At 36.1% G+C, this 143,007-nt stretch overlaps 13 protein-coding genes, 2 long non-coding RNA genes, 2 other non-coding genes and 2 pseudogenes across 21 annotated transcripts; 15 read left to right on the forward strand and 4 right to left on the reverse strand.

The window, feature by feature from the left end:
• The first annotated feature begins 6,272 nt into the window (after positions 1–6,272).
• Positions 6,273–9,565, forward strand: LOC103966298 (serine carboxypeptidase-like 42). Its single transcript, XM_009379453.3, has 10 exons — positions 6,273–6,592; positions 7,030–7,137; positions 7,245–7,337; positions 7,475–7,567; positions 7,735–7,820; positions 7,918–8,196; positions 8,321–8,454; positions 8,562–8,654; positions 8,751–8,868; positions 8,968–9,565. The coding sequence occupies exons 1-10, from the start codon at positions 6,340–6,342 to the stop codon at positions 9,133–9,135; spliced, it is 1,425 nt and encodes a 474-aa protein (XP_009377728.2). The 5' UTR covers positions 6,273–6,339; the 3' UTR covers positions 9,136–9,565.
• Positions 9,566–10,018: 453 nt separating this feature from the next.
• LOC125473307 lies at positions 10,019–10,230 on the forward strand. Its single transcript, XR_007255218.1, has one exon. It is a non-coding gene; the product is annotated as a small nucleolar RNA U3 (small nucleolar RNA).
• A 4,599-nt stretch (positions 10,231–14,829) lies between these two features.
• On the forward strand, positions 14,830–19,184 carry LOC103966272 (serine carboxypeptidase-like 42). The gene is given in 11 exon segments (XM_009379423.3): positions 14,830–15,517; positions 15,950–16,057; positions 16,165–16,257; positions 16,395–16,487; positions 16,681–16,766; positions 16,882–17,160; positions 17,259–17,392; positions 17,500–17,592; positions 17,689–17,806; positions 17,902–17,926; positions 17,929–19,184. Coding segments are annotated over 11 exon segments (1,422 nt in total). The 5' UTR covers positions 14,830–15,264; the 3' UTR covers positions 18,069–19,184.
• Positions 18,963–19,174, forward strand: LOC125473306. The gene has a single exon (XR_007255217.1). It is a non-coding gene; the product is annotated as a small nucleolar RNA U3 (small nucleolar RNA).
• Positions 19,185–24,758: 5,574 nt separating the features above from the next.
• On the forward strand, positions 24,759–27,998 carry LOC103966273 (serine carboxypeptidase-like 42). Its single transcript, XM_009379424.2, has 10 exons — positions 24,759–25,100; positions 25,553–25,660; positions 25,773–25,865; positions 25,994–26,086; positions 26,282–26,367; positions 26,463–26,741; positions 26,862–26,995; positions 27,103–27,195; positions 27,292–27,409; positions 27,504–27,998. Exons 1-10 carry the CDS (start codon positions 24,851–24,853, stop codon positions 27,663–27,665), a joined length of 1,416 nt encoding a protein of 471 aa, XP_009377699.2. The 5' UTR covers positions 24,759–24,850; the 3' UTR covers positions 27,666–27,998.
• A 2,822-nt stretch (positions 27,999–30,820) lies between these two features.
• On the forward strand, positions 30,821–35,354 carry LOC103966274 (protein trichome berefringence-like 7). Its single transcript, XM_009379425.3, is given in 4 exon segments — positions 30,821–32,004; positions 32,007–32,358; positions 33,399–33,557; positions 34,246–35,354. Coding segments are annotated over 4 exon segments (1,272 nt in total). The 5' UTR covers positions 30,821–31,538; the 3' UTR covers positions 34,541–35,354.
• Positions 35,355–43,159: 7,805 nt separating this feature from the next.
• On the forward strand, positions 43,160–44,354 carry LOC103966299 (protein TRACHEARY ELEMENT DIFFERENTIATION-RELATED 7A). The gene has a single exon (XM_009379454.3). It carries the CDS (start codon positions 43,205–43,207, stop codon positions 44,156–44,158), a length of 954 nt encoding a protein of 317 aa, XP_009377729.2. The 5' UTR covers positions 43,160–43,204; the 3' UTR covers positions 44,159–44,354.
• A 3,342-nt stretch (positions 44,355–47,696) lies between these two features.
• Positions 47,697–49,372, forward strand: LOC125473296. Its single transcript, XR_007255208.1, has 4 exons — positions 47,697–48,480; positions 48,614–48,696; positions 48,782–48,896; positions 49,026–49,372. It is a non-coding gene; the product is annotated as an uncharacterized LOC125473296 (long non-coding RNA).
• A 2,183-nt stretch (positions 49,373–51,555) lies between these two features.
• LOC103966276 lies at positions 51,556–55,075 on the forward strand. Of its 2 annotated transcripts, XR_007255186.1 has the most exons (6): positions 51,556–51,808; positions 52,157–52,308; positions 53,209–53,866; positions 53,949–54,011; positions 54,125–54,921; positions 55,016–55,075. It is a non-coding gene; the product is annotated as an uncharacterized LOC103966276 (long non-coding RNA). The 2 variants fall into 2 exon arrangements; XR_007255184.1 differs by having other exon boundaries at positions 53,209–54,011.
• Positions 55,076–56,516: 1,441 nt separating this feature from the next.
• LOC103966275 (alcohol dehydrogenase 1) lies at positions 56,517–59,825 on the reverse strand. Of its 2 annotated transcripts, none has more exons than XM_009379426.3 (10): positions 59,668–59,825; positions 58,678–58,814; positions 58,492–58,538; positions 58,042–58,367; positions 57,852–57,934; positions 57,685–57,760; positions 57,512–57,573; positions 57,253–57,348; positions 56,991–57,152; positions 56,517–56,803 (listed from the first exon to the last, which is right to left on the reverse strand). In XM_009379426.3, the coding sequence occupies exons 1-10, from the start codon at positions 59,699–59,701 to the stop codon at positions 56,687–56,689; spliced, it is 1,140 nt and encodes a 379-aa protein (XP_009377701.1). In that variant the 5' UTR covers positions 59,702–59,825; the 3' UTR covers positions 56,517–56,686. The 2 variants fall into 2 exon arrangements, with proteins under 2 accessions (XP_009377701.1, XP_048431911.1); XM_048575954.1 differs by lacking the exon at positions 59,668–59,825 and adding an exon at positions 59,097–59,127.
• A 5,018-nt stretch (positions 59,826–64,843) lies between these two features.
• LOC103966278 lies at positions 64,844–72,153 on the forward strand. 2 transcript variants are annotated; one of them, XM_048575886.1, is made up of 11 exons: positions 64,844–65,213; positions 65,545–65,695; positions 66,306–66,363; positions 67,171–67,260; positions 68,919–69,000; positions 69,149–69,275; positions 70,210–70,323; positions 70,534–70,732; positions 70,846–70,891; positions 71,031–71,106; positions 71,275–72,153. In XM_048575886.1, the coding sequence occupies exons 5-11, from the start codon at positions 68,944–68,946 to the stop codon at positions 71,505–71,507; spliced, it is 852 nt and encodes a 283-aa protein (XP_048431843.1). In that variant the 5' UTR covers positions 64,844–65,213; positions 65,545–65,695; positions 66,306–66,363; positions 67,171–67,260; positions 68,919–68,943; the 3' UTR covers positions 71,508–72,153. The 2 variants fall into 2 exon arrangements, with proteins under 2 accessions (XP_048431843.1, XP_048431842.1); XM_048575885.1 differs by lacking the exon at positions 66,306–66,363.
• Positions 72,154–79,653: 7,500 nt separating this feature from the next.
• Positions 79,654–82,171, forward strand: LOC103966279 (alcohol dehydrogenase). Its single transcript, XM_048575884.1, has 9 exons — positions 79,654–79,858; positions 79,959–80,095; positions 80,351–80,397; positions 80,514–80,839; positions 80,939–81,021; positions 81,109–81,184; positions 81,317–81,474; positions 81,580–81,741; positions 81,841–82,171. Exons 1-9 carry the CDS (start codon positions 79,822–79,824, stop codon positions 81,955–81,957), a joined length of 1,143 nt encoding a protein of 380 aa, XP_048431841.1. The 5' UTR covers positions 79,654–79,821; the 3' UTR covers positions 81,958–82,171.
• A 718-nt stretch (positions 82,172–82,889) lies between these two features.
• LOC103966282 (putative transcription elongation factor SPT5 homolog 1) lies at positions 82,890–92,516 on the reverse strand. Its single transcript, XM_009379429.3, has 22 exons — positions 92,047–92,516; positions 90,288–90,526; positions 90,060–90,203; positions 89,770–89,928; positions 89,618–89,701; positions 89,324–89,394; positions 88,875–89,232; positions 88,602–88,757; positions 88,396–88,493; positions 88,263–88,311; positions 88,001–88,153; positions 87,768–87,911; positions 87,577–87,670; positions 87,282–87,440; positions 87,157–87,205; positions 86,977–87,071; positions 86,740–86,818; positions 85,324–85,378; positions 85,117–85,234; positions 84,854–84,997; positions 83,670–83,767; positions 82,890–83,226 (listed from the first exon to the last, which is right to left on the reverse strand). The coding sequence occupies exons 1-22, from the start codon at positions 92,396–92,398 to the stop codon at positions 82,981–82,983; spliced, it is 3,144 nt and encodes a 1,047-aa protein (XP_009377704.2). The 5' UTR covers positions 92,399–92,516; the 3' UTR covers positions 82,890–82,980.
• A 3,065-nt stretch (positions 92,517–95,581) lies between these two features.
• On the forward strand, positions 95,582–103,855 carry LOC103966300 (glutathione hydrolase 2). The gene is given in 7 exon segments (XM_048575891.1): positions 95,582–95,926; positions 101,556–101,667; positions 101,670–101,917; positions 102,035–102,270; positions 102,680–102,941; positions 103,307–103,444; positions 103,590–103,855. Coding segments are annotated over 7 exon segments (1,578 nt in total). The 3' UTR covers positions 103,827–103,855.
• A 5,635-nt stretch (positions 103,856–109,490) lies between these two features.
• Positions 109,491–112,290, forward strand: LOC103966301 (annotated as a pseudogene).
• A 373-nt stretch (positions 112,291–112,663) lies between these two features.
• Positions 112,664–114,936, forward strand: LOC103966283 (psbP domain-containing protein 4, chloroplastic-like). 2 transcript variants are annotated; one of them, XM_048575956.1, is made up of 6 exons: positions 112,664–113,210; positions 113,748–113,851; positions 114,036–114,147; positions 114,279–114,506; positions 114,616–114,700; positions 114,819–114,936. In XM_048575956.1, the coding sequence occupies exons 1-5, from the start codon at positions 112,886–112,888 to the stop codon at positions 114,678–114,680; spliced, it is 834 nt and encodes a 277-aa protein (XP_048431913.1). In that variant the 5' UTR covers positions 112,664–112,885; the 3' UTR covers positions 114,681–114,700; positions 114,819–114,936. The 2 variants fall into 2 exon arrangements, with proteins under 2 accessions (XP_048431913.1, XP_009377705.2); XM_009379430.3 differs by having other exon boundaries at positions 112,665–113,210; positions 114,616–114,861.
• Positions 114,725–117,087, reverse strand: LOC103966284 (pentatricopeptide repeat-containing protein At3g21470). Its single transcript, XM_009379431.3, is given in 2 exon segments — positions 114,725–115,578; positions 115,581–117,087. Coding segments are annotated over 2 exon segments (1,767 nt in total). The 5' UTR covers positions 116,976–117,087; the 3' UTR covers positions 114,725–115,206.
• Positions 117,088–137,723: 20,636 nt separating this feature from the next.
• LOC103966285 (bidirectional sugar transporter SWEET1) lies at positions 137,724–140,321 on the forward strand. The gene is made up of 6 exons (XM_009379433.3): positions 137,724–138,023; positions 138,147–138,183; positions 138,548–138,643; positions 138,985–139,264; positions 139,366–139,485; positions 139,915–140,321. Exons 1-6 carry the CDS (start codon positions 137,975–137,977, stop codon positions 140,122–140,124), a joined length of 792 nt encoding a protein of 263 aa, XP_009377708.2. The 5' UTR covers positions 137,724–137,974; the 3' UTR covers positions 140,125–140,321.
• A 1,800-nt stretch (positions 140,322–142,121) lies between these two features.
• Positions 142,122–143,007, reverse strand: part of LOC103966302 — a 5,090-nt pseudogene continuing 4,204 nt past the window's right edge.

Here is a 143,007-nt window from a genome sequence, read left to right on the forward strand (position 1 = left end):
TATTTGTATGTAGAAATGGCAAGTGGAAGTTCAAAAAAAGGTGATATGTTGCCCCCTAAGCCACCCAAGCATTAGCAAGCAAATTATCATTGAAAAAGTTGGTGGATCACTTTCATACCATTAAGGCATAAGAAGAGTTTTGGAAGCTTTGAACTTTGATGTTTATTTTAAGTTTGGACTTTTGGAAGCTTTGAACTTTGATGTTTATTTAACTTTGGACTTTGGAACACTTGATTATAATTGAACTTTGAATTGAATGTTTATTTTCATTGTCTTTGACGATTATGTTTGAATGATTATATTAGAAATTTGGATGATTATATTAGAAATTTGAATGATTATTTCATTGTCTTTGAATGATTATATTAGAAATTTTGGAATGCTTATTTTGATGATTATGTTGAAATGGGACTTATTACAAAATGGCTGCAAGTTGGTTTCTGATAGGAGCATATTTATGCGCCTTAGTTAGCTAGTTCTTATGCATTTTTGTTATGTTTTATTCGTTAAAGTAGTCTTTTAAGCTACTTTCATGTGTTTTCAGGTTTAAAGGACATATTACATGAAATGATGCAATTGGGAGCTTTTGGAGCAAAACTGAGCTGGAATATGGTGTATGCAAATGGAGCACAAGGAATGAACGAGGTTGAAGGTCAAAGGAGCTTAAGAAATGAAGAAATGAAAGTGAAGAGCAAGGAAGTCGGAATTGGTAACCAAAGTTTCTAAAGTTGGAAGTTTCTATTCTTGGAGGTTTCCATTGTCGTGAGTTTCTATTCTTGGCTTTGGGCTTTTAGATGACCTAAACCCTAACTCTTTGTGGACCCTAAGCCTATGCCGCACCTAAACCCTAACCTTAGCCCATTTTAGAGCCATTGTCGTGGGCTTTAGCCCAAGTCCTTTCCCTTGCCATGCAAGGGGGGGCATTTTAGGCCCAAATCCATGCATTAAGCCCTTCACCCTAATTGGCCCAAATCCATGCATTAAGCCCTTCACCCTAATTCTTCCTCCTAATTAGTGCATCCCACCATTCCATTCCATAATTTCCATTAGTGCATCCCACCATTCCATTCACACTTAAATGCCCATTATCCCATTTTTTTTAGCTTTTAATTCCACACCATCCCATTATCCTTTACATCCACTAAACCATGCATCCACATTCACCTAAATAAACCCTAAATTACATCCACTAAACCATCCATCCACCATAATTCCACACCATCCACACCTTTTCCCATCCACCAAATACCTTAAACAAACATCCATTAACACCCATTCTCTTCCTATAAATACCCATTCATTCCATTCACCAAATCATCTCATTTTCCATTGTAATACACAAACACTTCCCCTTCTCCATCTTCTCCATTTCCACTCCATTCCACACTTCCATCCCCCCAACCAACCTATCCTTAAACCTTGTGCTACAACAACGAGGAAGAGAAGAGTGCCTAAACGTTCATACAATTCAAGTTTTGAGTTGTTGGGATGTTTAGGTGTTTCTTTGATTTCAAAGTTTCATTTTAATTCTCTTTGTTTTGTACGTATAAGGAATGAAAGAGAAGAGTGCTTAAACGTTCATACAATTCAAGTTTTGAGTTGTTGGAATGTTTAGGTGTTTCTTTGATTTCAAAGGTATGAGGAACTAATCCCCCTTTAGCTAGGGGGTGATTCGAAACTATGTTTATATTTGCAATATGAATTGATTAACTTTCGTTGGAATTTCATAAGTTGTGGATTCAATTTGTTTAACCGTTTGATTGATAACTTATTTATGAATGTTTATTAAGAATGCGCGCTTAATTTTCATGCATAAATATGACGCTAGAATATAAGTGATTTTCACCTAATCGTTATGAACTTATATTCACAAGTAGTGGAGGTTGCTTATAAACAATCGCGTTAAATGAATTCTTGGCACGAGTTTCATGCTCATCATAGTAACGAATGCCTCGTCAACACTTATAGTTTTCATAATACTTAATGATCTTTGATTGTATCTTTATTGTGCTGTTCACGTAAAGGACTTTTGGAGAATGTTGTGAATTGCGTTGCGCAAACCCATCCAATTCATTAACTTAAGGAAAACTTGACGGTTAATTTAAGCGGACCTAATTAATCCGGAGTGTTGAGTTTCATAATTTATCGAAAGACCAACTGAGAATCAATCTTGTATGCAAGTATAACATGTGTGGAGAAGAACCCCTTAGCTAGCCTTCATTCCATTCATTCCATCACAAATTCATATTTACATTCCGCTTAGTTTATTAACTTGTTTTGTTATTTCAATTTTCGTCAAATCAAAACTTCCCCCCCCCTATACTTTCTTGTTCTTTAGTGCTTAGAATCTGTTTAGTTTATGTTTTAAAGTATTTTGAATCAAGCCATAATCTTAAATTCGTCCAAAATTAGTTTTGAGTCTTTTGGTTTGTCTTAATGTTTTAAATTTTAGTTTTGCATTCTTTGAGTCTAGTTTAGTGTTTTATATTGTTTTTACGTTCTTAAGTCAATTTAGAAGGTTTTAGCAAGCCCTCCTAATCTCCGGTCTAGAACGATCCCTCACTTATCCATTCTACTACAATTGTCAAACGAGGGTTTAATTTGAGTGTCAAGTAATTATCGCATCAGTTTCATACAATTGTTTTTAGCTACTTGGAAGAGAAGAAGAAGAAGAAGAAGAAGAAAGAAAAAAAAAAAAAAAAAAACCGAACCGGGCCGAAACCGAACCTAGAAAAACCGAACCGAATACAAACCGAACCGAACACAAACCGAGAGAAAACCGAACCGAACAGTAATTTCGGTTCGGTTTCCGGTTTTGGCAAAAAACCGAATCGAACGGAACCGAACCCACCCCTAGTAGTAATGAAATTAACAAACAACCAAATTCCAAACGAATAATTAATTGTTAGATGTACAACGGCAACAAAAAAACTAAATTTTTAGATGTACAACCAGAAATTAACACTAATAAAAAATAGCACTTGAATAAAATGCATAAACAAAAGCTGTGCTAACATGAGAAAACATGCAAAACAAAACAATGTTAAATATCCTAGGTGTTCCATTTATAATTATTCTCCATTTCTATATATTTAAACTACCAATTATCTGCATAAATATTTCATTCCCTTACAACTACCACAACTATATATTAAACATACTTAATAGAGCATGCAATTGTTTTAATTACATCATTCTTTAAAAAACCCTTGGGTGGGGGCTGAAAGGCTGCCATATTTCATTAGTGCGTATAAGCCAATAATTGTATCCACTGTGATTATTTTTTATGATTTGCATTTATTTAGAATTCACAAAATCTTGTCTTCCAACTAGATCCTGCTATCTAATCCACACCTTGTCCTGTACATGAAAATACACTCCAAATGTAAATTTCAAAGTTGTTGTAATTTAAAACGATCATGCTAAGATAGGCAATCCAAGATAATGTCTGGATTTTAAGTCTTCAAATTCAGAAACATATCTGGAACGTTTGTATTGTGAGAAATCAAAATGAATAGAAAAATGAAAAAGGCTGTGATTTTCGCACATCCTTAACTACTTTTTCCACACCCTTCTCTGTTTTTTAATACTTAATTGGTATCATACTATTTAATCTTCCATATATACCCTTCCTACCTTTTTATGATAATTAATGAAAGATTAAATAGGAAGAGGTATATATGGAAAATTAAATAGTAGGATATCAACTAAGTATTAAAAAATATGGAAGGATGTAGGAAAAGTAGTTAAAGGTATGTGGAAATCACAATCCAAATGAAAAAGGTCCAATGAGTTCCTCCAATTACGGAATTTTTCACGTACATGCACATAACTACATCTTTACTATAAAATGTTGTACTACTAAACAATACACTAGTAGTCAAAATTCACTTTAAACCGCATTATTTTAATATGACTAATATGATTAGTTTTGTTTGTTTTTGTTGTCTTTTCAAACCCCAATAAAACTATTCGTTTAGAATTGAGAATGATAGTATTTCTAATGTTTTTTTTTTCAAGAATAAAGACACATTAATCTGTGATTATAAAATAAATCTATCATATACGTAGATAAATACAATTAGCAGAGCTAGGTTGATTACAAATATTAAAATAAAATCTATAAATGAACTGTTTAGAGGAGGAAGAAGAACAATAAATAACCAAAAAAATAATAATAAGAAGAAGAAATAATTAAATATAAATTTAATTTTCATAGTAAATCTTATCATTAAAGAAATAATTATTAATTTGCAAATAATCGAGAATTAAGTAATGCAAATTTGGCCAAAAATATTCAATGAAAGGTTAAACAAGATGTCGATGTGTTTGACAGTGTTGGTGTGATGTGTATTACTGCTCAGTTATTATCTTATCAACATTCGAAATGCCAATGTGATTGTTAATATATACGTCAATAATTTCCACTTGCCTTCCCAACATCTCTCGCTCTCCCTAAAAACTCTTATAAGAGCAACTCCACCGTTGCAAAGCCCCCCTGGGCTATTTACTATTTAATTCACTCAGTGAACAGTAACTGCTCTTAATAAACAATAATTATCTTTTGTATCTCCACCCCTACACTAAATAACCCTGGCCTCCGTCACTGCCATTTCAGCACCTGCTCGGAGGCCTCCGTCGCTGCCGATGAGCTCTTAACTGGACAAGGTCGAATAGGCTATAAAGACATAGGCCTTCGTCATTGGCAATGAGCTCTTGACTAGACAGGGTCGAAAAGGCTATAGAGACGTCAGCCTTCGTCACGTGGCCTTCGGGCTCTTAGGCTGGCAACTCCTGCCGGGCCTCTCCCTCGGGCTCTATCGCCAGCACACACTGGACTTCATCACTCGGGCTCTTTGGCCCTGAACCTGCGCCTATCCCTCGGGCTGGAGCACATGGTGAAAGTGCTTTAAGCATGACTTCAACTCCTACAAAGCACAGTAAGAAACCTAACTCTGCTTTCTCTGCACCTTCCTTAACGTCTCTTTCTTTCCATTCGGTTCTTGAGAGGCTGCATTTATGCATTTATTCTTACCCAGCGAGCCATTCATGATACTCTATGATTTCCATTTGAGGTTGACGATTGGAACGATCTAGATGAATTTTGGTTTCGGGATTGTAGGGTTGATTTGGATGAACGCAGGTTTTTGGTTCAATTTCAGGGTCTAGGGACAAATGAAAATGCTTTGTTCTGGAAACAAACGGAAAAGCCAGGATGACCAACACGGGTACATCAAGGGCAAATTAGTCAAATCATTGTTAATGAACAATGTTGAGAAACTGAGTTTTAGTATATAAAATATAATTTCTTTGCGGGTCACCTTTTTTTCTCCTTTTCTAAAAAGAAACTTGCTTTGAGTGATTGAGGCTGTTTTAATGTATGTGTATGCAGGTGTCATCATACACATTATAATATATTAACCTTCACGCACCCGCTCACGTGCGTGTAGAAGACATTTTTTGACTCACGGCATGCCATTCGCGACTTACACGTTATAAATGTTTTTATATATGTAAATTGACAAAAAGAAAATTAAATATTTGAAGTAAATGAATAATTTTCGATCATGCTAGAACAAACCCCTTATAAACCAATTACAGTCGCTGAATTAACATAATAAAATCGGTTTGTATAAAATTTACATTAGGAATAGAGAAAATGATATTTAATAAACAATTGATTGAATTACATTATTGTTAGCCCATTGTGAGACTAAACGCACTCTCTCCCCCTTAGGATAGATAATATAATTTTTTTTAAAAAAAAATCATTTGACAATTAATTTAATCACATTACTATCCGCTTGCGAAAGACTTTTTTATAAAAAAAAATGATCATTTGACAACTAATTGAATCATATTATTATATGCGTGCGGGAAACTTTTTTATAACCGGCACAATGCACCTCTTAATTAAAAATTAAGAAATAATATTTAATAAACAATCGCGTGCAAAATAGATTTTTTGAATCACAGTGCGTTATCGGTGATTTATACATTTTAAATGTTTTTGTCATTTGTTTATTCTTTTCTTTATTCCTTTTCATTTTTTTTTCTTTTCTTTTTTCCCAAATTTACCAAATTACCCTTGGATTATTTTATGCATTCATATTTCACGTTTGAAATTTTTTTGGCCGAGGGGTATTTTCGTTCAATTACTTTTTGTCGAAGCCTGTGACACCAAAGTTTTTGTCCGCATGTGCACTGTTTGCACTGTGCACTTTTCCGTTGGCATTCTCTGCATAAATATATATATATATATGTAAGAAAGGATAAGAGTGAATTGCCTAGGAATTGAAAAAGGGGTGGAATTTCTTAGATATTTTCGGACTTCTGGAGATGGGTAGGTGTTGTTTTAGTGGGATTTTGACTGTGTTGTTGGGGTGTGTGTGGTTGGTGCTGCTGGGTGCAGTGGAGGGATACCCAGCAGAGGATCTGGTAGTGAGTCTGCCTGGTCAGCCAAGTGTTGGGTTCAAACAGTATGCCGGGTATGTTGATGTGGATGTGAAAGCTGGGAGGAGTTTGTTTTACTACTTTGTTGAAGCAGATAAGCAGCCTGACAGGAAGCCCCTCACTCTTTGGCTCAATGGAGGTAAACTCTCACCCTTTTCTGGGTTTCTTGAAAGCAAATTACAAATATTGGTTCAACTCTGTTGTGTAATTCATAGGTGTATTTAACTGACATTTTTCATGTTATTTATGATGAATTCTTCAAATTATGTATATATATATATATATTTATGTAGGGTGTGCATAAAAGCTTTCGATAATCCTTTATATTCAGCTGGATTTTTTTTTTTTTTGAAATCTGCTGCAGTTTTTTATTTTTAGGATATTTTGCATTTGTTGTAACCAACTTGAAATTGGTTGCTTGTTAAAAGAACTTGTTATGTATGCCAAATTACTACCATACCCTTGTCTGCAGAATGAAATGTTATCTCAATGTTTGTGGTTTTTACAATTGTTCTTGAAAGTGAGGATCTTAAACACCGAATAGTTGATAACATCGGGTGATTAACTTTGTGTCAGGTCCGGGGTGTTCTTCCATCGGCGGAGGTGCCTTTACGGAGTTGGGTCCATTTTATCCAACAGGTGATGGTAGAGGCCTCCGGAGAAATAAAATGTCATGGAACAGAGGTATTTCTGTATAGAACATGTGAATTTTCCTTTTTTCCGGAGTGTCTCTGTTCAGCTGTTAATCGGAATCATAACTAAATAGTGTACCATTTGTTAATTTCTTGTAGCATCAAATCTCCTTTTTGTTGAGTCACCTGCTGGAGTAGGATGGTCATACTCGAATACTAGTTCAGATTATAACTCTGGGGATGCCTCAACTGGTATAGTGAACAGCTAATTCCGCTTTCCTTTCTTTACACTGATTCAAGGGTGTGCTTATTCTAAATGTTTGCTTTTGGTTGATGAAACCTGTCAACCAAGCTTAACAACTTTTTTCTCCGTCATTTGATTTTGGCAGCAAGAGATATGCACACATTCTTGCTGAAATGGTATGAGAAGTTTCCAACATTCAGATCCCGAGAGTTGTTTCTTACCGGAGAAAGCTATGCAGGTCTGCAACGTCTGATATACTTTCAATTCTATAATCGGTTACTAGTAAATGGAACTCTTACAATTAATTCAAACCTTTTCTAAATATAATCATTGCAGTTCCCACATCTTCTGCCTACGAATTATCATTTGGAAACAGTTCTTACCATCTGAACTGTTTATGTACAGGGCACTACATACCGCAATTGGCCATTGCCATATTAGACCATAATAAACAATCAACTGGTTTCAAGTTCAATCTTAAAGGGGTTGCTGTAAGAAGACTTCACATATTTTTGAATTCCTCGCTTTCATCTATCTCTATAGTTGTCAGTTCACCTTTTTGAACTTTTCTTATCCGTTACCTTGCAGATTGGGAATCCACTGCTGAGACTTGATCATGATGCTCGGGCAACATATGAATACTTTTGGTCTCATGGAATGATTTCTGATGAAATTGGCCTTACTATCATGAACGAATGCGATTTTGACTATTATTTCTCTGCAAATACTCACAATGTAAGTCTTGAATGCAACAAAGCAGTATCTCAAGCAAAACAAATAGTTGGTGATTACATAAACGATTACGATGTGATTCTTGATGTTTGCTATCCATCTATAGTGGAGCAAGAGTTACGACTGCGGAAAATGGTATTTTCTATTCTACTTTATTTTGTTCAATATCTGTTTTCTTTTTCATCTTTCATTCTCATTTCATGGAACTTTGTCGTTTCATTGTTTCAACGAGTTTTTCCTTTACTCCTGTTTTCTGCAGGCTACTAAGATAAGTGTTGGAGTTGATGTATGTATGACGTATGAAAGACGGTTTTATTTGAACCTTCCTGAAGTTCAGGAAGCCCTTCATGCAAATCGTACAAACTTGCCTTATACTTGGAGTATGTGCAGTGGGTAAGTGAATATAACCTTTCTTATGCATTGGTAGAATTTAATGACTTATCTTCAGTCTACGCTCGCGTATGTCATATGACTGGTCTTCTCTTCTTTGTCTTATACAGCATTCTTAATTACAGCGATACTGATTGGAACATCAACATCCTTCCCTTGCTCACAAGGATAGTTCAAAATCATATTCCCGTTTGGGTTTTCAGGTAATTCGTTATGCTAATGTGTACAGGAGCAAAGTTGAACAGTACCTACTCTAATTTTTAGTGTTGCTACATAACATGATTTTCAACCAAATGCAGTGGGGATCAAGATTCTGTGGTACCATTATTGGGCTCCCGGACACTGATACGTGAACTAGCACATGACCTAAAGTTCCCGATAACAGTCCCATACGGAGCTTGGTTTCACAAGGGCCAGGTGCTTATGCTCTCTTCCTTTGGTAATTCTATTCAAATTCGGACAGTCTGTCTCTCGTCAACATTGCTTGTGAATATCTGTACATGTTTTAATGAATAGGTGGGCGGTTGGGCTACAGAGTACGGAAATCTGTTGACATTTGCCACAGTAAGGGGCGCTGCTCATATGGTCCCCTATGCTCAACCTTCAAGAGCATTGCGCCTCTTCAGTTCATTTGTTCGTGGTCGAAGATTGCCCAACACAACGCTTCCTTCCATTTACGAGTAAACAAGTTATGGGAATTGGTACAATGTAGCGGTAGAAGCTACTAGGTTCAGAAATTCATTTCTTTACCGCAAGGGCAATAAAGAAAGTTGATTTGTTTTTGGCAAGAGTACGGAAAAAAAAGAGGGATGGGCGATAAGTGTATAAAAGAAGATTTCAACGGCATCTGCAAAAGCATTCATTTGAGGCCAATCAAGAAACTCTGCAAAAACATTTCATCGATAGCTCGTGTTTTTCATGGAGTGTGTTGACAATCACTTAACTTTTGTGTTTGAATCATACAAAATGAAACTGGGAATCCCATTCAAGTGGCAGTCTTACGGTAGAAATTGATCGGCCGGATGAGTTTGTAACAATGGTCAGATGTATCAACCCAAGAAATGGACAAACACGAGGTTTCTAAAAGAAATAAATGTTCATGATTATAATCAAATGATCCCAGACAATTTTGAATACAATGACGCTTTGCAAGGATTATTCTTAGATGTAGATCTAAAAACTAGACGGTTTCGATCGTTCAAATTCAACGCCAAGTGTGTAATAACTAGGTTGCAAGTTGTTGGAGCAATTTGTCTCGCAGGGATCGTGAAACCCCATCAGAAACCACCAAGAAGGCTCAGTTTTCAGAGAAACTTGATACAAACATACAAGCAATTTACCAACACAATTCATCATGTTTTAACTTTAAACAATCATCCAAAGCAGTGACACAACTTTTCTGTTGTTTAAATATGCAGATAGCAGTTTCATGCTTGAAAAGTAATTGATCAAAAAAGAGAGAAAGCGAGTTCTTTAGCTGTTAGGCGGAACACCGCACGTAAGTCCCACATCGACCGCGTTCAAAATAGTATAGCTGTTCATATACCCGAACAAAGGATAGACGTTCACGATTTTACTTGAACAGGATCTGTTCTATAGGATCGTACCTCTGTATTCTTAATCTCTAAGGAGACAGGTTTCCCAACCTGGTCGATGAATAATGACCGTGCGATCAGAGCGTAATGAACGGTTTCTGGTTCCTTGGTTCCATCAAGCAGTAAATGATCGTTCTCAGCTGGTTTCTCTCTCTGGGGTGGTCGCACGGTAGTCTGGCAGGTTCCCATGTATGTATTTTTTTCTCCTCAAAACGTTCGTTTTTGGTTTACTTCACCACCTCACCCACGGAAATAATTCTTTCGTTTTTAATATTGATTTTTCATTTCTGCTGACTAAATATAGATGGAAAGAAAATCGCAGGATTGATAGATAAAAAATGGACTGTTCAGGAGCGGATTCACATAGGAACCGGTGGGCTTGGGACCCTTCGAATGCTGGGAGAAGCACCTATTGATCGACCACGCAGAGGGTTTTAAGTGCCTGACCATTTCGTGTTTTTTTTTTTTTTTGTACTACATTGATATTTTTATACTAAGGGTAGGAAGAGTTTGGCAAAGTCGCACAATGAGGAGACTATTTCGTTTTTAATTTCATGTTTTCATTTTTTTTCTTACTAGATCATGTTCCTTGAACACTGTAAATTTTAATTGTACTCATAATTTAACCTGGTTCCTCCTTTTTTGTTATTTCATTTGAAGCTGCTGCATCGTAGTTGTTTTCTGGTGCTTTTGTTCCCTTTCCTTTTCCTAGAAAATGAAAGACTCTGCCTGACTGCCTCATTCATTTTCATCTTTGAAGCAACAAAAAGGGGTTTGATATAATGATTGGTTGCATTCGGAAAGAAAAAGGTACGCCTGAAATCGCAATTGGACTGCCGGAAACCTTAGGAATTGGTGTGCTTCGATTTGACCTATATATGCGCTGAGACGCCTCCACCACTGCTTGGCTTTGTTCTTGGGGTTGAGGGGAGTCTATTGGTGGTGGTGATCGACAGGAATCATTGTTGTAATCAGCGGAAAATGAGAAAACTCGCTGGAAACCCTCGGCACTTTGTGGCTTCGACTTGGAAAAATGAGTGAGAAAATGGAAAATCTAACAACACCAAGATGTTGGTCTCGTCATGAGCTTTCCATGAACACCAAGATCACCCAAAACGGAAGTCGGATGAGGGAGATACGGCTAGGTCAAAAATGGTGGTTTACGGATCTACAAACGGATCAAAACGACCCAACTCGGTCTCTCCTTTCCCCTCCTTGCTCTCCCTTCCTATTGGCTCTCCCCCTCCTTCCTTTTATCTCCCGCATCTCTCATTTTTCCCCTCTCGCTTGTTGCCACCTGGCAGCTTCTAATCATTTTATTTTTTTATTATTTTATTTCCTTTCAAACAACTAAAACGTCTCTAATTTCTTCGTTGCAATTCCGATTCGCGAACGGTTTTCGCCTACGCGCTCGTATGATCGAACTCTATCCAATTATACTTAGTGTGACCTGGAAAAGTCCACGAATTTTTAATGATTACTGACCAAAATTCAAACTTCGTAATTAGTTTAATTAAAATCTAAAGTTAATATAAATTCTCAAAAATAATATAAAATCTCCTTAATACAAATACGTAATTTGCAATAGTGAAATCCAGGAATGAGATTTCACATAGGTACCTGCCCATACCCACCTAGGTTGCAACTCACTTTGACAGAAAATAGATAACTTTTATTTTGCATTTATTTTTTACAATAAATTATAAGAGACTTGTTACATACTTAAATGGATACAGACACTTATATACACAACATATAATATATTTACTTAAATCCTTCTAGTCCGCCTAGGCATCCTCATAGACATTAGGCTCTAGCCTGGCGCCCAACTAGTTTCTAGCGTCTTTTAAAACCTTATTTGAAATACACTACTAATGACTTAGTTTTTCAATTTTCAACAAAATAATCACATGAAGGGCACGAGTTTTGTGTTTTAATATCATTTCCAAAAATCCAATTTATCCTTAGATATGCCACTTGTGAGCTAATTATGTCGAAAAACTAGATAATAATAAGTTCTTATTCTTGAATTGCAACAAAAGTTTAATTGTAACATCTCACATCAACCAACAGAGAGGGGGTGATGTGCTTTATATGTACATGCTCCCCTCCATATAGCACGAGGCATTTTGGGAGGTCACTGGCTTCGGAGTTCATCAGAATCCTAAAGTTAAGCAAGTTCGCGCGAGAGCAATCCTATGATGGGTGATCCATTGGGAAGTTCTCGTGTGAGTTCCTAGAAACAAAACTGTGAGGACGTGGTTGAGATCCAAAGCAGATTATATCGTGCTACGACGGAGTCGAGCTTGGAATGTGGTGGAGCCCTAATCGGGATGTGAAATTAACCGCAAATGCTAAAAACTTCACTAAGAATTTCACTAAAAATATATTGAAGGGGAAAGAAATCAAGCACAAAATCTCAAAGGAGCGAAAAATTGAGGTGAGATAGTACTGGCACCAAAAAACTGTCATCTTGTGTTTCAAAATTCAAAAAGTATAATAACATAAAATGAAAATGTACTTGAAGGAGTGCAAAATGATCAGCTTAGAGCTTTCATCCTACTTTTGAGGTTTTGATTCGAGCCCTCATTCTCTCGATAACGTCTGTATAGTGGGAAATAAAAAAGAATAGAAAGATGAAGAAGGTCTCAAAGAATTCCTCCAATTAGGGAACTTTTTTTTTCACGTACATGCACATAACTGCATGTTACTACTAAACAATGTACTAGAGTAGTCAAACTTCACTTTAAAATGCGTGATCTTAATATTGACTAATATGATTGGTTTTGTTTGTTTTGTTTAATTTTGTTTTGTTTTTCAAACCCCAATAAAAGGTGTTAATTTAGAATTGAGAATGACAACTTTGGCTCTTTCAATTGAGCCCCACGAGTATGGATTATATAAAACGATAATAATTCTAATGGTTTTTTAGGAAGAAGATCTTCTTCGGATTCACTTTGTGAGGATCTTAGAGTTTCCTACATTTTAATTGTTTATTGCATATTGTATGATTATTTTTCGTTAGATACTATTTGTATTTAATTTTAAATAAGAAAAAATCAAATAATTTCTGATCACATGATACACGATGAATAGTTAAGATGTAAAAATACGTAGATCCTACAAAATAGATCCGGATGGGATCAAGTCTGTTTTTCAATGAATAAAGATATTTGTGTGGCCTGCAGAGTAAAGTAGTAAAGTAAGCTGCAGAGTGACCTTGAGGGAGAGATTTGTTTGACAATCGAGGGCGGCTATGTTGTCTTCTTTCCATGCTTATTTGAACAAAAAAAAAAACACTCAACATGATATTTTTGTAGGAGATAGATCTTTTCCGGATCTCTTCCATCAAAACCATTTATTAAAGGATCTGAGTCTTTGAAATTTTATCCAACGGTCAAATATTAATATAGTTTTTAAAAGATCAAAACAGGTGGACTGTTGGATAAAATTTCAAAAGTCCGGATCACTTAATCTGGTGATCTTAGTGGAAGAGATCCAAATATGATCTCATTCTAGTTCCCTTTTTGTCCATTGAAATCTTGTTTTCCACGTCCTCCTCATCATGATTAAGAAGATGTTTTGTCCATTGAAATCTTGTTTTCCACTTCCTCCTCATGATTAAGAAGATTGCTAAGAACATCTCCACCCGTTACTGGAAAGTAATTGTTGCTTTTGTTTTTACTTTCTTTTACCAACAGGTGGAGATTATCTAAAGACGCTCTCTCTAACAGAAAACTTTCATGGGCTACCACCTTATTTTTTTGTCTCATTGTTTTATAATGTTACCTCTATGATAGGATGGGAAGTTAATACCGACTTTAACTATCTCGGGTCAAGCTATACCTTCATTCGAGAAAACCATAAATGGGGTTCATAACAGATTGGATACAATGTAATATTACAAATTTCATATAACCAGATACAACCAATCATTCGAAATCCATGGTATTTTTTCACATATAATTAACTTTTTGTACATTCATTGCACCTCCAATTTCATCCTTCTTAAGAAATTTGGAAATTTACTAGTTGAGTTGTAACTGGTGAATTGTCCTAATGGTTAGAGATTTCTTCTCCAATCTTCTGCATTTTGGGTCTAGATCCTCATTCCCTCTTCGTTATATTAGTGTAAAGTATCGATTGAACCCAAAAAAATGACGCAAAAGTTTTGTCATAACTACATATGAAAAATACTTGACTCTTATACATAATATGAATCATTCTTCTCTAAGATAAATTATAATTGGAAGAAGTGGATGCTCTCGTGTTTTGAGTATTCATCTTCACCCCATTGTGTCTCAAGTTCAAACTCTCTCTCCTATTCCTTACTAATTATTAGCTTAAGTCCAGTATTACATTTTCTCCACTTTTATTTTTTTATACTCATTTTACATTTTTTTAATTTAGAGATAAATTAAAATCATGTAATTTCATGCATCTTCTAATTCCAATAAATCTACCTAATTTCTTTTAACAAAAATTAATATACCAAGATAAATTCATTTGCAGAACGTACGACTTGAACTAAAAGATATTAAAACATAATATACCTACAAACAAGACATATTAATCTGTGATACAAGTTGATTATAAAAAGAATCTATCACATATAGTTGATTATAAAATTTAAAATAAAATCTATAAATGGTGTTTAGAACAAGAAGAAAAACACCAAATAACAAAAGAAAAAAAAAAGAAAAGAAATGCCAATGCGACTATTACTATGTATGCCAATAATTTCCACTTCCCTCCCCAACGTCTCTCCCTCTCTCTCTCTCTGTAAAAAACTCTTATAAGTATGACTGCAACTCCAGCAAAGCACAGTAAAAAACCCAACTCTGCTTTCTCTGCACCTTCCTTAACGTCTCCTTCTTTCCATTCGATTCTTGAGAGGCTGCATTTATGCATTTATTCTTACCTGTCATACCAAATCCTAGATCTGGCATTTACCATTAATTATATTTATCCACACAAACGCCTTTCACGTATTACATTTCTATTTGGGTTCCCTTTTTTGTCTCCTTTTCAGAAAAAAGAAAAAAAAAAGAAAAAAGAAACATGCTTTGAGTGAGTGAGGCTGTATAAATGTATATGTGTATACAAGTGTCATCATACAGATTATAACACACACACACACACACACCTTGTGTAAGAGTGAATTGCCTAGGAATTGAAAAAGGGGTTGAATTTCTGAGGTATTTTGGGATTTCGGGAGATGGGTAGGTGTTGGTTTAGTGGGGTTTTGACTGTGTTGTTGGGGTGTGAGTGGTTGTTGCTGCTGGGTGCAGTGGAGGGATACCCAGCAGAGGATCTGGTAGTGAGTCTGCCTGGTCAGCCTAGTGTTGGGTTCAAACAGTATGCTGGGTATGTTGATGTGGATGTGAAAGCTGGGAGGAGTTTGTTTTACTACTTTGCTGAAGCAGATAAGCAGCCTGACAAGAAGCCCCTCACTCTTTGGCTCAATGGAGGTAAACTCTCACCCTTTTCTGGGTTTCTCGAAAGCAAATTGCAAACATTGGTTAAACTCTGCTGTGTAATTCATAGGTACATATAACTGATATTTTCGTGTTATTTATGATGAATTCTTCAAATTATGTATATGTATACATATTTTTATAGGGTGTACATAAAAGCTTTCGGTAATCCTTTATATTCAGTTGGATTTTTTATCAAATCTGCTGCAGTTTCTTATTTTTAGGATATTTTTGCATTTGTTGTAACCAACTTGAAATTGGTTGCTTGTTAAAAGAACTTGTTATGTATGCCATATTACTATACCATACCCTTGTCTGCAGAATGAAATGTTATCTCAATGTTTGTGGTCTTTACAATTGTTCTTGAAAGTGAGGATCTTAAACACCGAATAGTTTATAACATCGGATCATTAACTTTGTGTTCAGGTCCGGGGTGTTCTTCCATCGGCGGAGGTGCCTTTACGGAGTTGGGTCCATTTTATCCAACAGGTGACGGTAGAGGCCTCAGGACAAATAAAATGTCATGGAACAGAGGTGTGTCCGTATAGAACATGTGAATTTTCCTTTTTTCCGGAGTGTCTCTGTTCAGCTGTTAATTGGAATCATAACTAAATAGTGTACCATTTGTTAATTTCTTGTAGCATCAAATCTCCTTTTTGTTGAGTCACCTGCTGGAGTAGGATGGTCATACTCGAATACTAGTTCAGATTATAACTCTGGGGATGCCTCAACTGGTATAGTGAACAGCTAATTCCGCTTTCCTTTCTTTACACTGATTCAAGGGTGTGCTTATTCTACATGTTTGCTTTTGGTTGATGAAACCTGTCAACCAAGCTTAACAACTTTTTTCTCCGTCATTTGATTTTGGCAGCAAGAGATATGCACACATTCTTGCTGAAATGGTATGAGAAGTTTCCAACATTCAGATCCCGAGAGTTGTTTCTTACCGGAGAAAGCTATGCAGGTCTGCAACGTCTGATATACTTTCAATTCTATAATCTGTTACTAGTAAATGGAACTCTTACAATTAATTCAAACCTTTTCTAAATATAATCATTGCAGTTACGATTTTAGTTTTTACTCTTTCTTTCCCACATCTCCTGTCTACGAATTATCATTTGGAAACAGTTCTTACCATCTGAACTGTTTATGTACAGGGCACTACATACCGCAATTGGCCGTTGCTATATTAGACCATAATAAACAATCAACAGGTTTCAAGTTCAATCTTAAAGGGGTTGCTGTAAGAAGACTTCACATATTTTTGAATTCCTCGCTTTCATCTATCTCTATAGTTGTCAGTTCCCTTTTTTTTTTCTTATTTTTTCTCTTAACTTTTCTTATTTGTTATCTTGCAGATTGGGAATCCACTGCTGAGACTTGATCGTGATGCTCTGGCAACATATGAATACTTTTGGTCTCATGGAATGATTTCTGATGAAATTGGCCTTACTATCACGAACGAATGCGATTTTGACGATTATGTCTCTGCAAATACTCACAATTTAAGCCTTGAATGCAACAAAGCAATATCTCAAGCAAATCAAATAGTTGGTGATTACATAAACAATTACGATGTGATTCTTGATGTTTGTTATCCATCTATAGTGGAGCAAGAGTTGAAACTGCGGAAAATGGTATTCTCTACACTTCTTTTTCATCTTTCATTCGCATTTCATGCAACTTGTCGTTTCATTGTTTCAACGAGTTTTTCCTCCACTCCTGTTTTCTGCAGGCTACTAAGATAAGTGTTGGAGTTGATGTATGTATGACATATGAAAGGCGTTTTTATTTGAACCTTCCCGAAGTTCAGAAAGCCCTTCATGCAAATCGTACAAACTTGCCGTATACTTGGAGTATGTGCAGTGGGTAAGTGAATAAAACCTTTCTTATGCATCGGTAGAATTTGATGACTTATCTTTAGTGTATTCTCGCATATGTCAGTTGACTGATCTTCTCGTCTTTGTATTGTACAGCGTTCTTAATTACAGCGATACTGATGAAAACATCAACATCCTTCCCTTGCTCACAAGGATAGTTCAAAATCATATTCCTGTTTGGGTTTTCAGGTAATTCGTTATGCTAATGTGTACAGGAGCTAAGTTGAATAGTACATACTCTAATTTTTAGTGATGCTACATAACATGATTATCAACCAAATGCAGTGGGGATCAAGATTCTGTTGTACCATTCCTTGGCTCCCGGACACTGATACGTGAACTAGCACATGACCTAAAGTTCCCGATAACAGTCCCATACGGAGCTTGGTTTCACAAAGGCCAGGTGCTTATGCACTTCCTTTTGTAATTCTATTCAAATTTGAATGTCCGTCTCTGTTCAACATTGCTTATGAAAATCTGTACATGTTTTATGAATAGGTGGGCGGTTGGGCTACAGAGTACGGAATCTGTTGACCTTTGCCACCGTAAGGGGTGCTGCTCATATGGTCCCCTATGCTCAACCTTCAAGAGCATTGCACCTCTTCAGTTCATTTGTTCATGGTCGAAGACTGCCCAACACAACGCTTCCTTCCATTTATGAGTAAACAAGTTATGGGAATTGGTACAATGTAGTGGTAGAAGCTTACCAGTTTCAGAAGTTCATTTCTTTACCGCAAGGGCAATAAAGAAAGTTGATTTGTTTGTGGAAAGAGCGTGGATAAAAAAGAGGGAGGGACAATAAAGAATATTTCTACGGCATCTGCAAAAGCATTCATTTGAGGCCAATCAAGAACTCTTCAAAAACATTTCATCGATAGCTCGTGTTTTTCACACATTTTTTAATGGAAAGATCTGGAGTGAGTTGACAATCACTTAACTTTTGTGTTTGAATCATACAAAATGAAACTGGGAATCCCATTCATGTGGCAGTCTTACGGTAGAAATTGATCGGCCGGATGAGTTTGTAACACCGGTTAGATGTATCAACCCAAGAAATGGACAAACACGAGGTTTCTAAAAGAAATAAATGTTCATGATTATAATCAAATGATCCCAAACAATTTTGAATACAATGACACTTTGCGAGGATTATTCTTAGATGGAGATCTAAAAACTAGACGGTTTTGATCATTCAAATTCAACGCGAAGTGTGTAATAACTAGGTTGCAAGTTGTTGGAGCAATTTGACTTCAGGAATTGTGAAACGCCATCAGAAACCACCAAGAAGGCTCAGTTTTCAGAGAAACTTGATACAAACATACAAGCAATCTACCAAGACAATTAATCATGTTTTAACTTTAAACAATCATCCAAAGCAATGACACAACTTTTCTGTTGTTTAAATATCCAGATAGCAGTTTATTCTTGAAAAGTAATTGAACAAAAAAGAGAGAAAGCGAGCTCTTTAGCTGTTAGGCGGAATACCGCGCTTAAGTCCCACATCGACCGCGTCCAAAATAGCATAGCTGTTCATATATCCGAACAAAGGATAACACGTTACGACCTTACTTGAACAGGATCTGTTCTATAGGATCGTACATCTGTATCCATGATTTCTAAGGAGACAGGAACCCCAACCTGGTCGATGAATAACGACCGTGCGATCAGAGCGTGAATAACGGTTTCTGGTTCCTCGGTTCCATCAAGCAGTAGATGATCGTTCTCAGCCAGTTTCTCTGTCTGGGGTGGTCGCACGGTAGTCTGACAGGTTCCCATCTTTTTTTTCTCTCTCTTAACGTTCGCTTTTGGTTTACTTCACCAGCTCACCCACGGAAATCAATTAACTTCTCCTTTTTGGTTATTTCATTTGAAGCAGCTGTGTTTTCTGGTGCTTTTGCTTCCCTTTGCTTTTCCTATAAAGTGAAATGAGAAATTTTTGGTTGTGACTAGAACACGATGGTACACTACGTGTTTCTGTATAAACAGTGGAAAATTTTATTTCTTAAGTTATTAACATTTTAACACACATATCTCACTATTTATATAGTTACACGTAATGTAACATTTCATGTACCAATCATACAGAAAAATCTCTTAAATGAAAGACTTCTGCGTGACTACCTCATTCATTTTCATCTTTTGAAGCAACAAAAAGGGGTTTGATATAATGATTGGTTGCATTCAGAAAGAAAAAGGTTCACTCTTTCTTTTATCTACATCCTGATGGTGATGGGGAGCGACAACTTGTTAGTCAAAACGACATGAACCATTTTTTAACTAATTGATGAAAAAGAAATCTATTTATGATTGCAATTTTGGAAATATTATGCAGTATGTCCAACAATCTAATTGTCAAACCGATTATCACAATGATTTAGTGGCATTATTTTGGAGTTTAAGAGTAAAAAAAAATCTTATATTCAAATCTCGTAATTTGTTATTATTAATTCATTGTGTGACTTACACCAAATTCCTCATAGTTTAGTATTAATATATTTATGTGCTTCCAATTGGTTCTTAAATAAGGGAAAAGAATTCTTTTCCGAGGGATCCTAGGAATCCCGCAATCTTATCCGTTCATCGTACATTGTCCGGTCAGTTTTCGTTAGTTACTATTTATATTTAAATTTTAAATAATTTCTGATTGCATGATGTACGATGAACAGACATAAAGCATCCAGTGTTAGCAACAATCATGATAGTACGAGCAGGCCACGGTTGATAAATAAATAAATTGATAAAAAAAAAAAAACTCATTGCACTCCATTTTGATTATGTGATTAATTATCGAGTGGTCTAATATTATTTCTCTTCATAACCATAACTTAAATGTCTTTTAGATTTTGAATACGCTACTAATTACAAGTGCAACTCGGACGGATTAGAAGGTCAACCAAATTCTAACCCAACATGCACAATTCGGGTTTGGGTTTGGGTTGAATTTCAGCGGGTTCATTTGTATCTGGATTTAATTAGGTTCAGGTTACTTGGGTTGGGTTCATGTTGCCCAACTTTTTTGAGTTTAATTATGTAACAACTTATTTTACAATAATTAAAAAAAAAAAAAGAAAAGAAAGGAAAGGTCAAATAGCATCAAAGCTAGTTAACTTAAATATCACAAATCAATCAAACTTCAATTCAGCTCCAAAAATTGATATTCATTTAAAAGTTAAACCAAATACGCAAGTTTTAATCATGCAAAGTTTGAATTAAAAATACAAGAAAATACCATAGCTTGTAATAAGACTAAAAGATAAAAAAAGAGCAACAGTTCATATCCAAATATAAACAAACACCAAACTCAAGTCTTGTTGTCCAAATTCAATTTGCAATATTCCTTTTAAATAAGAAAAATAGTTAGTTGTATATCATATATTCACAACTGTTATTATTATCCTTTAAAACAAAGTACATGAGGACCTATAATTTACCAAATAGAATCAAGTTTAGTGCTACATGAAACCCCAATGTCAAAAGCTTCAACACTATCAACTATACCTATAAATGAAATTGTACCAAATATTATAAAGGTTGTTGGCTGTTAGACTTGGGTGTAATATGTGCATTAGTTCATTTGGAATTCGGGTTGGACATGGGTGAGTTCAGGTTAGCCCAACCCAAATTGCACCCCTACTACTAATGATTTTTTATTTTTTATTTTGAACAAACGATATTATCTACACTAAGGAAGAGGGGGTAGACTTAGCCTCACAATGGGCTAACAATAATGTGGTTGAAATTCATCTTTGACGAGAATCGAACCTAAGACCTCTTACTTACAAGTGAAGAGGAATTTTTTCAACAAAATAATCACATGAAAGGCACGAGTAGTGTTTTATTTTGTTTTTTTTAAGAGGAAAAATAGCTATTTTATTCATAAGATTAAGTATGCATATAATTGTCAGGAGAGCATTTCGGATAAAATTTGACGGCTTCTCAAACCAACAACTTGATGAATTAGACACTAGGCCTATTTGACCATTCTATGTGCCGCAACATTAGCCGAACGGTGAAAATGACAGATTTTGGAGTCATCGAATTAAGGCTCGCAGGCGGGTCTTGATATCTTCAATAAATAAATCAGAGGCAGAAAAACCATTAGATAGGTTGCCAATAGCTGGACAACCCTTAGCGCGTCTGATTCCAAGATTACAAGCTGCCAATTTTTTTGTACAACCAGTTCAAGTCCTTCCCGAACAGCAAGAATCTCCACCATATTGGGGCAAGTCAAGTGAGATATTTTATAGACAAAACTTCCAGCATAGCTATCGACTTCTTCGCGAAATACCACACCAAACACCCCCAAAATTTTTAGACGAACAAAAGGAGCCACCCACATCAATCTTGATCCAATGCACTGGGGGATGGAGCCAATGTGAAGAGGCTGAACGGTGCGAGAGAGTGGCAGGCTGAGCACTAGGATAATCAGAGAGGTGCAGCCCTGCAAGGTGGCTGACCACAGCAGGATCCGCAACCTTACCGTCCCAGAGAAAAGCATTTCATGCACACCGTATGGAGTTGATAATAACCAATAAGAAATCAAACTATGTCCAGTGGTAGGGTGATAGCACGATGGGAGAGCCAATCCATGAAGGAGGAAGAGGCGGAGCTACTAGGCCCTGGGTCGATGTTGGGTGCAAAAAGGGTGGCTCGAGCAAACGGACAACGATTAAACACATGTAGCCGCGACTTCGGAGAGGTACTATCTCCTAAAAGTCCAATTTATCCTCGCATATGCCACTTATGGGCTAATATGTTAAAAACCTAGATAATAATAATAAGTTATTATTCCTGAATTGCAACGAAAGTTTAATTGCGAATGCTGAAAACTTCACTCAAAATATATTGAGGGGGAAATAAATCAAGCACAAAATCTGAAGGAGCGAGAATTGAGGGGAGATGATACTGGTAATAAATATACCATTTTTGTGTTTTGAAATTCTAAACGGTAGGATTATAAAAAGAACAGTACTTAGAGTAGTGCTGACGCAGCACAAGCAAAGAGGAATATCCACGTAAAAACCTTGAAGAACAAGTTTTTTAGAATCCACCAAAGTCTAAGAAAAAACCCAAAAGTTATTTTGAGTTACTTTGAATTGATGAATTACATTGGAAGCCAAACGGCTTAAAAAGATATAAACACACCCCTAGGGAAGCTAAGTGGCTTAGGAAATTAAACGACATGAATTCGGAAAGAAATTGAAAAGTTTGAAATTTGTTACAAACTTTATTTTGTGAATTTGGAAGCCTAAACAACCTTAGATGGCTAGAATCCATCACAACAAAGCTGTGAGTTTGAATAGGGATGCCAAGCTTTTTTGGCCCAAAATGGAGCTTGGACGTCAAATCTATAAATTCTCACTACATCATTTTGTCTTCCTTCGGTCTATTTCTTCTTCTGTTCACCCGGTCATCTATTCTACGTCAAGTGTAAAATCATCATTTTAGGGCATCTTAATAAATCTCAAAGTTGAAAAAAAATTAACATTATTCAAGAACTTTCGTCTTTCTTTCAAGGTTTTGCATTTGATCCCTCCTCTCGATAACGTTTGTATAGTGAGAAATCAAAATGCACATAAACATGAAAAAGGTCCAATGAGTTCCTCCATTAGGAAATTTTTTCGCGTACATGCACATAACTACATCTTTACTATAATGTTGTACTACTAAACAATACATCACTAGACAAAATTCACTTTAAACTGCATTATTTTAAGGGGTTTTTGAACATTAGTCCTTGCAAAAGATTAGAATTTAAACCCAAAAAAAAAAAAAAAAAACTGGCACTAGAATATTACATATTCAATTTAATCTCTTAAAGTGTACTTTTATTAAACTTTATATTCTATTTTTGTTATTTAATGTGTATTCTTATTTAATGTCTCCATATTAAAATTTTAATTTTATTAATACGCACATATTAGTTTTTTTTCAATTATAATTGAACATAAATATTAAAAGAAATTAGTGACACATAAATATGTAAATACATAAATGTACTGTACCAAAATGTTTATACCGACATATATTATAAAGAATCTAAATGTATGTTCCGAAACATATTATATTGAATTAATATACCTAAATGTCAATACCAAAATGTATGTACCGAAATGTATTATATTGAATTAATGTACCTATATATTCAATGGATATAGCGAAATATATCAAATGAATTATTGTACCTAAATGAAGATTATACAAATTATATTCCTATATTATATAAAAAGTTAGTTTACCCAAATGTTGACATCAAAATGTAATATGATGAATGAAATGAAAATGAAAATGAAAATAAAATGTAATTAATACATTAAAAATAGGAAAAAAGAAAGCAATAAAACATCAAAATATAATTAACAAATGAGATGATTAAATGTATCGGGGACTAAAATTAGATTTTAATTTTACACAAGGTTATAGTCTAAAACTCATCTTTTTTAAAGATTAAAATGAAGTCTATATTTATTTTAATACGACTAATATGATTAGTTTTGTTTGTTTTTGTTTTCTTTTCAAACCCAATAAAAGTGTTAATTTAGAATTGAGAATATGATAATATTTCTCATGTTTTTTTAAGGAATAAAAGCACATGTCATATAGATAGATAAAACAATTAACTTGTGTTATAGATTGATTATAAAAATGTAAAATAAAATCTATGACGATATTTAGAGCAGGAAGAAGAATAATAAATAACCAAAAAAAAAAAAAAAGAAGAAATAATTAACATTCGAAATGCCAATGCGATTATTACTATGTACTTGCTTAGTTATTATCTTATCAACATTCGAAATGGAAATGCCAGTGCGATTATTACTATGTACTTGCTTAGTTATTATCTTATCAACATTCGAAATGCCAGTGCGATTATTACTATGTATGCCAATATTCCAGTTATCAACATCTCTCTCCTTAAAAAAACTCTTATAAGCATGACTGCAAGTCCTGCAAAGCACACTAAACCCAACTCTGCTTTCTCTGCACCTTCCTTAACGTCTCTTTCTTTCCATTCGTTCTTGAGAGGCTGCATTTATATATTTATCCTTCCCCATTATACCAAATCCTACAAATTCAGGTATAGCATTTACCATTAATTATATTTACAGACACACACGCCTTTCTGTTAAAGCAATCCAGATTTCACGTTTCCAGCCCTACTTCGAAGTTGTTTCTTTAAAGATAAGATATTGCATACACCCTTTATATTATCTTTCTTTTTGGGTCACCTTTTTTTTCTCCCTTCCTAAACAAGAAACATGCTTTGAGTGAGTGAGGCTGTATAAAATGTATATGTGTATGCAAGTGTCATCATACAGATTATAATACACACACACACGCACACGCGCACACACACACACACACACACACACACATTGTGTAAGAGTGAATTGCATAGGAACTGAAATAAGGGTAGAATTTCTGAGGTATTTTGGGATCTCAGGAGATGGGTAGGTGTTGGTTTAGTGGGGTTTTGATTGTGTTGGGGTGTGTGTGGTTGGTGCTGCTGGGTGCCGTGGAGGGATACGCAGCAGAGGATCTGGTAGTGAGTCTGCCTGGTCAGCCAAGTGTTGGGTTCAAACAGTATGCTGGGTATGTTGATGTGGATGTGAAAGCTGGGAGGAGTTTGTTTTACTACTTTGTTGAAGCAGATAAGCAGCCTGACAAGAAGTCCCTCACTCTTTGGCTCAATGGAGGTAAACTCTCACCCTTTGCTGGGTTTCTTGAAACCAAATTGTAAATATTAGATTGTAAATATTAGTTAGATTCTGTTGTGTAATTCATGGGTGTATTCAACTGATATTTTTCATGTTATTTGTAATGATGCATTCTTCAAATTATATATATACATACATATATATATATATATATATGTATATTTGTGTGTGTGCGCGCGCGTGCGCACGTGCGTGCAATCGACAATCCCTCATATTTAGCTGGACTTTTATTCAATCTGCTGCCGTTTTTTATTTTTAGGATAGTTTGCATATGTTGTAACCACCTTGAATTTGGTTGCTTGTTATGTATACCATATTACCATGTCGTTTTTGGCAGAATGAAATGTTATCTCAATGTGTGATTGTTCTTGAAAGTAAGGATCTTAAACACCAAATAGTTGATAACATTGGATGGTTAACTTTGTGTTCAGGTCCGGGGTGTTCTTCCATTGGCGGGGGTGCCTTTACGGAGTTGGGTCCATTTTATCCAACAGGTGATGGTAGAGGCCTCCGGAGAAATAAAATGTCATGGAACAGAGGTATATCTGTATAGAACATGTACTGAACATGTCAATTTTCCTTCGAAATGTCACTGTTCAGCTTTAAATCGGAACCTAACTAAATAGTGTACCTTTTCTTTATTTCGCGTAGCATCAAATCTCCTTTTTGTTGAGTCTCCTGCCGGAGTAGGATGGTCATACTCGAATACAAGTTCGGATTATAACTCTGGGGATGCCTCAACTGGTACAGTGAATAGCTGATTCCGCTTTCTTTTCTTTACACTGATTCAAGGGTGTTCCTATTCTAGATGTTTGCTTTTGGTTCATAAAACTCGTCAACCAACTTTTGTCACTGTCATTTGTTTTTGGCAGCAAAGGATATGCACACATTCTTGCTCAAATGGTATGAGAAGTTTCCAACTTTCAGATCCCGAGAGCTGTTTCTTACCGGAGAAAGCTATGCAGGTCTGCAAAGTCTGATATAATTTCAATTCTTTAATGGAGTACTAGCAAATGGAACTCTTACAATATATTCAAACCTTCTCTAAATATAATCATTGCAGTTACGCATTTAGTTTTTACTCTTTCTTCCCCACATCTCCCGTCTACATGACTTGTCATCTGGAATCGGTACTGACCATCTGTACTTTTTATGTACAGGGCACTACATACCGCAATTGGCTATTGCCATATTAGACCATAATAAACAATCAACTGGTTTCAAGTTCAATCTTAAAGGGGTTGCTGTAAGAAGACTTCACATATTTTTGAATTCCTCGCTTTCATCTATCTCTATAGTTGTCACTTCCCTTTTTTAACTTTCTTAGTTGTTATCTTGCAGATTGGGAATCCACTGCTGAGACTTGATCTTGATGCTGCAGCAACATATGAATACTTCTGGTCTCATGGAATGATTTCTGATGAAATTGGCCTTACTATCATGAACGAATGCGATTTTGACGATTATGTCTTTGCAAATCCGCACAATGTAAGCCTTGAATGCAACAAAGCAATATCTAAAGCAAATCAGATAGTTGGTGATTACATAAACAATTATGATGTGATCCTTGATGTTTGTTATCCATCTATAGTGGAGCAAGAGTTGAGACTGCGGAAAAAGGTATTCTCTATACTTCTGTTTGTTTAATATCTGTTTTCTTTTTCATCTTTCATTCACATTTCATGCAACTTGTCGTTTCATTGTTTCAACGAGTTTTTACTCCACTCCCGTTTTCTGCAGGCTACTAAGATAAGTGTTGGAGTTGATGTATGTATGACATATGAAAGAAGTTTTTATTTCAACCTCCCTGAAGTTCAGAAAGCCCTTCATGCAAATCGTACAAACTTGCCTTATACTTGGAGTATGTGCAGTGGGTAAGTGAATAAAACCTTTCTTATGCATCGGTAGAATTTGATGACTTATCTTTAGTCTATCCTTGCGTATGTCATATGACTGATCTTCTTGTCTTTGTATTGTACAGCGTTGTTAATTACAGCGATACTGATGAAAACATCAACATCCTTCCCTTGCTCACAAGGATAGTTCAAAATCATATTCCCGTTTGGGTTTTCAGGTAATTTGTTATGCTAATGTGTACGGGAGCTAAGTTGAATAGTACATACTCTAATTTTACGTGCTGTAACATAACATGATTATAAACCGAATGCAGTGGGGATCAAGATTCTGTTGTACCATTCCTTGGCTCCCGGACACTGATACGTGAACTAGCACATGACCTAAAGTTCCCGATAACTGTCCCATACGGAGCTTGGTTTCACAAAGGCCAGGTGCTTATGCACTTCCTTAGTAATTCTATTCAAATTTGAATGTCCGTCTCTCTTCAACATTGCTTATGAATATCTGTACGTGTTTTATGAATAGGTGGGCGGTTGGGCTACAGAGTACGGAAATCTGTTGACGTTTGCCACAGTAAGGGGCGCTGCTCATATGGTCCCCTATGCTCAACCTTCAAGAGCATTGCACCTCTTCAGTTCATTTGTTCTTGGTCAAAGACTGCCCAACACAACGCAGTCCTCCCATTGACAAGTAAACAAGTTATACGAATTGGTACAATGTAGTTTTAGAACTACTAATTTCAAAAGTTCATTTCTTTACCGCAAGGGCAATAAAGAAAGTTGATTTGTTTTTGGCAAGAGCACGAAGAAAAAGAGGGAGGGGCGATAAGTGTAGAAAAGATTATTTCAGCAGCATCTGCAAAAACTGTCATTTGAGGCCAATGAAGAACTCTGCATTCTTTGTTTCTTGTTCAATTAACATTTCATCGATAGCTCGTATGTTTTATATGTTTTCATTTGTACACGTTTTATACATTTTTTCGTTTGATTCATATAAAATGAAACTGGGAATCCCATTCAAGTGGCAGTCTTACGGAGAAATTGATCAGCTGGATGAGTTTGTAACACCGGTCAGATGTATCAACACAAGAAATGGACGACGATGTTTCTTAAAAAATAAATGTTCATCATTATAATTAAATGAAGCCAAACAATTCTGAATAAGATGATGCTTAGATGGAGATCTCAAAACTAGACGGTTTCGGTCATTGAAATTCAATGCGAAGTGTATAATAGCTAGGTTGCAAGTGGTTGGAGTGGTTCGAATCCAAGGATCGTGAAACCCCATTAGCGACCACCAAGAAGGCTCAGTTTTCAGAGAAACTTGAAACAAACGTACAAGCAATCTACCAACACAATTAATCATGTTTTAACCTGTTAAAATCTTCCAAAACAATGACACGGCTTTTCTGTATTGTTTAAATATACAGATGGCATTTTCAGGCTTGGAAAGTAATCGAACAAAAAAGAGAAAGCGAGCTCTTTAGCTGTTAGGCGGAACACCGCACTTTAAATCCCACATCGACCGCGTCCAAAATAGTATAGCTCTTCAAAACAAAGTATAGCAGATCACATGGATGACTTGAACACCATCTGTTTTATAGGATCTTATTTTCGTATCCTTAATTTCTAAGGAAACAGGAATCCCATATTGGTAGATGACTATTTCATTTTTAGTATTTTAGCCAAAATAATTTCTGAAAGACATAATCTTTTGTTTTGATTCCCCAAATTTAAAATTGATATAAGTAGTTTTTTAATTTGTCAACAATAAATTATTTTAGTCATTCTTTGAATAATCTCCTTCTAAATAAGACCAAAATAATTTTAGGGACTAAAGTGATAAGTTATGATAATCTCAGGACTTTTTTGGCTAAAAACCCTTTCTTTTTTAATTTTGAGTTTTCATTTTTCCGAACTAGATATAGACAGAAAGAAGATCGGATTGTAAATTGTGAGTTTATCATGTTCCTTGAACACACTGTGAATTTTAATTGGACTTATAATTTAACATTTTTTTTCTTTTTTTTGGTCAAGGGAAAGATTTTATTAAAACACCAAACACATTTACAAACAAATAAAGACCCAACTTACACATACAAACAAACAAAAAAAGGCCTAAAAATAAAGAAAAAATAGAAAGTGAGCCCAACAACAGTAAAGCCCAAAAACAACATAACTTCTGAGAAGCATCCACTACTTTCTCCACCGCCGATCCGAGAAGCATCCACTACTTTCTCCACTGCAGATCCAAGAAGCATCCAACCATCCGATTCTTCGTCCACAGTCGATCATCACCTCCTCATACACCACATGCGCATAGCCATAAGCAAGAGATAGTTGACAACCAAGAGAGAGAAGCCAACCACCAGGGAAATCCTCGAGCGACACTATCGAAAACGGCAGACAACAAGGAGAACGTGGTGGTGTTGGAACACCTGAGCTGGTGAATGCGCCAGAACTCTACACACAAACTCAATAGAAAACATGGTTGAAGATCAAAGTAAGGAAGAGCCAGGAAGAGGTATACCTACAAGGGTTGAGGAATTGGATAGTCCGGATTGAAAATTTGGGAGAATCACCAATAAATGCAAGGAGAAAAGAAGGAAAAAAAGAAAAAGAAAGGAGGACACAACAACCGACTCCAACCGAAGCTATGACTAGTGCCACTAAAGATGCTTAGATCTGTAAGTCTCACAAAAACAGTGAGAATGACTCTCACTTCGAAGAAAAGAGCTCTCTCATCGGAGAGAAAGATCCTCCTTTTTGTTTTCTTATAATTTAACTTTGGTTCCTCCTTTTTGGTTATTTCACTTGAAGCTGTTGCATTGAAGTTGTTCTGTTTTGTGTGCTTTTGCTTCCTTCTCCTTGTCCTAGAAAATGAAAGACAGAATTAATTTTTGCCTCATTATTTTTCCTTTTCCTATTCCTTTGCTTTTCCTTTTCCTTTTTCTTTTCGAAGCAACAAAAACGGGTTTGATGACAATAACAGGTTGTATACCAAAAGGTTCCTTCTTCTGTCCACATCTGAATCTGATGGTGATGGGAAGTGACAACATACCAGATGACCAATTTTTTAACAAATTCACGAAAATGAAATATATTATGATTGCAAATTTGGAACTATTCTGTACAACAATCTAATGGTAACAAAAATTTACTAGCATTACTTTTGAACTCAAAAGTAAAAAGTATTATATTCGAATTTCGTAATTTATTATTATTGACTCATTGTATGACTTAGACCAAGTTCCCTATGTTTTCGTGTAAATATATTATTGGCTAAATAATAAAAGACAAACTAATGGTAAGAATTTATTTCATACCTTTAAAAAAAATTAATTTATTTTAATATATATTTTCTCTAGCTCTTCGGTTTTGGAAGAGGTAGATAATCGTGACTTACCACCAGTTGTCTTCTTTTTTTAAAAAAAAAAAACTCATCTTTTGACTGGTTTCTACCTTTTTTAAAAAAAAAAAAATTAACAAAAACATTCCATTATTAAAAAAGGAAAAATATCAAAATGCAAAATATAATTTCACAATTGCAAACCTAATAGAAAGACAATATAAAATTTTAATCAAAAGAAAAGATACATTAACGAGGACAAAACATTACATCACTTTTTCATAGACTTGCATATGACGAAGTTCATTCCACAAAGAAACGCTGTTATATGTACGTACAAGAAGATTAGACAATTTAAGAGCAATTCCAATTACTTTGTTTTAAGAAATATTCGAACTTGAAAGTAAATGATGTTGTATTTTTGTATTCTTCTACTTGTTAAATGTGAAAACTGCGAATATATGTGCACTATATGTTTGAGTTTGATAAAAATGTGTATTATACGTTTGAGTTTGATAAAAACGTAAAATTTAATGAATCATTAAGGCATAAAAAAACGAAAACACAAATTTACTACATAAAAAATTAAAAAATAAAAAGACAATCTATCCGTCAACTACAGTCCAAAAGAACAGCTTGGGGATGAAGAAGCAACAGCCAACAACCAATCCACCCTTTGTTCCGAGTCGAACTTGTCTCCAATTCCAAGCAATAGAGTTATTCTACGCGTTGAAGGCCAACGAACGTTGTCCTTGGTCTTTGCTTAAAAACCCACCGACAAGAGTCACTTTGCAAATCCCATTCCCTACATTTCAGTTGAGAGGTCTTTGTATTGTCAAGTCACCCAGAAGGACCACGTTCTAAGTTAACCAAAAATGTCATCACACTTCACCTTCTGACTTTCATATCCCATTTTCCTCCACTCCACCAGCCAACTTCTCTTCATAGCTGCTTCTAGCAGAAGCTGCCAACACCACCACCAGAAAGTGCGTTTCTGCAAGACCTCAGTTGGTGAATCTGTAAGATTGCTGTTTACTTTGCTCATTTGCTTGATGGGTCTTCTCCAAGAGCCCAAATTTTGCTAATTCTTGGCTCAAGTTTCATACTTTGTTGATGGTTTTTTAATTTCATAAATTGGATTTTCTTCTGGTTTGCTGCCGCATATTATATGATTGCAATTGGGGAACTTTTTCATCTGGGTTCTTTTACCAAATGATGAAGCTGGTGAGGAATGTTAATTGGGATTGGTTTGTTCAATTCAGGCCTTTCTACAAAAGGGTTTTGAATTTTGGTAATGAGATGATGAAGGGTCATTGTAAAATCTTGGTTTTTCAAACTTTCAATGGATTAGTTGCAATTGGCTCATTGGTGTTCTTTGTTGTTGCAATGTCTTGTGCGTTTTTGTATTTGTTTCCCAGTGTTCCCCCAGTGGTTAATAGTTACCCGGTTTCGAATTCCAGTAGTAGTTCTATTGATGAATGTGATGTTTTCGAAGGAAGGTGGATTCAAGATGAAAGTTACCCTTTGTACAATGCCTCAGAATGCCCATTTGCAGAAATTGGATTTAATTGCTTTGCTAATGGGCGGAAAGACAGAGGTTATGCCAAGTGGAGGTGGAAGCCAAAGAATTGTGATATTCCTAGGTTTGATGTGCGGGCGGTTCTTGAAAAACTTCGTGGAAGAGGATTGTTTTTGTTGGCGATTCGTTGAGTAGAACACAGTGGGAGTCTTTGATATGTTTACTCATGACAGGGGTGGAGGATAAGAAGAGTGTTTACGAAGTGAATGGGAAAAAAATCACTAAGCAGATTAGATTCTTATCGGTACACTTTAGTTCATTTGACCTCAGAATTGATTTCTATCGGTCAGTTTTCCTAGCACAGCCTGCTTCAGTTCCAATCCGATCACCAAAGAGGGTTAAATCAACTCTCAGAGTTGACAAGTTGGATGACATTAGCCGAGAATGGATCGATTCTGATATTTTGATTTTCAATTCAGGTCACTGGTGGACACCAAGCAAACTTTTTGACATGTGAGTTTTCTTAATCTCTGAGCGTTGTCTAATTTCAGTTATTGTTGTAGAATGCTTTCTGACATTAAAAACATTTAAAAACTTGCTTCATGATTCTCTATTTACCGGATGCATTTGTCTATGTCTTTTCCCCTCCATTCAGTTACTTTACATTTATCTTCAATCCACGCACCCTCCAACATTCAGTTCCAGAGTCTTCACCGTTAACAGCTTGTGCATCGTGCATTCATACTCCATGCTTGATCGTATAAATGTTGACTAATGCAAGCAGTGGATTAGAATGTATTCATCTTTATTGCATGCATGGTACTTATTATTTATAGAATGGTTTAAATTCCCCATGCATGTTAGTGCCCCTTCAGAAGTCTAATTTACTAGAGAGGTAGAAGATCCCTACTACGGGTGTGGCCAAGATCTTGGTTGAAGTTTGCTGATACAAACTCCATGGAAGCCATGATTATTGTATAATTTGTAGACATTTATGCTTATGTTTTAGCTTAAAAAACTTTCACCAGTTGGGGAAAGGGGTATGGAATTGTAATAAAAAATACATGTTAGATCATAAATGATGGGTACAAAGCATAAATGACGGTTATGTTGACATTCGACTTCAAGTCCAATTTGCTTGATCAACTTCTTAGGTAGAGTACGTACTAGTTACTATCACCAAAATACTGCTGCTTCAGTATACATTTCAGACCCCAAAAAGAAAAAGGATGCAATTCCCAAAACATTGTGCAGCCTGTAGTAGTGTTATGCAGATGGATCCCTCGTTCTCTCACTCCACTTTGCCTTTTCACGTGATTATGATTGTTTGTGCAAGTGGATATGTGATTGCATGTTGGGCATTCTGATGTAAGATAAAAGTGTTCTGTTTTCCTTCCTTGTCAACCAGTATATCTTGTCTTGATGTATGCACCTGAATTCTTGATTGATATTGCTTGCTCAACATACAATCGACTTCTTAATCAGCTTTCCATGCTTTCTCAAAAAAAAAAAAAAATGAAAAAAAAAAAGTAAGTTTAACATTTTTTGTACAGGGGCTGCTATTTTCAAGTGGGTAAATCTCTGAAGCTTGGAATGCCAATCACCACGGGGTTCAGGATAGCTTTAAACACTTGGTCGTCTTGGGTTGAGACCATGGTCAACACAAATAGGACAAGTGTATTCTTCAGGACTTTTGAGTCATCGCATTGGAGGTGCATCATTTATTTTATTTGTTATGATACTTGCTGCCAATGATTTTAGTGTCTAAGGCTGTTGGGGTTTGATTGCATCTAGCTCTACCAAATCTATTCTTGTCGGCGATACAGTTGGCTATTAGTTAGCATCTCCTACTTGTGTTTCATGAAAAAATTTATTTTATTCTTCTGGCTTCCCTTTAAAAATAGGGAGTATCTTGTTTTGTTCCATGTATCGATACTATATTATTAAAGCATTCTATAATTCCCCATGTTGCTTTGCTATTTACGTCTCGTGAAAATAATGTGCCATGATACATCCAGTGCTAGTCCCAAGTAGTTGTAATTTAATGGACATTTTTTGCTAAAAATCTTCATGGAAGATGGAACTTAACAAACTATTTACAGAAATAAAAGGTTGCTTGTATTTTTTATTTTTTTCCTACTTTTAATTTGATTTAATGTGTTTGGGTAGCAAGGAATTTCAAGTCTTTATTGGCCTCTAAATGCTTTAGTTAATTGTTAATCATGAAACTGCCGGTTTAATTGGCTGATCTGAAGCAATATATAAAGTTGTCCTATTTTCTTCTTTGTAGAAGCTAAATCTTTTAAATTCTGGTACATATTTAATTATCCATTTTGCTCCTGAGTTGAGATGCAAATAAGCTGATGTAATTGACTGCTGGTGATTCTGTATATGTACCAGTGGCCGAAAGCACAATTCGTGCAAAGTGACTCAACACCCTTGGTCAAGCTCATGGGGAAAGGACCGAAGCACAATTTCGGACATCATTATAAAGATTGTGAAAAAAATGAAGGTTCCTGTGACAATTCTACACGTTACACCTATGTTATCATTCCGTAGTGATGGGCATGTGGGTACCTGGAGCGATAATCCATCAGTCCCTGATTGTAGCCATTGGTGCCTACCTGGCGTACCTGATATGTGGAATGAAATTCTCTTGAACCTGCTACCCGGGAATCAGGTTTCCCTTAAATGAAGTGTAGAGCCGCTAATATGCTTCCTTCTTTTGCTGCTTGCATCAACAAGCTCCTAGTGTCACTCTTCAGCATCAGATCGAAAAAGTGAGAGAGATCCTGTCATCCTGCCCGTAAGTTGAACTTTGCCTCTCAGAAACTTCTTGTTTGTCGTTTTGTGTAGTATTGTTTCCCCACGGTCAGTTAGTGAAGATTAAGAACCACAATCCAAATTAAATGGGGGAGTTGTGATGAAGTTGCGTTGCTGTAGTATGTGTTCATGAGGTCTAGCTAGTAGTTGCAAGTTATAACAAGTGCTTGTAAAGTCCATTTGTGAAAGCATCTTTTTCCAAAGTGAAACAGAAATAGAAGTTTCTACAATTGGCCAAAATCAATCCGAGTTTGGGGATGAACTGATGAAGGAAAGTGTACAAATTGGTCTGCCAGGCGTCCGCCATGTTTTACGGTAGATGAGCTTCTTCTTTCATTGAATTTTTAGTTGATGTGCCAGAGGTGGATTTGCAGTCGTGGCAGCTCCAAGGAGGGCATGACTTGCTTAATCACTTGCTTTATTTACATCTTTTAACACAACTTATACATTTTATTTGATTGTTGCACACTTTAATAATTGTAAAGAAGGGCCAAATACTTCCCATAAGTATGTACTGGAAATAGTGGACCCAATGTTATGATGTTATCAAAGCCTCCTCAATTTTTATGTATTGGAAGAGTGAGCAGTGGAACGAAAATTTGTTGTTTATGATGGTATACCACATGACATATCAGAGTAGTGTTCCGAGTTCAATCATATTATAATTTGATGTCGGATTGAGGAGAGATTCTCTCTTGCAACCATTACAGTCTTAGTGGCATTGTCGATCTAATTAATGATATGTGTTCAAATAGTGTATCAACTGTTTAGTATATATTTGCCTCTCTGGTTACACGAGTCTCTCCTCCGAATGAGACACAGATATGCATCACCAGGTCCATTCAATCATGATTCAAGTCAATGCATGTCCTTGTGAACTTTACTTCCCATCTTTTATCTTGAAAAACAAAATATTGAAGGCCAAGAAGTACTTGTGGAGCAGCTAGAAATCTGTCCGTATGCCTGAACATGGTGATTCAGTTGCTTATCTGAACATGCACAGTGCCCAAAAGTTGAGCTTACAAAGAGACCTTTGATGCATACTCATAAATAACCGGTTCGAAACTTCCCTTCGTCCAAATTATTATAATAGTTTTGAACCCTACCCTTCCTCTTAAAAATAATAAAAATTTTCTATAATAAATAAATAAATTTAAGCTAGTTAAACAGTCCCACGTAGGCAAAATGAAGTACAAAATTGCTCTTCATAATACCAGCAGAAGGATGAATAATCGCCAAGATTAGTAACGCAAGCTTGTAACCCAAGTGGTGGCATTGAAGTGTTGGAACATTGGTTCAACGTTAGTTGTTCGGGTCTGGAGTGGCTCTATTCAAGGCTCGCCCATTCCAAGCGAAGGCTCTAGGCTACACGATTTCGAGAGCAAAGGGAATCTGACACGCCCCAATCTCGATATCCCTTAATATCAGAGTAGGCACGTACTGGTCGACACTCGAGGGTGATGAAGTCATTAAAAGCATGCTTACCATTAAAAATACGTAACTAGAACGGATTAAACCAAAACAAAATCGTGTTCAGAGCATACAACTACTCAAGAATAATAGGAAAAGAATTATTATGAAAAGGTACAAACAAAGAAATGATACCTGTACTGAGAAAACTCAAAGATAACTAAGCCGAAGTGACCTGACACCGGGATCATGTGCCTCTATTCTATCTCTAGTTTTCCATTACCCGAAAGCTGCTCGAATGATTGAAAATGTGATCATTCTCTCCAACACGCCGTTACTAAGGCCAATTCAACTGGGAAAAGCCTCAATTTCTCTTGACCCCGCTGGACACCCTAGAAATGGATGCCTTCGATTCAACTTCTCCAGTGCTCCGCTGCCTCCATGGTTGGTTGGGGTTTATTCTTGGGTTCAAGGAGAGTCTAATGGTGGTAGAGATCAATAGAAATAATTTCACAAATGGTGATTCAAGGACGAGACCCATCTGAACCCGTAGGTGGGTTTTCTTACCACATCGGGGCTAAAATTTGTCAGGTTTGGTTAGAATTGGGTGCTGGGGTTTTGTGGTGAGGTTTCATGGTGATGGAAGGTTGAAGAAAGCCGGAAAATTAGACTAAAAGCCATCGGGAAACCCCAAGGAAATCTAGTCATTACGCGAGTCAAGGGGAACACAGCTGGTTCCCCTCCTTCTCTCCTCCTTCATTTCCCTCTCCTTTCTTTCAATCTAGGTCACACACGTGGCTTCCTAGATTTTGCTCCGAAAATCTGGAGCCTTCTAGAAAATGATTAATTGACCATTTTGTCCTCGATTATGTTCGTTAATAACTTCTTCGTTATAACTCCAAATTGCGTTCCGTTTGCGCCCACACGTTCGTAGCAACAAATACTATGAGGATACACCAAAAAAATGAATATTACATGACATAACAAGGTGGTCAACATAAGTCAACGTATATGCCTTGAAGGGCAATTTCGTAAATTCACGTTTTTAAATTATAAAAATCATAATTTTTAGGGACAGGTCGTTACAGAATCGTGTAAGGCTGGTTTCACAGAGCAACGACAACCTGCTACTCTTGGTAGTGGAAGGATAATGGGTCGGTGCCATCTGGTTCCATCATGGATAGTTGGTCTGCCCCAATTGAACCAATGCTTGTTTTGTTCATTTGTTAGGTAATCAGTAATTTGATCAGCAACGAGTGGAATTATTTGATTGAAATGTTGGAACTTTCATTGTTCTGAAACCCATTTCTCTTTTGTGGTAAACTTTAGTACTTGGAGTTTGAATTTTAATTTGTCAATTGGTGATCATAACACTTGAATAAAAGAAACACAAAAATGATAAATATCAAGGTTAATCTATGTATTAGTCGGGAGAATGCACCGACTAGCTTTCTAAACAAATACCTTCACCTTGGGAGGGATTATCACCTTCCATACAAATTTCCATAGTGTCGCATAAGGATTACCTTTGGATTTAGAGGTAGAAGCACGAAGTGATGGGGATTGCACAAGCTTCCTAGCAATATTATAACCACTTTTAACCGTGAAGAATCCCCACTCATGAAAGTTCCATATTAAACAATCCGCTGGCATACAAATACTAATAGGCATAGTGCGTATAAGATTCATCTCTCACCTCCAAAAATAATGCAGATAAAACTTCGAGGCTCAAAGACTTGCTTACCGGATCAATTAGTTCCTGCACCCTCATATGTTTCTACGAAACTGGTGCCACTGATAACACTTTGAATGTATTCGGCCTTGGAAGCCACCTAAAATGTCATACGCGTATCGTCGCTCCATTGCCTACAACAACATATTGAAGACCAAAGAAGTATTTGTCGAGCAACTAGAAATCTGTCTTTATGCTTGAACATGGTGATTCAATTGCATATTTAACTTGCACAATGCCCAACATGTTGAGCTTACAAATAGACCTTTGATGCATACTCATATATTGAAGCTAGTAGCATGTAGATTCAATGTCTTAATGGAGCAGGCATTGGGTTTTTTTCCATGCGTCATGAGTTCGAAACTCCCCTCAGTTAAATTATTATAATAGTTTTGAATTATCCCTCTCTTTTATAACAATAATTAAAATTTTCCAAAATACATAAATAAATTTAAGCTAGTTAAACAGTCCCACATTGGGCAAGTGAAGTGCAAAACTATTCTTTATAATACCAGCACAAGGATGAATAATCGTCGAGCTTAGTAACGCAAGCTTGTAACCCAAGTGGGGGCATTGAGGTGTTGGAACATTGGTTCAGTGTTAGCTGTCCGGGTTTACAGTGGCTATATTCCGGCCTGCCCATTCCAAGCTAGGAGTTGAGTTGTGCGGCTTGAGCGAAGGCTCTAGGCTACACGATTTCTAGAGTGGAGGGAACCGCGTAAGGCTGGTTTCACAGAGCAACGATTACCCCCCGCTCTTGGCAGTGGAAGGATAACGAGTCGGTGCCATCCGGATCCATCATGGATAGCTGGGTTGCCCCGATTGAACCAATGCTTTTTTTTTTTTTTTTTGCTTTGTGTGATTACTTTGTATAAATTGTGTGATGGCATCAACTAGCAATTCGATTTCTAGAGTGGAGTGAACCGCGTAAGGCTGGTTTCACAGAGCAACGATTACCCCTAATCTTGGAAATGGAAGGATAACGGATCGATGCCATCCGAATCCATCATGGATAGCTGGGCTACCCCAATTGAACCAATGCTTTATTTATTTTTTTGTTTTTTTGTTGTTTGTTTTTTTTTTTTTTGGCCTTGTGTGATTACTTTGTATAAATTGTGTGATGGCATCAACTAGTAATTTGATCTTGTTTAATATATTGCATATTGTGAAATGTCTCTTTGTTCACCAAAGAGTGGAATTGTTGATTGAAATGTTGGAACTTTCAAATTTCTGAAACCCCAATTTTCTTTTGTGCTAAACTTTAGTACTTGGAGTTTGAATCTTAATTTGTCAATGGGAGATCATAACACATGAGTAAAATAAACACAAAATGATAAACATTAAGGTTAATCACATTGAACTTTAACTGTAAGATCCTACATCGCCCAGGGGAGTGGATCCTGTAAGCCTTATATGTATATTCTCATCTCTACTTAGCACGAGGTCTTTTGGAGCTCACTGGCTTCAGGTTCTGTAGGAACTCCAAAGTTAAGCTAGTTTGCGCGAGAGCAATCCCATGATGGGTGACCCACTGGGAAGTTCTCATGTGAGCTCCCAGAAACAAGACCATGAGGGTGTGGTCGAGACCCAAAACGGACAATATCGTGCTACGGTGGAGTCAAGCTTGGGATGTGATGGGGGACCGGGTCGGGATGTGACAATTTGGTATCAGAGCAGATCCCTGGCCGGTAGTGTGCCGGCGAGGACGTCGGGCCCCTAAGGGGGGTAGATTGTAAGATCCCACATCGCCCAGGGGAGCGGATCATGTAAGCTTTATATGTATATTCCTATCTTTACCTAGAACCAGGTCTTTTGGGAGTTCACTGGCTTCGGGTTCCGTAGGAACTTCGAAGTTAAGTGAGTTCACGTGAGAACAATCCCATGATGGGTGACCTATTGGGGAGTTCATGTGTGAGTTCCCAAAAACAAAAACCATGAGGGCGTGATCAGGACCCAAAGAAGACAATATCGTGCTACGGTGAAGTCGAGCCTGGGATGTGGTAGGGGCTCGGGCCGGGATGTAACATTAATGATCTCTATTTATTTTTTTTAAATGCGAATTAGTTGTGGAGCACACACCACATTGAATTTTAACTATCCGAACCATGTATATTTCAAGTTGCACCTTATAGATCATTCTTGCAAAATATTAACAAATTGTGTGATTACTTTGTATAAATTTGATTTTGTTTAATATATTGCAAATTGTGAAATGTCGCTTTGTTCACCAAAGAGTGGAATTATTGATTGAAATGTTGGAACTTTCAATTTTCTGAAACCCCAATTTTCTTTTGTGCTAAACTTTAGTACTTGGAGTTTGAATTTTAATTTGTCAATTGGAGATCATAACACTTGAGTAAAATAATGGGAGTTCTAACGAAAAATCCGCAGGTACTGTTCACTTTAACGAAAAACCACATTTTTACACTAAAAAGTCAAACCTTGTACTATTCACTTTACTCTTTATTTTGTCTTTATCGTTAAAACTCAAAGTTTTTAAGCCATTTTCATTAGTTTTCCTTAAAACAAACACAAAATAATAAATATTATGGTTAATCACATCGAACTTTAACGATCTCTATTTATTTTTTTAAAATGCAAATTAGTTGTGGAGCCCACACCACATTGAACTTTAACAATCCGAACCATGTATTTTTCAAGTTGCACCTTATAGATCATCCTTGCAAAATATTAACAAAATCAGAAATATTTGAGGCATCTAATTAAGAGTTCAAAGAAATTGACACTTTGTTCTACAAGAAACAATGAAATTTTGTTGTGATAATTAAATAGACAAATGGTTTGAGATTGAATTGAATTTTTGCAAGAATGATCTATGAATCGAGATTTTCAAAATAAACAGTTCAGATCATTGAAAATCGATGTAAAGTAGGCCCTATATCATGGATAGCTGGACTGCCCAATTGAACCAATGCTTTTTTTTTTTTTTTTTTTTGGTTTGTGTGATTACTTTGTAGAAATTGTGTGATGGCATCAACTAGTAATTTGATCTTGTTTAATATATTGCACATTGTGAAATGTCTCTTTGTTCACCAAAGAGTGGAATTATTGATTGAAATGTTGGAACTTTCAATTTTCTGAAACCCCAATTTTCTTCTGTGCTAAACTTTAGTACTTGGAGTTTGAATTTTAATTTGTCAATTGGAGATCATAACACTTGTGTAAAATAAACACAAAATGATAAATATTAAGGTTAATCACATCGAACTTTAACGATCTCTATTTATTTATTTTTAAATGCGAATTAGTTGTGGAACCCACACCACATCGAACTTTAACGATCCGAACCATGTATTTTTCAAGTTGCACCTCATAGATCATCCTTGCAAAATATTAACAAAATCAGAAATATTTGAGGCATCTAATTAAGAGTTCAAAGAAATTGACACTTTATTCTACATGAAACAATGAAATTTTATTGTGATAATTAAATATGCAAATGGTTTAAGATTGAATTGAATTTTTGTAAGATGATCTATAAATCGACACTTGCAAAATAAACGATTCAGATAATTGAAAATCGATACGAAATAGGCTCTACATCATGGATAGCTGGGCTATCCCAATTGAACCAATGCTTTTTTTTTTTTTTTTTTTTTTTTTTTTTTTTGCTTTGTCTGATTACTTTGTATAAATTGTGTGATGGCATCAACTAGTAATTTGATCTTGTTTAATATATTGCATATTGTGAAATGTCTCTTTGTTCACCAAAGAGTGGAATTATTGATTGAAATGTTGGAACTTTCAATTTTCTGAAACCCCAATTTTCTTTTGTGCTAAACTTTAGTACTTGGAGTTTGAATTTTGATTTCTCAATTGGAGATCATAAGAGTAAAATAATGGGAGTTTTAACGAAAAATCCGCAGGTACTGTTCACTTTAACAAAAAACCACATTTTTACACTAAAAGTCAATTATGGTACTGTTCACTTTACTCTTTATTTTGTTCTTATCGTTAAAACTCAAAGTTTTCAAGCCATTTTCATTAGTTTTCCTTAAAATAAACACAAAATGATAAATATTAAGGTTAATCACATCGAACTTTAACGATCTCTATTTATTTTTTTAAAATGCATATTAGTTGTGGAGCCCACACTACATTGAACTTTAATGATCCAAACCATGTATTTTTCAAGTTGCACCTCATAGATCATTCTTGCAAAATATTAATAAAATAAAAAATATTTAAGGCATCTAATTAAGAGTTCAAAGAAATTGACACTTTGTTCTACAAAAAACAATGAAATTTTATTGTGATAATTACATAGACAAATGGTTTGAGATTGAATTGAATTTTTGCAAGCATGATCTATGAATCGAGATTTGCAAAATAAACAATTCAGATCATTGAAAATCGATACGAAGTAGGCCCTACATCATGGATAGCTGGGCTGCCCCAATTGAACCAATGCTTTTTTTTTTTTTTTTTTGGTTTGTGTGATTACTTTGTATAAATTGTGTGATGGCATCAACTAGTAATTTGATCTTGTTTAATACATTGCATATTGTGAAATGTCTCTTTGTTCACCAAAGAGTGGAATTATTGATTGAAATGTTGGAACTTTCAATTTTCTGAAACCCCATTTTTCTTTTGTGCTAAACTTTAGTACTTGGAGTTTGAATTTTTAATTTGTCAATTGGAGATCATAACACTTGAGTAAAATAAGCACAAAATGATAAATATTAAGGTTAATCACATCGAACTTTAACGATCTATATTTATTTATTTTTAAATGCGAATTAGTTGTGGAGTCCACACCACATCGAACTTTAACAATCCGAACCATGTATTTTTCAAGTTGCACCTCATAGATCATCCTTGCAAAATATTAACAAAATCAGAAATATTTGAGGCATCTAATTAAGAGTTCAAAGAAACTGACACTTTGTTCTACAAGAAACAATGACATTTTCTTGTGATAATTAAATATGCAAATGGTTTGAGATTGAATTGAATTTTTGCAAGGATGATCTATGAATCGAGACTTGCAAAATAAACGATTCAGATCATTGAAAATCGATGTGAAGTAGGCCCTACAACTAGTCCCATTTTTACCCAAGAATGGAAATCCATTTGGACAAAGGCCTTGTGTCACACACACACTCAGCAAACTAAAAAACTATATCACCTTGGTGGAGGAATTGCAATATAAGAGAAACAAGAAAACTTCGAGAAGTGTTTTGGAATGCAAACAAACCCCTTTTCCAGCTCCAAATCTTAGAATGAGAGTTAAGTCACTAACATTAAAAAATGAACTCTTACTTTTAATTTAGTATAAACTCTTTGCTACAAATAGGCTTTTCAAATGCACCACTTTTTCCACAACAATTCAATTCTCATCTACCACGTTACAGACTTTAAGTTACAAACAAGATGGCCAATCCAAATAGCTACTACTTCCCATTTTTCCCTCCACCACCTCCGTCCCCGGGGGCAAATCCTCCAAGGCACTCAACCCCACCACCTCCTCCATCAGCAAAACCACCAAGTCAATCAACCCCACCACCAACTCCGTCAGCAAAGCCACCACGTCCATCAATCCCACCACCACCTCCGTCAGCAAAGCCTCCAAGTCACTCAACCCCACCACCACCTCCATCAGCAAAACCACCAAGTCAATCAACCCCACCGCCAACTCCGTCAGCAAAGCCGCCACATCCATCAATCCCACCACCACCACCCCCGGGGGCAAAGCCTCCAAGCCCCTCAACCCCATCACCACCACATAAGCCATTTAGGCCACCGCCGCCACCTCACGTACGCCCTCCGCCACCGCAATTGCCACCATCACCAACCCCGGACAATCATCCCACCGTCATAGTCATTGTGTTCATATCATTAGGTTCCGTTTTCTTCCTTGCATTCCTTGCAGTTGCCCTACTCTGTTACATCAAGAGGAGAAAGAAGAAGACAATCCAAGAAACCGACTTCATTCACATCGACAAACACCGGAAGATCAAGGAAGCCATTGTCGAAGGTCCCAACGGACCCCAAGCCGTGCTGTTGTCGGTTGAGGATGATGTCCATATCGACGAGGAGATAAGGAAGAATGAGACAATTAGTCACGAGGGTTTGCATGGAAAAGTAAAGAGTTCAGGTGTCCAATCTGATACCGAAATCGTTAACGTCAATGAACATCGGAAGGTGAAGGAAGACATCGTAGAAGGTCCGCATGGGTCGAAAGCTGTGGTGTTGACAATTGACGACGATGTTCATATCGACGAAATAATAAGGAAGAACGAGAGGGTTGGTAAAGGTTTGCATGGCAATGCAGAGGCAGTGAAAATTGATGAGCCTTCAACGAGTTCACATATTGGTCAGCAATAATAATCTTGTATGCACATTTGATGAAGTCGTGATTAACTCATGTAACTAATAAAAATTCATCACCGAAAACTGATATATATATTTGACTGTTCTTTTTAAGATGGATCTGTAAAGATTTTACGTATGTCAAATAAGCTGTTTCATGTTTGAACCAGCCTCCCTCAGGCTAATGCAACTAAAGTCCTTTGATTTTTAATAGAACCAAGTCACTCAACGTAACCACCATCGCCCCCGGTGAAAAAGCCGGCACTTCCTCAACCCCACCGCCACCACCACCCCGGGGTAGATTTTTTTAATCTTAACTTTTTTACTATTTATTTGGTTTTTTGTTAACATAACTTTTTCCGCACAATTCGATCAATTTTTTTGAATGAGGAGATGTGGAAGAAGGTTGAAGAAAGCCTAGAAAAAATTTGAATGAGGAAGTGTTTTGTGTGAGAATTAAAAGGAAAAAAAAATTGGTAGATGGATGAACAAATGTCATGCCTATATGTGAAGGGGTCTGTTTTTTTATTCTTTTTTTTATTATTATTTTTTTCAAATGGTATTTATTCGATTATTTACAAACTTTGGATTAATGTATGCATGAATCTTGACCTTCCAAATATATAGGCCTCCAACTATCGCTTGTTTGGCGAGTATTAGGCATATTTGCGCGTGAACCTTTCTTTTCTTTTTCCTTTGAGGAGCCCACATTATGCATCTTTACCTGCATTTTCCGGTGAGTGGCAAAATTTGCAACTTATACAGCACCGAGACTGGAACAACTTCCGGCTGCGGGAAATGTAAACGTTGCTTTACAATCCCATTTGGAAGATTGGAGATGCTCTTAGAAGCACGGTTGTGTTGTCTGCTTACATACTTTCACTGTATAAATAGGTTGGGAGCTAGCTACAAGCTTGGCCCTACCCTTTTCACCTACACAAACAGAGGAACATGAGAGATATCAAATGCAACCAAACAGAAGGACTCGGTAGGGACAGATACATGACAGTTTTAGTCGGAATGCCAACCAAAAGGACTCAAGTCAGTTGTTTATATACACATAAGGATATTGCTTGGCGAATAGGAATTCATTCCTTGTTGAATAAGGTTGTGACATTTAACTTAGGTTTAAATATTTTATTTCTTATTTTTATGTATACTTTGCCCCTTTGGCGAATAAGAAGAAACAATAAATTCCCTAACAGTGTGTTTGGATGTGGAAAAATAAGTCGGAAATTAGGTACAAGTCGGATTTGAGGGATGGGAATTCGATTTTTTTTGCGTTTGTCAACTTGACGCCCATAAATCAACAATTGACGCATGGAAAACCTCAGGGAAATTGGGGCTCTAATTTTTGAGTTCAAATTCCGCCAAAGGAGTTCTCATTTTACAATTTCAATTGAGAGGGAAACTGTCTCTTCCAGCGACCCAAAAGTTCAGATAAAACTTCACCTAAAACAAAAAGAAGAACTACAAAAAAAGAAGAAACGAACTGCAATACACTCCACTCTGAGAATGAATTTATCAATTGTGTGATGGTTTGGGTTATCTGAATCTGCTAATGAATGGAATTTGGTGATGGGGCGGCTGCGCTTGAGATTAGATGGTTGGTTGTGTGGCTGGGTAGGTAGAGGCTATGGGGTGGGGGGTATGGATGGGTAGTATGGACTAGAGGAGCGTGTTTGAAATAGAGAAAACAGTGGCTTTTGCACAATTTTTTTCCCAAGAGTTTGACCTTGGTACCTTTGGATTTTGGTATCTATGCAGGACTAGTTGAAGCGAAGCAAACAAAGGCAAGTATTCTTCTTAACTAGCCTCCGTGCATGCACTTACGCCCGTGTGTAAAAAATAATTTTTGAATTATTGCGTGCTACGCGCGACTTACACATTTATATATTTATATGCATGAATTGCTTCAATATCTTTTTTTATGACAAAAAGAAAGTCAAATATTTGGACTAAATGAATAATATTAGACCATGCTAAAAAAAACCCTCATAAACCAATTAAAGCAGCTGAATCCACATAATAAAATCGGTCTTTTAATTTCCATCTACATTCTATTGAATTTACATTAAAAATAGAGAAAATAATATTTAATAAACAACTGATTGAATCACATTATTGCTAGCCCATTGTGAAGTTAAGTCCACTCCCCTCCCCCTTAGTGCAGATAATATCGTTTGTTAAAAAAAATCATTTGACAATTAATTGAATCACATTATTATGTGCGTGTGAAATACTTTTTTTATAACCGGCACTACGCATCACTTAAGATATTTTGAACGTGTTTAAAAATAGAGAAAACAATATTTAATAAACAACTGATTGAATCACATTATTGTCAGCTCATTATGAGGTTAAGCCCACCTCCTTCTTCCTTAGTGTAGATAATATCATTTGTTCAAAAAAAAAAAATTTTGACAACTAGTTAAATCACATTATTATTCACGTGCGAAAGACTTTTTTTCATAACCGGCACTACACTCATGTTAAGATGTTTTGAACGTGTTTAAAAATACAGAAAATAATATTTAATGAACAATTGATTGAATCAAATTATTGCTAACCCATTGTGAGGTACAAATTATAAAAAATTAAAAAAAGAACACTGTACAAAAAAACTAAAAAACACTGTTTATATGACGACAATACCTCTATATTATTTGATGCATTATTTTGAACTGCTTTTAAACTTTTTTGTTTTGAGAGCATTTTGTCCAAATATTTTTTGGTGAATCCGTGACCCCAAATTTGGGTTGTTGGCTGTATATATAAAGATTTGGTAGTTTAATTGCACAGGGGTGCAGAACTAGTTGAAATGAAGGAAAAACAAAATTTATGATTTATGTCATTTGAATATTCCGCGGACCGATACACCAAGGAAAAACAAATGCACTTTAATTTATGTCATTTTCTTACCTCAACGGTGTAGATTTTCGTCAATTCCATCCTAGACGGAAGTTTGCGGCCACAGTACGTTTCCAATGCAATAACAGAGGAAGCCCTTCTATTCGGTTCTTGGCAAAGTGGTTCATTTTTTAAAGTGCAATTAGCAATTCAAAAATTCATGTCTGATTGCAAACATAAGTACAATTAGTAAGAACCATATAACCAAGTAACTAAATTTCACATTCATAAGGTGATGCTTAATTGGAAGAAAAATGCATAACATCTAAACTAAGCGCTATCAATCAAAGGATGTTAGAATATAAGCATGAGTATGAATCTACGAATTAAGTTATTTGATTCAAGATTAGATAGAAAGTCTTATTGGGAATGGATTTGTAACCCCTGTTATGCTGAAACACTATGTGTAATGAATTGGTTGTCTATATGGATTCTAATAGGGGAATTCTTATAAATACTTGGCTAGGATTATGTTGTATATAAAGTGGCCTCTACTCTCACAATTTGTACGTGCTCTATTCTTTGGACTAAGACCTATTATTAGTTAAGAGCAAACTGATTGAAGAGAGGAGAAGGTGCACTTCTACTTTGCTGCAGAAATCGGACATGGCAGCTTCTTCAAATTTGGCTAAAAAAATTAGTGCTGAAACGGGAGAAGACCTGAACCAATTAGTAATGGTAACACATGGTTATCATATTATGCGTCATATAGAATTAAGAGAAATTCCGGGAATTAAAGATTATAGAGATATAGATATAGGATCAATGGCTATGGGAATGTATCCATATCCTCTATACCCAGCTGAGTCAACAATTAGATACACACTATTTATGGATGTACCAATTGCTAGTGATAGGTTGTCTGTCGAAATATTTAGCAGTTTGAACGAATGGGCTGTTGAATACTTCGGGACTCCCGCTAAGTTTACTTTGATAGATAAAGAGCGTGCGGCAGAGACCCACCCGTAGTCTCCCAACAACCATCCTCCCGATTCATCTACAGGTCCCCCTCCACCACCCTTCCCACCGCACCAGCCCCACCACCCCACTCTGGCTCCCTCCCCACCTCACCAGACGAACGACCGCCAACCCTGCCCGCCCCTCCGACGAAGATACACACTATTTATGGATGTACCAATAGCTAGTGATAGTTTGTCTGTAGAAATACTAAGCGGTTTGAATGGATGGGCTGCTGGATATTTTGGGTCACCTGCTAGGTTTAGTTTGAGAGATAAAAAGCGTGTGGCGGTGACCCACCCGCAGCCTCCCAACAATATCATCCTCCAAATTCATCTACAGGTCCCCCTCCGCCTCTCCCTCCACTAACCTCCCCACCGCACCAGATCAACGACCGCCAACCCCGCCTGGTCCTACGACGTAGCCCCCGACTTGCTGAACGGTCAGAGAAAACTCAAGTACTGCTTAAGGTTATTCTTTATTTATTTATTTATTATTATTATTATTATTATTATTATTATTTTATGAGTTTTGCTTTAGAATCACTCAAAAACATGAAATGCTTTTAATTAATCTCACATGCTTTATTTGTTAAATTCGTAGGTTTTAACAGCCAAGTGAGGAGAAGAAGATAGTCGTGATACATCTTACTTGCTAAGAAAAGCCTCACCTTCTATGGGAATCAAGTAGAATTCTCACCCCAACCCAAGAAAATTTTATTATATTTCATTTTTCTGTATGAGCTGTTACAGTTTTGATGTTTGTATTCAGGTATACTAATGTTGAAGAACCATCAAATATCTCACTCAACAAGAGGCATGTCCAAGCTTTATCTAGAAGTGAAGGGCACAAACAAATGAAAGTTACTGAATCTGATGCTTGCGTGGTATGCCTCTTTGGTTAAGTTATACTCGCTTCTCCATATCATTTAATATTTATTGTGTACCAATTTGATTAGTGGCATTAGATATTTCTTGTGTTCCATTTTGATTGATGGCTCTATGTCACTAAGCAGGGAAGTCGAAAGCTTGAAGGAAGGTTTAGAAGTTTTTGAAAGAAAGACGAAAACAAAGGCAAAATCTGAGATATTTATAGGGGACCTCTCAAGCAGGGGCGGGTGGAAATAGGGACCAAGGAGGTCGCAGGACCACCCAAGTTTGGAAAATATACATGTGAAAGTTTTTTGAGGATCTTTTGAATATTTGGTACAGGTCTTTTTTTGTGCTTACTAAATCTTTGATGTAATACATGCTAGACTTATCTCGATATGTTGTATCGACAACATGTGACAAATTTTCTCTATATTACTCATCAAAATGTTTTTTAGACAACTATCCATTCTCAAGTGAAACACCCTTTCAGATACATAGTTCGGAGAAATTGTGGGATCATGGATTTCTAGAGCCAGAATAGGGTGATTGGAACACGTACCTTAAAAATCTGATCATAAACTAAACAGCTCCCATCAGATTAAGTTGCTCAAACGGACAGATGCCACCACATCTTGCTATACATCAGTGCCAGAAGATTTAGAACCCATTTTCAAGAAGGCACACTTGTCGCTTGTAATGAGTAATTCTAACCGTAATGCTACTTAACCGTTTGTTATTTATTTCTACAATATGAGGTATTAGAAGATCAATAAACAAAAAGCTTAAATTAAACTGCACATATGTTGCAAGTAATGAACTTCTAAACAAAGAAAGTAAAAAAGACAAAATACTTTATATATGTTGTGGCCAATTTACTAATGGGAAGAGGGAGGGTGCAGCAACAGAGAAAATGAATAACGCGAAAGGAAATTGTAGGATGTATTTTTAAGTATGAAAAATGAGAAACTTGTTCTTCAAATAATACATAGTCTAATAAAAAAGAATCACTAGAGTAAAAAATAATCATAAATTAATCTATAAATTTACAAGACTACACATGTGCTAAATATCATTTACAATAATATAAGAGTTTGGGTAAATTATACAAAACTACCTCAACTATGGGTCTCAAATCTCATGTTTTAAAGTTACAAGGGCATACCTCATTTTACAAATTGTTTCAATGTCAGACCTTTGTTAGTTTTCTGTTAGTTTTTATATCAATTTTTTGTTAAATGTTGACGTGGCTTAAAGCGAACCCGCTGCCTAACCCAATTGGATTAAAAAATAATTAAATATTAAAATTTAAAAACAAAATCATTTAAATATTTTTGCAAAAGAATGTGGGACCCATATCCTCTTTTCCCTTCCACCCGTACCCCTCCCTCCACCACCCAAATCAATATGAATGTGACCTGCAAACTTAAACCCAAATCAACATTTATAATCTTCCCTAACCCACCACCCAAAAACTTCAGAAAAACAAAACAAACTAACATTTTACAACAAACTCCACTTGACCCACCACGTGAAAACCATTAAAATCTAGAAAATCTTCAAATAACGAATCAAAGAATATAAATTTAAATTTACAACTCAATCAGATTAGAGTCATCTTAGATTCAAAATTACTTCTCTTTATGACGTTGTTGGAGTATATTGAGAGCTCGACGAAGAGCAGGATTTCGAGATCTGATAGGATCGGCTGGCGATGGTGGTTTTCTCGTCGACGGTGCCTGTGGAGGTGGTGATTGAAACTCAGTTTTTTCCTCTCTTCCGATTCGAATTCCCGGTTCTTCTACCTCCAAATTTGTTTGAACGCCTTTTTGGTGAAGGGATGGGAGATGGACGGAAGGGGGAAGGAAGGTGAGGATGGATGTTCGAATGCCTTCCTAGCGTCAAATTCTTAGAAATTCCACTTGTTCGATTCGCAATGAACGACGACAAACAGCGTGAAATTTGGGTGGGTCTGGTTCGTGTCACCAAGAACAGTGGAACGGTGGTGGCGGTGACAGTACTTGTTGCCAGAGTTCTCCTTAAAATCACTAGCTGGAAAGCTCGCCTAGGATACGAGTTGGGGCAAATGGAAGGAAAAAGAGGAAAGGTTGGGGGAGACGGAAAGGGTGAGGGTGATGGGTTGGTAAGGTGGGTCCACAATTTTTTACAAAAATATTTAAATAATTTTATCTTTAATTTATTAATATTTTTATCCAATTGGAGAAGGGAGTGGGTCTCTCTCCAAGCCATGTTAGCATTTCACAGAAAAATCAACGACAAACTGATGGAGGTTTGACATTGCAATAAATTTGTAAGATGCGGTATGATATTGTAATTTTCAAAACATGAAGTATGAGATTGTGGTTCGACCTATCGTTATAATAATTTTGTGTAATTTAGACTAAGAGTTTTATTGAGAAATTTAAATAAAAGAGAGAATTCACAAAATTTAATTTAATATATTCTAAAACTGAAAAGTTTTTTCGGCCGATTTTACCCTCACATATTTAGTCTAATTCTGATTTTGTCCCTCAGATTTCCTTCTTTTTTTTTTCCTTCCTTCCCCTACTTTTTTCTACCCTCTCGCTCGATCCTTTCTCCTTCTGTCATTCTCTCTCTAAAAGATTCTGCCTTCTCTCTCTAAAAGTCTCCTCTCTCTCCTCCTTCGCCGAACCACGACGCCGTTTCTTCTAACCGTCGACCTCGCCCACCTCGCCATCACCCTGCGAACTTCCTCCTTCAACTCTTTTCAACGTTTTCAAACACCCCGAACGACAAAACCACCGCTTCATTCTTCATCAGTTCACGCAGACCACCGCCACCACTACCACCACTTCAGCCAAATCCGACGAAGGGCGCCACTACACACGTGTGAATCTTCCTGCGCCACCAGTCTCCGCAACGTTTTCCGAAGCCCGCTTGACTGAAGGTAAGCGAATTTGGTATTCTGGATTATATTGGAATTTAAATAGGTTTGGTTTCAATAACTTTTTATGTTTTTAAAATTGTATGCTCCGATTACCTTGGAATTTGAGTTTGGATTGGAATTTGATTTTGCTTCACAAAGTTCTGATAAAATCCTAACAGAAATTTAGGAACGTATATTTTTCTTTGGATCTTTCTTCTGATTGTTTGGGTATCAACCAAGGACTGACTGAGGGTGGGTTCAAGTTTTCCGACGTAATTGTTAATCTTTGTAATTTGATTATTTTGAGCTCTTATTTTTATAAATTTGTTTTTGAAGGAATTAATTGTAAATTGTTATGTCGAATTTCAGGCACGAAGCCTAGAGAGAGTTTTCGTCTGCACCATTAAGTAAAAGATTCGATATGTTCACTCTGGACTCTGGAGACTCTGGATGGCATCTGTGTAGCCATTAAAGGGTTCATAAACGAGCAGAACACTATTGAAAACAGGATTCCGTCTGAGGTAGTACTCGATATTTGCTAGTATTGCTCTTCTTTACTGATTTCGGTTGACATTGTGAATGTAATTAACTTTTGAATGTTTTTTGGTACAAATTTAGTTTCGAATTTTGGGTTTGCCTGGATATGTTGAAAAATGTATGCATTTGAGAGTGTTGGGGGACTCACAAATGCTGTAGCTACTGAGTTTTGGGTACCGTCTGTTAATTCAGATTCATATTGGGATATTGATTCTTTGAACAATCAATTAGTGGTAACTTAGTACTTTAGCTATGAATATTGGCATTAAGTATAATCATAGATTAAGGTTTTCTCTCATGTTCCAAATATTGTTTTTGTTTTCATTTTGGTAAAATTTAGGGAAGAACGAATTCGATGATTTTTATGTTGTTTTTGATATTACTGATATGTGTGGGAAATCATTGAATTTGATTTTGAGCTTGTGCTACTTGTCAACCATGTGTAATGCTGAATGATGAAACAATGATTAAGAGCCGAGTGTAATGATTAACTAAGCTTGCGCTGCAAACCAATTGCTACTGAATTGAACTTAGTTCCTTTGTTTCTGGCTGGGCAGGAGATTGCAGCATGCGAGAACAAGCAAGCAGAGTTTTTGTTGTTTTGTTATTTAAAAAGTTACGTTTTTATTTAGGACATTTTGGATCCGAGATAATGCCCAAGTTTAAGTATTTTGGGTGGATTTGAATTTAAAAATTGTTTATTTTTTATTATTTTTTGGGTCTTCTTTCTTCTGATTTTTTGGGTATCAACCAAGGACTGACTGAGGAAGGGTTCAAGTTTTTCGACATAATTGTTAATTTTTGTAATTTGATTATTTTGAGCTCTTATTTTTATAATTCTGTTTTTGAAGGAATTAATTGTAAATTGTTATGTTGAATTTCAGGCACAAAGCCTGGAGAGATTTTTTGTCTGCACCAATAAGTAAAAGGTTCAATATTTTCACTATGGACTCTGGAGACTGGATGGGATCTGTGTAGCCGTTAAAAGGTTCATAAACCAGCAGAACAGTATTAAAAACGGGATTCCGTCTGAGGTAGTACTCGATATTTGCTGATTTTGGTTGAATTTGTGAATGTAGTTAACTTTTGAATGTTTTTTGGTACAAATTTAGTTTCGAATTTTGGGTTTGCCTGGATATGTTGAAAAATATACCCATTTGAGAGTGTTGTGGACTCACAGATGCTGTAGGTGCTGAGTTTTGGGAACTGTCTATTAATTCAGATTCATATTGGGATATTGATACTTTGAACAATCAATTAGTGGTAACTTACTATATTAGCTATGAATATTGTCATTAAGTATAATTATGGAGAATGTAAAATTATCCTTTTGTTGGTTTTACAAGCATAAGTGAATGATGAGCACTGAACCCAGCAAAACTTTGCTTTTCAGCAAAAATTTTAACATAGGGGAGACATTGGTGTTTTCTTGTATGTACTTACTGTCGGATGATAAAATTTTGGGATTTTTTTATTGTTTCATTGGTGCACTATTGTTGCGATGGCGTCTGGGGATGCGTACCTACAACATCAGGTGGTTGGGTATGTTTTTTGTCTCAGAAAAGTTTGTTCTGTAATATGAAATACATGATTAATAATGTAGTTTTATTTTTGTTCTGTTAAGGCACCAAGTCCCAACTCAGGTTTACAATCTGTTAACTCCCCTACAAAACGGATCAACAATAATGTAAGTCTTTAGAATTGTACATAAATGTTGAGTTATAAGATTTATGTCTTTAGGATTGTACATAATGTTGAGTTATGAGATTTATTTGTTTAATATCATATAATATTTTACAGGAATTCATTTTTAGTTTCTGTGCCAAGTTTGAATATGAGCGTCACTGTTCATCCCGCAGACTTAGGATTAAATTTGGCCCAAAAAATTAGTGTTGAAACGGGAGAAGACCTGAACCAATTAGTAATGGTAACACATGGTTATCATATTATGCGTCATATAGAATTAGGAGAAATTCCGGGGATTAAAGATTATAGAGATATAGATATAGGGTCAATGATTATTTGAATGGATCCATATCCTCTGTACCCAGCTGAGTCAACAATTAGATACACACTATTTATGGATGTACCAGTAGCTAGTGATAGGTTGTCTGTAGAAATATTTAGCAGTTTGAACTAATGGGCTGTTGAATATTTTGGGACTCCTGCTAGCTTTAGTTTGAGAGACAGAGAGGGTGTGGTGGTGACCCACCTGCAGTCACCCAACAACCGTCCTCCAGCACCCTTCCCACCTCAGCAGCCCCAGCATCCCACTCTAGCTCCCTCCCCACCTCACCAGATGAATGACCGCCAACCTTGCATGGCCCTTCGACATAGATACACACTAATTATGGATGTACCAATAGCTAGTGATAGGTTGTCTGTAGAAATACTTAGCAGTTTGAATGAATGGGCTGTTGGATACTTTGGGACTCCCGCTAGGTTTAGTTTGAGAGATAAGAAGTGTTTGGCGGTGACCCACCCACAGCCTCTCAACAACCATCCTCCCGATCGACGACTGCCTACCCCGCCTGGTCCGATGACGTAGCCCCCCCGTCTTGCTGAAAAGGTGAGAGAAAACTAAAGGACCACTAAAGGTAAATTCATTTTCTATGACTTTTGCTTTAGAATCACTCAAAGACATGAAATTTTTTCAATTGATCTCACATGCTTTATTTGTTAAATTCGTAGGTATTAACAGCCAAGTCAGGAGAAGAAGATTGTCATGATACATAGACAACCAAACTAAAAGAAAAAGAAAAAGAATCAAAGTGTTTCCCATTCAGCAGGGTCAATTGAAGAGAGTTCCGTTTTGGCAAATTTTATTGATCCAGTTCAATTTGGAAGCACTCCGGATAGTGTCTATGTTGGTGATCGAAGGCAATGGTGATATAAAAACTGTCACTATCTTTACACCTCTACTTTAAGAGACTCGCAAGTTTTTTGGTTAGAAATTTTCTTCTGTTGCAAAATTCAGTGAGGCTCTTAATGTTAGACTTAAACATCCTTGTGAGTTTTGTTCGGAATGCTCGAGTTTGAGGGTTTTCCCCCACTGTTTTGCTTGACCTACTCCATTGTATTGCATTGCAACACAAGTCGTTCATTGTTTCGACACAGGCTACTTCGGGCTTGGATAAATCTCAACTTGGGGATGGGGAGGTTGTCGATTCAGTTGCATTGCCTTCCATTTGCCTCCCGCTATTGCTGATCTTGTGATTGTTATAATCGAAAGCTACTGTTATCATAACATTGTTGAATCGTTGTTTTTGTTTAACCAAACAATAGAATAGACTTAATCTCCTACTGATGTTGAATTTAAACCTCCCTCCCTCTGTCTTTATCGTTTTCTTTGTCTCTCCCAAGCATACCAAGAATTTAAGTTAGAGATTTCAAACAAAAAATATATCAATTATACTTTTCGTCCGTTCATTTTCAATCCAACGGTTCTTATCTAGATGTGTAAATAGCATGTGTACCGTGTACATGAGAGAAAAATCTGTTATAGAGCATTGCCCCGTGCATTCATGCAAGCATTGTAGTTTTTAATTTTTTATTTATTACAAGTTGTATTCACGCTAGGTTGTACTAAGGAAAAAGGAGGGTTGAATCGAAGAAATAGTATTGAAGATGAAGACGCTAACCATCCAACCCATCCACCACTTACACAAGCAAAAATTCTCTCCCACTTATCTTTCACAAGTGAGCGGTTAAAATTTGACCAAAAAAAATTTAAGAGATTTAGTTAAATCTCAACCTTTATTTTGTGTTTTGATGGTCAAGATCAAGAGAACATCACTGCACATGCATCGATAGTTTTCCATGCATTGGTATTGCGGTGAGTGGATGGAATTATTACCACCGTCTAATTAAATAGAGGCTTGGGCTTAATTGTGGCACGGCCTATTAGTTATGGCTTGATCAGTTTCAAGGATATCTCTTGGGTTAGTGAATCGAGTGAATTTAGTCTGGGGGAATCAAGAAAGATGGTTTCCCAGTAGTCCTTGAGGAAATTAGGATGGAATGATCTTAACTAGTTTGAGAGAGGGTGTACAAAAGATACGGGCCTCGGTTTTTATGTGTAGGGTTGTACTTTCCCTAAGGATTAAGGCAAAAAAGAAACACAGCGATTTACTCTAAATCCTTCAATCAGGGAATAGATACATGACAGATTGGTAGGGAGAACGAAAAAACATGAAGCAAACTACGTTTATAAATTGAAAAATGGTAGGGAAAATCACAAACCATATCCTCTCCAAATTTGCAATACCCTCAAAATCCATGTAACCATACTTATTTTAATGAACAGCAGATAGATGTACAAGTTCCCTCCATTAACAAGTAACAAGTCACTAGTTTTTTCTCTTAATTCTCCATGCGGATGACGCACCGGATGGACTGTCCAGAAAGCATCAAGTCGAATGCTTTGTTGATGTCGGCGAACGAGACCGAGTGAGTGATAAATTTGTCCAGTTCCAGTTCCTGCAAAGATCAACACAAGGTGAGTCTTACCGCATTATCGGGTGGTTTCACAAAATTGGTTTCGGAAATAGAAAGGGAAATGCGACCTATAAAGCTAAGGCCTTCGTATGAAAAGGCCACAGAAACTTAAATAAGCTAAATCATCGGGTGGTTCCACAAATTTGGTTGAAAAGGAAATATGAACTACCTTGTTCATGTACTTCTCCACAACACCTGGTAGATCGGTGCGGGGCTTGTAGTTACCGTAGAAGGTACCCTTAAGAGTCCTCTCATTCAGGAAATTCATTGGATGGGTTTTGAATGCATCATCTTTGTTTGGCACACCAACTAGTACCGCAAGACCCCAACCCTAAATTTAGAAAGAACAGAAACAAAGAAAAGTAAATTTTAGATTTGAATGGTAATGTTATTCTATCATTATATCCAATTAAACAACAAAAGAGGCTTACATCATGAACACATTCAAATGCAGAAATCATCGCCTGAATGCTTCCGGTGCACTCAACGCTCCTATCAACTCCACCATTGGTCATCTCAGCAATCACCTTTTAATCAAAGCCAAACGTTAGTCGCTGCTGATAGCCGATAATTATCAACACTAAATGGAAGTACTAAAAAAGAAGAGAAGGACAAAATGGGGAAAATGGGAATGCTTGGCTCTAAGTGATCAGACACAAACATAAAATTAAATTGATTTATGTAACTAACCTCTTGCACTGGTTTGTTATAATCTTTCGGATTCACAAATTCATTCACTCCAAACTTCTTGGCTGCCATAAAGTATAGAGACCATTAGAAATTATTTAGTGAATGACATCTCAACCAGGCATGAAGAGCTGAGTCCTTATTCGTTAAATAGATGTATGATCGAATTGACTGACCTTCTTCAAAGCGATTGGAATTCAAATCAACACCGATGATCCTTGAACAGCCCGAAATCCTTGCACCTTCGGCGGCCTAAAAGAGTGACAAGATGAACAAAAAATCATTATGATACTCCAAACTATCTAAAAAGAGCCATAATAGAGGAGCAATAAGAATGACATACAGCAAGACCAACAGCTCCCAATCCAAAAATGGCAATAGATGAACCCTTTTTCGGTTTTGCAACATTCACAGTGGCGCCAAGACCTTCAAATACACCAACGAAAACAATAATTGATTACTCTAGAAAGAAAAATTGAAAAACCATTAATTTCTAACTTTCTAACTGTTAAAATGTGAGAAGTCTTTCAAACCTGTGCATATTCCGCAACTAAGGACGCAAACTTTGTCAAGGGGAGCAGCCGGGTTGACCTTAGCAAGGGAACCAACATGACAAACGGTGTACTCACTGAAGGTGGAGGTACCAACAAAGTGATAAATTGGCTTTCCATCCTTGGAGAACCTGGACTGGCCATCATTCAACATAGTACCCCTATCAGTATTGATCCTCAGCAGATCACACATGTTGCTTTCCTCCGACTTACAGTGCGTGCACTCCTTGCACTCCCCAGTGAACACAGGGAGGACATGGTCACCCGGCTGGAGATCAGTTACACCCTCGCCTACGCTTTCCACAACTCTAAACACAAAATGACAGGCAAACAAAATTTAGAAACGTAAACACGCTGCGTAAAATGGAAGCAAATACGTAGTTAATTAATCACAAATTATTTAGCTTTAATATTCAGAGATCATGTACATACCCTCCAGCTTCATGACCGAAAATGCGAGGAAACAGTGGTTGTTGTCCCTGTGACACAGCATATATGTTTCAGTTTCAACTTGACTAATCAATTGCAAGTTATGGACAAAGCATTATAATTTATAAACATGTGAAAAGTCATGCTTAATATTAAAGTAGACATGGCATTAAAAGTTGAAATTTTTACTTTGGCTTCCCAGAAGTAGACATCGGTGTGGCAAAGAGCGGTGAAGAGGATCTTCAAGCGAACTTCATGTTTCTGCGGTGGTGCCACCTCCACTTCCTCAATTGACAGCGGCTTCCCCGCTTCCCATGCCACCGCGGCTGCAACCGACAAGTCAATTTCTTTTCAATCAATTTTCGAAAATTTCAAAACTAAACTTCATTACTTTCTTATGAAATCCACGAAAACCAAATCAAAATAAATCCTCCTCACCCTCATCCTCATCCTCAACATCATATAGAATTATAAACAATATTTAAAAGAAAATAGAAAATCCCAAGCATCTTTATATTAAAAAAAAAGAAAAAGGAAACAGCACTAGGACCATGCAAAAGGATAAAAGAAAGAGAATTGATCACTCCAAAGGCAAAGGTATAAGCAACTATTATTCATGACCATCACTCAAACTATAATACGAAGGAAATTCATTGTTTCAACCAAATATTAGAGAGAGAGAATCCAACAATGGCCGTGTCAAAAATTAAACAAACAAATAAAAATTGATTAAAAGGGGCAAATTCCCATTTTCAATCATAAAAAAATAAAAAAAAAACTAATGAAAATGGTTTGAAAACTTTAAGTTTTAATTATAAGGATAAAATAAAAAATAAAATAAATAGTACCATGATTGATATTTTAATATAAAAATATAATTTTTTTATTAAAATAACCAATCCTGTAAACTTTTCGTTAAAATTTCAAAAATAAAAAAAAATAAGATGGCATATTCCAAACTCCAAAGTCCGATCATCAGAAAAGAGAATCTAAGTCTAACAAAAGTGATCAACAAGAAACATGATCAAAAAGTGATCAACAAGAAACATGATCACGCATGCCCGGAGCTCGTGGTGAACATGACAATCTATCAAATTGGTAAATCAATCGATCAAATCATTGATACAGAACGCCAGGATAACTTGACTAAAGGAGAGAGGGAATGGTTGGTGCGCTCACCTTTGCACTTGATAACCCGACCAGCCGTTGACATTCTGGAATGAGCTTCTGTTTTCTTGTGATGATTAGTGTATTTTTGTAATGAGCGATGTGATTGATGGCGTTCAAAAGACACTGCTTTTGGTTGTGGAAACTGTCGGAATTGAATGGCAAGTATTTATAGTGCTGAAAAATAAGACAAAACCGCTCAAGAAAAGTGGAAAACCTGTACGAAAATACCATTTTCCACCAAAAGCTTATTACGCCATACAAAATTCTCCGTGATTAATTCTGTGTGTGCGTCAATGAAAATACCAAAACCACTTTTGATTTTGATTTTTTATTTTATTTGGCCGGAACCACTTTTGGAATGAAAAGCGGGAATTGCTTGTTTTTGCGCAACTGTAGTTTTGTAAAACCAAAACCGCCAATGGATTTGGGAAAACGACTGTTTCTGCTTTTGGTTCCAGCGGCGCCTTTGTTTCCGTCGCATTTGCCACGTAATTTTTTTTTTTGGTCAACACCAAAATATTGTAATTACTAGTGTCAAATTTTCTAATGTACTTAGTTTTGGCATGATTATCGACCAGCCAAGATAATTTTTTTTTCTTGGTCAACACCAAAATATTGTAATTACTAGTGTCAATTGTATAATAAGTCCAATATTAAAGAAATGTTATAGGCATAATTTACTAAATAATTATAGAGGTTACAAAGAGAGGGGTCGTGGCAGAGAAAGAGAGATATGTAATTTTGAGATATGTATTATTTCATTCCATTGTGTTTATTTATAGTAGTAGGGAAATTAAATTTCTTATTCCAATAGTATTACAACTTTAATAAGATAATATTTAATATAAGAGATATAGTAGAATCTCATAAAAATATTCCATATATGATAGAATTTACACAATCTGTAATATCCTGCAAATTTTAAATATATGAATATGTGGAGAAAATAAAAAATCTATCGATAGGTGAAAAAGATGAAAATGCCCTAGTTGGTTTAACGAAATTATATGAGGATGTATTTTATTCTCATATATTTTTCATCTAGTTGGTTTAATGAAATTATATGAGGATGTATTTTATTCTCATATATTTTAGCATATTTATGGACGTATTTGGATAGAGTTTAATCTCACGAACGCGTAGGTGCAAACTGTTTGTGAAACGGAGTTTTAACGAATGAGTTATTAACAATCAAAATTAAGGGCAAAAAGGTCATTGGACCACTTATCTGGAAGAATCTAGAAAATATGAGATGCCACGTGTGTGGCTGTGATGAAGAGTGAGGGAGAGAAATGAGAGAGAGGGGGATCGGATGGACCAATGAAAAAGGAAGGAAATGAGGGAAAGGAGGGGAGGAAAAAAGAAAAAAAAGATAAAAAAAAAAGGGAGTTGGGTCTCTCTTGACTCGTGAGGCTCGACCGGCGGGTGCAAGGGTTATTTGCCAAAATCTACCATTTCTGAAACGTTCTCTTCCAATTACCACTACCATTAGACTCTCTTTGAGGCCTGGAACAAAGCTCATGCATTGGTTGGGGCGTTTGATACGGTTTTGGAGTCGAATCAAGAACACCCAATTTAAGGGTTTCCAGCGGTTCGAGGGTGATTTGTGGTGGTTCTCAGCCAAATTGGACTTCGGCCTAGGTATGAAAGTTGTTCCTCTCATTGAACTCTACTTACCTATAAAATTTTGTAATTTTTGGAATTAATTGGATTTTTCCGACGAGTCAGGGTGGTTGGTTGCCACATGCGGCGCCGCATTGGCCGAGACCCCACCTTTTCTTCCTAGGCTGAATTGGATATCCTGATTCCATATGTGACGTTCGAGTTATGAAATCTCATCCTATGACTATAGTTTTGATAAAAACCACCACCTGGACATTAGGTATCGACGATCCGACCATTGGATCGTCACCAAACTTTAATACATAATAGTATGTAATATTTGAGGACAATAAGAACTTATGGTTCTTCCCGAATTGGATCTCTAAGTTTGTAAAATTAAACGTTGACGGCCACTTGATTTTGCGATTGGCGGAGATCTAGTTGTTGGATCGTAATGGAATTTTAGTATGTTGTTTTAGAAGCATAATGTGGATGTTGAGAAGTTACGAATCATAAATCTGATAGGCGGATCCTCCAGTTTAGATTTCTAGGGTTGTGAACCCTATTATCGATCTTGATTGACAGGTTGACTTTTTAGTCAATTAGGCCAAATTTTTCTGGCGTATCGTTTATCCTAGAGCGTTGTTGGGATTTCATGGAGCTTAATGGGCTCGTTGTGATGACATGTATCTCGATTTACGTTTAGTGACACCATAGTGAGTTATATTTGGTTATTAAATGTGATTGCTATTGAATTGTTATTTTTATTTTTAGCCATCGATCTATGCTTATTAATTGTGATTTGGTTATAGCTTGGAAATGTGTGTGGAATGTGGGTTGATTTGTATGATTAATCGGGGTAGGTTATGCATGTTAGCTTGAATGGAATATGTTATAGGTCGAGTTGTTTTGAATGACAAACTATGAATGGCTTGATTCCTATTAAGCGTACGTAGGCAGTCTAACAAGAAGTTAGATGCAGCTATAAAATAAATGAGATAAAATTTTAGTGGAAAATGGTCAAAGAAAGAAAGGTTAGTATGGTTACTTACATAAAGGTTAATTAGGACATTTTTGGCCTACTACCACTGTAATTATTTTCCCAAAATTAAATATTTTGAGATGGGACGTTACACATTTACTTTCTAATCTAATACGACTGCAACACGAAACAATTTGTGTCTTTTTCTTTTAACACGTACAAGGCAAACTCTAATCTCTGGGCTTCTTATTCTATGGTTTTCGGCTTCACGATGTGTATAAGAAGCCTAAAATAATAATAAATAAGAGATTATTTAAAAGAAAACATTGTAAATCCAAATACTAACCTTAACGCGGGACAAGATCAAGATGTGGGCGGTTTGAAAGCCGATACAAGACCTCTTGTGGAGAATAATTAGACAACATATGAAATTCTCCTGCAAATATTCATTAATTGATGCTTATCATTTTATCAATCTTGTAAAAAAAATTCAATTAAATTTCAACCTTGCTATTTCTTCAGAACTAAATTCATAGTGAATCAACTGTAATAATTAAATATCAAACTTGTCATTTATGTAAGTTTTTTTTTTTTTAGTACATTGATATTTTTATATTAGGAGGAGGGAGAGTTTGGCTAAACCACATAATGGGTAACCTAATTTGATACCAAATTTGCCATTCACGAGATTCAAACATAAAACTTATCACCTCTAAGCGAAGAGAAATATCATCAGACCGTAATGGCAAACCCTAGCTAGCTATGTTTAGGTATAAAGCTTCGACAATAATACTAATTACCTTAGAATTAATTTCTATTTAAAAAACAAAGGGTTATAAAAATGAAGACGACTACAAAATTTTGAGAGCAACATTGACTTATGGAAATTCGCCTGCAAGTTTAGTCCAACCCATTTCTAAATTCTCGATATGTTCATGCAAGAGTGAGCCATGGTTGGTTCTTTTGATGATAGTTAATGGAGTTTTAAGGGTTTGAATTTAGAGCGAAGAAAACCATACTAATTCTTCATAGTGCATGGAGGCCGTGGAGGAGATGGATATAGGTGGATACGCAATGACCGGGTTTACACCATAAAGGGAAGCACTAGGGCCAAGTTAACTTGTAATGAGGAAAATCAATTATAATACTGAAACTTCGATTTCTCAGACATTCTGACAAAGCCTTTTTTGGTGGCGTGCAGGTATACTATGCCAATGACACATACTTCATTATTCATTGCTTTAATTCATTAGAACGATTGATCGAACCAGTTTATAGTTTTTATTTTACTTTTCAACAACGCAGGCAGGCAGGCACCTTTGTTGCTTGCTGTTTCAACATGGTTTTTTAAAGCATAATGCATCCTACATAGCCATGTGTTCTTATTTGTATAACATTGATCAACATTCTGATTACGAATTCAAACCATGAGGAATCGCAACCTTCAATAATTTATTGCTTGTTTACATAATTCAGAATTTTGCACCCTTAATTAGTCTGGAAATAAGAGAGTTGAACTGCAAACCACATATTAAATGGTAGTGTAGGTGAAACCTATAGTCAAAAACATGCAAATTAAGAAAATGCCAAATTTTTATTGCAAAATAAGTGTTTAGATTTTGCGAGGTTTCCTTTCCCAAAGAGCAAGACAATAAGAAGAATGAGGATTTGTTTGAGGGAGTTTTGGAATGAGGTGATTCAAGGTGTGTGAGACTATGACTCAATACTTCTACAGCTCCTCCACTTCACCATGGAGTTAGCAAAGAGATGTCATGATAGTCTAAGTACCAAAGGTGAATTTTGGTACATGGATACTCTTGATCAAATATCTACCTTGGCAATTGCACCAAGGAAGATTGACGTCCATCCGGACTTTGCAATCAGTCAGAAGATTTTGGCAATGGCGGATGAAGGTGTTGCAATTTTCTAGACACAAATTGGAAGCTAAAGTGACTATAGAGGTAAATTGTAGATAACAATAGAATGCTGGAAGAGGCCATTCTTTGGTTGAAAACATGAAGAAGAAGATCGGGAAGTCGAAAGCTTGAAGAAAGGTTTAGAAGTTTTTGAAAGAAAGACGAAAACAAAGGCAAAATCTGAGATATTTATAGGGGACCTCTCAAGCAGATGGAAATAGGGACCACCGAGTTCAGAAAATATATATGTGAAGGTCTTTCGAGGATCTTCCGAATGTTTGGTACATATCTTTTTTGTGCTTATTAAATGTTTAATGTAATGCATGCTAGACATATCACGACATATTGCATCGACAACACTTGACAAATTCTTTCTATATTACTCATTAAAATGTTCATCGGACAATTATCCATCCTTAAGTGAAACACCCTTTCAAATACATAGTTTGGAGCCATGATGGGATCATGGATTTCTAGAGCCAGAATAGCGTGATTGGAACACTTACCTCAAAAATTCAATTATAAACTAAACAGCTCTAATCAGATTAAACTGCTCAAACGGACAGATACAACCACATCTTGCTATGCATCGTGCCAGAAGATTTTGAACCCATTTTCAAGAAGGCACACTTGTTGCTTGTAATAAGTAATTATAACCATAATGCTATCCGTCGGATTTCCCTTTTTTTTTTTTTTTTTTTTTTCCCTTCCTTCCCCTAATTTCTCTACCCTCCTCTCGCTCGGTCCCTTCTGCTTCTGCCTTGTCTCTCTAAAAGTCCTCTCTCTCCTCCTTCGCTGAACGGCCCGAACCACGACGCCGTTTCTTCTCACCGTCGACCTCGCCCACCTCGCCATCACCCGGCGAACTTCCTCTTTCAACGCCTTCAAACACCCCGAACTACAAAACCACCTCTTGCTTCTTCACCAGTTCACGCAGACCACCGCCACCACTACCACCACTTCACCCAAATCCGACGAAGGGCGCCACAACACACGTGTGAATCTTCCTGCACCACCGGTCTCTGCAACGTTTTCCAAAACCCGCTTGACGGAAGGTAAGCGAATTTGGTACTCTGGATTATATTGGAATTGACATAGGTTTGGTTTCAATAAGTTTTTATGTTATTAAAGTTGTATGCTCTGATTATTTTGGAATTTGATTTTGATTCACAAATTTCTGATAAAACCCCAACAGAAATTTAGGAACGTGTTTTTTTTTGGGTCTTCTTGCTTCTGATTTTTTGGGTATCAACCAAGGACTGACTTAGGGAGGGTTCAAGTTTTTCGACGTAATTGTTTATTTTTGTAATTTGATTATTTTGAGCTCTTATTTTTATAATTCTGTTTTTGAAGGAATTAATTGTAAATTGTTATGTTGAATTTCAGGCACGAAGCCTGGAGAGAGTTTTCGTCTGCACCAATAAGTAAAAGATTCGTTATTTCACTCTGGACTCTGGAGACTCTGGATGGCATTTGTGTAGCCATTAAAGGTTTCATAAACGAGCGGATCACTATCGAAAACGGGATTCCGTCTGAGGTAGTACTCGATATTTGCTAACATTGCTCTTCTTTACTGATTTCGGTTGACATTGTGAATGTAATTAACTTTTGAATGTTTTTCGGTACAAATTTAGTTTCGAATTTTGGGTTTGCCTGGATATGTTGAAAAATATATGCATTTGAGAGTGTTGGGGACTCACAAATGCTGTAGGTACTGAGTTTTGGGTACCTTTTATTAATTCAGATTCATATTGGGATATTGATTCTGTGAACAATCAATTAGTGGTAACTTAGTATATTAGCTATGAATATTGGCTTTAAGTATAATCATAGATTAAGGTTTTCTAGATTTAGGGATTTTGGATCTTGACGTTTATTCCAAATCTTGTGTTCCAAATATTGTTTTTGTTTTCATTTTGGTAAAATTTAGGGAAGAACGAATTCAATGATTTTATGTTGTTTTTTATATTACTGATATGTGTGGGAAATCATCAAATTTGATTTTGAGCTTGTGCTGCTTGTCAACCATGTGTAATGCTGAATGATGAAACAATGATTAACAGCCGTCTGTAATGATTAACTCAGCTTGCACTGCAAACCACTTGCTACTGAATTGGAACTTAGTTCCTTTGTTTCTGGCTTGGCAGGAGATTGCAGCATGCGAGATCAAGCAAGCAGAGTTTTTGTTGTTTTGTTATTTAAAAGGTTACGTTTTTTATTTAGGAAATTTTGGATCCGAGATATGCCCAAGTTTAAGTATTTTAGGTGGATTTGAATTTAAAAATTGTTTACTTTGTTCTTTTTGCTTGTAATTTAAAAAGTTACGTTTTTTATTTAGGAAATTTTGGATCTGAGATAATGCCCAAGTTTAAGTATTTTGGGTGGACTTGAATTTAAAAATTGTTTACTTTGTTCTTTTTGCTTGTAATTTGAGTATTTGACAATAGGTGAAACTTCTCCCGAGTAAAACTGCTGTTTGTTTGTGTTTTTAGTGCGAAGTAACAATGATTTGTAGAAATCTGAGCTTGTGCTGCTAAGTAACAACGATTGTGTAGAAGTTGACCATATGTAATGATTAACGACTATGTCATACCGTATGGTTTTGGTTTTATTTTTTGTTTTGGATGAAGTGAATGCAGACGACATGTGTTTTGCATTTTGTTTTAGTTTTAGATATTAGAGAAGATGTATGGTGTGTGATGCTGCCTTAAAAGTCTCGGTAGCTGCTCTGCATAATATATGGTTTTTGTGTGAAACATGAATCTCAGATATTGATTTGTACTCAGAGACAGGTTTAATGTGGGTATCTGTAATTGGGATTTTTTTTTTGTTTTTTTTGGAACTAAGTAATTGGTTTATTATTAGAATGAAATGCGGGATCTGTAGGCTGTTGCCAACCCTTACAAACTTATAAAAACTTTGGGAATTATAAAACTATTCATTTAAATGCGGGCATCTGTAATTGGTATGGTATTATATTTCATGGACATGACATCCGGTTAAATGTTTCAGTTCTGGGAAGTGTTTAATTGTTCATTGGCGACAAGGTCACAAGGAAGAGTGCCGTCCACCTAGCAGAGTTCACCAGAATATTGGTTTGAGGTACAATGATCTTCCTACCTTTTCTATCTGATTATCAAAATCTTTAATTTTGTGTACTTTTATGTTTCCAAATTCTAATTTCTCACAAATATTAAGATGGTCAAGTAATTGCAGAATCACATCCTTAGCACTTGTTTGTGTGCCTTAGTCATCTCTTCTTCAGTTCATTATTTCAAGATAGTATTTCTCCTTTTTTATTTGCATTCACATTTGAAATAATTTCCCATGATTTGGGTTTCTCTGATTGATAAAAAAAATGTGGACTGCTATGTGTTTTATACAGATTTCTACATAATGTCTCAAAGCACCTCTAGGAATTTAGCATCTTCTATGGCTACATCACCATGTCCTCCACAATTACCACAAGCCTTACAATCACAATCATCATTGCCTTCTCCAAATCCCTCCTCCTCAAGAAAAGCACTTATAGAATTAGAAGGTCCGTGGACCTGTGGACGAAAGAAATAACAAAATTTTTACAAAAAAAGGCCTGTGGACCCGTGGGAGCTGGATGAATTACCTTAATGGCTCATTTATTACTGAACAATAGGAATTGAATTGAGGAGGAATTGAATTGAATAGGAGTTGGAATGGGAATAAGTCAAAATCGGAGTTGGAATGATGTAAATTTTTTACTATTTCACCTGAATCGGAATGAAAATATTAAGATTACTAAAACTCCCTTAATCTAAACAGTAAGAAAATCAAGACTTTATAAAACAACTTCATACTAAGATATATATATTTAACTTTTACTTGACTATTGCTACTGAGTATTACATCATGATGGTATTTATCTTTACTCATTGTGTGACTTAGCCGACTTCCCTCTTTTTAGAATAAAATATATTTTTGTATTTAAAAAAAAAAAGAAGTTTTACTTGACTATTCCCATATGTTTGATTTTAATAAAACTTGAATTCTTTTATTTTTTAAAGGATAAAAAAACTCATTCACACAAATAGAAACACTAAAATAAAAAATAAAATAAATAGAAAAAGGTTCTGGAACCTTCACGGATCACCAGAAACCTCTATACTCTCTCCCTCTGCATCCTCAACCTGTTTTCAGAAGAATACATTCGATTAACTTCTTTTCCTTCAAGGAACTTTCTCCCAAATGCTTTCATCGTCTCCCTGCTGTCAGGAGTTTGTTGGTTAGAATTGTTGGGGTGGTTTGTGGTGGGTCTTGGCAGTCTGGGAGGTGGTGCGGTGGTCTGCGTTGGTTAGGGGGTGGGTATGGGGATGGGTGTGCTTTGGGTGGTTGAATGGTGGATGGCAGATGGAAGGGGCTGAAAGGGTAATTCCGGTCTGAATCTGGATGTTGGCATTCTTCCGGAATTCAAATCTCTCCTCCAAGTCAGTATCTGGATTCTGGGAATATCAGGAATCCAATTACTGATTTTGGGTGGAGCCCACTAATATTTTCAAAAGTTTAGTAAACGCCGAAGTCGCTTGGGGAAGAACTCAATTCCCTTTCTTTTACCTCTATTCCGGGTTTTGTAAACACGCCATAATTGTTCTGGGTTTTTCACGGCTTTAATTTCCACATTAAAATATTTTCCACTATCCAACAGAAAATCCTCCATTTGGGTTTTTGGTACTAAGATTTGTGTTCTTTTTTACCCCAATTTTAACGCTTTTTGGTCTGCTTCGTAGGAACAAAGAGTTTTGATCGAAAGCAATGGATCTCACGCCGTTCAAGCGGGACGTTGATGAGCTAATAGATGAATTTACTAAGGTAAAGCTTCCTTTTTTTTTTTTTTCTTTCATCTTATATTTTCTGTTGTTGATTTATGTGTGGGTTATCTGCAAATTGTTGCATGGAGTTTTTTTTGGGGTTTTGTTCATTGATTTTTTTTGTTGTGTGGGTTTTGGGTAATTGGCAGGCTGAATCAACGAGTTTGGCTGATATGAAGAGGATATGGCTTTCCAAAAAGTTTTCTTACATTTACGAGGCTCGGCCTTCTACCAACTTAGCCTTCTTCATGCAGTCATTGTATGCACATTCGATTGGTAGGCTCTTGCCCCTTCTAATCGGGTTTACTAGTTGATTAAACTCATAGATAACTTTATTTTGTTGCTGCAATGTTGTAAGTGCAAGCTTATTATTCCAGTGGAAAGTTGTTTTGATGACTATAGCATTGCTGCTAGTCACGGCAAATGTTGTGTTTGCGTCTGAAGAGAATCTGGAGATAGAACCTGAAGTTGAGGAAATACTGAAGTAGGAAGCCCATGGTGAACCAGTGAGGTGTTTAAGTTTTGAAAGCTAACCTGTCAGCCGTGGGTTCTTCATTTTGGTCTTCTGAGTGTCAAAAGTATTTATTTGCTGCAAATCGTGCATTGAATCAATTACCCATCTCGTCCATTAATCAGTTTATTGAAAATGTCTTAACTAGTACCTAATTATCTAATTCTTTCCCATAGACTTAAAAACTTTAATGTATAAAGGGAAGACTTCAGTTAGTCGACATGTTTTAGCATGTGGTTCCAGCTTGTTGAATGTCTAGTTGAATTTTTAGTGCACAGTTTGGCAATGATGAGTTTTATGTTCCAGCCTTGCTAATCTTTTTCCCCCTTTTCATATAATTTTTCTGTGGGATGCTTCATGTTATCAAACAAATGCAAGTTAAATCCCACTATTTTAGTCAAATAACAATTTCCTTACGATGTGATACTCGTATTTGCCAGTTCCAAGTGCAACTTTTAGTCCACAATTTCTGAGTTTCATAAGTATGAACTCTATGTTTCAGTCTTGAGAATCCTTTCTTCCCTTTTTACTACGTGAGCTATCATTGAGTTTCATGTGTCATATTTCATATCATCTCACATGAGACACCCCAGATCTTGTTTGAATACTCGTGAATTCGAACTTCCAATATGGGGTTTTGCATTATCTGTTATTCTATTACTCAGTGTTCGAGACTAACTTTTATATGCTTTTGTGCAGGATACATAGTCGACACAGCTTCTTTATCACACAGAGTGGGTGGACTCTATTGCCTTTTCTGTCTCTATGAGACTCAACCATGCAAACCTCCTTTCAAGATTTATATATCTCTTGGTATGTATGTAGATTTTACTTTGAACAACACACCACCATATTAAATGGCGCTACTCTCTGTAATTTAATATTCGAAACATAGGCAAGAATGCATTATTTTGAGTGAGCATATGTTTCTATGTGCCTTGTATGTCCCATATAAATTTGAGAAGGTTGGTTATCAGTTCATTATCAGTTACAAACTGAAGGTATTTCTATTACCATTTTCAGAAGAGCTGAAGAAACTTCGAAAGCTTGTTATTGATGCAAAGGAAAACAATATAAAAGTGGTATCTTCCTTGGTAAGAAAAATGCTAGAAAAGAATACTTTCCTCTTTGGGTTCGTGGATACAAATGAAGAGTCTTTTGCGGAGACAGTAAACCAACTGACACAATTACAGAATGCTCGAGTTCAAGTTGCCTACAAGGAGTAAGTACAAACATATGTTTTCCGCTACACCTACATTAACAAATATATGTTGTGACATTTATAAACCACTTGATATTTACTTACTGGTTATTTTCTTTTGTTTCGACTAATAGGTTATTTGCTAATACTAAGATTGAGGACTTTCTCCACATGGACTTGGTAAGTTACAACAATCCTCAACTTTTCTCCTGTCGATTGGGTGATAACATATTTTACAAAACGCAAATTGCAATTCATTTGCAGTTACTTTGCAACGGCTTCAGGTGTCTAAAGTCCAATTTTTTCTCACGTATACCAGGGAATGGAAGTTGACCTGAATACACTTAAGAAAATGTCAACAGAGTATGCAGAGGCCAAGAAAATAGCAATTACGGGTATCTTTTCTCCCCCTAACCTCCCCACCGCATTTATTTCACTACTCCTGCCTGTAATATAAATCCATCTGCACCAATGCTAGTTTCTCGCTTGCTTTTTGCCATTGTAGTTGTTACCAATTAATTGTTTCTTTATTTTCTCTCTTTCAAATTGAATTCTTGTTAAAGAGGCCAGCAAGGTTGTGGACGTTGGGGATATAAAGCACATTGCAGAGGGTAAGGAACTGGTTGGAGATGTAGCGGAGAAGATGGTTGGGCAATGGGATTCTCAAAGAGAAGTCTTTTATCGACAAACAGGGGCAAACCAGCGACAGCTGCAACTGATGAGTGACGATGACAATGATGACTTTGATAAGGAACTGGAACAGCTGCTATCTGGAGCAGATTATACAAGCAGTTGAAATTGCATTGTTTTCTGCAGATGATAGTAGTGAGCCGCCGGCGGAGATGATGGTTTTTGCTCTGGCTGATGTTATCGTGATTTTATTTTTGATACTGAGGCCTCCACCTGGGATTTTGCTGAAGAAAATGGTGAAGTCTAGCGGCTGGGTTGTTTCGGTACTTAGTGGGTTTGGACCCAAAATATGAAGTATGAATCATGGCAGCGGTGATCTCACTCGATGGATGAAATTTTTTTGAATAGTGTATGAATAGAGGAAGGTAAAAGAAGTATCACTACAATAACTTTCAGTACTTTCGATTAGGTCAGGGCCATTCCACTAAGTTAATAAGTCACCCATTTCACCTGTTAATACTCGTTAATTGAGCCGGCGTGTGTACGGTGTGCGTGTGAGAGAGTTTGAGGACACCACAAAGTTTATTTGGTAATGACACATTAATGTGTTTTCATTAAGTTCTATGTAATATATTAAAGAAAATTATTATTAGCATTTCAAAAATCTTATTTGGCATTCTATACACTTGTGAAGGGTGCCAAATGAGATTTTTGGAGTGCTAATAATAATTTCCTATATTAAAAAGTGTACTTTGATGTAATCTAAGTTGCGGCAGATGTAGTACGTAATGAAATGCTAATGTTTATATTAATTAAGTATGAACTTTTGCCATTTTTTTATTCCTTTTTATTCTTTTCTTTCTCCATTTGTTATTTATCCAAAACATATGTATTATTCTTAATGGGTGAAATAGGTCGGGTCGGGTAGGCTAATGCATTAATTGAACGGGTTGCGTTTGAGTTTGAGTTCTTAAAGCATTAAGATAATGAGTTTGACGTGACTCGATCCGTTAAGATAACGTGTATGACATGAAAATGACACAAAGACGGAAAACGCTACCCGTTTGCATGATCTATCTTTAGTCGACCTGACTCATTTTTTTTAAGTAGTTCATTACGGATTTTACATGAAAATTTGTACTTTTTGTATTTCTTACGTGCAAGTAAATACATATAAAAGTTAAAGAGTGAAATGATTTTCTTATTCATATTTTAGTAAACGTAGTGAATTCAAGAATTAAAACAAGGGAAGTAGACAAAAATAACCTATTTTCTTAATCTTGGGACAAAAGTAGGACAAATCGGTCATGCACACTAGGTCTAGCAAACGGGTCGTGTCTGTCTTGTTTGTGTAACATCTATTATCTTAACGGGTCATGTCATGTCACACTCATTATTTTAACAGGTCCTTAACTGGTCGGGTTACTTTACCCAACAAGTAAAGTGACCCAACCCGTTATGACCCTTTAAGAAAAATATATTTTTCTTCTTAAATTTGCACATACCACACACTGCCACATAAATATTACTTCAAAACATTAAAACATATTTGTCGTTTAAGTACTAGATCTACGCTCGAAAATAAGAGTCTAATAAACAAACATTCATATACTAATAGTCTATTCAAAAATATTAAATGTGCAAGGATACAATGAAAGAGTTTTTATTTTCAAGGTTGTGAAGTCTTTCTCAAAAGTTTAAACCTTGCCAATAGAACTCAAAGCTTGCATGCTATTCATTTTACAAAATCCTCAATTTTCATCGATTATCATGACATAAGATTTTGTGGGATCTACTAGTGTAAATATTTTAAATTGAACATCGAATTCATTCATTGTATTCATATAGGGTCAAGGAATGTAGCTGTAAAAAATCATCAAAATCGGAGTTAAACTAACTGTTAAATCGTGATTTTTCGTTGATAATCGTCGAAAAGTTTTGTCCCGTTACTCGATCTCTGAATGTTTTTTTTTTTTTTTTTTTTTGCAATTTTTGGCGTATGTGATCTTGACGTATATACAAAAAAGTTTGTCGGTTGGATCGTTGAAATTAATTTCGTAGAATGCATATCCCATCAAAACGATAGATTCACTAACACTTAGAGTTTATTTATACTTTCATTAAGTATAACATAAGATTTTGTGGTATCCACTAGTGTAAATATTTTAAATTGAAGATCGAATTCATTCATTGTATTCATATAGGGTCAAGGAGTGTAGTTGTAAAAAATCATCGAACTCGAAGTTAAAACAACCGTTAAATCGTGATTTTTCGTTGATAACCGTCAAAAAGTTTTGTCCCGTTACTTGATCTCTGAATGTTTGTTTTTCATGATTTTTTGCTGATGCGATCTCGAAGCATATACAAATAAGTTTGACGGTTGGATCATTGAAATTAGTTTCATAGAGTTCGTATCCCATCAAGTTCAATGGTGTGTGTGTGTATATATATTTATTAAGTAGATTTAAATTTATTTATTTTGTACATATAACATTTAAGAAATTGAATGGTATGTATATTTAAGCCGATCCAATGGTCATCAATTTTTAATATTTAATTTAATATATATATATATATATATATAATTATTATAGTTTTACTTTTTAGGGATATAAAATTGTTAAATTAATATATATTTATTATAGTATTTTTTTAGGGTTATAAAATTATAAAATTAATATTTTGCTTATTGTATATCGTGTTACCCACTTGTATACCCGAACCAACCCGTTATCTTAACAGGTGCTTATCGAGTTACCCGATAACGGCTCGATTCGTTATTGTGTCGACCCAAACACCTATTAATTTCATGTCGTGTCGTGTTATCAAGTTGTTTCAAGAATTGCCAGGCCTAATGCACACCATGTACAAGACCCAAAATTATTAAAATACCCACATATAAATACTAAAAACCTCATCTCATTGCATCACTTTCTCATTTGGAAGATAGGGGTGTCGAGAGAGCCCTGTGAGCTCTGGGTTTAGCTCAAATCTCTTAGCTTGGATTTCGAAGAGAGAGAAGTCCAAAGAGAGGTGAGAGTGAGTTCGGTTTTGGGTTTACCTCATACCTCTAATTTCGAACACAGGGATATTGAGAGAGAAGTGAGAAAAGTGAGGTCGGGGTTTTCAGGTTTTAGCTCAGATCTATGAGCTATGTGTGTTATTCTTCCATAACCAAACACAACAAATTGTTCCATCCTTAAAGTTAGGCCGTTTGTACCATGTTTTTTGTTCTAGCCGGAAAGTTCCATTTTTTCCGATGACTAAAACTTCGACATGCATAGTAAGGCAGGGTGTTTAGTTCCAAGTTCCTTCATCAATGATTTATGTAATAAATGGGGGTTGTTTGTAAGATGAATTAATACAAAGAAGTTAAATTAGGGTTTGTATTTCATGTTGGGGCTTATGGGTTGTTGAATAAATTTTAAGTTTTGACATGCTACAAAACTGGATGGAACAATTTCTAGTTCAAGTGTCCAATTATATAAATTTGTGAAATTTTTTCATAATGTGCATGTGGTGTGCATGGCTACATCTTAATATTAGAAGCGTGAATGTTTACTAGTTATGATGTACGTATGTTGTGCCCTAGAATTTAGTGAGTATGACCACAACCTAGTTGGCCTTGGCGGAAAAAAAAAATTAAGAAAAAGCTTAGACGACATTAAGGGTCATGTGTATCATAAAAAAACGACAACGAGTATCATATTTTCCATGTGCACGGTTAAGCGTGGTTGATATATCTAACAGGACTTTTCAAATTGCCACTGTAACCTTATATACATAACAATTATATTTTAATTGTATCTACTATACCAATAGGTTGCCATTAAAGTTTCTTATTATGTGAAAAACAGCTCGTTGCTTGATCTCCAGTTTTGTGCATATGATGTGCATGTACGGTACATATGATGTGCATGTTGTGTGCGTATAGTGTATATGGTGGTGACTTCATAGGGGACGAAGTCATTTTTCTTATTTCAAAGAGAAAGCTGTGAGATCTAAGTTTTTAGGTTGGCTCAGATCTGTGAGCATATCATGTGCATGTCCTATGCTTGTTGTGTGCATGTCACTGGAAAGAAATGATTTTTAATGGGATTTTCAGAATCTAAGTTTAGATCAAAGATTTGTAAACTACAGATCTTTAAGGAATTTCCAAAATCAAAGCCTCCACATATCCCCAACGCCGATGCACGTCCACAACAAAACCGACGTCGTTGCATGTATTGGTATAGATAACAAATTCATGAACCATAAGAAAACTCATTTTTTTTTTTTCTTTATTAAGTTGTCAAATACTTTAAACCTTTGAATCTAAACTAATATAATCTTGTGGCTGATATGTATTTGATCCTCACAAATTCTCAAAATGAGGAGGTGAAGAGAGTATTAATCGTAAGGTAAAAGCCTAGGATTGTTGAGGATCATTATCCACATCTCGTATGGGCGCGTCGAATGTGCCTCAAAGAAAAGGCATTGGGGTGGTTCACGTGGAAACCACATAGGAGGAAGCCTCCACCACGCACGAAGTGCGGTATCAGCAATCAGTGGGTAAAATATGAGGAAGGGGGAGCTTGGCTTCCAAGTTAAACCATTATATAAGCCGAGATTGGAATCATTGAATTAATCAAAGGTACGCAACCAATACCACTTGAAGCACTAAGGATATTCTGTAAACACTAATTTGAGCTTCGGAGTGTAGTTTGCAGGTATAGTTCCTTCTCAACAATTGGTGGAGCGTTACTAAGAGTTTCTTTTCCATCCTTATAAGCGACGTGTGGGATATATTCGATTGGTGGAGCGTTACTGAGATTCCGTTCCATCCTTGTAAAGCAACATGAGGAACCTTGTCAAGATTCTGTGAAGGTATTTATTCTTGTGAGAAATTCTGCTCCAACAGCTGGCATCATATGTGGGAAATTCACAAAACAAAACAAAAATGACAGGATCCTCAGAGAGCTCAAAATCCATTCAATCCCCCATCCGTAAAGGCTATATGTATATCATCATATACAGCATACTGACAAACAATGGTGATTTTGATATTTTAGAGTCTCCATTCACGCGTCACTGCAAAACTGATGTCAATTGTAACCATCAGTTTACCCAAAATTTATATTGTTCAAGCCTCAGTTAGTGTGTAGTTTTACTTTCCTGAGAGATCGACGGCATCCAATGTATTGTATCACTATCACATTCATACATATTTGATTCTTTTGGCGAAATTAAGATTTATGAATTTTATGATCCTGGGTTATATATGTTTGGATGAGAGATTCCAAGTTTTCTGATCCTAAGTTATATATGTCGAGATATGCATAGAATGCATTACATCAAATATTTAGTAGGTACAAAAGGGACTTGAACTAAACATTCAGAGAGGTTCTCGAAAGACCTTCACATATATATTTTCTGAACTCAAGTGGTATTGAGACCATCTTGGTCCCTATACTTCCATCCGCCCCTGGCCATATGGTCTAATAGGAAATACTGTATCATGTGCATGTACGGTACATATGATGTGCATGTTGTATGCATACAATGTATATGGTGGTGACCTCATAGGGGATGACGCTATTTTTCTGATTTCGAAGAGAGAGCTATGAGCTTTGGGTTTGGGTTAGCTCAAATTTGTGATCATATTATGTGCATGTCTTATGCATGTTGTGTGCATGTCACTGGAAATAGATAATTTTTAATGGGATTTCCAGAATCTAAGTTCAAGATTTGTAAACTACAGATCTTAAATGAATTTCCAGAATCTAAGCCCTCACATATCCCTAACACCATTAATTGCACGATGCACGTCCAAAATAAAATCGACCCATTGCACGTATTGATATATATAACAAATTCATGAACCATAAGAAAACTCATTTTCTTTTATTAAGTTGTCAAGTACTTTAAATATTTGAATCTAAACTAATATAATCTTGTGGTTGATATGTATTTGATGCTCACAAATTGTCAAAATGAGGAGTTTAAGTGAGTAGGACTCGTAAGATAAAAGCATAGGATTGTTGGGGATCATTATCCACATCTCGTATGGACGCGTGGAATGTGCCTCAAAGAAAAGGCACTGAGGTGGTTCACGTGGAAACCACATAGGAGGAAGCCTCCACCACGCATGAAGTGCGGTATCAAGCAATCAGTGGGTAAAATGTGAGGAAGGGGGAGCTTGGCTCCCAAGTTAAACCATTATATAAGCCGAGATTGGAATCATGGATTAATCAAATGTACGCAACCAATACCACTTGAAGCACTAAAGATATTCTATAAACACTAATTTGAGCTTCGGAGTGTAGTTTGCAGGTACAGTTCCTTCTCAATACTTGGTGGAGCGTTACTAAGAGTTTCTTTTCCATCCTTATAAGCGACGAGTGGAATATATTAGATTGGCGGAGCGTTACCAAGAGTTTCTTTTCCGTCCTATAAAGCCACATGAGGAACCTTGTCAAGATTCTGTGAAGGTATTTATTCTTGTAAAAAATTCTGCTCCAACAGCTGGTACCATATGTGGGAAATTCACAAAACAAAACAAAAATGACAGGATCCTCAGAGAGCTCAAAATCTATCCAATCCCCCATCCTTAAAGGCCATATGTATATCATCATATACAGCATACTGGTGATTTTGATATTTCAAAGTCTCCATTCACGCATCACTGCAAGACTGATGTCAATTGTAACCGTCAGTTTACCCAACATTTATATTGTTCAAGCCTCAGTTAGTGTGTAGTTTTACTTCCAGAGAGATCGACAGCATCCAAATGTATTGTATCACTATCACATGCTTGCATATTTGATTCTTTTGGCGAAATTAAGATTTATAAGTTTTATGATCCTAGGTTATATATGTTTGGACGAGAGATTCCAAGTTTTATGATCATAGGTTATATATGTCGAGATATGCATAACATGCATTACATCAAATATTTAGTAGATACAAAAGAGATTTGTACCAAACATTCGAAGGTTCTCGAAACATCTTTATAGATATATTTTCCAAACTCGAGTGGTATTGAGACCACCTCGGTCCCTGTACTTCCATACGCCCCTGGCCATATGGTCTAGTAGGGAATACTCTATCAAGTCTAAAGCTAACACCACGTGCAAGTAAAAAGCAAAAAGATATTGAGCCACCATCACACTTTGCGCTACAAAACACGCTGTTATTAATTCAGAAGTTTTTTAAGTGATGTGCATGTTAATACTCACAGTTTATAGACTATTGTAAAATCATAGTTAGTAAAATGTGGGATGGGTGAAATATTTTGAAAATTTTGGCCATTATTTAAAAGAGACCCTCTTCTCGAGAATGTAGGTTAAGGACATCCCCTTCATATTTGTCATTTTAAATATTGTTCCTGGTTGTTGGATTATTTTAGTAGATATCTTGTAATTCTGTAAGATTGATACACATTATGTATGCACAAGATTAAGAAAACAAGGTGCAGAGTTAGTCTCAAACTATTAACGAGGCTAGGCTAAACAAGTGTTTAAGAAACTAACTAGTTTGATATATTATACCGTAGCGAAGCAGCTAGCTAATATTTTTTTTTTTTTTAGAAAAAAACTTTATGAGGACTTCCTATCAATGTGAGTATTGGAGATTAGCCAGCAACATATTTAATTAAGCCTTCTTTTATTGGTTATTTAATTTTTTATGATATTTCCATGCCAAATCCGGGATTGTGGTCCAATACCACTGATCCTCCTGTTTATTAGTCGTTGAGTATTTTTCAAAGTTATTTTATTAATAAAGAAAGATGACAAATGCCACCAGTTCCCTTCTAAAGAAGCAAGATGAGATCATAAAAGATGACAAAGTAGACGGTCAGTATTAAATAAGAGTGTGTTAGAGATAAAAGATAATATATGCGTATTATTTATATATGCAATATTGTATGCAAAGAATATTTCTCAAAACTCTTTTTCTTGTTAAATTCGTTTTTAAGAAAAATCAGATCAAATTGTTATTACAAACTCTATATTAACATTGCTAGTTCGCAAGCTTTTTATTTTTGTTCATTTCCATACTTCAACTTTTGAAGTATTTTCTTCTTAACATTAGTAGTTGTCGTGAAGCTACAGTAATTGTATATTTAACAACAAAAAAATGAATCTAATCGAGGAGTATACTTTTTTTCCCTCGAAAGAGAGTACTAGTCTTACTCGCCAACAGTAGCTGGTATCAATACGCAGCATGTAAAACCAGGGACTACATTCCTAGCAAATGAAATCAAGGAATGGTTTTGGTTTTACCTGTAGTATATCACATATAATATATAGTTGACAATCAACAAATTATCTATTAATTAATCCAGGTTCCACTTTCCCCAGCATATGGCAATGGCAGGCATGTATAAATATCCACAAGGTCGCTTTTATCTCCAACCACAAACAAATTTGAAACTATTTTTACAAAAAGCTTTAAGAGTTTCAATTTCATCAAGTTTATAGCTGCATTTCTAAGCAAGAATGTCTAATACTGCTGGTCAGGTCATACGCTGCAGAGGTAAATTTTTTTTTTTTTGTTTCTGAGATTATTTATTAAGTAAAGGGTTTCTTAATTAATTTTGGTTTATTTATTCTGTTATTATTTCTGGTTTGTGTAGCTGCTGTAGCTTGGGAAGCAGGGAAGCCACTGGTGATTGAAGAAGTCGAGGTGGCACCACCACAAGCAAATGAAGTCCGTTTGAAGATCCTTTTCACCTCTTTGTGCCATACTGATGTCTACTTTTGGGAAGCCAAGGTATGACATTGTTTTGAGAAATTCTGTCAGAACGATCATTTGTTGAGCTTCAATTATTGAACTGATCAAAATCAAACATTGACGATATAGCGCTATCGAATATCAACGACGTAACGAAAACTGATCATTTTAGTAATTTAGATTTGAAAAATGATCCATTGATTTTCTTTTTACTCAGTAGCATTATTCATTTTATTGATTCAAGATTCTCATGTTTACAAGCACCAAATTTAAAATGGGTCTTCCATATTGCAGGGACAAAACCCTTTATTTCCTAGAATTTATGGTCATGAGGCAGGAGGGTATGTACATTTCTATCATCTTGTTACTAAATTAGGAAAACATAGACAAGTATATATGTACAAGTATCATGAATTATATTAATGTGGTTGATCAATAAATGTTGTGAACATTTCAGGATTGTGGAGAGTGTTGGTGAGGGAGTGACGGATCTGAAAGCCGGCGATCATGTCCTGCCAGTGTTCACAGGAGAATGCAAGGACTGTGCTCACTGCAAATCAGAAGAGAGCAACATGTGTGACCTCCTCAGGATAAACACTGACAGGGGAGTGATGCTCAGTGATGGCAAATCAAGATTTTCAATCAAAGGCAAGCCTATCTACCACTTTGTTGGGACTTCCACCTTCAGTGAGTACACTGTTGTTCATGTTGGCTGCCTTGCCAAGATCAACCCCTCGGCACCTCTAGACAAAGTCTGTGTCCTCAGCTGTGGAATCTCCACAGGTAAATTGTTTAATACTATAGAGCCAAATTGTTGAACAGATACCAGTTGTGTAATTGACATTATTTTCTTATTCAATTTTTTTAATGTGTGTTGCTTAGGTCTCGGAGCTACTGTAAATGTTGCCAAACCGAAAAAGGGATCAACCGTGGCTGTTTTCGGATTAGGAGCTGTAGGCCTTGCAGTGAGTCTCTCAGTCACTTTCACTTGCTTGCTCACTTGTTTTTGTATGATGAAAAATGTGTGTCTAAGTTGATCCTTCTCTTTTTAGGCTGCCGAAGGAGCAAGGATGTCTGGCGCTTCAAGAATTATCGGTGTTGATTTGAATTCGAGCAGATTTGAAGAAGGTAACATACACAACTTCTTTAATCTCTCAAAAAAGAAAACAATGCGTTGGAGATGTGTATTCTGCTCATTTTTCATATTTCGTGTTGATAAATATCTTGAGACCGCTCTGAATTTAACTCGGCTGTTTGCAGCGAAAAAGTTTGGCGTGACAGAATTTGTGAATCCAAAAGAACACAAAAAACCAGTTCAAGAGGTGATAGCTGAGCTGACGAATGGAGGAGTGGACAGAAGCATTGAATGTACAGGAAATGTTGAAGCCATGATATCTGCATTTGAATGTGTCCATGATGTAATACTTTAGCCTCTTCTTTTTCTCCATTTTCTGAATTCTCTCTTTCAAATTTCAATGTGTGCTCCAATTACTAACAAGTAAACACATAAACTGCTATTTCAGGGTTGGGGTGTTGCAGTTCTTGTGGGAGTACCACACAAAGATGCCGTCTTCAAGACGCATCCGGTGAACTTTCTGAACGAGAAGACTCTCAAGGGCACCTTCTTCGGAAATTACAAGCCTCGAACGGACATTCCCTCTGTCGTGGAGAAGTACATGAACAAGGTAAAAGCTACTTTTGACGATTCATGTTCTATTTCGATATTTTTTTTTCCAAATTTTAATTGAACAGGGAGACTGAATAATTAAATTAACTGGTTGCAGGAACTGGAGCTAGAAAAATTCATCACCCACAAAGTCCCATTCTCAGAAATAAACAAGGCGTTTGAGTACATGCTTAAAGGGGAAGGTCTTCGTTGCATAATCAACATGGAGGAATGAAACTAAAACGTCATCTTTTGATGTTTTGTGTTGTTAAATTCTAAATTTTCGACTTCGTCTTTCGGGTTTCTTTGTTTTCTCAAGTTTGATCTGCTTGTAATGTACATGTGAATACTTTGTTTTCATACTGTATGCATAATGTCTAGCTTTTGTTGGATACTTGTATGAACATACGTATCAATAATAAAGAATACAAGTCAACTTGTTTTATATATATATATATTGTTTTCAATATAGTTTGTAATATTGAATCATCGTCACACCTTATATTCAGATATTCACGACCAAGAGTATTAGATTCTCTTTCAAGTAGGCCCTGAAAGGAGAATGAGGGTTGAAATGACAACAGGTGTCTATTATTGAATTCAATTCACCCGACTAGTACCCGTTTTTCGAACGTCCAATACCAAAGTCATTGAATGGGTCAGTCGCCAATCCCTAAAACGGACTATGTAATATACTTTTTCTGCTGGATCATGGATGGACACTTTACCAGAGGTTTCTGAAGTCCATAAAGATACTTCCCAAGTGCAAGTGAAAAAGTGAAAAGATAGTAAGTCACCATCACACTTTGCATCTTGAAAACACCTTGTTACTAATTTATATGTTATAATGAAGGTGTGCGTTAATACTAATATTTTATGAACCTAGCATACAATCATAGTTTTTTTAAGCATAATACAATCATAGTACATCATAGTTTTTTTAAGCATAATACAATCATAGTACGCAAAATGTTTGGCAACTTTGCTAAACCGGGATTCTTACTTGATCCAACGATCCCAATTAAACAAGCCGTGCAAAATTGGGTAGATAATTTCCTAAAGAGATCTTCAATTTAGACACTAGTCTTATCTGAGTTTACCATCTACACCCACCACAAACAGAATCAACCATCATAAACATAACAGATGCTAAGAGAGAGAGAGAGAGAGCACTCAAGAACTTTTGCTTCCCAAAACGAAAAATATTACAAAACTCAATGATAATTTACATGTTGAAATTTTATTCGTTCGCTCCAAATTACGATTGAGCAAGTTTCGACAAAATAGCCAAGTCTAATATCTTAACATCAAGAGTGTCATCTACCTTCACAATTCCGTCTGTGCCATCAACACCAATCAGCTTACCGGTCGCTCCTCGTAGTGACCCGCCCATGATCTTGATCTTATCACTTTTCTTTGGTACCACTGCCTCCATTTCATTAGGAAGTGCCACTATAGTTTCCCCATTGCCACCCGACCCAATAGCTACCCTACATGAGCCATCCTGAACCACAAAACATTGTACTCAGTATCTCCAATAATTACACAGGTACTTGAACAGTGTTTCTATTAGTATCTATTCCGATGATAAACATCAGAACAAGATCATCCTAGCATCAGAAACATCAACTACAATATGATAGATATAGAAGCACATTGCCCCAGCACCATCATTCATAATTCTCAACGTTCCTTTACCCTCCAACAAAACCCAGGCAGTTCATAGATAACAAATGAAGGGACATCCGAAACAACAAACCAAAACAGTTTCATAGACTACTCTTTATATCTCAGCAAGATTTAAAAGTGAACGTAAAACCACTTCTAGATATTAGTTTGTAGAAATCACCAAAACCCATAATGTACATTTCCTTTGCACGTCCAAATATCATTATCCTCGGTAACATCGTAAAAATTCAAAATTTGGAGCATAGTTTAATGACATACCGGAAGCACTTCTCTCACAACTCCAGTAGTTTCCTCTCCAGAATTGCGTACATTGACCAATATGTCTGGGAGGAACCACGGTCCTTCACTGTCCCCACCTGCTAGAAGATGTAAGATTAGAACTCAAATGAGGGGGTATAGAACTCTAGCTAAGCCAAGAACTTACATATAAACATGTGTTTGATAAATATAGTCACAAACATGGGAATCTTTCATTCCCGTACCCCAAGATTGGTCATACGAATTACATTTCCAAACAACCCAGGCAATCAAAATAAATAAGCCAAGAACTTACATATAAACGTGTGTTTGATAAATATATTCACAAACATGGGAATCTTTCATTCCCGTACCCCAAGATTGGTCATACGAATTACATTTCCAAACAACCCAGGCAATCAAAATAAATAGGCCACTTCCTCATTCTGACTGACACTTTTAGGCACTAAAAAAATCACAGGCAATCAAAATTTAGGGAACGTTTGATAACATTTTGTTTTTAGCTTTTCTTTCCCTAAAGATTTTATTTCTATTTTACTTTTGCTCCTCCATTGTACTACATCACCATGATAATAATATTCCTTCTACAGATTTGGGTGGTTTCGTTTAAGCACATAAGTTTTCTTCTTTCGATCCTTAAATCCAACTTTACACCTTAATAATAACTTATCCACCCCTCCTCTCATCGTCACCCTAGCCACCAACAATCTTGTCCAACGAAGCAAGCACTAGGCATTGGCCTCTGTAACAAACACTTTCACAGCACCATGGCTGAATGGCCAAGCCCAGTCATTTGTCCTCGGTGACATTTTTTATCTTCTTTTATTTTGATTGTGAACTAAGACAAAAAAGACAGTTGACCAAAGAGTCATTTGAGCAAACAAATGAGGGCCAAGCAACTAATTTTTAGTTTAAAACTTTAAATAGAATCTTCCAAAGATTATTCAATGAAAATTTCCAACTCCTGGGTCAGCCCCCCTAAAGAGCTCTAGGATGCCAAACACTCCAGCACCAACAACAATTCCTGATGTCGTTATTTGTTTTAAGGATACCACTACCACCTAGGCTTAGACCTAAGCCAGGCCCTTAAAAGTGGGTGGATTAGCAACCAGTTCACAAGGGGGGAAATAAGAGTTTAATTCAGCACTGTGATCTAATTAAAATAGAAAAACTGAGACGTGAACCTATAACAGGAGACAACATATCCAGACCACCAGTGCCTGGTGTCATTGGCTGCCCTCCAGGAGTTCCAGGAAGATAGGATGCCGAATTTGGTGTCATAGGCTGGCCACCCGGAGTCGATGGCAAGTAAGGGCTAGGAGCATTTGCTGCAAGAGGGACATAAAATAAACTATTAAAGAATAAAAATAAGAGAAACTAAAGGGATATAAAAATGAAAAACTTGTCTTAACAAAATTTGTTTCAAAGAAACAAGAACTAAACGTACCATAACCAGAACTACTGTCCCTCGGTGTGCCAGCTTCACTGTAATTTCCGCCAGGAGTGTTAGCCCAACCTGAACCGGGAGTTGGTGCTTCATACGCTCGTGAAGGAGGACTTCCTGGCTGAAATCCAACAAATTCCAGCTACTTAAGCAGAAAAGGAATAAACCCCTCCCTATCCAAACTGAGAACACATATGCATTCATACTGACCTGATACTGTGGGCTAGCACCCCAAGAAGCAGGGTTTCCTTCCTCCCAGTTATCCCTGATTTTCTCACCATCAAATATCAAAGAAACATCAGCAGCAATGAAAGCACACTTGGCCACAAGGCACTTGTTTGACTAAAAATCTTGAGTTTTTGAAGATATAACAATTATTCAATGAGAAGTGGTTGGTTAGAAACATATCCATCTTAGAGCCCTAGTCCAAATCTGATTCTTATGAGCACTAGATAATAGAGTTTAATTAATGAAATCCAGTGGATGAGTAATCAACATGATTAAGGTTTCTCTGTTTCTCATTTGAGGGTTAAATTTGAGTGCATGCTGTTTCTTTATTCTCCTCTGTTTTCCTACTTACTAGTGTTGTCTATTTGCAACTCCAAATGAGGTCCTTTTCTTACCCTTTTTTTTTTTTTTTGAGGCATCTCTTCCTGTTTAAACCACTATAAACCCCCATTTACTTTCAGAAAACATTAGCTCTCAAGTTTATCCAGGACAGCCATAAAATCCGGAATATTGCTACTGGTTCCAAAACTCAAGCAAACCTGTTTTAGCCCAAAATCCTACTCCCCACTTTTATACAGAAGTATATTTTTTTCCAGTCAAGACCCATTATGATACCAATATATAAGATAACTGAAACAATGTATGCATGCTAAAATCCTTATCCTGATACAAAAATGTGCATTATATTGCATAATGATAAATTATCTGTAACACAGATACGACATTTGAAAATGTGCATTATGTTTGCATCAAGATAATGTACATGTGTAACAGATTACCATGACATGAAAAGGTTAAAATAGAACCGATGAATTCGTTTGATTAAAGTCCCTGCAATTTCATCAGTTTTAGCTGCACTCTAGTTTGTCTTTATATTGAAGTCTATACGGAACTTAGATGATTAATAAAAATGTTACTGAAAATTTTCGAATGAAAATATCAGACTGAAATGAAATCCTATAGACTAGGGCTTGGTTTGGATTCTCAAATGTCACTTAATTATCCCACACCAGCATTCTCCTCTAAGAGCGCAACCTAGAACTTCTTCCACTTTTTATAGGTCCGACTTTTCCTATCTACATTTTTCAAACCTTTGCTACAGATCTAATTTGTTTTTCCTTTTCATGAGATACCTAAGTTGTTCTCTTGCATTCATAATACAATAATGAAACATGTCACTACAAATATTGGTGATGATACAATGACTATCTGAAATGATCATACTCACGTATACAACAAAATAAAATAAAAAACAGTACATTCTCAATACAAGTGAGGATTTCCATTTCACTGATATTAACGCTATCTTTAACCCACTATAATGAACTATATTTGGCAGAATTTATTTCTTCAACTAAATTTCAAAATAAATAAAGAAAAAGTTATTCGGGCACAAACCTAGCTGGACTCATAGGTGCATACGGATTCCATGCTCGGTCACGCATAGGAGTCCTCATGCCATCATGTATAGGTGTTGCTGCAAGGAGTACAAAAGATAAATAAATATATCAGTCCAATAATGTCACTGCCAAATAAGATATGGTCCCAAAAATGAAGTAAATACAAGACCTCCAACAAGAGATTCCATTTTAATTATAAAAAAGAATGTCAACCACAAAAATTAAGATAACAAACCTCCAGCATCCCTCATAGGAGTCATATATGGGTGGAGAGGAGTTCGAGAAGGATGCATAGGAGTCTCACTTCCCATACCGTAGCGAGATGTATCACTGGAACACAGCTATATTAGAGTTGGAAAAAGAAAAACATAAGCTAAACACAGAGAAACAGAACTAAAGTGAAATGTATAATTACCGATATGGTGTGGTAACAGTCACATTATCAGAAATACAATTTCGATCAACTGCAAGCATAACAAAAGTGTTATGGCCCAGAAAGAACATAAATAACCAAGGAGACCAGAATTCCTACAGACTTGCCTGTAACAACCTTCATTTGGGACTCCAACTCAACCCGTACATTTGGTCCCTTAACCTCAACAACACGTCCACGATAGCCCTTATAGGCACCCTGGCGAATCTTTACTGTAGTCCCAACCAAGCCATCATGCCCTCGTCCACCTCTATTCCTTCCTCCATCTGGACAATGGAAGTACAAATTTTTTCAATAAAATATAGCTCGATATATATAGACAATGTCATAAGAAGGAGAAAGCGGGTTTGGGCATTATATGAAAAGTTAGAGAGCAGCGAGCACTAAACATCTGGAACATACAGTTAGATGGAGGGCCTCCTCTAGAAAACCTATTCGGGGACTGAGGAACACGAGGAGGAGTTCTGAGGTGGTCATATCTTGAATTTGAGTTACCCTGTAGGTTAGACATAGGAGTGGAAAGTATCAAGAATCAGAACTAACTAAAAGAATAAAGAGTTCACGTCTACAAAAAAATAGAACACAGGGTTTACATTTCTATCGCCATTAGCACGTGAACCTCCCACAAGAGCACAATTATGAGACTTAACACAGATAAAGCCTGCATGCTCCAGGTGATGGCGATCAAAAATGAACAAGACTCCCCTGTATATGTGTTGCACAGGACCCTGTTTCCCCTATCATGCCAAAAGCAGTGATTATATAGACTGAGATTAACAAAATATAAAAATGAGGTAAACCAAACAAGCAATAGAGACCATCTCACCTCGCAAGGGCCATCAATGACCCTCACAACATCCTTCACAGATACTTTGTGTTTATACTTAACTTCCACGGGAAAACTTTTCTCAATCTTGCATTTGACCTCTCTTAACTTGACAAGGGCAACCTCGGGTCTATCAGGAACTCCCTTAAGAACCTGGAAACAGGTAATAATAATGAAACACACAAAGAGAGAGCATGAGATAAATTATATATTGAGATTAAATACCTGAAATGTTTGTCAAAAATAAACAAAGAGTGCATACCTGAAATGCTTCACTTTCTACGCGTATGATTACACCAAAGCTATTGTTACTGCATCACAACAAAGGCAAATTAAAGTTAAAAATTAAGCATGATAAAGTACAGATGACTGGTCACCATGGAATAGCAACTCACTCTAGTAGCACGAGATCATGAAGCTCATATGCCCCAATTCTGGTAATACCAGATGTCACCTCAGAGCTCTCCACAACATCATCAGCAAACACACGGATCTTCAAACAAGAAAAATCATTTAAATTCCACATTACTATTTTACAAGAAAACTATTCCTGAAGTCCATGACTTTGCTCCTAGAAAAACCAGAGGAAAACAATACTCACATGTTCTTTCGTTACATCAGATAAGATAATGAGAACATGCTGCTCAACCTTAACAACCATACCAGTTGCACCTTCCTGAGTGCCAGATACAACTTTCACATGATTCCCAGGCTCAAAGTATTTGCAAAGCTCTTTTTCATTTATGGCAAGTGTTTTCTGGAAAATCAAATCCCCAGTAAGAACAATTCGCCACAACACTAAATCAATAGATAAGTAGGAATATTGAAAATTAATGTAAATATCACATCAAAAAACACCACAAAAAGTACTTACTGGGAGTTCTTTCATTTCGGGTCTGATATGAACAGTCTCCTCCTCAACTTTCTCAACCCATCCTTTCAAATTTTTTAGATCTCCCTTGACAACAATAACTGCATCACCCTTCAGAAAGTGTCCCTTCTTTCTGTTTGAAAATAAAGTTGACAGACTGGCAATATCTCCATCACCATTCTCGCTGGGCTTCCGAAATTTTTCAAGTTCGTCAAAAGTTGGATGTATGTTCTGAGTACTAATTGATTTGATTGATACTGCTTTATACAGGAAACCATCTTTAAACATCATGCCATTAATTGTCTGATAATAATCACCAGTCATCCTATCTTGTTTACGCTCTCCAAGAATATGCAGTTCCCTGAAAAGAGTTTAAAAGGGACAGTGTAAGAAGTTAATCTAACAATACATTGACTGGAGATGAACATTGTCAGAAAATTTTACAGTATTACCTGGCTTCCTCAATATTTAGTAAACGTGGAGGAGGAACAAATGCTTTCGTTCTCACAACTTCTCTGCCATCCTGTGTCATAAACAAGTCATCTCAAATTACCCAGATCAATAAGATTGGATAATACATGCTTACGGAGAGGTGGAAATATTACAAACGAAGTAAATTCCAAGAATCAATTTGATGGGAAAGTGTACCTCAATAAATAGATAAAACAGGAATGAAAATAAAAAAAATTGCACATGTACACACAAAAGACTTGGACAGACTCAACAAAATAGGCGATAAACTTTACCATTTTATTTGCAAGAGCTTGTAAATCAATCCTTGGAATTAATTTAACTGTAACTCTCTGCCGCACATTGTCCACATCCGCAACCTATAGAAAATAAACTTAGCGGTTAGACAAAGAATCGCAGGAACTGTAAGAAAAAATACCATCCCTACCTGAGCAAGGTCTCCTTTATATGTCCCAGTCTTCATTCTGACCCATGTATCCCTAGAGAGATCAATAGCCTTGCTTTCAACAGACAGAACGTCAGTCATTTCTCTAATTGGAACAAGCATTATTTTCTGGCCAAATATATTGCGCAGACCTTTGCAAGCCTGAAACCAAAACAAATACAATAATCAAACAATAAGAACTTCTATATGGTACAAATGTCTAATTTAGCCTTCCGTGGAATTGTGGGTACATAAACCATCACAAATTTATGCATATAACAACAAAAGCATACCTCCCTCACATGAGCTTCTTTATCCGCTTCAACATATACATAGTTTTTAAGGTGGTCGAGAGCAATAACAGACCTGATCTGCAGTTCAGGTTTATCAATATACTTTTGCATTAAGCAAACAGCTACCTCCCGCTCACGGCCAATCTGATGAGCATAAGCACATATATAATCAGTGTTCCCTAAAAAATAGGAATCATGACCTTATCATGCTACTAGAGATAATCATACCGCACATTTCACCATCCACAACTTTGGGTCCCTAACAGAAGGTAAAAGTGCTTGCTGATCCACATCAGTGGTGTCTTCATCATACTCTGTATGACTTGACTTCGCATACCGCGCTTGAATACTTTTTGCAATCTCTTCAAAATCTTCTTGTTCATCTTCTTGTGGCATCAACGGACGATGACGCATCCTTCTACCATCCTCATCTTCAGGTAGATCAGGTGCATTATCAGCAATAAAGTCTGCACAAAGACACTTCAACGATCATCACCCATACACACGAATGGAATAAAAATCACCATGATTTCTTATTTACTTAACATCCCTATCAAACTAAAGTGGAAAATAATCATCATGCACACCTGAAGAGATAATTACAACTGCTCTATAAACCTTTGAAAAAAAAACTACACAGAATCAATTGAAATCAATTTAATAAAATAAATTGGAGCAGATATCTACATAACCTGTTTGGAAGACATGAATTCCATTGAAAATTACTTCAAACTCAAGAGAATAAGGGGGAAAAAGTTGAATTCAACAGCACTTTTTTATTTTATATTTGATTCTAACAGGAACATACATAGCATTATTAATTGTGACATATGAGACACTTGTCCCTCCATTACTCAAGTGAAAGTCATCACCCCATAACACCTATTTACCAACTTCCTAGCAAAAGGACAAGTTTGCTTTCTGATTGTTTCATACCAAAAAACCCCCCAAAACAGAAAACTAAATAAATGCCAAAGTTTTTCATCAAAAATAAATAAACGGCCAAAGTTCATTTGTAGACATACTTAAATGTCTAGACATTTTTGAAATGTAGCCCTATAACCTAATCTATCAAGAACATGAGTTTCTAAACAAATTTCAGGGCTACTGGTGTATACTTCAGCTCCCGGTGTAGAGGAAGGGAAATTGGACAAAGAATTCACATGCCTCCTAAGAATTGAGTCCTTCCCATAGACCTCTTGCATTACAGTTCCTAATCTTTTATAATTTTGATAGTGACATTACAAGGCAGTCATCTAGAGGATCAAATTTCATGGCATCCCAAACAATATGGCAACTAATTATAAAAAGAAACATGATACAAGACATAACTCATAAAAACTAGCAGATATTATTCAGTGAAAATCACTCTGCAATTACAGGGACCACAGAAAAATAACTCTGGCAAAGTAAGTATGAATAATGCCAAACTCATTTCTCCTTATAATGATACCATTTTGTACCTTTACTTCGATATCCAACGAACAAGGAGAATCATATGATTATTTATAAGGGCCATAGACTTCAAATACACCCATATAACGTCAAAAGCTTAACAAAGGAAAACGAAGAAAACTAGAACTACGGATGAAAACACATCCCAGCAAACCAATCTATCAAATGACGTGATTAACACAAAAATTCACTTTCGTATGGAACAACAGTTGTTCAACTTAAATGAGAATATTAAAAGAACAAAAAGAAGACATTGTTCAGTCTTGAAATTTGGAAGAACCCAAAATTAAAGGATTCCCACAATACTAATACACTACAATTCCCAAATCAATTACAATTCATTACCAGCATTCACCTCCTAAAAATTCTACTACATTCATTAATCCCCAAATAGCTTAGAACCTAACTTCCAACCCGGTCCAAATTCAGAACCCTAAATCTCAATAAAAAGCAACAAAATTTCTGTAAAATCCCAACAAAAAATGTAATAACTAAACAAAATAAGAGTAGAAAAAGGAACAGTAAAGCGTACCGTCCTCGCCCTCCTCGTCTTCTTCCTCTTCATCGGTATCGACCTCGGCCTCGATGTCGAGAAACTGCGAGCCAGAGGGCCTCTTATTCCTCCGCTTACGACTCGCACCACCGCCACCACCATAAGGCTCGTCATCCTCATAGCCCTCCTCTTCCTCCTCGTCATCGTCCTCCTCTGCTACATCGTCTATGAAATCCGATCTCCTCCGCTTCTGACTGGACCGCTGTCGTCCTCCTCCTCGTTCCTCCTCCTCTTCCTCCTCGTCATCCTCGTCTATAGCTTGGTCGGGCTCGTATTCTTCCTCTTCATCGGGGTCCATCTCGTCGTCATATTCGTCTCTGTGACGAGCCATGGCTGTGACTGATTGGGATCAAATTTGGGGGTCTAGGGTTTTGGTGAGAAAGAGTGTAGGTTCTAATAGCGCAAATGCCAGAATTGTGTATTGGTTTGGGTCTGAGCCGCTGGGAAGAGATCAGATTTTGGGTTCGTTTTTTAAATTAGTGGGCTGTTGCGGATCGTGTCGGCGAAGGCCAGGTTGTTCAAGTACATTCCAACATATTTCTTATGGGGATGAGAAATTTTTCATTCGGCAAGTGGTGGGAAATTTTATTTTTTAAGTTATTAATTTTTTAATACATATATTTCATTATCTGTATAATGACACATGATGTACTACTTCGTGTACCGGTCACATTGAAAATTTTCTCTATAGGAATGGCTTTGTCTCACTTGGCTCATAACACTGTCATTTTTGTTTCATTTTACTCTATTTTCGTCTATTTTGTCAAAGAAATGTTAAAATAAAGGGTGATATAGACATTTAATTTTGACACTCTTTGCCTCCAACTTGCTTGTTAAAACAATCCCAATTCTATTTTAGATAACTCTAATTCAAAGTTCAAACGCACGTATATCTCTCTTACTGATTGATGCAGAGTTATAGTTGCAGCAGTTGGATTCAATGAGTGACTTGAATTAGATTTTGAAACACAACAATTATTTGCTTTTGCCAATGACTGCAGCTACAACACATTAATATGCAAGAGCGACAATCGAGGCTTTGAATTATAGTTATTGAACATAGAATTGGGATTGTTTTAGCAATAAAATTAGAGATAAGTAGTTGAATCCATTTACCCATATAATTGATTCACTCATGTTATAATACTCAATCTATTTAATAGCATACTCTTGGTTTATGATATAACAACTTTGTCATACTCATATTATAAGACGTGTATTAGTTACATTAAGTGGTGGTGTAGCCGTCACACTCTAATTTTCTCATTCTATTGAAGTAATTAAATCAAATCAAATCAAATTCACAAAATCCAAAACCACATCCAAAATCAAATAAGAAACTAATTAAAGGGTTTTTATCACAAATGGTCCATGAAATTGAACATCCCCATCAAGCGAGTTCCTGAAATTGAAAATCAATCAATGTAGTTCCTGAAAATTGATGCTGCAAATCAATGTGTTCCTTATGTTACAATTCTGTTAAAATTTTGTCTTATGTGCTTATGTGTCACATAAGTGGGTCCCACAAGTCTAACTAAATATTACTATGAAATTAAAAATAAATAAATAATAAAAAAAAATTATGTCAAAATAAAAATAAAAAATTTAAAAAAAATTTCTCCCGTCGTCTTTGTCAAACAGGCTTGGCTACCATGGTAGCCCTGCCCACCATGGCTCCATTTTTGGCACTCAATCCATTCAAACATAATACACCACGATAGAAACCTAGTTAAACCAAACCATCTTTTTCGTTTTCGACTCCAACGTCGCTGACACCCACCTTCTCCCCACCATATCCTCTGATCTACTAACGCACCCGAGGCCTAGGTTGACGACCTCACACCAATCTTGCTAATGAGTAGCAAAAGATTTGGGCAACCAAGCCTGCACGAGGAAGACAACGGAAGAAAAAAAATAGTTTTTTATTTTTTATTTATATTTTGACATAAAAAAATATTATTTATTATTATTTTAGTATTTTTAATATAAATGCTAATATTTAATTAGATTTGTGGGACCGACTTATGTAACACATAAGCACATAACATAAATTTTATCGAAATTGTAACAGAATGACCACATTGATTTGCAATATCCATTTTCAAGGACTACATTGATTGATTTTCAATTTCGGGGACCATCTTGATGAAGTGGTTCAATTTCAAGGATCATTTGTGATAAAAACCCCTAATGAAATGAAAATTGAGTAATTTGGTTTTAAGTAGTTTCCAAAAAAAAAGAAAAACTTTCCAATTTGTTTAACTTTTCCTTCTATTGGTAGTCAAAAGTAAATCCAAATTCAACTAAAAAACTAATTAAAAACAACTTACCCATTTTGTTTCTTGCTTATTTCTCTATAAACCTAGCTTAAGACTAATCATAGAACAGAAGCATAGTTTGATACATGCTCCTCTCACTCTTATTGTTTTTGTTCGAAAGTCATCAGACTCCTAATCCACATTTTGTCAACATTTCATCAAATATATGAAAGGAATATGTCATGTAAGTAGTTTGTTTGTTTGTTTTTTTTTTTCACTTTAAAACATGTTTCAATGATTTGTTTTACTCAAATTTTGAAATTGGGGTCTTGATTGATCAATTATTTCATCATTCGTTTTAAAAATATAGCAGCATTTTTTTATTTGTTTTTATGACAGAGATGTATTATTCATTTGTATGATAAAGATGTATTATTCGTACTCTATTTCCTTTATTAGGTTTTTAAGCATTTTTTATTTGTTCAGAAAATTATGTCGATTGGTTTTAGTGTAGAACCACAATTTTAGTCATGGTATCATAGCATGTTAGTTCATGTGTGAAGCCTAACGGACACACATGCTTCATACATGAAAGACATTGTGAGAGTGTGAATGGTTGCTAACTTAGCAATAATGTGACATTGATGTTAACTTCATTTCTATAGTGGATTTTTTTATGCTTAAATGTCAAAATAGTTCCTATGTTTATCCTATAGGGTCAATTGGGTTCTCGTGTTCTCAATTTGGCCAGACTAATCTCATGTTTACTTTTGTTAACCAATTCTAGACAATACGTTAAAATTGAGATGTGTCTTGCACGTGAGATGGTAGAAATGTAACTTCATTGTAAACTCATTAAACTCACGCAAGACATGTCAATTTTAAGGTTTTTTTAACGAATTGGCTAACAGAAGTAAATACGGAGACCAATTTGGCCAAATAAAAAGCACGGGGCCAAATTGACCAATAATGTAAAACACAAGACCATTTTGATGTTTAAGCTTTTTTTCACCTAAGTCTATGTAGTTGACTATTATTAGTCATTAGGTCCAAATTTGGAAACTTGACCCATAATCTAAAATAAGTCACCCTAATAAGATTCAAAAACCTTTAAACTACTATTGAATTTACAACGAAAATAGTACACATGTGTTTCTGCTGCTCCTATTGCTAGCAATTTAATTTCATTTGGTTGAGACTTAAGGGTTAGGACTTCTTTGTTGATTTGTATGATGAGGAACACTCAACAAAATTATATGTTTTCGCTTGCAGATCCGTTGCCGTTGTTGTTCACCATTGTACTTGTATTCCTTTCAAGCCTTGATGATATGAGTGGTTCCGTCAAAAGTAGGCGAGATGTAATTTCAGTGCGCCATGCTGCTGTTACCACTGATGATCTCTGATGTTCTAGAACTGGGATAGATGTTTTTCGTGAAGGTGGCAATGTCGTTGATGCATCAGTAGCTGCTGTTCTTTGCTTAGGGGTTGTGAGTCTAGCATCAAGTGGGCTTAGAGGCGGAGCCTTCATGCTTATTAGGCTAGCCAATGGGGAAGCACATGCCTTTGATATAAGAGAAACTACACCTTTAATTGCTTCTGAGGTTCGTATTCTACATGCTTTATTGAATTCCTTTCCTCAATTGATTTTCACTTGAGTGCAAATAATCACCATCGCGTGAAACATTCTGATAAGGAACATCACACTTTTAGCTGTTTTGATAATTACATTTTATTGATGAAAAGAAAAACCATCCGCATTTTTGTTTACCTTAGAAAATGTGAAACTTCACTTTTCAATGTAAAAATTCATTTTATGGTCATCAAAGATTAGAATGATCGGTTAATTGGCTAGAAGATTTTCTTTCCACTAGGATTCTTGGCAGGCAATGGAAGTCGAAAAACAACTTTGCGGAATTGATACTAATGATATGTTCTTTGATTCAACAATTCGTTATTGTATGAGCAAGTTCTTCTTTTAGATTTTGAATGAGCTTTAGAGCATATGCAGAGTTCAACAATCCACTCCTCTCAAATAATAGGACTAGGAATAACAACATTGTGGAGCCAAAAATAATCACAAGGCGACACGTGGATTTTTGGGTTAAAAAGACAAAATTACCCTCGAGGCACATCGGGATTTCTACACATAAGCAGTGGGCAATCATCCCTCAACCAAGTCAAAAGTGCCCAAAATAAGTAATAATTCAAAACCTATTTCATCCATCCTCATCAAATCATCTCCACAAGGTAACTCCCAAATCATTCCTCTTTTATTATATTAAGGGTTATTATACAAAATGGTCCCTGAGATTTGCATGATCAATAAAAATGGTCCCTGAGATTGAAAATCAATAGAAATAGTGTTTAAGATTGTCCACCATCCATGATTTTGGCTATTCCGTTAAAAATGATTTTAGGCAATTTTCAAAGCTTTATAACTCAATCGTTTGTTCATCATCCATGATTTTGGTCCTTCCGTTAAAAACGATTTTAGGCAATTTTCAAAGCTTTGTAACACAATCGTTTCTTAACCAAATTCGACCCATAATATATCAAAATGAAGATAGAAAAGTGTAGAATAAGATTATACCTATTTGGAAGCCCAATGGTTGTCGGAGATGGCCGGAAAATAGCCTGAAAGGTGAATGGTCCGAGGGGAAAACTGGAAAACTCGCCGGAAACTGGGTAAACTTTAAGCGTTCGTAACTTCTTCAATACTCAACCAAATTGAATGATTCAAAAATGAAAATAATACTTCTTGACGAGACGAAGAGAATGGTACCTTTTTCAAAGGCTAACTTGCTGTGGTTTGGTCGGACAACGACTCGAAAGTGGTTAACCATTTTTGAGTTAGCCACTTTCGAGCAGTTTTCAAGCCAAACCACGGCAAGTTAGCAGTAAATATGATTTTCATTTTTGAATCACTCGATTTCATTGAGTATTCAAGAAGTTATGAACGTTTAAATTTTACCCAGTTTCTGGCAAGTTTTCTAGTTTTCCTGCAGACCAATCACCTTTCAGGCTATTTTCCGGCCATCTCCGACAATCATTGGGCTTCCAAATAGGTATAATCTTGTTCTACACTTTCTTATCTACATTTTGATCTATTATGGGTCAAATTTGGTTAAGAATAGATTGAGTTACAAAACTTTGAAAATTGCCCAAAAAGTTTTTAACGGAATGACCAAAATCATGGATGGTGAACAATCTCAGGGACCATTTCTATTGATTTTCAATCTTAGAAACCATTTCTATTGATCATACAAATATCAGGGACCATTTTGTATAATAACCCTTATATTAATTAGCTAATCAATTAGGAAATTATTCTATTAATTAGCTAATTAATTGATTTATTATTCAATTATTCCTAATTAGCTACAAATCATGAACCTCACCCAAAATACCAACCAAGTGGCCGGTCCTCCTCCTCCTAAAGGGGCCAGCCACAACCCTATAAATACTACATCATTCTCTCCAAAACTGAAGGCCAATTTTCTTGCTAAATTCTGTAAATTCTCCAAAAAAGTACAATGACAAGGATTCGGAAACCTCGATGAACGAAACTTCCTATGTTCAAAGATCAGGATCGAATGATGGAGGACGAGACATAACCCCACCACGACGATCCATAAGGCTCAACACGATGGCAAGAAGATTAACTTTACCACCAAGGAGCACCATCACCATGGCAGCCACGGGGACTGCCGTGGCAATGGGGAGTGAGCCAGCTCCATAGCAGTGAGCCCACGGTGACCAGGGGTAGTGGGGCAGCCACTAGCTCTGGCCCACGTCACTTTGCAGCAACAAGCCAAGCTGCTGCCCTAGCAATGCAAGCCTAGCCTCACACCCACGTGCGCCACATGTCGAGTAGCCCACTCCCGTGGCCCAGTCTGCTTCTGCGGCCTAGCCTGCTCCCATGGCCTAGCCTGCTCCCGTGGTTCAATCTACTCTCATGGAGCCTGCTCCCACGACCCATCTTGCTTTCGTGGCCCAGTCTACTCACGTGACCTTCCAAGTAACCCAAATCAGTTCAAGATTAGTTCAACCGTCTCGGCTTTAAACTTCTGGGCCTACGATTGAACTAGGGGCATTTTCACCATATTTCTCCGCGGATTTGACATTTCCCAACTCAAATCTCGCACCCGGAGTCTACCACACTTCCATTGCTCAAGGAGACGCATTCCTTCTAAGCTCTTCCAACCTAAATGGAGAATAACATTTGTCTCGACAAGTTATAGAGTTGACTAGCGCCCTTGCACAACAGATGACCTTGGTGAATCAGCTCTTGCAGCACACCGATATGCAACGTGCCCTTGACGAGGAGTCCCGAAGTAAAACAAGGGCAGACGAATAACCTTTTTAGTAACGTCCCGGCAAGCAACCAACCACAAACTGAGCGTTCCAGCAGTGTACACTCTCGACCTGGCCCCCGAGATAGCGTATACTCTTGTCTTAATGTGCAGAGGAACGTGCACTTTCGGTTAGGCCCACAGACCAGCATACACTCACCGTTAGGGTCAAACTTTGATAATCAACATGAGCAATCTTCCAGGCGACATGTTCATTCGCGGCAATGCCAGCAAGGAGCATCATCTACTTCACATTGGAGTGGGCAACACATCGGATGGAGAGAAGCAGTCACTCAATCTGGCTCAAGTTCAACCAGTAGCCTGCGAGCTACCCGCTCGCCTGCTAGACGAGCTGAACACATAGAAGAGCAGCCTAGACCAGCAGGTCACGACCGGGGGCAGCTGAAAGCTCCATTACCCAACAAAGACAAATTCAGGAAGAAGTTAAGAGGCTCTTGACCGAACGATTACGCGATTTCCAAAGTAACGAAGCTACTAACAAGACGCTCCGATGAGACATGACCAACATAATCGAGTCATCTTTCAATGACAAGATTGAGCAGACGAAACTATCTTATATAGATTTACAAATACAAAGATTATTTATGTTCTGACAAAGGTAGTAGCTCAACCTGGCAAGCGAGTACCAGAATGACACACAAGCCCAACTACCAAAAATTGGGGGCAGTCCTTATTCTCAACACTCTAGACGATTCAATACTGAAGTAGCACATTACCAGTAGCCAAGCATCAAGGACCTAGTGGTCCAATTCCTCCTATTGTGCACAACCTGGCCCACGCCAGCCCCAGCTCTGCTTTCACAACCGTGCCTACCTGTTCCACGACTCCCGACAGCCATTGATCTATCACCATGGTTCATAATTGTGCCAATTTTGCACTACGGCTCCTAGCCGTGCCAATTTTGCCATGTTGCTCGCGTCAACCAAGCCTCAAAAGGGCACATGATGAAACACCTAATGATGGTGCAATAATTCTGGAGCAGCTCATTGCGCTTACATCCTTACATGGGTTCCATAAACAATTCAAAGTCTCAAGCAGTTTACCAAACGAGACCTCGCAAGCTAAAGATTATTTCAGTTATCCAGCAGTCCAGCTTTCCTTAACTGCACTCACGACAACGACTTTCAAGCTCTACAGTGTGAGAAGGTAAACTAATTGCTCTCCAGTGCGAAAGGGTAAACTAATAGCTCTCTAGTGCGAGAGGGTAAACTAAGGGTAAACTAATTGCTCTCCAATGCGATAGGGTAAACTAATTGTTCTCCAGTGTGAAAGGATAAACTAATAGTTCTCCAATGCAAGAGGGTAAATTAATTGTTTTCCAGTGCGAGAGGGTAAACTAATTGATCTCCAGTGCAAAAAGGTAAACTAATTGCTCTCCAGTGCAAAAGGGTAAACTAATTGCTCTCCAGTGCGAGAGGGTTAACTAATTGCTCTCCAGTGTGAGAGGGTAAACTAATTGCTCTCTAGTGTGAGAGGGTAAACCAATTCCCCGACACCCATCTGGGTAAGTTCTCCAGTGTGAGAAGGCCACATAACTCAAAAGATCGAATGCTTGAAGACCAACTAGGCAGCAAATGGTCATGGGGCAGTAGCCACTTTGCGCTCAACAGTTCACTCATTCGACTGCTCCATCTACAGCAGCTGAGAAATCAAACTCAAGTAGTTTCCTTATTTTTGGCAAGCAGCCCAGACGAGGCAGCCCAAACCGTGGCTCATTCGACTGCTCCATCCTGGCCCCTGCCAGCCGACGTGCCGCACCACCCCAACAGCTGCCCCACGACAACACCATCCAAGAAGAAGACAATGAGAATTAAGTTTTCTTACATCGATGCGACCCGGAGAAGACAAAGAAATCAACGGAAGACGATTCTTTACACGGGCAAGCAAAGAAGAATGCTACGGGAGGGGGAACAAATATCCTCAAGTTTTCTCTCTTTCTTGTAGGGATAAATAATTGTCCTCCGAAGTTGATTTAATCCCCTACTTACGGTAGGCTTAAATAGGCTTTGGAGGTGATTTATTTCCCTTTCCTAGAAGAATCTAATTCCAAGTCCACCTGAGAATCTGCATCAAAGCTGGAGATTTCTACACCTGCTAATCTTTCCTGCGAGCAACCCAACAAGTGTGGGGGCATTTGTGGAGCCAAAAATAATCACAAGACGACACGTGGATTTTTGGGTGAAAATGACAAAATTACCTTCGAGGCACACCGAGATTGCTATGCGCAGCAATGGGCAATTATCCCTCAACCAAGTCAAAAGTGTCCAAAATAGGTAATAATTCAAAACCTATTTCATTCATCTTCATCAAATCCTCTTCACAAGGTAACTCCCAAATCATTATTCTTTTATTATATCAATTAGGAAATTATTCTATTAATTACCTAATTAATTGATTTATTATTCAATTATTCCTAATTAGCTACAAATCATGAACCTCACCCAAAATACCAACCAAGTGGCCGGTCCTCCTCCTCCTAAAGGGGCCGGCCACACCCCTATAAATACTACCTCATTCTCTACAAAACTCAAGGCCAATTCTCTAAATTCTCAAAACACTTTTCCCTCAAAATTCTAACTTTGGCATCGGAGGTTCTTCAGCTAAAGCCCCCCCAACCAAATTCATCGTGAGCGCGTGATGCTCTTGACCTTGACCTAAAGTGTTATTTGTTTTGTAGGTACAATTTTGTCCAAGACGAAAGAGGAAGAAATTTGCATCCACAAACATGCTAGCTATTTTTCAATAATTTCGGTTCAAGTCTTTGCAACTATGAACACATGTGGGTAATTTGCGTTTATCCTTTTTAGTTGGAATTACACAAACAGTATCTATTTGTGTCAAAATTTTCTATTTTCAGAATATGTATGCTGGCAATGAAACTCTGAAAGGTAAAGGCCCTCTCCCTGTAGCAATTCCAAAGGAACTGGCAGGTCTTCATGAATCTTGGAAACAACATGGAAGGCTTCCGTGGGTGAGACATGCTGTAACATGAAACTGGCAGAGACACTCAGTCAAATTTCGAAGTTTGGTCCCATAGCCTTCTATAATGGATCGATTGGATCGAAATTGGTTAGAGATATTCAAAAGCTTGGAGGAATACTAACAATGAAGGATTTGCAAAATTATAAGGTTAAGTTGAGGAAGCCTGTATCTGCTCACACATTAGGGCTTAAAATATTGACTATGCCTCCTCCTTCTGGAGGTCCTCCGATGATACTTGTGATTAAATCTTTGTTCTTAAACAAGTGTTACGCAATTATTTTTGTTTCTTTTGTCGTCTCTTTTGAAGCTTCTAATAAGTTTATTATGAACTATCCTGGTCAATTCCACTCTCAGATGCTAAACAGTCTTTCACAATATGGAAATGCTTCTGGAGTTTCTGCTTCTCTTTGGACTCATCGGGAAACTGAATCATTGAAACATGCTTTCGCCATGAGGATGAATCTTGGTGACCCTGAGTTTGTAAATGCGACTAGAGTTCTAGCCGATATGCTTTCTCCTGAGTTTGCTGAGGAGTTAAAGAAAAGTATATATGATAACATGACTTTTGATCCCAGCCATTACGGTGGCAGGTAAGTATTGGCAAGAAGTTAATTATTCATTAGATTATACATTCAGATAACTATTTGTTATTTTATTGGTAGCCAAATTCAATTTGATAAAATTAAATTATACATCCGTACAACGACATTTACAAATTACTGCAATTTTGTGTTGAGAAGATCACTAAATTGATTATCATCTGTATTATTGCATTTATATTGGCAGTTAAAAATAATTTAACATTTCTAAAAGAAGTTTTGTTTGAAATGTATGGGATTTTAGTCTATGTTTATATAAAAACCGCCTAAAAACTACTATAATGCGCTGTGTAACTTGCTCCGAGTCGCATATCTTTGGTTGTACTTGTACGTAGATATCCTATTATTACATAAACTCCTCAACCAATAGTTGTCAGTATAACGACTCGTTTCCTAACAGGTGGAGGAAAATCAATGACCACGACACCAGTCATTTGTCTGTCATAGATCCTCAGGGAAATGCCATCTCCATGACTAGTACTGTGAATGGATACTTTGGTGCTAATGTATTGTCGTCGAGTACAGGGATTGTCTTAAACAATGAAATGAACGACTTCTCTATACTTGGAAATGATTCTACAGGTCTACCACCAGCACCACCCAATTTTATCAGGCCAGGAAAAAGGCCATTATCGTTCATGACACCTGCTATAATCCTAAAGGTAATGCGTAACCAATATGGAGAAATTATTAGAGAGAGAAATAGTAGATGGGAGAGAAAGACAGAGAAAGATACGAGAACTATACATATGAAGGCAACGGAAATATCAATGAAAAATTTGTTTTTTGGCATACAATTAGATTGATCATGTGCTAGCGGATTAATAGTTGGGAATGCTTGTAGGATAACTCACTTGTTAAGTTGGAATAAAGCGTTTCGCACTACTAGATTAGATTTATCAATTACACATATACTTTTCTCTAGCTAAAGTCCATCAGGAAATGAGTTGAGTGACATAAATTATCGTACTAGAGTGGTCGTATTATTTCAAACCTACATTCAACGTCTTGTTTATATGCGTGACAGGATGGCCAACTAAAAGCTGTCGTGGGTGCAAGTGGGGGAGCCTTGATCATTCCTGTGACTGCAGAGGTTCTCGTAAACCATTTTGCAAGGGGAATGGATCCACTCTCTTCTGTCATGGCTCCAAGGGTCTATCATCAGGTTCCCATACAACTTTTCTCAATCTTTTTTCTTGCATTGAGCTGTCTTTTGTTTGACTAAAAGAGAGGTTTCCTCCTTCAATAGTCATAATTTTAATTTAGTTATCAATTAAACCTACTGATAAGAAGAATTTCGGTATAAGCAGCTATTACCTGATGTGGTTCATTATGAGAACTGGACGTCCGTGACTGGCGATCACTTTGAAGTTCCTGCTCAAACTAGGAGTCTTACAAAAGAAGGGCCAAGTCCTAGAGCCTCTCCTCCTGGGGCTATTTGCCAGTTTACAGTTCAAGATATAAAGGCTTTGAAGGATAATGGATGCATTCTGGAGATTGTGGCAGTGAGCGATCCAAGAAAAGGTGGGGTTCCTGCTGGTTTCTAAAAGTGTGGACTGTTGCTATGGAAGTGAAGCTAGTTGTTGTTTGCTGATATTGCATATTAGCTTGAACTTGCATATTAGCGATTCTCACTCAAGGACATCAAATTCTCCAACAGGGAGAGCAAGAAAATGCCCAAACATTCGCAATTTTGGAGAAGCAAGTTGGTCAAATTGCTGCAATATTTAGTAAAAGAGACTAAGAAAAATTTCCAAGTGAATCCAAATCTAATCCGATTGAGCGAGATGTCTTCCATGAAGAAGATAGTGCCTACACCACATTGAGAAGTGAGGAGGATTTCGACAACGAATTGAGTGAACTAGCTTTAGTTGAAGAAAAGAAAGAGTATTCAATGTTGGAAGACCATTTGCATGATCTAACTAGTCAAATCACAACCAACGAGAAGCCACTTTCTGAAGAACTTTGATTAGTTAGATCATGCAGATGGTCTTCCAACATTGAATACTCTTTCTTTTCTTCAACTACAGCTAGTTCACTCAATTCGTTGTTGAAGTCCTCCTCACTTCTCAATGTGTGTAGACACTATCTTCTTCATGGAATACATCTCGCTCAATCCGATTAGATTTGGATTCACTTGGAAATTTTTCTTAGTCTCTTTTACTCAATATCGCAGCAATTTGACCAACTTGCTTCTCCAAAATTGCGATTGCTCATTTTCTTGCTCTCCATGTTGGAGAATTTGATGTCCTTGAGTGAGAATTTGCAAAAGTTGAGTTGTTGGTTGCTGATATTGCATATTAGTTTGAACCATCAATGCAAAAGCTTCTTCCCATGAAGGTTTTTTGGGTTCCATGGGTGTGGCTTCATGCATAAACTTTGAGAATTGAGCACTAGAAGGCCAATGTTCCATTGAAAATTGCTGCCAAGCTATCTCTTCCCTACAACGGGAAACAATGACACGAAATTAAAAAGTAACAATGGAAAAGGAAAATAATAAACAGAAATTAAATATTTCGTAAAAGAAATGTAAGGGAAAGAACTTAAAAGAAGGCAGTGCCAATAAGCCTAATAACTAATGGACAAAGAATTCCAGCACAAAGAGAATCATACAGTGGGTACCGCAACCTTTTTGGTTTTTGTTTTCTTTTTCTTTTAAAAAAATAAAATAAATTTAAAAAAAAAAAACTATGAAAACTAAACTAGAAAAATTAAGTAAAGCGCAATTAGCAAGCTGAATTGGAATTAAGGGGCAATTCCCGGCAACGACGCCAAAAACTTGATGTATATTTAAACTAACCTAAATAATAGATTAATTTAAACCAAATTAAACTCGCAAGCGCACAAATCAATTGTAGCAATATATGCAAATACAAGGTCGACCCCACATGGATTGCTTTTAATACCAATTTAACCAATTAAGCATGCTAGACTTAATTAAACAAACAAAGGATAGATTGAATCGAATAATTGAGTAATTGATTAACACTAAAATTAATAAGAAAAAGAAAAGACAACTAATTAAAATAAGCAAATGACAAGAAAACCTAAGGTTATGAATTCACCAATAACAATCCTATTTACTTTTCTTAGCCAACTACTATCCAATTACCATGCCAATGTTAAAGGTTATTCTTTCTAAGGTATGAATTAATCCGTGGTCAGGCATCAACTCTTATATCTCTACATGATAATTATATTCTATTGGTTAGACATACAATTGAACACATAAAAACCCATTAAGCATAAAAGAATCATGTCAACCAAGTAGGACTAGCTTGATATTGGTCATCCTCACTAATTTGTCTACTCTTCTTAATCTTAATTCCAATAAACCTAATTGATTGGTCATCCTCATAGATTTATCTAACTATCTAGATGCAAAATTCCTGAAGGTGATCAATCATTAGAAATTCGAACCTAGAATAAAATACACACAAAGGTTAAGAATATAACATGGCATATAATCGGATAATAATTGACAAAGTACTTCACAAATATTCATGTCATGGCTTCATCATAAACCTTACTTGGGAAACACGTCATCTGTATTGTACACCAGTTTTGGGGTCGATTTATCTTCTAGAAAATTATGTAAAAATATGGAAAACGTAGCTATATATCTTATCTTTCCATGCATTTATCGCACGTCACTGGAAAAAATCGAGAAAGCCTTCAAATCTTCATTCTCTCACAGTTGTGCAATTTTGATGGGAAAACAACTTATGCGGGATTGATTTGTAAAACTGGAATGAGCTATCTTCCACTGCAAAGTGCTTTTAGCATTCTTCTGAAGATTCGTTTTGTACTCATGGACAGCCTTCCCCGATAACTCCACGGACCGGAGTTGGTGTAGTGACTTCAATTTCTTGAAACTACGCCAACTCCGGTCCATGGAAAAATCGAGAAAGGCTATCAAGGGGCCAAAACGAATCTCCAGAAGAATGCTAAAAGCTATTTGCGGTGGAAGATAGCATACTTGCACACTCCGAAGGATCTCACACCTAGAATTTGATATTCAAAACCTTCAATAGGGTTGGATGTATAGAAAGCGAAGAGAAACAAGATCAAGATCGAGTTCAAAAAGTTCAAAAAAATTGTGGAGGTGGAGTTTAAGGACGACACTAGGAGCAACAAATGACGATGAGGACGAGTAGGAATTCAGTTTTCCCTTGTTGTGATTCAATTATGTATTCAATTCATGTTTTACTAATGCGAACAAACATTGGCATCATGTTTTCCTCATGTATTCAATTCATGTTTTCCTTATGTAAACTTAAATTCGAACTGACCATTTGACTATGGGCATTGCTTTGAGGTGTGAGTCGCTAGACTTGCATTATGCTAATTACCTCGTCCCTCGTCAGTTTATTATTTATTTTTTTGGTTGGTGCAATTTCTGTTTGTTTATGGATTCAAGTGGCTTATTAGCATGCCCTTACCGTTGGCATTTTGTCTCATTGGACATGATTACCTTCTATGGATGATTACTAATTACTTTAAATCTTCTACTCTGTTATTAAGGAGAGATATTCATAGCGATTTCCCACTAAATTTGTATAAAGAACTGTCAATTTTCCCCTGAATTTTAATTTCAATCGATTACTCTTTAAATTGTAAATTTAGCCAATTGAACCCCTGAAGTTAGATTTGAGCAATTTTCATCCAATTTTCCATCCAACTCAGTTAAATGTGCGACACATGCCAATTGTCTAAGGGAAAAAAAATAATTTTATCCCTAATGTGGACATTCTACATTTTTCCCATCTTTTTCTCTTACGCTAATTCGCTCCGTACACCTTTTGCTTGAATTAACCATGAAAGTCTAATTAGTAATTGCAAAATATTTGGCTTTGTGCCCAATTTACCAAAACGAAATCAACAATTTTTACAAGAATTAGTTTTGCACTTCGAGTGCTTTAATAAAGTTAGCAAATTACACAAAAAAATATGCACCAGTCTTGCACCTTGTGCCAAAATCAAAGAAACCTATTAAATTTATAGTTCTGCAGTATAATCCTATTAAAAGAACAACTTAATCTCAACAGCAAAGCTCTTCATTAATAGCAACAAAGTCATCCAACACATCATAGTTAAACTCTCTATGGTCTTGTGTCATGCCCTAGACCCTGGGTCAGTGGAAAACTTAACCCCCTACCCAATACACGTGGAAAAAATAAAACAAAAAACCAAACTTCTCTTAGAAGGAACACATGACTTATGAGTCATGAGATGCAAAGCCAAGTGGCAACTCATGATAGGTGAGTGCCACATCATCACATGAAGTGTCATATGAGTATGTAGATACTTGACAAGTAAGATATATAGATGGCTTGCTAAGGCTAATGTGTTGTCAACAAAATTAATGCTTTGATACCATTATGTCACGCCTCAGATTCAGGATCGGTGGAAAAATTAATTTTGTGCTCGTTGCGTGAGTAAAAAGTAAAATAAAACAAAAGGATGAACTTCTCTTATAATAAGAACTCCAAAAACCAGTACAAGATGTACAAAAATAAATGAAACCCTTAAATCTTTCTTGTCTAACACAACCTCAGCTCATCTAACACATGTCCTGTGTCGACCCTACAATGTCTAAAATGGATAGGGTGAGTGAAACCACCGTTAGTAGGGACATAGGTCTTATCTATAATAATTGTCAAGGCTAAACCAAGTGTAATGCAACACGTAATTAATTATAACATGTGATCATTTTTTCTTTCTTTAAAAATGGAGATAACTAGTGGCAAGTCACGGTAGTAACCATTTAACTAATAAACCATGTATGTAGCTTAACTTTAATTACCCATCCGTTAATCTATATAATAAAACACGCGGACCTGCACGTCTCATACCATTCATTTTACTACTGCAGTGGTGGTTCGAATGCTCTATTCTACAAACTAACACTCGTAACTCAATCATCCCGAATGCTCAATGATTGTTAGGGATGACGCTGGAACTTTTGTGGCTGCTGCGAGCAAGAACTTCCCTGATATCTACTCCGCTTTACACGCTGAGGCATAATTAGTGGCTAGAGAATGTTTGTTTTGGGCAGTGGTAAGGGGTTTTACAAATTTACAAATTGAAGGTGATCCTCTTCACATTGTTGGGGAGCTCTCGGACTCCTCCTCGAATTGGTAAACTCTCGGTCAAGTTGTGGAGGATACCAAAGCTTTCTTCCCTGCAGTCATTGAAGATTTATTTGCCCACATCCGCCGCCAGGCCAACATAGTTGCAGCTTGCTCGTTATGCTCTTTCAATTAGAAGTCCTTGTGAGTGGTTGGAGACCCTCCTACCTTCATTTTGGATCTCCTCATTGAGGATTGCTTGTAATCTCTCTCTGTAATCCTTGATGTACTACCTGGGTTAAACCTTGTTGGGTTTCAACCATAATTAATACATAATCGCATCTTTTCAAAATAAAAATTAAAAATTCACTTTTGCCTCTTGCTGGTACCTACGAGAGTCGAACTCAACCACACAAAAACTAGTTTCCATTTCCATTTCCCAACCTCTGAATATTTCAATAAAATTCATCCACTCCAATATGCAATGACACATGCATGTAATCAACCTTATAAAGATATCCACATTATCGAAAATAACAATAACATGTCAAGGTTCCAATATAAATAATTATATCAGTTATAAACATACTAAGTAGAACACATATTTCACAAAGTTAAAAAAAAACAAATACCCCAATAGTGACTAATATATGCCCACGCACAAAGTTTGTATTTTTTACTTTAGTGGTTAAAATTGAAGGAGAGAGGAAGAGAGTGAAAGAGAACATGAGAGTGAGAAGAGAGGGAAATAGCATGTTTTTTAATTATTTTTTTTAATTAGAGATGATAAAATTACAAGTAGGTGAGGTTTAAAAAAAATTACAAAATTTTGTATGTGAAATTACGTTACTGTCCTTAACTTTTTTGTTGTGATAAAAAACAAAGATGCATTTTCACCCTCTTTTGATTGACAAAGAGAGTTTCATTAATGAAATTTTAGATAAGTTTCTCAAGAAACTCCCTATCTCAAATTCAAAGCTAAAACAAAAATTCACGTCACAATTCACTACCGCAATTGTAATCTTAAATGAAGATCCACGTCACAACTCACTACCACTACCATAATTGTAATTTATCTTCTAACTTAAATCTTGATGCATTGCTTGACTCGGATGAAACATAAAATGTGAAACGTGAACGATGAATGTTGATTATAGGACTGGGACAGGGAGGGGACATCTAATGTTGGGACAGAAAACCTTAACTCATTCCCTTCTTCCTCAGAAGCAGAGCTGCAGAAGAACCCCACTGCCATCCAGCACTGACGATACTCTGAAAATGGGAAGTGTAAATAACAAAGCCCGACCATTCATCACGCAGCACCACCAGCATCCTATGTGCACCCGCACGCACCAGATCGAAGCCCTCCTTTTGGTCGCCGCCTCCTTCTTCTTGACTAGCCTCTTAGACCGCTCCTTCATCCCATTACATATTAAATCGATGGACAAGAACGACAAAGGCTAGAAGTATGAAAGATTACCATGGAGTGGGTGCTCATGACAATCCTAAAGTGTCTATGGGAAAAGGTTATAGCCATTTGTGTTGCAATTTTTGTGAAATTGCTTCTTTAACTGCAGAACATGACAAGTTAACTGAGTATGCACCTCATCGTTCAATTGAGATGCTTAGAGGTTTGGAAGAAATAAAGAAAAGCCTTGGCGAAAAAGATTGCACAAGTGGTGTTCAAAATTTGAAAGGCATGGTTGATTCAACTGGTATAAAGAACATGTTGAGACAATGGTTGAGCCTAATAATTGTGAAACAACAATTGTTTGTGGAGTTAAAAGACAAGCTACAGTCGGACGTCTATGCCGTTGACTGAAGGACCCGCTTGAACAAAAAGAGTCTAAGTCGACATCCAAGAGTTAAAAAACTCCCGCAAGACGACATATAGCTATGGAGGTACTTAAATTGTATTATGTGCATGTACAAAGTGATTAATGTGTTATCTTGCAAATGTAATTTTATTTTTTTGGTCAAAATTTTTTTGTAGGAATTTACTTGCACAGGTGAAAGTTCACAAACACTCCATAATGTAGGACATGAGGCTCATTTATTTGATAGCTTGCCTCAAGTAAGGACTTTTAACTCTTATAATTTTAATAAAGTTATACCAAAATTTAATTTCTAGACATAAGAGTTGAGCTTGAGAATTCAAACTTACTCTTTAAACATAAATGTAGGTTAAAATACACAGGCTACTGCTAAATTCGAGGTTTCGGACGAGGAAGAAAGAGGAAGCAGACCTATTTTTTGTGCCTACGTATACTAAATGCGTTCGGATGATGGGGGGTCTTAATGATAAGGAGATTAACCAGACATATATGTGAAGGTAAATTCTTTTTCATTTCCTTGAGGAACTTTAAGCCTATGTGTTTAACCTCTTCTTATCGTTGCTTGAGCTCGGTGATGTTCTCTGTATTTGATGGGGATCCATTTAAGCTCTTGTTAATTTATGCTTATTTGGTGAAAATTCTTGCAGGTGTTAAGTCGAATGCCATATTTCAGGCGATCTGGTGGCCGTGGCCACATATTTGTTTTTTCAAGGTGCGGTTGTTTCATGATGGTCATCAATGCTTTTCTTGTTTCCGACCTAAACTGTTTCATATGGTGGATAAGTAGTTGTTTTTCTGTTGTATATCTCTATCAGAAAAAAATTTGGGACATAATGTTGATTGTTGAGCACACATGTTGTAAGAAGGGTAAAAAGAAATAACTAATTTGGATTTTTAGCTCTGTCTGTAAATTGAATTAACTGAGCAGTTTCTTGTCTTTACCTATTTGTGTGTGATTTTGAATGTAAAGCGCTTATATCCGGCAGATCCTTCTATCTGACATAGGTAGAAGGAAGAAATCGGATTTTAAACATTATATTTTTGTTGTCATTTTTATGGAAATGATGATTTCAGGCTTCCAGTTGCATCAAGATGCCATGGAAAGTGTGATAATTTATTATATTTTCTTATATTTTAATGCTGAGAAAATTGTGTAAACTCCATCATATCAATGCGATGGGAAGAATAGATTATTTTGAACACCTGCGTGACGCCAAGTTCTGCTTTGCTCCATGTGGGGAGTCATCCTGGACTCTTCGATTTTATGAGGCTTTCTTTGTGGTCTGTCTGTCTTTCTTGCTTGCTCTCTCTCTCTCTCTCTCTCTCTCTCTCTGCTCCCACTTCCCTTTATCTTTCTAGACCTAAACATGTAAGATAATAGTCTTGTAGAAATAATGCTTTTCTTGCTGCAACAGGAGTGTGTACCTGTGATATTATCAGATTAAGTAGAACTGCCTTTCCAAAATGTTGTTGACTACACCCAGATATCAATTAAATGGCCATCCACTCGAATAGGTCCTGAGCTTTTGCAGTACCTAGAGTCAATACCAGGTCAAATGCAGCACTCAGTGCACTTGTTGCTCTGGTTAATGTTTGTTTCAGCATACCATAGCTAAAACTTGTCCTTTTTATTTATTTTAAATGTTGTGGTTCATTGTTGTTTCTCTTGTGCAGATGAATATATAGAAGGGATGATAAGCCGGGGCAGACAAGTAAGATGTTTATGGGCCTATGCTTCAGAATCAGCTTCATGTTCGGCAATGCATGCGATTCTTTGGGAGCTTCAGAGGAAAGTTAGGCTGTTTCACCAGTCTTCAGAAACATTCTGGTTGCACAATGGAACTGTTGTAAATAGAAACTTGGTCGAATTTTCGGAGTGGAGACTGCCAATGCCTTTGCCTTGATTATGGCATGGAATCATCTATATAGCTTCTTTGTATAGTTTCTGTGTCTTTCTGAAGTTCATATGTTCATTATTTTTTCATATCTAAATTTTTTGTTGTAAATTGTTTATAAACAATTTTTTTCAGCTTAGTGAGAAAAATCTTACCTCTCTGGGACCTTGTGTACTCCATAGAATTGTAAGTTAATATGAGGGTGGATCCATTGGCCTTAATTTACTATCATTTTGAATTTGATAATGCATTTTTGCTTGCCATACACAGTTAATTACTTAATTTGTCTGGGGAATTTTTTTTTTAATCAAACGATTGTCTATACTAAATTCATTTAAACTATGAGTTGAGGATTCAAACTTTATGTTTGCAGTTTGCCAATGAGTTGATTCTGCTTCGCAGGTATTTGTTTTTTGTCTGCTCGCATCCACAGCTTCTTGGTTAAGAATGTTTATTTTTGCACTCGAGATTCTATTTTTGAATTCCGCTTCTCTGAAAATATAACGGACTCGTAAATAGGACGCTTAGAACTAAAAGGTAAGCCAGCGCCAAAGAGATTTGATTTATTGATCACAAGTGATAAAATGCCACGTGTCAGTCCGAAAACGATTAGGGAAAAATCCAGGATTTGTGCACCACAAAATACTCAAAATCCCAGAAGGACCGAGAACCTCAGCTTGTACAGCACTCGCTTGCCAAATGCACAAAGTTTGTTAATCAAAACACTTTGTATTGGTCTTTCCAGAAAACTTTAAAGGGAGTCTGAATTTCTCACTCGTCTTGTGCTTCAAAAGTGGTGGAGGAAATGAGAACAGCCTCACTTATCGGTTGGAGCTTCTCCTGGACTCATCAGCGGCAAGCAATTCCTTCGTACAATTTGGTTGTTCAGTCTTCATTGGAGGATGGAAATTCCAGGACAAAAGTTGGCTCACGTTCGACAGAGAGTGGCTTGGTTGATGGAGAAGCTGAGAATTTCTCCGGGATTTTGAAGAGACGATCCGTGTTGCTTTCTGCAGGAGCTTCTTTGTTTTCTTCTCAAGTGTTGGGTTTTCCGGGAGAGGGATTGGCAGTGGTGAAACAAGGTCTTCTAGCCGGCCGGATTCCCGGTCTGTCCGAACCGGATGAACAAGGTTGGTATCCTTCATCTTACACTGCTCGTAGCAAGTTAGCAACAAACAATAGTTAAGAGAAATAAGGAAAAACTACATACAATGTAGAAAACCGATTTCCGCACGCCCCTTTTTATTTCTGGCCTTCGGATTGAATGAACTAAAAGAGAATCAAGGACAAAAATAAATAGGGTGTGCAGAAGGAGAAAAGGAGTACGGAAATCATTTACCTATAGGAAATATTCTCTTTCAAAATCTACACATTTTAGTTGTACTATGAGATATTGTGTTATCCTCTGCTGCTTTTGATTAAAAAAAAAAAAAAAATGATCTCGTGTTATCCAGACGGTATTTGGACCATATTTCATGTTTCACAAATACTACGAATATTTGCATAAAATGGAGCATAATCCATTATCCATATGCATAGACTGTCCCTTTTGAAAATTAAAAGTTCACAAGGCCGAAGGAATTGGTATTTCAAGACAAAAATTGCTTTTCTCTGCCTTTGATTATATGTAAATGGTCTCATTCACTGGTAAGTATATGCTTAGACAGGTTGGAGGACATACCGTAGACCAGATGAGAAGTCTGGAGGGCATGGCGTTGGTTGGAGCCCTATCATCCCTTATCGCTTTTCAGTTCCTCAGGATTGGGAAGAGGTAATAATCAAATCTGTTAAAGCCAAGAGCTTGTGTTGTACATGATATTGGTGTTGCTAAAGAACGTGAAAGATTTAAACTTGAGTTATCCTTTCTTGCATCTTCTCCTCCAATAAATCATGTTTTACCTTCTGTCTGAGAACTGCCTCAATTTTGCATATTTGTCTTCTTTTCCATGCAACAGGTTCCAGTATCAATAGCGGATCTAGGCGGTACAGAGATCGATTTGAGATTTGGTAGCCCAAAGGAGGGACGCATTTCTGTCATTGTCGCTCCTGTTCTGAGATTTGCAGATAGTGAGTCTTGATATAAATCAAGATTTTTCCTTTTATTTCTGCAACACGACCAAAAAACTCAGATGCCAATGCAGTTATATTAGCTGGGTCAATCTTTAACATGAAACTTAAACTCTTGTTGTGATTCGCAGATTTAGATGGAGATGCCACAATTGAGAAAATTGGACGTCCAGAGACGGTAATCAATGCTTTTGGACCCGAAGTTATTGGTGAAAATGTTGAAGGAAAGGTTATGAGCATAAATGTTGTACAAGACTCTGGAAGAACATATTACCAGTATGAGTTGGAGCCACCTCATGCTCTGATAACAGCAACTGCAGCTGGGAATCGCCTGTACTTGTTTAGCGTAACTGGAAGTGGTACGGATACTTTTTCTACTTTGACATGCTTCTTATTATGAAAAAAAAAAATGATTCAATAGCCATACCTAAAGACATAATAAATGCATACTTGCTTTGGATTTTGTAGGTCTTCAATGGAAGAGGCATTACAAGGACTTGAAGAAAATAGCCGACTCCTTCCGTGTTGTCTAAGTCATCTTTTGTAATCTGAGGTAGCATAAAGATAAAATCCTTCATTTTGATTTTCATAAGGGGAAAAAGAAGGAAAGTCTGTGCAGTATAGATGAGTTCTTTGTTACGACAATTGGCAAAATTGTGTTGAACGTGCAGAATACGTTGTTGCTAAAATCTCTTTGAAGATCCATTGCTCTGATTTCATGTTCAGAAGTAGATACAAGCTGCCACTCCAGTTTTATTCAATGCCTCAACCAACCATTTCCGTTATCCATTGCTGTGATTTCATGTTCAGACGTAAATACTCCTCTGATTTTACGGATAAGCCCGACATTCTGCTCCCAATCAATTCTTTGCTCATTATAAGGTTGTTTGAAAAAAGGTGTTTGAATTCGTTGAAAGAAATCCTCTGCAGGATCGCCAGAACTAAGCTGCCTTTCAAACACTATGTTGGCATGCAGTAACTAAGGCGGGAGCTACCACCATGTCTTAAACTGCTGCTCTTCCACGGAACAATGGTTTACCTAGAAGTACCATATACACGTTATGAGCCACTGGGCACAAATGAACTGCGAGCCGGAGTCTTTTCAAAGCCTTCGCTTGTCATGTCAATCCTGGTCCGTTCAGCTTTCTCCCATCTATCACAGGCAGCATATATATTTGACAGAAGCACATAATGTGAATTATCACCTGACCCAACGTTTGAATCGAGGGTGCTAATATCCTTCACTACTTGTTCCGTCATCTCCATATCCATATAAACCCGGCATGCTCCAAGCATAGCCCCCCAGACCATGTCGTTTGGTTTGATTGGCATTCTCTTGATTAAAGCATAAGCCTCTCTTAATCTTCCTGCCCGTCCCAAAAGGTCAACCACGCATCCAAAATGCTTAATCTCCTGCTACCAAACCATATTTCCTCCATCTTGGAGAAAATTTGTATGCCCTCATCCACAAAACCCCCATGTGCACAAGCCGACAGAACAGAAATAAAGGTTATATCATCAGGCCTTTCATTTGAATCTTCCATTCTTCCAAATAATTCAAGAGCCTCTTTGCATTGTCCATGAATGGCCAGTCCCGAAATCATAGCATTCCAACACACTGTGTTCCTTTCAGTCATCCCCTCAAAGATCAACCTAGCATTCATCAAATCGCCACATTTTGCATACATGTCTACAAGTGCATTCAGAACAATCTGACTAAGCTTTATCCTTCTATGGCCTAACATGTTATGTATATCCTTGCCAATGTCCAACAGCCCAGACTGAGCACAGGCAGATAAAACGCTCACAAAAGTAAATTCATCTGGCTCAAAGCCTTCGGCTTGCATTTTGTGAAATGAGTTCAAAGCTTCTTCACAAAATCCATTTTGTGCATAGCCAGATATCATCGAATTCCAGTTCACCAAGTTCCGGACTGGGATTCTGTCAAAGATGAACTTGGCTTCCTTAACATCACCTTTCTTGCAATACCCAGAAATCATCGATGACCACACAAAGAAATTACGCTGCGGCATTGCCTCAAAAACTTCCCTTGCCGCCTCCATCTGCCCATTGCTAGAATACCCATCAGCCATTACAGTCCACACAACCACATTCTTCAACTCCTGCGGAACCTGATCAAAGAATCGCCTAGCACTAACCGTGTCTCCACTCCTCGCAAACCCGTCGATCATCTCAACCCAAGTCACAGATGTCCGCATAGACATCTTCTCAAACAAAAACAAAGCAGATGTTTTATCCCCACTTCTCAAGTACCCACCTATCATCGCATTCCATGTGACCACATTTCTCTCAGGCATATAATCAAACACTTTCCGGGACTCAAAAACTTGCCCGCATTTCGCGTACATGTCAACCAATGACGTGCCAACCAAGACATCAGAATTCATACCAGACTTGATAGACTCGGCGTGCAATGCCTTCCCACGATTTACGCACGAAAGAGAAGCACAGGCCTTGAGAATCAAAGGAAGAACGCCTAAAATGTAGATTCCTTGACGCCGAATTCGGGTGTACAGGAGAAGCGCTTGTGCGAGTGATCCTTGAGAGAGGTGATTCCTTATAATGTAAGACCAATTTGCAGGATTTGGTTTTTCCGTTGTTGTGCAGAAATCATGGATTTGTTTGAGGTACTTTGGATTTGAGGGGATTTGGTTTTGGTTGTTTTGAGGAGGGCAGTGGGGATTTCCATGTGGGATTTGTGACATAGTTTGTGATTCGAAGTGTTTTTTTTTTTTTTTGGTAGTTTCCACTTTCCCACTGGAATTTAAACGATGCGCAATTTGGAGGGAGATTGGATTTCTCGTCATCCGCCGAAGAGGGATTTTTTAGGTAATCTCTCACTTGTTATTTAAACTTTACAAATAATTTAATTGTTCACTACGAATTTTCTATATTAAAAGAAAACCCCTTAAAACTTAAAAAATCTCTCACTCAATCATAACTTAATGCAAATACGAATTGCATTTCCAATCCCCTTTATCAATTTTTTTTTCTTCTTAAAACTAAAAAACTTGCAGCCACTTAGTACTATGGTCTAGTGGTATTATTCTTTACTTGTAAATGAGAAATGTTAAGTTCGATTCTCGTCAAAAATGAAATTGAACTACATTATTATGGCAAACTTGTTATAAGGCTTAGTCAACTTCTTCAGTAGATACTACCATTTGTTATAATAAAAAATTTATAAAAAAAACAAACAAAAAACTTGCAGGAGCTTCAAGAAGGAGGCAGGACTTTGTGGGCTGGAATATGTTATTGAGCCCTTGGGCCACAAGGCCTGTGGTGGATTAATGTTGGACCGAACATTATTCTCTTTAGAGAGAGGGAGAGATGAATATACACTGGACTAATAGTTTGACGTGGTATACATTGTTGTTTCAGTGGTGATCATCAAGTTTAACCAAATTCACTTACGTAATCTGTTCGTCTTCTAAATTTTCAAAATAGTCGATTGTCGTGGTCAAAACTCTAGCTGATTATTTTTTACAAAAAAAGTTATGTAATCTGTTGTTAGAAATGCGAAGGGAAAAATATACTTAAATTTTAACTGTTGTCATCTGTCAAATTCTGTCGTATATCTTATATGTATCTATGTTCATACAAATTAAAGAACAAGGTTTGTGAATTGTGTTTGCACTGTACCTCCTATATCTCTCTCAATCTTTACTCCCTTCCCTTTTGTTTTTCCTAGTCAAAATTTCTCGAAATTGTTCGTTGTCAATTTACATAACGTTCGTGTTTATAATCAGAACCGTTCATATTATAAATTATCCTATAAAGATCACATCTGCAAAAAAAAAAAAAAATCAATTAAAACTAAGGTCGTTCAGTCATCAAACTGTTTTAAAACAAATGAACGGTATTGGTAAAAGCATTACGAATCGTCTATTTGCTATAATATATTGACTAGACAACCTTAGTTTTAATTTATTTTTTGTAGAGATGATCTTTACAATGTGATTCATAATATGAACAGTTCTGATCATAAACATAAAATTCTATGATTAAAACACTAAAAATTCTGAATAGGAGTTCATACTCATCTTTGAGTAGCCAAGTATTGTTGCTTTTGTTATATTTGTACTTGGTAATAGTCAAATAAATATAGGAACCTCTAAAATCTTGAACAATGAAAAATACTTATTTTGGTGATATAAATGCCCAACACAACTTTCGTTGATATATAATGTAAGGTCATCTCTAACTAATCCGGCCAGAGAGCTATAGAGCTGAAAATAGTCCAAAATGACACAAAAACTTTCTCCAACAGAGGGCTAAGCCAAAGGGCTTGTGGGCCCCACCGAGCCAAAACCAACCAATCAAGCCAGCGAGATGGCCATCTCCAGCCAGCCAACTAGCCCTCTTCTTTTTTTTTTTTTGCCCAGCCCACTCTTTTTTTTTTTCCCCCAGCTTAGCTCACTTTTTTTTTTTTTTTAATTCTAATTTTTTTCCTACACCATTTCTTGTATACTTTTCATCATTTCATATTATCTTATCTCATTTTATTTCAATTCTTCACATTTCATACTATGACCCTTTGGCCCCCTCGGTTAGAGATGGTTTTTTTTTTTTTGTCACAGGACTGTGTTTGACCTATGACCATTTGGCCCCTAGGTTGGAGATGGTATGAAATATGGCATGATACTGTTCATTAAAATATTAGTTTCTTGGAGGACTGTAGGACTAAAGCGAACCCTTTGGTCCTCCTTCGATTGGAGATGGCCTAAGTATTTAGAGACCAAGCAAAAACCCGAAGTTTTGACTTGATCTGAGAAGATTGGTGATAGACTATACGTACGTAACTTACATGGCTAAGGTTGTATTCTTTAACACAAAATTACCCACGTACTATAATACATTATCAAGAAAAATCAATAATTCGATTAATCTCAATACAAATAACCAGAGTTCGTCTTGGCAAAATATGAATAACCATGTCTACACGTGTGTGTATACACGAAGGGCAAAAAGTTTGTGATAATTTGGTCAGCCTTGCAAATAGCTTTCGTACGATTTAATTAAGTTGACATTCAGAGTACAAGTAATAGACAAATGAATAAACTATGAAACTAAGAATATAATTTTACAATCAGGAAAATAAATGAACAAGATTGTTGAGATGATTACAAATTGAGAACCACATGCATTTTGACTTAGTTCGCATACTAAATTACAAGTTATATTTATAGAGATATAAACCTAAAAGACCCTAATACGTAAAATATATACCACATACCCTAACAATATAATAAACTTAAAATACTAATATTTTCTAACAAATTGGTCCCAGTATGTATATATAGTTGCTTTGTTTGAATTCGCCTTCATTACAACAGGGCCAATGTTACACAAAAACTTGCACAATTTTTAATACATACATGTAGGTCTAACATATAACAGTAGAACTCATCTCTATAAGAAAATGCTTCACTAAAGTGTCAGCTTTACTTCGTACATCCATACATAGTGGGGATTTGGTGAATTATGATAAACATGTTATGCATGCTCTCGGCACGATATATAGCAACTAAACGATACCAATCAAAAGCATATATGTGATGAAGGAAACTGAAATAACCCTTGTAATACAAAAATAAAAAACACACACACACACACAAATGTTGAAAGGTTCCTCTACACACATATATGTTGAAAGGTTCCGAGTTCTGAGTATTTCTCAACCCGGTTATACATAAGGGGGGATGTACAAGAGCATGAGGTTCACATTATCTTATCCTTTATTACCTGCCATTTGAACAGAAAGCAAACCTACGTAACCATGACAAACTAACTGCGCCATTTGGTGGTGCTAGTTGAAGAAACAGCATATTGTATGACATAAGTTTGCCAAAAAATAGAAAAAATGTATTTGACGTCCTTGATTGAAACTTTCATGCAGTACTTACCTATCTCGTAGGGCACTGCGTACAGAACGGCTATATATTCAAATGAATGATCAACTAAGATTCACCTTATTAATAACAACTAGTTGTGTCCATAACTTCGATTGCCGACACAATGTTTATACAAATAAAAAATTTGGATTGTATTGACCATGAAGCTTGTTTCATTCATTAATCCTCTATCCTATATATACAGGTTGGATGTCGACGATGCACTGAGCTACACCTTAAAATCAGTGATGCAAGAGTCCTTCCCCTTTAGGGCAATGTAGCCTTCAACATATTTAATACCATAGACGCAACCATACTCTATGATTTGAACCTTGTCTGAGTCTCATCAATACTGAAATATATATGGTCCTGCATGATAATTAAGGGTTCCCTTTTTTTTTTTTTATTTCAAGAGAATTAGCATTCTGTGTATCTTTATATCAATATTTTCCTCCTAGATTATTGTTCTGAACTGTATGTAATCATTTGTAGCAAATAACAGGCATAAGTTCTTGACCATTGAGGGGATTCTACTAGTGTTCAAAATGCAACATCTAATGAAAATTTTCGTGAAAGTTCACTTTTGCTCCAATTTGAACTTAAAAAAATATAAAATAAAAAGTCATGTAAAAAAAAAAATATATAAAATGTCTTTGAAACGTAACAACTAAACATAATATTCAACTTTCAACTTGATGGAGTAATTAGCTTTTTTGTTGGGTGTTAACAGAGCCCTAGCTCAAATCTTTGAATTATATATGTACATATATCCACCTGAAACCAATTGACAGTAACCTTACAATAATGATATTTCCAAACTGAATATAATCATATCACTTGGATTGGATTTTCAACTGAAAACGAAAGGATATATATCAGCTCAGGTTATATGTTGTTTAATTCGAAGATTACAACTTTAATTAAGGGGCAACCCTCTCTATATACACATGTATTTATGAGATTTGAAATTCTTTTTTTGTCAAACATCAAATTCATTGATAGAAGAAGATGTTACATGAGATAAACATAAAAACAAGTTGCAATTAGGTCAAACGGGCAAAGAAGCCCAAACAAAGTACATGATGACTCAATGAGACTTAGTCCTTTAACACAAGTCGTCACCACCATAGCCACCATGCACCCGTCATTCCATCACTCGGGTCAGTGGATTCACTGTCAGCCCCAACGAAAACCAAAGGCCCCAAAACAAAAACAAAAATACAAAGCAGCCCCAATGAGAACTTGAAACCTCTTGTAATAAAGTAAAGATGAATATCGGTAAGTGAAATAATAATTAGGCCCCCAGTATTTGATTGCTCAAGGTCCCTATGTAGGCGTATAATTTGTGTTAAATTGGGTGGTTGTGAGAATTTTTGATATGTTTCTCCTCCTTAGAGCATACAAATAAGTACTGCACAATGCCTTATAGAGCAAGAACAGTAATAACTCCTAAACCTAATTAGAAATATATACAGCGTAAAGCCTTGTAGAGTAAGAAAAGTAATAACTCCTAAACCTAGTTACAGGACGAAAACTATCGATATGGACGCTGTGTCATCTCGGTCATCCGGATTAATTGAGGTCATCTTATGGATTTGGGTCATCTTTTGGGGTAGTCATCATCTGGGTCGAGGCTGGGATGATAGGATTTTTCAGAGTTAGCTAGGGTTTCAAGCATAGCGAAAATCTTAGGATCTCTGTTCCAATACCATTTTAAAATAAGTGTTTGTAGAAATTCTCTGATATGTTCCTTCTACTTGAAAGAGGAAAATATGACTTAAAAGCCTTGTAAAGTACGAAAGACAATAACTCATAAAATCCTTCGTAGTAGAGTACTAGAGTCTGTAGAGACTAGAGAGCGACATTCAATGTCGCAAGTCCAGGTACAAATATTCTATAATCCATTGGCAAAAGAAATAGAACTTATCTTTAGATGGAGTACTGATGAACCGACCCTAGTTGGAGGTTTACATTGTTTGAAATTTTGAGTAGAAATTTCATTATCTCACATTGGCCATTACCAAAAGGTTTCCTCACTTGATAAGGTTTTGTCCCTTATAGATAGTGATTGGAGTGATGGACCATGAAGAATGAAATTGAGCTCAACCTTGGGGTTGGGCTTTAATTGATAATTAATATATATAATTATCATTATCAAAAGATGGGTGTTGGGGTTGGATTTCTGACACTACATAATCCAAGTCGACAAGTGGCTATGTTTTTACCTTAAGAGGTGTAGCAATATTTTGGAAATCCTCTAAATAGAAATATATAGCTCGTTCCACCATGGAATCAGAGTTTATAACTTTAGACTTGACTAGAGAAGAAGTTGAGTAGCTAAAACATTTTCTAAAGGATATTCAAGTGTGGCCAAAGCCTGTAACTGCTATATGTATACATTGTGACAGTATGGCCGCACAATCAAGGGCCAAAAGTCATGCATACAATGTAAAGTCACGACACATCAAGCGTCGACATAATACTCATAAGAAGTTGCTCTCCAATGGAATAATATCTATGGATGCAAATTTCTTCCTCCTTGTTCTTGGACAAAATTGCACCTACAAAACAAACAACACCTTAGGTCAAGGCCAAGAGCCTCATGTGCCCACAATGAATTTTTTTTGTGTTTGTGGGGGGGGGTGTGCGCTTTGGCCAAAGAACCTCTGATGCCAAAGTTAGAAATTTGAGGGAAAAGTGTTTGGAGAATTTAGCAAGAGTGTAGAACTTAGGTTTTGGAGAAAATGAGGGTGTTTATATAGGGTGTGGCCGGCCACTTGGATAGTTTTTTGGGTGTGATTCATAATTTGTTAGCTAATTAATAAATTAATTGAGTAATAAATCAATTAATTAGGTAATTAATATAATTTGAAATAAATGATTTGGGGGTTACCTTGTGGAGAAGATTTGATGAGGATGGATGAAATAGGTTTTGAATAATTACCTATTTTGAGCACTTTTGACCTTGATTGAGTCATGATTGTCCATTACTCGCATGTAGGAGTTCCGGTATTCCTCGAGGGTAATTTTGTCCTTTTCACCCAAAAATCCACGTGTCGCCTCCATATTTTATTTGATTATTTTTGGTTGCACAATATCCATTGATTATGTATAGTCAAAGGAAAATATAGCCGATCTTTTGACAAAAAGCCTACCAAGTGGGCAAATATTATTTACATCGAGGGGAATGGGTCTTAAGCCAATTCAATGAATCGGACTGGGCGAAAACCTAACCTAATTGAATGGAGATCCCATGGTCTAGGTTCAATAGGCAAACTAGTTGAGTTTAATTCAAAGGTTGAACACACAACTTACCAATTCTTATGATAAATTTGTGTGTTGTCTGTTAAGTTCAAGGGGTTATGTATTATACATTTAATGACATTAATCTCTTGTTATCAAGAGGGAATATGGCAGACTATTCTTAATTAATGTCACTTATATAGGAGTAAATGGGGCTGCATTGATGAGAATTGAAATGACTAAATTCTCTAAAGCTCTTACGAAATACAAGATTTGTTCAGGGCCAAAATGAACACAACTGTATGAATTGACGTGTGGCAGACATGATATGTGTGTAGCATATTGTCTCGATTTACTACTGCGGTGAACAATTCAAGATCTTCCACATCCACTGTGACACCAAGTAAACCAAATACGCTTTCACTAGAGTGAGTTCAAGTCCAAAAGACACTTCACCTGATGCATATCATATATATTCTCTCTCAATTTTAGGCAACCTAGTCATACATTTGCATTTCCATTCGCAATCAAATGTGGGGTATTGTTGAAAATTTTGAGTAGAAATTTCATTGTCTCACATTGGCCATTACCAAAAGGCTTCCTCACTTTATAAGGCTTTGTCCCTTATAGATAGTGATTGGAGTGATGGACCATGGAGAATAAAATTAGGCTCAACCTTGGGGTTGAGTTTTGGGGTGTACTAATTAATTGATAATTAATATATAAACCTATTATATATACATTTATCTGCATGACATTTAGAATATAGAAAATATCAAATTCTTCTTCTACAATCCTAAACCTTCTTACTGAGAGAACCACATAGAAATTCGCCTTAAGTCAGTTTTCCGGTGTTGTAATTCTAACTTAGATCGTTGAATCCTAGTGAAGCAGATGTCCGTAGAACTACAAGCATTGAATAGGGGCGAAATATCTATTTCAAGGACATTGCGGTACGCAAGCCTCGATCATCAGTTTATCTGTTTAATATTATTTCGTTGTTCATAATCTGTTAGGTTAGTTATTTGCATTTATCATTTATTTGCATCTATAAATTTATCATTAATTGTTGATATTTATCCAACAATAATATATTGCACTGGTCAACAAAAGTAAGATGCAATATGGTTAATTTAAACGTGGGCACTAAAGAATTTTCTTAGGAGTAGAGACATGTATGGCTATGCGCTGGCTGAAATGTGCTCTTTTATTTGTGACAAATAATGTTGACCGTTATTTATCACCCAAGGCATTTTGATTATTAAGCTAATCTTTAACAATCGATTTAGCTTTTTTTTTTTTCAAGAAATTGTTTGGGTGAGGGACTTTCAAATTTCAAAGGATTTAGGCGAATTGAGGAAAAATTACATTCGAAAACATTACATAGGAGAGATTAGTGATAAGATGCATCAAGATACATAGGTATTATTATTTTCTATCACTACAGTAAAACATCATCTACATCATCATTTGGATTAATGTATATAATTTTGGGCAATTATTAGCAGGAATTATCAGTTTTTGATATTTCATTGCAGAAATGATTTGGTCATTATATCAGTGTTGCATGATTGTTATGTCATTGTTACAAAAAAATTGATCATTTCTACCACTAAATCTCAAAAACTGATCAATAATTATTGTTAAATGCTCTATAGTTTTTGGTAAATGGTCCACAAATTAGGCTTCTAACTAACTCTAACTTGTTAAATTAGTTCTCTATATACAAAACCAAAAGCAAAAAGCCGATTGAATATTATTTTCCCCACTGCATGCCAATACAAGACAGACCATGCCAAAAAGGCAACTATTAAGGATTTTTCACATGTTCTTGGTAAATGATAACATTATAGTTTAGAAGAAAAAAAACTTCGAACGAAAAATTTTGGGAGAGAAAAAAAATATTGACTTTGCATTGAGAGAATGTCACCAAAAGAATTTTATAACTAAGAATCAGTTAGAGTCTAACAACATTGATAAGTAGAGAAATGTAATTTTGTTCCCCTCCAATTGAACTGTTTTCTTATCGTATTTTTATATAAAAATTATACTTATTGGATATGTTTTGTTTTTTAATGGAATATATCTTAGTCATGTAGTATTATGATACGAGTTTAATATTAATTTATTATCTCACCACTTAGTGTAAATTATATTATTGCATAAAAAAATATACTATTAAGAGGTAAGTATGTTTCACACCATCGAAATCTGGCATCAATTTCAAATGGGTCACAAATTTTTAATTTTATCACGTTGCACCCAGGAGCTTGAGCATTTGACCAATTTACTCCTTTTGTTAGGCTTCCCATCTAGTCAACGATTAACTGTTGAGTTGATGGTGCTTGAACCTGTCCCGAAACCTACTAATCATCCCACAAAGAACATACAAAGGCAATTTCAGGGGTGGTCTTGCGTTGTTATGTCATCAATTAACGGTTAATTAGACAGACAACCTAACACAAAGTAAATTGGTGAATTGTCAAAACATTTGAGGTTTGCGAAAAAATTAGAACCACAAAACCTTTTTATTAGATAAAACAAAATTTATACCTAACCTCGACTATGTGAAATGTGGTTTGTAAAGAAAGTTAAGGTTCTATCTATAAAATCAATCAGCAATTTGGGTAGTAACCCAACGTACTTATAAGCCTATGCAAGGTACTTTATCCCATAAATATGAGAATCATTCTCAACTCGCCCCCTCACTTGTAGCGAAATTTCAAGCCTAACACATAAACAACACAAACAGGGTAGCGTGGAGCACATGTGATTGTTGACTTCACATATCACACGTGACAATCTTCTCTGATACCATGAATAAAGTTGTGGTTTCACTCTAAAACAAATTAATTAGCAATCTGAGTAACCCAACTTACTTATAAATCTATGCAATGTTACTTCTCCCATCAACATGAAATTCATTCTCAACAATTTGCTCAAATAAAGGATAATACTTGGGTACTCATTAGTGAGTATGCACCTTTTGATTTTGTCCCATGATATTTTAGCACATGTTTTATTGTTTTATAAGATAATGGACATCTTATTAATTTTTAGGAGTTTTAATGAAACGTTTCCGATATTGTTCATTTTTAATGAAAACCACATTTTTTACCTTTCCCTATTACCATTAACTACACATTTATTTGTCATTTTTATTAAAATTAAAGTTTTTTTTATAGTTTTCGTTAGTTTCCTTAATTTTTATTGGTTTTAAAAACAATGACCATATGACATTATTTTGTTAGGCCAAATAAAAAAAATGGGAATATAGAATACGTATGTAAGTATGAACAATACTTGGCTGCTTAAGGATAAGTAGGAACACCTAATAAAAAAATTTCATGTTCGAATCATAGAATTTCGTGCTTATAATGAGAATCGTTCCTATTATGAATTAGTCTATAAAGATCATCTTTGTAAAAAAAATGAACTAAAACTAAGGTCGTTTAGTCAATCTATTGTAGCATATATACAGATGGTTTGTAATGTTTTATCAATTTCGTTCAAATGTTTTTATACAGTTTGATAACTAAATTACCTTAGTTTTAATTAAGTTTTTGTAGAAGTGATCTTTATAGATTAATTTATAATATGAACGATTTTAAACATAAGCACGAAAGCCTATAAATCCGACAATGAACAATTTTAAGTAAGAACTCTTCCTCATCTTTAAATAATAAAGTATTATTCCCTAATAAAGCATATAATGATGCAATTTTCACAACTAGCAAACCACATCCCTAGAGTAATTTAATGGGACCCGCCGTTCGCATGCAGCCTCTCTTGTTTCGAAATATTTGGGTGCTTCTAGCATAGGCTAGGTACGTAGTTGGGCCGGACCCCCACACACACCATGCATGAATAGATGATTTGCGTCCTTAATTTGCATTTTGCTCTTCTCCCAAACTGTATTTCCCTTCAAATATCAATGACTTCAAACGCCCCTAGAATTGGAGGGTTATCGAAAAGAGTGTGTCAATCACTTATTTCAACTTTCATTCGAATCTCTTGGCACAAATACCCCACACAACCTTTTTTTTTTTTTTTTTAATGACTACCTAATTTAATCCTCAATTTGTTACTACATAATTTTTTATTACTACACAGTATGGTATTTCGTTGTCATGTGTTAATTTTTTGACATACAAAGAGCTAAAGTATTGAGTAGAATGGTAATCTAAACTATTCCCTTCAATTTCTTAAAGGAACTATTCCTAAAGTTGGATTCTAGATTTAAAAATGTACAATCTCAATTTGTGAGTCACTAGCTCTGAAGGCGCGACTTTCATTATGTCATGTTAGTAGTTATGAAATGTCCAATTTGTGCTTGGCAAATAGCATGCATGCAAAGTTTGTGAATTCTAGGCAAATGAGAGAGATAATGAACTAGAAAGGATGAAGGAGTAGGCCATGTGGAGGAGAGATTTTTTAATGTGATCAGAACACAGGATGGTACATCACGTGTTATTATATAAATTGTGGGATATGTGTGTTAAAAAGTTAATAACTTAAAAAATAAAATTTCTCACCACTTACCTAAAAACACATCATGTACCATCTGTGTTCCCGTCACAATGAAAAATATTTATGTGGAGAGAAAGTCCAGTAATCATTGTATGAGAATAACATTACTAGAATTTATCGAGTCGCCTTCTATCAATATGTACTAAAAAAAATAAAAAAATAAAAAATAAAAATAAAAATAAAAACTGTATACATACATCAACACAATACATTATGGACAGGTATATAAAACTGGCAATGAAACTTATATGCATGGTTTGCCAAAATTCATCTTTGGTATATATTTCCTTTTTCATGATCCATTAGCAATATAATTGCGATCCATTATTTACACATTTCAAAGCCATATTTATATATGTCCATCTAAACTGTAATATTAATCAAGACTATATCAAATGCCAACATGGCTGTGAAAAATTTCATCTTACTAACTTGACTTATAGACACTGAGTTACAAGGTGTATTTATGGAGACTTAGTTCCAAACGAACAGGGACGCAATCATGATTTTAATCATACACCTCCCAAAAGGGTAACGTTAAGCAGATCAATTTTTTAGACCAAATTTGCAAACCAAGTAATGTGTCACCGATAAAAAAATAAGCATGTTAATCAACACTTAAGTAATAATTCAATTATCAAGAACCATATATATCATACAGTGTAAAGATTAAATATAGTTTAAATTAATAATCTTCCTAACATTATCCATACCAAAATGACATTGCAATTAAAATAAACCAATTACCAACGTTCCCAACACCAAGTAGTTGTAACTTGTAACTTTCATGTCTTGATCATGTCAAAGAATTATATAATTATTTGGAAGACAGTTGTAGCTAGGTCACCTTTTTCACATTACCTAGTCACAATTTGGCAAATCTCTCGATATTCAGAGTTCATTTACGTGGGAGAGTTATGCAACTCCTGAGCTGCAAGCAACTGGTCTTGCATGGAAATCCTATGTCCTGGAAAGCTGGCTCGTTAGTTGTGCTTTTCTTCCATCGTTATTTTAATTTTGGATTTTAATTTTATTTATTCATTCCCTGATCAATTTTTGCGTATAAATGGCTCTATAGTTAGCTAGTCTTTTTCAGAATCACCTTCGAATAAAATAAATTTGATTTGTTTCTATCTTTAATACTAATTATCTGCGAGATTTTCTTTATCTGTGCTGAGTGTGCTCTCTTCTTTCCGCTTCTGCATGACAGCCTTTAGAATATTTGGCGTTGAAGAGTTTATGAATATTCCCAAGTTCTTATTCAGAGTAGTCATTGGTTAGCTTCAACTAAATTTTCTTTCTCTCTGTGTTTCTTTTTTTTGTTTTTTTGTTTTTTCTGATTACGGATTTCCTCCTTACTTTGATGTAGGAAATGCAATTGCTTTGTTCCTGTTCTTGGCACCAATGTATGCATACTATACTTAGATATTCTAAAAGAGAATTGTTACTAGCACTCCAAAATTCTCATTGAGCACTCTAAACTTTCTATATTTATAAGAAAAAAATATACACTTGTGAAGAATGCAAAATGAGATTTTTTTAGTGTTAATAATAGTTCCCTTCTGAAATGTGAAACTATATTTCTTTCTTTTGATTTTCTGCGAAGGAACTGTGAAATACTTATTTGAACTAATTGTTGCGGTGTAATATTACAATAGGGATACATTTAAAAGGATCATGATAAAGAATAAGTTCACAGAGCAGTTCTTCTTGGGCATCCCATACCTGATGACTCTGCTCAACTGCCTCATTACAACCGCTTGGTATAAATTCACTTCTTTAGTTCAATATATATAGCTAAATCTCTCATTTATTTAATTGTGCGTATATATGAGGTGAAAGATAGCTTGTGTTGCTATACTTACGGCTGGTTAGGATTTCTACTCGAAGGACTAAAAATGATTTTTAAAAGACTAAAGCATTTCCGATTACGTTTGACAAAAGTATCTGAATGAGCTTCTAACTCATAGAAGCACTTTATGAAGCAGCACCTGCAAGATGCTTCTTCGTAAAGCACTTCTAAATGCTTTTTTAATAAGCACTTGGACTTTTAAGGAAAATTCCTAAGTTTTTATATTAAAAGAATTTTCGCAACATCGCTAATGAGCATAACTGCTTTTTAGAAAAGCAATTCAAATCGACTCTACCTAAGAATTTCAGCATTGATCTGATTAATGTTGCATAAATATATATGCTAATTATTAGTGACATAATTGATTAGTTTGTATTTAATTTTTATCTATTGTGAATTAAATAGTTTGTAAAAAATCCAACAGGTATTGCCTGCCATTTGTGTCTCCACGCAGCATATTGGTATCGACAGTCAATACTGTCGGGGCAGCTCTTGAATCCATATACCTGTTGATCTTCTTCACATTGGCCCCTAAAAGAGAAAAAGAAAAAATTATTGAGCTCCTCACTTTTGCGCTCTCTTTTAAGCAACATGATAACACTAATTAATAAGCTAAAAGAAATCCGAAGCATATGAGGAATAACTTTGACAAATAGATGTTTAGGGTGATGCTATCCATACATCTTTTTTTATCTTCTACACTTATATTTTAATTTTTAGTTGTCGAATCAAATCTTTTAAATCAAATGATATAAATTAACAAGATGTATGTGAAAAATGAAAAAGAATGTGTGGATAACACAACCTCCTTATATGAAATCTTCACGCGCTTGAGTGAAATAATTTGTAACTTCTTTTGGGGCACAAAGGATGAATTGCAACATGCATATTATTTGTAACATGTATGTTGTAACTATATTTATTAGGTTTTTAAGGTAATACATATTTCATTAATCAAATAAAATGACTATCAAACAAAATGACTAACATCATTTATTAGGAATATAATTTTGGGATTACACACACAACAGAAAGACAATATAAAACCTACCTTGCATAACCACATCTAACTAAACAAAAAGGTAACATTCAAGAGGACAAAAACCTTGCATCACTTTTTTGATGAACTTGTAAAAGATGACTTTCCTTCAGTAAAGAAGCCCTGCTGTATGAGACATCACAAAAATGTCTTCATAGTCCTTGCCAAGCAAATTAACTTCAAAACCACAATCGACACAAAACAAAAAAAATGACCCAAGACAAAATAAACTCTTTAACGATACGATTCTCGATCACGAGAGACTCACACCTAACCAACAAGAAAGATAAGTTCACAAGGCCTAAGCCTTACAGGCCAAACCTAACACTGTCAAGGAACACAAGGGTAAACATCATACCATCACCTGAAGACTTTGCAATGACATCAAAACATGATTGTAAATCCCTCGAACAACTGCAACGATCCACAAAGGAATGACCACACCACCCTTTGATGATCTCGCAATTGTCGGCAAAAAACATACTATGAGTGTTCTCTAATAAACGTTGAGATTCCTCTGCATAATTATTGCCAACCACACAAACCACAAAATCACCACCTTATATTTGAACAATTGTCGCTTTAAGATTTGAGGTTGAGCAGTAAGTCATAGCTGCTACAAAAGCTCTCATCCTCACAAAAAGAGAATAACCATAACAGGCATAACCATAATCACAAAGGCCTTTCTTGAAAAAGTGATAGAGCGACCACTACCAAAAAGAAAATAAATAAAAAACAAAAAATCATAAAAGGAAGAGATCAAGAAGATTGCCAACGACCCCAAAGCCAAAGGCTAGAGTTGGGAATGGAAGGTTTTTCTATGATTTTTTTTTTTCCTCCCGAGGCTAGAATTTGTTAGGATGAAACATCGTCTAATATTTGATTAGGTTTATATAAAGGAAAACTAATGAAAATGACTTGAAAATTTAAGTTTTAACAATAAGGACAAAATAAAGGATAAAGTGAATAATATCATGTTTGACTTTTTAGTGTAAAAATATGGTTTTTCGTTAAAGTGAACAATACCGTGAACTTTTCGTTAAAACTCCCTTTATATAATATATATATACTAGCATATGGGCACACAAAAATTGTGTGAGAAAAATTTTTATTTTTGTTTTTGAAATAGAAGGAAAGAGGAAGGGAGTGATAGAGAAGGTGGGAGTGGGAAGTTCTTTTTTTTTTTTTTTTTTTAAATAATTAGAGATATGTTAGGATTACACGTAGGTGAGACTTTGAAAAAAACAACAAAATTTGGTTGTGTGAAATTACATTTCTGCCTTATATTTCTTATTCTGTATTAATTAGATGATTAAATTGGTAATTTCATAGGGTTTTGGTTGATTATTACATTAATTTAAGGAATGAGGAGCTCAAACTCATAATGTATGGATAAAACTCCCTTTATATAATATATACTAGTATATGGGCACACACAAATTGTGTGAGAAAATTTTTTTATTTTTGTTTTTGAAATAGAAGGAGAGAGGAAGGGTGTGATAGAGAATGTGGGAGTGGGAAGTTCTTTTTTTTTTTTTTTTAATAATTAGAGATATGTTAGGATTATACGTAGGTGAGACTTTGAAAAAAACAACAAAATTTGGTTGTTGGTAATTTCATAGGGTTTTGGTTGATTATTACATTAATTTAAGGAATGAGGAGCTCAAACTCATAATGTATGGATAGAAATCTAACACCCTATCTATTAGAACATTAGACCACATGCAGTAAGGTTCTTTTTCTTTTCTTTTTTTTTTTTTTTTTTGGGTCAAACAATAGATTTGTTAGATTAGATATTAAATTAGGAACCAACAAAATTCGTACCCACATCGTGATGCAAGGACAACTCCTCTCCACCACTGTGGTAGAGGACCATTTAACAATAAAGTTCGGTTAAGAAGTTAATCAAACTCTTATTTTAAACTTAATTATCCCACATTCTACTTCTTCATTATGCATTAACTTTCATCCCATGCATTGCAATTGTGATATATGATTCCTTTTCATTTTTATGAATTGAAATATACTTTCAGCGTTGTAAAATACAAGTAACCTTAAGAACGGTCCTCCAATTTGATTAGACGATGTTACGGTTTCAATATGTATTTGCATAGAAATTAGGAGTTCCAATTTCATCTCAAAGATCTCTAATTTTTTACATGCATGAGAGCATGCATCTCCTTTCTTTTTTTTTTTTCTTTTTTTTTTTCTCTCTTTTTATAAAACCTTGATGGTATGAGGGAAATTTTATTAATATTGAAAAAATGTACACCTAATCAGGGGAAAACATAAACTTAGCCCCTTATAATACAAGAAAAAAAGGGATAAAAATACATGAAAAGAAGGGGGACATAAAACCCTACTCTTCTAGAAACAAAAACAACAAAGATACAAAGAAAAAATGAGGGGACATGAAATAGTAAACACCTCTATTGTATGTCAAAGAATTGCACACAAAATTTAGTTTTTTTTTTTTTTTCCATGCACATATAATTTCAAGTCACAATTCCGAAAAACTAAACCAAAATGGTAATTAAGCTTAATCTGTCATTCAGTAGCTTTGCAGGTTACTTTCGTAATCTACTTTCTGTCTTTTTGGGACTATTCTCTTGAGGAGAATGTACTTACCAGCTATTAGAAGCAAAGACGTCTGCATGCACATAAACTATTTGCTACGTTGACCAACTGGAGAAGACAAAAAGGGCTTGTAAAAGACAGCATGTTCATATCTTACAAGTACACATTTACCAGCTTATTGGAGAAAAGGGTCGAGAAGAAGGCCAATTCATCATTGGCTTTTAACTAGTACAGCATTTTGTATTATGTGGATTATGATCTTGATTAAGATCATGGTCTATCACTATCAGTTTATCAGAAAGTATATGAAATACTAGTTGCCAATTAGTCAGTCGGTGAAGTTTTCTTGGAAAACCATTTTTCATGAGTCGACAAAAAACTGTTTTATCTGAAAGAAAAATGTCATGACGTTTCACTGGAATATTATAATTCTGTAGAAAGATAAAATGAGTTAGCAAGATGTATGGGCAATGGAGAGTCAAGCAAGATATATATCTAGTGATTCAATTATTCCAAAGTACATAAAAATTTCTTTTGAGATGAAGTATATAAAAACTTAGATAATCGATGTGTTACCAAGATATATTTCCAAGTATATACATATACAGAAGTTAGATAGTAGATGTGTTACCAAGATAATATTTCCAAGTATAGGATCAGTTTAGTCATGTAGGTAAATGAAGTTAAGCCAAGGACAGAAGAAACTCGTGTTCCTTAAGAAAAAAGAAAAGTTACTTTTGGGTTGATTCAATACACAGTGATAGTGTAAAAAATCAATTGAATGACCAAAAAAAAGGTTGTTTAATGCACACCCCACAATATTTTGAATCCACCCCACATCCGAAAAATTCCTCGAAAATTCCAGCTTTGTCCCTCATATTTTTGAAGCCACCCCACCCCAAAAATAAAAAGAAACACCAAACATCTACATTCAACAAGCACCCATCCCTAAAACCCATCAACACAGTATCTCCGACCTCTCTCCTTCTCTCCCTAACACCCTGAGTCCCATCACCGAAACTCACCAAGCCCATTTCAAAAGAAAATATAAAAGAATGTAATAGTCCTTCACTTCAATTAAGCAACGAATATCCCCAAATTCTAGACGTGCATACTCGCAGAGAATTGTAGAAACATGCAATTACAAAATGAAAATTAAAAGTGCAGAAGCACAAATCAAATCAACAAGCACTAACTGTCCTGGCAATTGATACTAGATAACAATTACAAAGAATTCATACGAACAACAAGATGAACTTTAGAAAAGGTGGTGCCATGGTGAGTGGCTGTGTGTGAGGTGGTTGGTAGCCGGCAAATAATTGAATGGTTTTCTTTTTCTCACCTTAATTCAAATAGGGGTAAAAGAGGAAGTTCATGTGACAAATTTTAAGTGTAAGGTATCTTCATAAAATTGTGGAATGTTAATAAAGCTACCCAAAAAAAATCAAGCATAGTTGGTTTGATCCTAATAAAATATCTAAACTGTCAGCAACGGAATCACGTTTCACGTGCAGCAAAACAAAATTGCGTTTATAAGTAGGCAGAATTCCAATAAAAAGATGTTTTGAACACTAATTGAATGAAAAAGATTAAGCATGTGTGTTTTAATTCCGATAAGAGTGACATCTATTTGTGTTACAGGCTTGTAAATGAATATAACATAATTTATTAAAAGAAAACTAACGAAATTTTTTTTTAAAAAAATGACAAATAAAGGTGTAGTGAATAGTATTAAAGAAAGGTAAAATGTGATTTTTTTGTTAAATGTGATTTTTTGTTAAATGTGAATAAAATCAAGAGTATTTCGTTAAAACTCTCATTTATTAATGCCATGTTTTCTGACCATTTTATTGTTGAGGTATAAGAAAAGTACATGGAAGAAATGATGAATGAATAAGGATGCTGGGAGAAAGAGCAAAAAATAAAAAACAAAGAATAAAGGATGAAACCAAAATCTTGAACTAATAATAATTATTAAAATAGCAAATGACTTATAGTTCAGTTAATTAAAAGTATTCGCCCATGCGTTCAAGTTTCATGTTCAATCCTCTCCTTGTATGAATTAATGTAAACTATCCTATGATACAACAACTATTAAAATAGTTTTTTTGTTACTATTCCATTGATAACTATTCGATTCTCTCAAAGCAAAAAATTTAAAACTAAACCGTTATCAAAATGACACATAACAATATATAATAGGAGGGCAACCTACTTACTCACTTCAATATCTTCTTCACAAAAAAAAAAAAAAAAAAAAAAAAAAAATCAAATATCTTTGAACCTCTCTTTAATCTGCTATCATCATAGTTGTCGGGGCCGATGGCAGAACCTCCCTTCCTCTTCCTATCTCATCCTCTCCCCCTCTTCTCACAGATTTCCCTTCCTTTTCCCTCACATCTGCCCATCCTTACTGCTCTCGAGCCACCCTCTCTCTCTCTCGGACTACACATTGCATTATCTCTCTCCCGCCCTCTCGTTTTCTTTCTCCCACCATTTTGTGAGTAGTTTCTCATGGTTTTAAGCCTCATAACTAGAACTGAGCCATTCCATTTCAATGTCTCTTCTTTGATTATGGCTTGATTTGAGATTTAAAGTTGAATTTGTGGCTGCTAGTGGGTCAAATCTGTTGAGATTTGATGATGTGAGGAAGAGTTCGTCCCATCTCGGTGAGGGACAAGCCTTGCTATGGGCTTATATATGGTCTTGGGCCTCTCCCCATATTGCCAATTGGTTTTATGGTGGAATCTCAATTTCATCATGGTAATAGAGCAAGTTGTCCTTGTGAAAGCCCAAGGGCCACACTACTCATGCATCACCCACTTGTTGTTCACATGTAGGCTTGAAAATCGGCCACATATGCGAGGGCGTGTTGAGATTTGATGATGTGAGGAAGAGTTTGTCCCACCTCGGTGAGGGACAAGCCTTGATATGGGTTTATATATGGTCTTGAGCTTCTTCCCATATTGTTAATTGGTTTTATGGTGGAACCCCAATTTCATCAAGATTCACCTTCGTCAACATGATTATTCAACAAAGATGCACTCCTCAACCAATTATGTGGTTGAACAGCCTAAGTGCCCAAATCAAGCACCTCCACCGTTTTGGGTGTTCAAATCTGGTGGCTTTGTCACCTTGTATGCTAAGAGATGGTGGCTCCGCCTATGTGACTTGATCTGATGACTCGTAAAAACTTCGGATCTTAGTAAGGCGGTGAAGCTACATATTGCGTTGGATAGAGTGTCATTGTCCTCCACTTTGATGAGCCGACCAGTAGTTCCCTTCTTGGAGTAGTTAGTTTTCGTGTTGTGGTTGCGCTTATGCAATGACTATATGTTTCCATCGTCATTGAGCGATAAGTTATGTGGTCTCTCATCTTCCAATGATGACTTTATGTGGTCTCGCTCGTTAGCATTGAGTGTGGTCACCCGTAAAGATTGTTGCTTCTATCATTACATTACTAATGACGTCTCCTCCGCGATGATTTTATGTGGCCTTGTTCTTTATCGATGATCGTTGTAGTCGCTAGTAAAGATTTGCTACGTCTACTGTTACTCTCAGATAGATTTATTCTGATGACATCTCCTCCACGATGACTTCATGCGACATTACTCATTAGGAATGACCAGTGTAGTTGCTGCTAAAGATATGTTGCGTCTATTGTTATTTTGCAACAAATTTATATTGATGATGTGTATATGTTTGTGCTAGTAGCCGTATAGGGTTTATTCTATTTTTTTTAATTGTGCAAATTCACTTTAGATCAATTTGTTGGTTATTAGAGCTATGTACCAAATTAGAACCGTTGTACTTATTTGTTTGGCACCGGTATACTTATTTGTATTTATACTAGCATTTGCCTACAGACTTTGTGTGTATGAACACATTATTATTTTTTTTTTTTAGAAAAATGGGAAGGAGAGAGGGAGATAGAGAACATTGGGGAAGTGGGAGGTTTTTTTTTTTTTTTTTTTTAATTTTAAATATTGGAGATATTTTAACATCACATGTATGTGAGGCTCAATAAAAAACAGTAAAATTTGAACCTGTGAAATTACATTATTGTTCATCATTTTTTTGTGTGATAGAAGATTAAATAGTCTTTTTACCCTCTTTTGATTAACAAATAGGATTTCATTAATGTAGTTTTAGATATCATTCATATCGTTTAAAAAATTAAAAATAAGAAAAAAAAACTATATAATATATCTGTTATTTCGAATCATTTGGTGTAGAAGCAGCAAAAGCCCAACAAAATACGGTTATCGATTGTGAGAGAGCTTCGCTGGTTACAGCTTCACCGTTCTACAGTTCGTACGTGCGCAGAATCACAGATTTCTGAGACACAGTATAAGAAGTAGAGACAGACACTCCACACCAAAGTCAGATTACATTTCATGTATTTTTACTGCAAGAGAAACCGCTTAGTTACCGTTTACTTTTCTCTCTGAATTTTTTCTTTAAAATCCCAACCGCTTCGTGCACTCCTCTCTCAAAAACCCCATTTCCTACTTTGTGAAGAAACATCTTGCTCTTTCCTCCATCTTCTTCTCTCTCTCTCTCTCTCTCTATCTCTCTCCCCCCCCCCTTTTCAGTGTAGCTTCTGGTACACTGAGGCTTTTCCTCAAGGGTTCTCTGCTTTTCTTTCTCTCGTTTCAAGATTCGGTTGAAATGGATCCAAAAACAATGCATGTTTTGAAGGTTTTTTTCGGAGTCATTGGTGAGTTTCTGAATTTTCCTCTCTGGTTTTTCTGATTATTTTCTAAATTGTGATTCTTTCTTACCCATTTCCTTTGAGATTTTTGCGTGTGTTTTTTAATGCTCCGTTTCTTCGTTTTTACAGGAAATGGCACTGCTCTCTTCCTCTTCTTGGCACCCACGTATGCCCTCTCTCTCTCTCTCTCTCTCTCTCTCTCTCTCTCTCTCTCTCTCTCTCTATCCCACACACACAGAGGCTTTCATTTGGGGTCTAAAGGTGATGCCTTTTTGCCTAAATTTTATTTTGTTAATTGGGTTATGGTAGTTTGATTCTCTGTACATTCTGCATGGTTCCAAAAGCAACAATCTCTCTCTCTCTCTCTCTCGCTTTTTGAGGCTAAAGATCATGTCTTTTGTGTTATAAATTTGATTTTGTTAAATGGAGTTCTGTATATCCGTTGGAGAAACGAAAAGGTTGAATGTTTACTGGGTTTCTTTAATTTTCTGTGAAATTTACTGAACTACTTTGGTTTAAAAAATGTGTAGAATTACATTTAGGAGGATCATAAGGAAAAGAAGCACAGAGCAGTTCTCTGGCATCCCCTACGTGATGACTATGCTCAACTGCCTCCTCTCCGCTTGGTATGCTGCTTTGCTTCTCTCCTTCATCTCTCTCTCTCTCTGTTAAATTTCTTGTTGCTGTTGTCTTAACAGTTGCCTTAATCACAATGCTTTTTATCACTAAAATGTGCAATTTGGTACAAAAAATGGTTGGATTTCTGTGTGAAATATATGAATCTTGATATTTGGGTTGGATGATACTGACTATTATCCTTTGTGTATTACATGTTACTATGTTATACCATGTTTTGTGTGTGACATTACAGTTTAGTGCAGTTCAATCATTGCCCACGTAATCAACTGTGTGTAATTAATTAATAACTTGGATTAATGTAATTAATGCGTGATCTGCATAATAATAGGTATGGCCTGCCATTTGTGTCCCCAAACAACATTTTAGTGTCAACAATCAATGGTACTGGTGCAGCCATTGAACTGATATATGTGTTGATCTTCATCATTTTTGCCCCAAAGAGGGAGAGGGCCAAAATTCTTGGTCTCTTCACTGCTGTACTTGCTTTGTTCTCTGCTGTGGCATTGGTCTCTCTCTTTGCCCTCCACGACAAATCCCGGAAGCTCTTCTGTGGCCTCGCTGCCACCGTGTTCTCCGTCATCATGTATAGCTCGCCGTTCTCGATTATGGTAAGTTTACTTGTATTCATTCATAACATTCATTCAATTTTATGGTTTAATAATGTGGAATTAATTGGGATTAATTATGTGTTAATTTGTGTATAATGCAGAGCACAGTGGTGAGAACTAAGAGTGTGGAGTTTATGCCATTTTTCTTGTCACTTTTCTCCTTCTTATGTGGAACTTCATGGTTCATCTTTGGCCTACTTGGCCATGATCCATTTGTTGCTGTAAGTATTTACCCTTTTGAATTTCTGTTACTTTTACCAAATACTTTAACATATGGCTGAGATGTCATGGGAAAAGTAAAAACAATTTGATATTTTTGGTACCAAATTTTCAACCCTTTGCCTTTTAACTATATATATGAGCTTTTCTGTTCAGCTTTTTTTATTTTTTATTCCCCTCACTAACCCCTTAATTGACTAAAATACAAATTAAGATGTGATTCAATTCAAATTTGAAAACTAGAACTTGTTAAACTCGAGAGAAACTTAGGTGTAACAAGACGTGCATATCTTTGTGACTATCTCTCTCCTCAGATTATCTTTTACCAATGAAAGAGACGTAGACATGTAATGTGATAAGGATACAATTGCACCTAAGATTTGATGCTTAATAAATGCTTCGTCTTACAAATAAAGTGATATGTGGCGCAGATTCCAAATGGGTTTGGGAGTGGTTTAGGGGCACTGCAGCTGCTCCTGTACTTCATATACCGTGACAACAAGGGCAAGGGCAGTGGCACCAAGAAGCCCAATGGCGCTGTAACTACTGCTGACGAATCAATGGAGATGGGCGTTGCAAAGCCCGATCAACAACCAAAGCAATCAATTACCAATAATGGCGCCCAAGATGGGCATGTCTAAGAACCCTTGTCTGCTTCCTACAATTGGGTTATTGCCACGTGGTAATGGCTATCACCAAACTTCCATTTTCCAATATCTTGTCGTTGTTCTGGTCTTGTACGTGTGGCAGCTAATGATGTTGTAATCACAATGCCACTCTAATTAGATATAAGTCCTGATGGAATCAATCATATTACTTGCCGATTTCTCTTTGTTCACTGATTAAATGTGTCTTTTCCATGTCAAATATGCGAATAATATTACGTTGGTTACCACTCTATTAGGATAAACTCTTGTTTACGTATGGTAATACTATGACACAAGCTCATGGATTTCTTGTAATTGTGATGCCGCATAAGCAGCCGTACTCAAGATCTTCTTTTTTAAAGGAGAGGATTTTACGATCAGTAATCAAAGGGGCCCATGTAGCTGGCAAAACCCTTGAACATTTAATTGTGAATGAGATTGCCGTGCAATTTGTATCATTGTATCTAATCCTAATGACATGGGAGAATTAGTTAGTCCCCCGGCGGTGGCCCCGCACCGGGGGGGGGGGGGGGGGGTGGGCGGGTGGAGGATCAATTATTAGATCTCTCAAACACATGGGGCCAAAATCTCATGTTACATTTTGCAACAGTATACTGTCGTTCGTGACGTTCTGTGTCCATATCACATGTGTCACTTAAATTGCTTTCTGTAAATATGAAAAACACCAATGAAATGAAATCACACAAGCGCGGCATTCAAGACCACTAACACCAGTCACTAGATCAAGTGAAAGAAACTCTCATACATGACTGTTTTGTCCGAAATGCCAATATTAGTTAGGTTCTCTCCTTCACACACAGACGAACTCCAACAACTTTTCTCCCGATACAGGATGGAGAAGCTTGTCGTTTCCATTCAACCACGTAGAAACGTGGTACGACGTGAATCATGTGTTAACTTAGGCAGCAATCATTAATCAACTTAATCAGAAGCCTACGACCTTGCTAGACCTTACTAGAATAATCTAAGAAAATGATCAGATACTACTTCCATGTTATTGAGCATAACCTTCATTTCTTGTCAAATTGCAATCAACTTGCTATATGGATGCCATGTCCAATCAACTTGTTACCAACTGAAGTTGAGAATTCGGATTTAAGCTGCAAGTGAGACTGCGACTTGCTCATTGTTCGTGTTTTTTCTTTTCATGTTTGTGTATTTTTAATATAATTAGATTTGGTTTTGTTTATCAAATTGGAGATTGAATTAAAATTTTCATGGAAACGATAATTGGACTTGTGAAATGATATACTACAAATATCTTGTGCACTTGCAAGTTTTACACGATTGGACTCTATTAAAATAATATATAATTGTTTCTACCGAATAGATGGGTCTGGATAGAGCGTACTAAAGGATAACAACATCAAGACATTAAGCGTGCAAGCTAGCCGAATAGTAAATGCAACAGATTAAAGGGTGAGAACCAATTCACAACGTCAAACTCCTCGGTCTGCCAAACTAAGTCGTTAAAATGAAGAATCTCAAAGTTTAACACCAGTGAGAATGAGAAGCATGAATGGACATCTAGCTTGTGATTGAAACAAAAACTTTTGAGGAAGCTGAGAAAGATATTCCATGGCAGAAAACTATGAAAAACGAAATTCAATGATAGAAAAGAATGAAACTTGGGAATAACATGTATTTGTGATACAATCATTTTTCTCCTTTATTTGATAGTAGAATCTAAGTTTTGCATAGATTCATTGTTTTGGAATTTTGCATGAAAATTACAATGCAGGTAATGTTGCCCCTCCTCATGCCATTAGAGGGAATGCAGAGGGAGAAAATGAGGCGAAGCCACAATTCTAATGGATGGTCATTGCCACCCTGAGGAACGGTACCGTATATAGCAAGAATCTGCTCAAAGTGACAATATCTTGTATGACGGAGTTTGGCAAGCTCCCACAGGTATACATAATGCTTATTCATACAAGTATTACAATTTATTTTTAATCTGAAGAAACGGCTTAATTGGGTGCATAGAGTCGAACGTGATTGATCAAGTTTGCTTTCGCTTCAATCACATGGTACTGAGAATTGCATTCCAAGTAGTCCCTATAAGTCATCTCACGATAAGAGGTGGGTTGTGCTCATCTACAAACTCTGGTTCAGGCCTGACCACTGCGTGGTCAAAAAAAGAAGGGCAAACTCATCCGTTTCACTTGGGTGTTCAAAGCCACCCGATGCACCAAGCTCTTGTACTTCCTATCGGTGAGACTCTGCCATGCATCATGAAATTAATCGAGATACAAAATTAGCAGTGGAGTTGATGAATGAAGATAAGAACTGTGCTTGCTCGCGTTCATTTGCAATTAATGAAAAATGTTTTTTGTAATCCAATTTTGTTTTTGAATGTTTATTCCATCCTATGATGTGAGATATTGAGAAAATAAAAGTCCATATTAGATAGTCCATTTTTATCTCGGATCCCTCAAATAAACTTATCCGATCTATACCGTTGTAGCGTCTTCCTTGCATTTTCATTAGTTTTTTTTTTTAAGGAAATTTTAACGAAAAGCTCCTGATACTGTTCACTTTAACGAAAAACCACATTTTTACACTAAAAAGTCAATCCTGGTACTATTCATTTTACTCTTTATTTTGTCTTTATCGTTAAAACTCAAAGTTTTCAAACCATTTTCATTAGTTTTCCTTTTATTTTAACAGTCCAAACTATTATTTTTTTGGTATTCCCTCAAAGATTATCTTTATTATAAAAAAATAAAATAAAATAAAAAATCTCAAATCGAAAACCACATGAACTTTTAATTTTATTTGTTCCAATTAGATAAATTCATCCAAGTTTCTTCAAGTATTTTTTTTTCTTCCTTTTCTTATCAGATAAAGTCATGA

The sequence above is a fragment of a genome, unplaced genomic scaffold (genome assembly GCF_019419815.1).
Source record: "Pyrus x bretschneideri cultivar Hongxiangsu unplaced genomic scaffold, Pyrus_bretschneideri_v1 Contig81, whole genome shotgun sequence".
In the NCBI taxonomy this organism is placed as follows: Eukaryota; Viridiplantae; Streptophyta; class Magnoliopsida; order Rosales; family Rosaceae; genus Pyrus; species Pyrus x bretschneideri.

Bases quoted from the DNA above. Each gene is read 5' to 3' on its own strand.
- LOC103966278 (XM_048575886.1), top strand. From the start codon at position 68,944: ATGGATCTCACGCCGTTCAAGCGGGACGTTGATGAGCTAATAGATGAA. The intron at 69,276-70,209 runs GTAGGCTCTTGC...GCTTTTGTGCAG, and splicing joins ATTGTATGCACATTCGATTG to GATACATAGTCGACACAGCT. The intron at 71,107-71,274 runs GTATCTTTTCTC...TTCTTGTTAAAG, and splicing joins CAAGAAAATAGCAATTACGG to AGGCCAGCAAGGTTGTGGAC.
- LOC103966282 (XM_009379429.3), bottom strand. From the start codon at position 92,398: ATGGCTCGTCACAGAGACGAATATGACGACGAGATGGACCCCGATGAA. The intron at 87,441-87,576 runs GTATGTTCCAGA...TCCATTGTCCAG, and splicing joins AGGAGGCCCTCCATCTAACT to ATGGAGGAAGGAATAGAGGT. The intron at 85,379-86,739 runs GTTTGTGCCCGA...TGAGAAAATCAG, and splicing joins GCACCTATGAGTCCAGCTAG to GGATAACTGGGAGGAAGGAA.
- LOC103966299 (XM_009379454.3), top strand. From the start codon at position 43,205: ATGGCCAATCCAAATAGCTACTACTTCCCATTTTTCCCTCCACCACCT.
- LOC103966275 (XM_009379426.3), bottom strand. From the start codon at position 59,701: ATGTCAACGGCTGGTCGGGTTATCAAGTGCAAAG. The intron at 57,574-57,684 runs GTCAGTCAATTC...ACTTTATGGCAG, and splicing joins TTCCAATCGCTTTGAAGAAG to CCAAGAAGTTTGGAGTGAAT. The intron at 57,153-57,252 runs GTAAGCCTCTTT...TTCTAAATTTAG, and splicing joins CATTTGAATGTGTTCATGAT to GGTTGGGGTCTTGCGGTACT.
- LOC103966279 (XM_048575884.1), top strand. From the start codon at position 79,822: ATGTCTAATACTGCTGGTCAGGTCATACGCTGCAGAG. The intron at 80,840-80,938 runs GTAAATTGTTTA...TGTGTTGCTTAG, and splicing joins CAGCTGTGGAATCTCCACAG to GTCTCGGAGCTACTGTAAAT. The intron at 81,742-81,840 runs GTAAAAGCTACT...AACTGGTTGCAG, and splicing joins TGGAGAAGTACATGAACAAG to GAACTGGAGCTAGAAAAATT.
- LOC103966273 (XM_009379424.2), top strand. From the start codon at position 24,851: ATGGGTAGGTGTTGGTTTAGTGGGGTTTTGATTGTGTTGGGGTGTGTG. The intron at 25,101-25,552 runs GTAAACTCTCAC...CTTTGTGTTCAG, and splicing joins CACTCTTTGGCTCAATGGAG to GTCCGGGGTGTTCTTCCATT. The intron at 27,410-27,503 runs GTGCTTATGCAC...TTTTATGAATAG, and splicing joins CTTGGTTTCACAAAGGCCAG to GTGGGCGGTTGGGCTACAGA.
- LOC103966283 (XM_048575956.1), top strand. From the start codon at position 112,886: ATGAGAACAGCCTCACTTATCGGTTGGAGCTTCTCCTGGACTCATCAG. The intron at 114,148-114,278 runs GTGAGTCTTGAT...TGTGATTCGCAG, and splicing joins TGTTCTGAGATTTGCAGATA to ATTTAGATGGAGATGCCACA. The intron at 114,507-114,615 runs GTACGGATACTT...TGGATTTTGTAG, and splicing joins GTTTAGCGTAACTGGAAGTG to GTCTTCAATGGAAGAGGCAT.
- LOC103966285 (XM_009379433.3), top strand. From the start codon at position 137,975: ATGGATCCAAAAACAATGCATGTTTTGAAGGTTTTTTTCGGAGTCATT. The intron at 138,024-138,146 runs GTGAGTTTCTGA...TCGTTTTTACAG, and splicing joins GGTTTTTTTCGGAGTCATTG to GAAATGGCACTGCTCTCTTC. The intron at 138,644-138,984 runs GTATGCTGCTTT...GCATAATAATAG, and splicing joins AACTGCCTCCTCTCCGCTTG to GTATGGCCTGCCATTTGTGT.
- LOC103966298 (XM_009379453.3), top strand. From the start codon at position 6,340: ATGGGTAGGTGTTGTTTTAGTGGGATTTTGACTGTGTTGTTGGGGTGT. The intron at 7,821-7,917 runs GTAAGAAGACTT...GTTACCTTGCAG, and splicing joins TCAATCTTAAAGGGGTTGCT to ATTGGGAATCCACTGCTGAG. The intron at 8,455-8,561 runs GTAAGTGAATAT...TGTCTTATACAG, and splicing joins ACTTGGAGTATGTGCAGTGG to CATTCTTAATTACAGCGATA.